The 136816-nt window shown below is 47.6% G+C and overlaps 3 protein-coding genes across 5 annotated transcripts; 1 reads left to right on the top strand and 2 right to left on the bottom strand.

Annotated features, from left to right (window-relative positions):
* Window positions 1-19875: 19875 nt before the first annotated feature.
* Window positions 19876-43724, bottom strand: LOC132832536 (cytochrome P450 2K1-like). 3 transcript variants are annotated; one of them, XM_060850620.1, is made up of 9 exons: window positions 43272-43724; window positions 40090-40252; window positions 39398-39547; window positions 35036-35196; window positions 33870-34043; window positions 31839-31980; window positions 26133-26317; window positions 23811-23952; window positions 19876-20356 (listed from the first exon to the last, which is right to left on the bottom strand). In XM_060850620.1, the coding sequence occupies exons 1-9, from the start codon at window positions 43461-43463 to the stop codon at window positions 20178-20180; spliced, it is 1488 nt and encodes a 495-aa protein (XP_060706603.1). In that variant the 5' UTR covers window positions 43464-43724; the 3' UTR covers window positions 19876-20177. The 3 variants fall into 3 exon arrangements, with proteins under 3 accessions (XP_060706603.1, XP_060706604.1, XP_060706605.1); XM_060850621.1 differs by having other exon boundaries at window positions 35159-35196; XM_060850622.1 differs by lacking the exon at window positions 23811-23952 and having other exon boundaries at window positions 20178-20356.
* Window positions 43725-53445: 9721 nt separating this feature from the next.
* LOC132832569 (cytochrome P450 2K1-like) lies at window positions 53446-82006 on the top strand. The gene is made up of 11 exons (XM_060850661.1): window positions 53446-53534; window positions 55865-55971; window positions 58223-58362; window positions 58445-58607; window positions 59616-59621; window positions 60577-60726; window positions 69987-70147; window positions 72474-72647; window positions 80293-80434; window positions 81298-81485; window positions 81812-82006. The coding sequence occupies exons 1-11, from the start codon at window positions 53446-53448 to the stop codon at window positions 82004-82006; spliced, it is 1515 nt and encodes a 504-aa protein (XP_060706644.1).
* A 17869-nt stretch (window positions 82007-99875) lies between these two features.
* Window positions 99876-124852, bottom strand: LOC132832568 (macrophage mannose receptor 1-like). Its single transcript, XM_060850659.1, has 9 exons — window positions 124813-124852; window positions 122203-122568; window positions 117689-117802; window positions 114816-115172; window positions 113760-113888; window positions 110537-110890; window positions 108674-108775; window positions 108186-108551; window positions 99876-99954 (listed from the first exon to the last, which is right to left on the bottom strand). Exons 1-9 carry the CDS (start codon window positions 124850-124852, stop codon window positions 99920-99922), a joined length of 1863 nt encoding a protein of 620 aa, XP_060706642.1. The 3' UTR covers window positions 99876-99919.
* Window positions 124853-136816: the final 11964 nt, after the last annotated feature.

The following is a 136816-nucleotide window of genomic DNA, read 5'->3' as shown; positions in this document are numbered from 1 at the left end:
TGGCAAATGGGACAAGATTAAATTAGGATATCTGGATCAGTGCGGGGCAGCTGTGCGGCAGAACAAAGTGGGCTGGAGACCTGGATCAGTGCGGGGCAGCTGTGATGTGAGGCAGCACACAGTGGACTGGAGGCCTAGTGTGGTGTGGTGTGGAGAGGCTGGGAGGCAGAACAGAGTGGGCTGGAGGGCTAGATTAGTGTGGAGCAGCTGTGATGTGAGGCAGAACAGAGTGAGCCAGAGGCCTGGATCAGTGTGGAGAAGCTGAGAGCTGAAGAGGAGCGGCTGGAGAACTGCAACATTCTCGAATTTCTGAGAGCTGGAATGGAGCGGATTCGAGGCCTGGATCAGTACAGAAAGGCTGAGAGCTGGATTGGAGCAGACTGGAGACTTGGAGCGGAGCGAAAGCGGGAGTTGGACTGGAGGTGGTTGTGGAGCTGGGGGAAGCTTGCTGTGAAGGTGATAGGTACATGCAAGTGGGTGGGGGTTGGGGAGCATCGATGGGGACAGGCGTGAGGTGGGCTGGGTTTTACACTTTGTAGTGGTGATGAGAAGGTCTCTGCCTGTGAGATCCTTTATGTACGCCCGGACTCTCAGCCGCACCGCACGCTGCCCTCGAAGCGGCTGCGGGGGGGAAGAGACTGTCACACACCTCCTTCCGGAATGTGCCTATGCAGAAGGAAGTCTGGAGAGGAATGCAGTGGTGTTTGTCAAGGTTCGTCCCGAGCAGCGCCGTGACATGGGACTCCGTGCTCTACGGCCTGTTCCCCGGGACGCACACCGAGACGAACACCAACTGTGCCTGGAGGATCATCAACTCGGTGAAGGACGCTCTTTGGACGGTCCGAAACCTGTTGATCTTCCAGCTGAAGGAGTTGACCCTGACTGAGTGTTGCAGACTGGCACATTCCAAGGTCCAGGACTACGTGTTGAGGGACGCGCTGAAGCTTGGGGCAGCTGCCGCCAAGGTGCGGTGGGGAAAGACCACCGTGTAACGTCTGCCTGCCTAAAGAAGAACGAAGGCCCATGCAGTCATTTGGGCTCTGCTGACACCTCAGCTAAAAATGTAATCATACAGACCTGTAAATAGGAATGATTACTCTATTTCGGTATGCAAACAAATGGAATGTTTACATATGTACGGCATATCCAACTGTACAGATCATCAAATTATTTTATGAATAAAGTATATTTTTGACATTTAAAAAAATGAGGTTCTCATGCTCATGTTCAGTACACGGTGCTTTCAGAGTGCTGCTCCATCATCAGATTTTTGTGGAGAATAGGACCATCAGACACAGAATTTATAGCAAAAGTTTACAGTGTCACACAACTGAAATGATATATTGAACAAACCTGGATTGTTGTTCAGTCTTTCGTCATTAGAATATTTCAATTCATTAATATGTATATCGCAGAACTTCTTTCAAGTCACCTGGCAACTTTTTCACACAGAGGGCGATACGTGTATGGAATGAGCTGCCAGAGGATGTGGTGGAGGCTGGTACAGTTGCAAAATTTAAGAGGCATTTGGATGGGAATATGAAGAGGAAAGGTTTAGAGGGATATGTACCGGGCACTGGCAAGTGTGACTAGATTGGGTTGGGATATCTGGTCGGCATGGACAGGTTGGACCGAAAGGTCTGTTTCCATGCTGTACATCTCTATGACTCTAAGTCTTATTTCACTGTTTGGTTACTGCAGTGGTCTGTCACATAACATACTGACGTGTGGATGCTCATGTATTTGCAACAAAAGAACATCAAATCTGATTACACAAAATAATTGAAAACAAACAAAGTCTTTTGGTCTATGTAAGACACCCATATCATTATAAATAGTGAAAGGAAACAGGCAACAATATTTTCCCAGCAACAACCTTTACAGACACTCAACTCTGGAGGTGTGTCACTCCTATCTTCACATCAACGTTTTTTACTGAACTGGTAAGATTGCAAACATTTCTCATCAGTGACGTTCTATACATTTACCAAATGGAATTATCTCCATCTCTCCCAGAGATACAGAGAGGCATTTCTCACTGAACTCTTTAAAAAAAGGGAAGTTTGTTTTTGTCAAATATTTCCTGGGACTGCTAAAACCTCTTGCCAGCTTGGGAAATGCACTGGGTCAGCAGCAGGTCCAGGGAGATGAGGACATTGAGTAAGATGAAGGAGCAAGTCATCAGAGTTAAACAGAATGCGAGGCCACCTTATTGAAATGGACCCAGACCAGAGAGTACAATCCAGAATAGGGAGGGAGCCCACATAGCAAAGAGATGAAGAGGAATTGCTTTTTCTCTCAGAGGGTGGTCTGCACGTCTTTAGCTGCCGTGGGTGTACCAGTGTAGGGCTGGCATCGATCGCCAGGGGCACTACTGTATGGATGAGGTGCAGGTTGGTAGCTGATGATGGTGGTGCCCACTACCCCGTCCAGTGCAGAGCTGGCTGTACTCCTGAATTACGGAAACCCTCACACGAAGCATTTGAAGGAAGGGAGGAGCCCGTAGAGCTTTGGAGGTTGGAAGTAGGACAGACAGAGAGCCCCCGGGGTGCAGTGACAGAGGGCATTGTGGTCTGAACAAACTCACTCTTGACATCGCGGGAACCGAGAGCCCCCACACACAGGGCATGAGACGGGGGCAATGGTGGTGTGGTGGGTGTCACCGTACTGATGACCTTGGACCAGGAGGTGGCTCTTGAAACCAACAAGGCGCCAAATTGCGAGGAAGTTGCCAAGGGCAAGCTGGGCATCTGTCTGAGGGAGAGGGTGAAAGATCTCACTGCCCTCTGTCTGATGGGGACAGAGCTCCCTCCTCCCTGATGCAGTCCTGTCATGTGCTTCCACAGCTACCAGGAACAAACTGGGCACTGCACCGGGACATAGGAGGCCATTCAAGTGGGGAGGGCAAAGGAGAAAAACGGTAGAGATACAGATGGCATCCTTGGAGAGCAGGATCTAGAGTCTATCTCCTCCTTAACTTTAATCAATGTCCTGGCATCCACCACACTTTGGATTCCCAATACTTTGATGGAAGTACTTCCTCCTCATTACTCTTTTAAATTGGATACCTCTTAGTCGCAATTTTATTTCATTCTCTCATGGGATATGGGCATCGCTGTCTGGGCCCAGCATTCACTGCCCGTCCCTAGTTGGCCCCTAGTTGGCAACCTGCTGTGGGTTGACCCTCAATGCCCTTAGGGAGGGAATTCCAGGATTTTGACCCAGTGACAGTGAAGGAACAGCAATATATCTCCACAGAGTGGGAACAGGCCATTCACCCCAACAGGTCTACATCAACCCTCCGAACATCATCCTACCACACCCATGAGGGTAACATGGTAGCTCAGTGGTTAGCACTGCTGCCTCACAACACCAGGGACGAAGGTTCAATTCCAGCCGTGGGCGACTGTCTGTGTGTAGTTTGCACATTCTCTCTGTGTCTGCGTGGTTTCCTCCAGGTGGTCCGGTTTCCTCCCACAGTCCAAAGATGTGCAGGTCAGGCTAATTGGCCATTCTAAATTGCTCATAGTGTTAGATGCATTAGTCAGAGGGAAATGGGTCTATCTGGGTTACTCTTTGGAGGGTCGGTGTGGACTTGTTGGGCCAAGTATATTTAAGTCATCATTGGACAAGCAGATGGACGTACATGGAATAGTGTAGGTTAAATGGGCTTCAGATTGGTATGATAGGCCGGCGCAACATCGCGGGCCGAAGGGCCTGTACTGCACTGTAATGTTCTATGTTCTATCTTGTAGATAGTACACACTGAGCATCGGTGGTGGAGGGAGTGGATGCTTGTGGATGTGGTACCAGACAAGCTGGGGGCTGCTTTGTCCTGGATGGTGTCAAGCTTCTTGAGTGATCTTGGAGCTGCACCCATCCAGGCAAGTGGGGAGTATTCCATCACACTCCTGACTTGCACTTTGTAGGTGGTGGACAGGCTTTGGGGACTCAATAGATGCGTTACTCGCTAGAATATTCCTAGCCTCTGACCTATTCTTGTAGCTGCTGTGTTTATGTGGTAAGTCCAGTTGAGTGTCTGGTCAATGATAACCCCCAGGATGTTGATAGTGGGGGATTCAGTGAGGGTAACACCATTGAAAGTGAAGGGGCATGGTCAGATTGTCTCGCATTGGTGATGGTCATAGCCTGGCATTTGTGGGGCATGAATGTCACTTGTCACTTGTCAGCCCAAATCTTGTAAACCTGGGGAGGGAGAGAGAGAGAGTTGCTCTGTACCATCAATTTTGGCATCATCTGCAAACTTACTAACCATATCTCCTAAATTCACATCCACATCATTGAGAGAAATGATGTAAAGCCATGACCTAAATGAGCGGTGGGGCAGAATCTACAGGCTGAATGGTCTCCTCCTGTTGCTATCTTGTGAAGGGGCCCATTGTAACTGTGCAGGCAGCTGGGGTGAATATCTTCCTTAATGCTGGAAAATGGTCAGCTCCACAGACACCAGCAGATGGACCACTGCCTCCCTCTGCTGGAGTAGCCCCTGCACTGCACATTAGGGCCAGTTGAAGTTCCAGCCCAAAAACAAGCGAAAAGCCCTTCCTCATGAAGAAACGTCGACTCTCCTGCCCCTCAGATGCTGCCTGACTGGCTGTACTTTTCCAGGCTCACACTCTTCAACTCTGACTCTCCAGCATCTCACGTTTTCCCACGTTGTTATCAGAACATCTCACAAACCTGCTCCTGTTTGGATGACCACCTCTCATCTCCAGGAACACAGGGACAGCAGACCATTTAGCCCACCATTTAATGTAGCCATGGCTGATTGAACCGTTACCATTTACTCGCACTACCACTATTATCCCTTTTACCAATAATACTTCAAAATCTAACCTTTCAGGACATCTAATTCCTCATTTTTATTAGGATTCAAATTCCAGCATCTGTCACAAGGGGATTCGAACCTGTGCCTCAGAACATCTCCTGAGCTGTGGTTAGTACCAATATCCCATCGCCTCCACAACAAGCCACGCTCTTTTTCCATTTTCCGTCACAAATGGATCAAACTTTCTATCAAAAGGATGGATGGAGACTGCTTCAAACGCTCCATTCTGTGGGGAATTCCCTACCTGCAACACGACGTGGAAACAAATCCTCCAAACTTCCATGCTCATTCCCATGCAGTAATTGTCAGGGTTTCCTCTGGAGTTGTCCGAAAAACAGGAATGCTTTCTGCACGCCCAATTCCTTCCCAAATTTAAAGATGCCCATTTGTTGTCCCCAACACTCTACAGTATAAACTCCGAGCTTGACATCATTTCCTGGCTGTGGCAGCTCCTTAACCTGAATCAATGAGATGGAAACACGGCTGGTACAGTGGCTCAGTGGTTAGCACTGCAGCCTCCTAGCGCCAGGAATCCAGGTTCGGTTCCACTCTCGGGCAACTGTCTGTGTGCAGCTTGTACCTTCTCCCCGTGTCTGTGTGGGTTTCCTCCCACAGTCCCAACACCTGCAGGTTAGGGTGCATTGCCACTGGGAAATGCAGGGTTAAGAGGGTAGGTAAGGGGTGGATTTGGTTGGGACGCTCTCATCGATGCACATTGGCGCATTTTGACCTGGCAACAGTATTGACTATTGGGCAAGAAACACCGAGTGGGGTTGAGGGCTTCTTTTTCAGGCTGGTGATAAACGACACCATCTTCTTCACAGCTTGCAACACGTTCTCGCCAAGACCTTCCCTCCGCCTCCACTTCTCACCTTTCGACAACTGTCAAACCTTAAACAGACTATTATTCACAGCAAACTGCCCAGCCTGCAGGATAACACCGACCACAACACTGTACAGCCCGATCATGGCAACCCTGCAGGACATGTCAGAGTGTGGACACGGACACCACCATTACACGTGGGGACACCACCCACCGTGTACGCAGCAGGTCTGGCTGTATCACAATATTTGCCTCGGCCAGCGTTGTCTACCTCATACACTGCAGGCAAGGATGCCCCGAGGTAAGGTACATTGGGGAGACCAAGCAGACGCTACAACAACAGATGACACCACACAGCAATCACCAGGCAGGGGTGTTCCCTCCCAGTCGGGGAACACTTCAGCAGTCAGGGAAATTTGGCCTCAGAACATCGGGTGACCATCCTCCAAGGAGGACTTTGGGATATACAACAACTCAGAGTGGCCGAGCAGAGATTGATAACCAAGTTCGGTACCCGTGGGAATCGCTTCAACCTGGACTACAGGTGACCCCACTACACAATACACACTCTCTCACACATACACAAACACTCTTACACACTCACACAGTCATGTAGATCCTCTCTCATACACAAGCTCTCTCTCATCCACACAAACATACACCTCCCATACTCACACCCTCTCACAGGCTTAGACTCCATCACATCCACATACACACTTTCACCAAGCTTTCACACATGCAAACACGCACTCTCTCACTTTGACTCACACTCACCCACTCACATGCACATACCCTCGCTCTCTCTCTCTCTAAAAGACGTGCACACACATATTAGTCGATGGGGTGAATTTGTATTGGCAGAATTATATTTGCAGATACATTCTATTTTGCTCACAAAATGCATAATCTGCAGGCAATCAACATATGGAACATTTTGTACGTTCCACTTTGGAAATAGAACCAGTCTGACTCAAAATTGGGATATATGGGAGAAAGTGAGGAGTGCAGATGCTGGAGATCAGAGTCGAGAGTGTGGTGCTGGAAAAGCGCGGCAGGTCAGGCAGCATCCGAGGAGCAGGAGAATCGACATTTCGGGCATAAGCCCTTCTTCAGGAAAGGTTGGGATACAGACAGACTCTAACCTCACACCTTTAATGCATTGTCTGAGCTGAGTTGTCACCATTTGTTATGAAACCTTAAATTATCTTGAAAAGGTGACTGAAAAGAAGTTCTGGGATTTAGATATTAATGAATCAAAATATTCTAAATGATGAAAGACTTAACAACAATCCAGGTTTGTTTAATATATCATTTCAGTTGCATGACACTGTAATCTTTCACGATAAATGATGTGTCTTGGTCCTATTCTCCACAGCAACCTGATGATGGAGCAGCACTCTGAAAGCTAGTAATCCAAATAAACCTCTTGGACCAGAACCTGGTGTGGTGTGATTTTTAACTTTGTTCACCCCAGCCCAAGACCTCCTCCTCCACATCATGCGCTCTGCTAATCTAGCAGCATCAACTGTTAATTGCAGGATAAGGCGAGTTCAGGCACTTTGCCCAGTCACTAGCCTCAGTCACATAGTGTCTGGACAGTGTTGGTTAGTAGCTGATAAGTAAATGTCTGTATACAAGAGGTTCTTGTAAAGGAAGAGGTGGGAAAGACTTCACTGTGAGGTATTTGTGCAGCTGCAAGTTCAACCACCTCACTGAGCCAGGGAACGTATGACAGACAGACACTAACATCAGATTCAAAATGGGTTCCAGGCTTTTAGTATGTGACAAAATGACTGCTTTGGTTATGACAAATCTCCCAGCCCCTGACTGAGTGTTGCAGACTGGCACATTCCAAGGTCCAGGACGATGTGCTGAGTGACCCAAGCTGAAGCCAAGAGGATGGGCATTTAATCCAGTGATATCAACGACTGAATCTGTTCTCTGAATGTGAATGGCATCATCAACTGTGATGGTTGAAAATGTGTTGCTGGTTAAAGCACAACAGGTTAGGCAGCATCCAAGGAATAGAATTTCCTATTCCTTGGATGCTGCCTAACCTGCTGTGCTTTAACCAGCAACACATTTTCAACTGTGATCTCCAGCATCTGCAGACCTCATTTTTTACCCATCATCAACAGTGAATCTAACAAAGATTTGTGTGAACAAAGCATACAAAATAGAAGAAAAAGTTTTGCGCTCTAGACAACAGCACCCTGTGCTGAACACCAGCATCATAACCTAATAAGGCAGCCTGATGTAATTCTGCCCAGCAACACAGAGGTTAAAGCTCAAACTTTGAGTTTCCCAAATATGGGGGTGATTGTTCCCGGATTGTCAAACCGTCCAATCACAAAGCGCAATATCAACCAATCAGTGACGTCAGCGGGGGTGCTTTATGCGCCAATCAGACGCGGGATTTACTGGACCAATCAGAAAACGCCAGGCGCCAGCCTCCAGCGGCTCAGAACGATACAAAAGGAGGGGCGGGGTGGATGGGTGAGTGAGTGAGAGAGAGAGAGATGGGGATGGGGATGGGGATGGGGATGGGGATGGGGATGGGGATGTGGAAGGGGATGGGGATGAGGATGAGGATGGGGATGGGGATGGGAATGAGGATGGGGATGGGGATGGGAATGAGGATGGGGATGGGGATGGGGATGGAGATGGGGATGGGGATGTGGATGGGGATGTGGAAGGGGATGGGGATGAGGATGGGGATGGGGATGGGAATGAGGATGGGGATGGGGATGGGAATGAGGATGGGGATGGGGATGGGAATGAGGATGTGGATGGGGATGAGGATGGGGTTGAGGATGAGGATGGGGATGGGGAAGGGAAGTCCACTGGGAGGTGAAAGGACCGTGGGACTGCCAGAGATGCGTCCGTGATAATGCTGTTCAGGTGCAAGTTGAAACCTTAACCACTTTGATTCCTTTCCCCACAGGTCACCGAAGGCGCCAGATTGTTTGCTGATCCCTGCCTGGGAGCTGGCTCTGGGTGTGAAAGACTCAACTCTACAATCAACCACTGATCCTCAATCCGGGATCAAGGGCTGATCCTCAATCCACGATCAAGGGCTGATCCTCAATCCGCGATCAAGGGCTGATCCTCAATCCGCGATCAAGGGCTGATCCTCAATCCGCGATCAAGGGCTGATCCTCAATCCGCGATCAAGGGCTGATCTTCAATCCGCAATCAAGGACTGATTCCCAGCCTCGAACTATGTTCGGTGATGATTTGGAGACGCCGGTGTTTTTGGGACAAATTCTGTGTCTTGAATCACGACAACCACCTGAAGGAGCAGTGCTCTGAAAGCTTGTATTTCCAAATAAACCCTGTTGGACTATAACCTGGTGTTGGACGGTGTTTTTCGTTTAAACTTTTAATAGTTAGTACTAAAGTTTATTTGTAAGACTAGCAACATAAATATCTCACCTCGTCAGTGTGGAATGGATAGGTGGGAAGGAAAATGGACAGGTGGGACAGGTCAGGTGGACGGTCGGGTCTGAGATGAGGTGGGGGTTGGAAGATGAGGAAACGAATGAAGTCAACATTGATGCTGAGTGGTTGGAGAGTCCGAAGGCGGAGGATGAGGCATTGCTCCCCCCAGGCGTGAGGTGGGCTGGATTACAATTACTACATGCGAAAGACATCTGAATGGCTATATGGATAGGAAGGGTTCAGTGGGATAACGGCCAAGTGCTGGCAAATGGGACAAGATTAAATTAGGATATCTGGATTACTGCGGAGCAGCTGTGAGCCAGCACACAGTGGACTGGAGGCCGAGTGTGGTGTGGTGTGGTGAGGCTGGGAGGCAGAACAGAGTGGGTTGGAGGGCTAGATTAGTGTGGAGCAGCTGTGATGTGAGGCAGAGGCCTGGATCAGTACAGAAAGGCTGAGACCTGAATTGGAGCAGACTGGAGACTTGGAGCGGAGCGAAAGCGGTAGTTGGACTGGAGGTGGTTGTGGAGCTGGGGGAAGCTTGCTCTGAAGGTGAGAGGTACATGCAAGTGGGTGGGGTTTGGGGAGCACTGATGGGGATAGGTCAGTGTGGAGTGGAAAGGTGGGAAGGAAAATGGACAGGTGGGACAAGTCAAGTGGAGGGTCGGGTCTGAGATGAGATAGGGGGTGGAAGATGAGGAAACAGATGAAGTCAATATTGATGTTGTGTGGTTGGAGGGTCCGAAGGCGGAAGATGAGGCATTGCTCCCCCGAGGCGTGAGGTGGGCTGGACTTTGCACTTTGTAGCTCAGTGTGTTACACTCACTCACACCCTACAACAGCCGCTCCCTCTCACTCTCACACTCACTCACTTTCGCAGCATCGAACATTCACTTACTCAACCTGCCCTGCCTGTCGATCAGCTTCATTCTTCAAATGGATCACCGAATCTCTCCAGGATTCCCGTTTTACTCAAATCCCACCCACGGCTGCCCCTGCACTGCTTATCTGCATGGAGCCCTTCAAAGGACGCGCCCCGCCCCTGTTTCCTTCAGGCTGCCTCCTGATTCGCCGAAAAACAGGAGGGAAACTTCCAACTTTGTTCTCAAACACTCGTCCGAATTTGATGTCAACGCCAATAAAAGCAACTTACAATCTTTGATTGTGAAACTAGAAGCATTTTTTAAACCCAGTTTACCTCGACTTTCCACAATGTTTAGCTGCAGCTTTGCAAATCTCTCTTCAACCAGATTAGTGACTTCAGGTTGAAATCACATACAAGATTAAGGATGTCAGGGAAAAATATTTCTCAACATTATGTTGGATGAGACACGAAACTGAGAACAACCACCTCGTCTGGCTGCACATTCCGAGCACTCACCGCCCTCTGTCTAAAATAAACTGGCCTGTGAATAAAGTGTAATCGTCCTTTTCTTCCGTGTCTGATTTACCTGGATGGAAGGGTTCAGAGGGATAAGGGCCAAGTGCTGGCAAATGGGACAAGATTAAATTAGGATATCGGTGCAGCAGAACAGAGTGAGCCTGAGGCCTGGATCAGTGTGGAGCAGCTGAGAGCTGAAGAGGAGCCAATAGAGAGCTGCAACAGTCTCGAATTTCTGAGAGCTGGATTGGAGCGGATTCGAGGCCTGGATCAGTACAGAAAGGCTGAGAGCTGGATTGGGCGGATTCGAAGCCAGTGTCAGTACAGAATGGCTGTGAGTTGGATGGGGCAGGATTCGAGGCCTGGATCAGTTCCGGATGGCTGTGAGCTGAATTGGAGCAGACTGGAGACTTGGAGCGGAGCGAAAGCGGTAGTTGGATTGGAGGTGGTTGTGGAGCTGGGGGAAGCTTGCTGTGAAGGTGATAGGTACATGCAAGTGGGTGGGGGTTGGGGAGCATTGATGGGGATAGGTCAGTGTGGAGTGTGGAGTGGATAGGTGGGAAGGAAAATGGACAGGTGGGACAAGTCAAGTGGAGGGTCGGGTCTGAGATGAGGTGGGGGATGGAAGATGAGGAAACGGATGAAGTAAACATTGATGCTGTGTGGTTGGAGGGTCCGAAGGCGGAAGATGAGGCATTGCTCCCCCCAAGCGTGAGGTGGGCTGGATTTTGCACTTTGTAGTGGTGATGAGAAGGTCTCTGCCTGTGAGATTCTTTATGTACGCCCGGACTCTCAGCCGCACCGCACGCTGACCCCAAAGCGGCTGCGGGGGGGACGAGACTGTCACACACCTCTTTCTGGAATGTGCCTATGCAGAGGAAGTCTGGAGAGGAATGCAGTGGTGTTTGTCGAGGTTCATCCCGAGCAGCGCCGTGACGCGGGACTCCGTGCTCTACAGCCTGTTCCTCAGGACGAACACTGAGACGAACATCAACTGTGCCTGGAGGATCATCAACTCGGTGAAGGACGCTCTCTGGGTGGTCCGAAACCTGTTGATCTTCCAGCTGAAGGAGTTGACCCCGACTGAGTGTTGCAGACTGGCACATTCCAAGGTCCAGGACTACGTGTTGAGGGACGCGCTGAAGCTTGGGGCAGCTGCCGCCAAGGCGCGGTGGGGAAAGACCACCGTGTGTGTTTGCATGTGTGAAAGCTTGGTGAAAGTGTGAGTGTGGGAGGTGTATGTTTGTGTGTATGAGAGAGAGTGTGTATGAGAGAGGGTCTGAGTGACTGTGTGAGTATGTAAGAGTGTGTGTGTATGTGTGCTTGTGTGTGAGGGAGAGTGTGTAATGTAGTGGGGTCACCTGTGGTGTGACATGAACCCAAGGTCCCAGTTGAGGCCATTCCCATGGGTACTGACCTTGATTATCAGCCTCTACTCGGCCACTCTGAGTTGTTGTATATCCCAAAGTCCTCCTTGGAGGATGGTCACCCGATGATCTGAGGCCAAATTTCCCTGGCTGCTGAAGTGTTCCCCGACTGGGAGGGAACACCCCTGCCTGGTGATTGCTGTGTGGTGTCATCTGTTGTTGTAGCGTCTGCTTGGTCTCACCAATGTACCATACCTCGGGGCATCCTTGCCTGCAGTGTATGAGGTAGACAACGCTGGCTGAGACAAAGATTGTGTTACAGCCAGACCTGCTGCGTACACAGTGGGTGGTGTCCCCACGTATAATGGTGGTATCCGTGTCCACACTCTGACATGTCCTGCAGGGTTGCCATGATGTACAGTGTTGTGGTCGATGTTATCCTGCAGGCTGGGCAGTTTGCTGTGAATAATGGTCTGTTTAAGGTCTGGTGGTTGTTTAAAGGCGAAAACTGGAGGCATAGGGAAGGTCTTGGCGAGATGCTCATCCTCATCGATAACATGTTGCAAGCTGCGAAGAAAACGGTGTCATTTTTCAGCTCCCAGGAAGTACTGAACAACGAAGGGTACCCTGTTGGTTGCAGCTCGTATCTGTCTCCTGAGGAGGTCATTACGGTTACTCACTGTGGCACATCGGAACTAGCAGTCGATGAGTTGATCACCGTACCCTGTTCTTTTACGAACATCCTTGAGCACCTTCAGGTGTCCGTCATGTTCCTCCTCATCTGAACAGATCCTGTGAATGTGTAGGGCTTGTCCATAGGGGATGGCTGTTTTAATATGTTGCGGGTGGAAGCTGGAGAATTGTAGCAATTCTGGCTATTGAGGGAGTGCAGCGTAGGTTCACGAGGTCAATTCCTGGAATGGCGGGACTACCTTACGCTGAAAGACTGGAGTGACTGGGCTTGTATAACCCTGAGTTTAGAAGACTGAGAGAGGATCTGATTGAGACATATAAGATTATTAAAGGATTGGACACCCTGGAGTCAGGAAACATGTTTCCACTGATGGGTGAGTGCCGAACCAGAGGACACAGCTTAAAAATACAGGATAGACCATTTAGGACAAAGATGAGGAGAAACTTCTTCACCCAGAGAGTGGTGGCTGTGTGGAATGCTCTGCCCCAGAGGGCAGTGGAGGCCCAGTCTCTGGATTTATTCAAGAAAGCGTTGGATAGAGCCCTCAAGGATAGTGGATTCAAGGGTTATGGAGATAAGGCAGGAACAGGATACTGATTAACGATGATCAGCCATGCTCCTGTTGAATGGTGGTGCAGGCTCGAAGGGCAGAATGGCCTACTCCTGCACCTATTGTCCATTGTCTATTACGAGATTATCTGTGGGTTTGGGGAGAGTGGGATACTGAGGTCCACATCCTTGATGGAGATGCATGTGTCAAAGAATGAGACAGCTACTAGGGAGTAGTCCATGGTCAGTCTGATGGTGGGATGAAACCAGCAATTGGTGTTTTCTTTATGATTTACAGCATCCAAAGTTCTTTCAGTTCCCTCCATAAACTGCCTGCCTTTCCACCCATTTTTACGTTGTCTGTCAGTTTGGTGATGGAACATTCCCTTCCTTCCTCCAAGTGGTTAATAGAAACACTTGAGGTCCCAGCACTGACCTCTGGTGAACCCCATTGGTTACAGGTCACCCACCTGAAAAAGAAGCCCTTATCTCCACTCGGTGTTTCTTGGCAAAGAGCCAATTCTGTAGCTAGGTCAAAATGTGCCACTGTGCATCGATGACACTTGGGGAATAAGAGAATCAAGAGAGTGCTTACACCTCAGGAAGAGCTCTCTGTAAGACAGGACTGTCCTATTTCTACATCAGATAGTTAATCAATTCTCCTCAGACAGCCACAACTGATCGAGCCTCCTGTGTGCTCTGAGGCAATGTATTCCAGATCCAAACCACTTGTGCTGTTTCTTGTGTCAGCATTGCGTGTTTTGCCAGTGGGGATCCCCAATCTTCATATTAAATAGACATCATTGGAGAAAATGTGGGAAATATTGCACAGAAACCATAGAGTCCCTACAGTGTGGAAGCAGGTCATTAGGCCCATCGAGTCCATACTGACCCTCCAGGGAGTATCCCAACCAGACCCACCCCCTAGCCTATAACCCTGCATTTCCCATGGCCAATCCACCCTAACCTGCACACTGTTGGACATGGGGAGAAGGTGCAAGCTGCACACAGACAGTTGCCCGAGGATGGAACCGAACCTGGATTCCTGGTGCCGTGAGGCTGCAGTGCTAACCACTGAGCCACCGTACGACCTGTGTTTCCATATCATTGATTAAGGAGCTGCCACAGCCAGGAAATGATGTCAATCTCAGACTTTATACTGTGGAGTGTTGGGGACAACAAATGGGCATCTTTAAATTTGGGAAGGAATTTGAAGAAGTGGGCATGCAGAAACCATTCCTGTTTTTCGGATAACTCCAGAGGAAACCCTGACAATTACTGCATGGGAATGAGCATGGAAGTTTGGAGGATTTGTTTCCACGTCGTGTTGCAGGTAGGGAATTCCCCACAGAAAGGAGCGTTTGAAGCAGTCTCCATCCATCCTTTTGACAGAAAGTTTGATCCATTTGTGACGGAAAATGGAAAAAGAGCGTGGCTTGTTGGGGAGGCGATGGGATATTGGTACTAACCACAGCTCAGGAGATGTTCTGAGGCGCAGGTTCGAATCCCATTGCGACAGATGCTGGAATTTGAATCCTAAAAAAACATCAGGAATTAGATGTCTTCAAATGTTAGAGTTTTAGGTATCGTTGGTAAAAGGGACTATGGCGATAGTGCGAGTAAATGGTAACAGTTCAATCAGCCATGGCTACATTAAATGGTGGGCTAAATGGTCTGCTGTCCCTGTGTTCCTGGGGATGAGAGGTGGGAATCAAAACAGAATCAGGTTTGTGAGATGTACTGATAACAACGTAGGAAAACGTGAGATGCTGGAGAGTCAGAGTTGAAGAGTGTGGCCCTGGAAAAGTACAGCCGGTCAGGCAGCATCCGAGGGGCAGGAGAGGCGATGTTTCAGGCAGAAACCCTTCATGAGGAAGGGCTTTTCGCTTGTTTTTGGGCTGGAACTTCAACCGGCCCTAATGTGCAGTGCAGGGGCTACTCCAGCAGAGGGAGGCTGTAGTCCATCTGCTGATGTCTGTGGAGCTGACCGTTTTCCAGCATTAAGGAAGATATTCACCCCAGCTGCCTGCACAGTTACAATGGTCCCCTCACAAGGTAGCAACAGGAGTAGACCATTCAGCCCGTAGATTCTGCCCCACCGCTCATTTAGGTCATGGCTTTACATCATTTCTCTCAATGATGTGGATGTGAATACAGGAGATACGGCTAGTAAGTTTGCTGATGACGCCAAAATTGGTGGATCCTGTCTCTCTCTTTCTTTCTCTCAGGGGTCTGAGAGATAAATGGGAGAGTGGGTGAGGCTGGGGGGGATGGCAGCTGGGAATGTGATAGGTCGGTGAAGGTCGAAGGCGACAGTGACAGAGTAGAACGATTGGTGGAAAGGAAGATGGACAGGTACGACACTGTTTAAGAAGGGTGGTAAAGACAAGCCAGGGAACTATAGACCAGTGAGCCTGACCTCAGTGGTGGGCAAGTTGTTGGAGGGAATCCTGAGGGACAGAATGTACATGTATTTGGAAAGGCAAGGACTGATTAGGGATAGTCAACATGGCTTTGTGCGTGAGAAATCATGTCTCACAAACTTGATTGAGTTTTTTGAAGAAGTAACAAAGAAGATTGATGAGGGTAGAGCAGTAGATGTGATCTATATGGACTTCAGTAAGGCGTTCGACAAGGTTCCCCATGGGAGACTGATTAGCAAAGTTAGATCTCATGGAATACAGGGAGAACTAATGATTTGGATACAGAACTGGTTCAAAGGTAGAAGACAGAGGGTGGTGGTTGAGGGTTGTTTTTCAGGCTGGAGGCCTGTGACCAGTGGAGTGCCACAAGGATCTGAGCCCTCTACTTTTTGTCATTTACATAAATGATTTGGATGCCAGCATAAGAGGTACACTTGGTAAGTTTGCAGATGACACCAAAATTGGAGGTGTAGTGGACAATGAAGAGGGTTACCTCAGATTACAACAGGATCTGGACCAGATGGGCCAATGGGCTGAGAAGTGGCAGATGGAGTTTAATTCAGATAAATACGAGATGCTGCATTTTGGGAAAGCAAATTTTAGCAGAATTTATGCACTTCATGGTAAGGTCCTAGGAAGTGTTGCTGAACAAAGAGACCTTGGAGTTCAGGTTTATAGCCCCTTGAAAGTGGAGTCGCAGGTAGATAGGACAGTGAAGAAGGCGTTTTTTATGCTTTCCTTTATTGGTCAGAGTATTGAGTACAGGAGTTGAGATGTCATGTTGCGGCTGTACAGGACATTGGTTAGGCCACTGTTGGAATATTGCGTGCAATTCTGGTCTCCTTCCTATCGGAAATATGCTGCGAAACCTGAAAGGGTTCAGAAAAGATTTACAAGGATGTTGCCAGGGTTGGAGGATCTGAGCTACAGAGAGAGGCTGAATAGGCTGGGGTTGTTTTCCCTGGAGCGTCGGAGGCTGAGGGGTGACCTTATAGAGGTTTACAAAATTATGAGGGGCTTTTCAAAGTCTTTTCCCTATGGTCGGGGTGTCCAGAACTAGAGGGCATAGGTTTAGGGTGAGAGGGGAAAGATATAAAAGAGACCTAAGGGGCAACTTTTTCATGCAGAGGGTGGTTCGTGTGTGGAATGAGCTGCCAGAGGATGTGGTGGGGGCTGGTACAATTGCAACATTTAAGAGGCATTTGGATGGGTATATGAATTGGAAAGGATTGGAGGGATGTGGGCTGGGCACTGGCAAGTGGGACTAGATTGGATTGGGATATCTGGTTGGCATGGACGGGTTGGACCGAAGGGTCTGTTTCTATGCTGTACATCTCTATGACTCTATGACTCTGTGACAGTTCAAGAGGGAGGTGCCGAGTTGGAAAGTGGGATCTGGAATTGGAGGGGAAATATGGAAACTGGTGAAATCGATATTAATTCCGTGTGGATGGAGGGTCCCAAGGCAGAAGATGAGGCATTCTGCCTCCAGGAGTCAGGTGGCCAGAATGTGGTGGTGGAGGAGACCCAGGACTTGCAAGTCCTTGTGGGAGTGGGAGGGGGAGTTGAAGTGACCACAGGGCGGTGGGGGTTGTTTGGTGCAGGGGTCCCAGAGATGTTCCATGAAATGTTCCACACATTGGCATTCTGTCTCCCCAATGTAGAGGAGACCGTTTCGGGAGCAACGGACACAGTAGATCATGCGTGTGTGGAAGTGCAGGCAAATCTCTGTTGAATGTGGAAGGATCCTTTGGGCCCTTGGACAGAGGTGAGGGGAAGGTGTCGGCACATATTTTGCACTTTGTGCAGTGGCAGGGGAGGGTGCGGGGTGTGGAGGGTGGGTTGGTGTTGGGGTCGTGGACCTAACAAGGGAGTTGCAGAGGGTATGGGACGGGGCAGTGAATGCTGGGCCCAGCTAGCAATGCCCACATCCCATGAGAGAGTGAAATAAAATTGAGACGAAGAGGTATCTTATTTATGGAAGTAATGAGGGGGAAGTGCTTCCATCAAACTGTTGTGAATTCATTAGCCCAGAGTGTGTTCGAGGCCAGGACATTGATGAACGTTAAGGAGGAGATAGACAGATGTTTCATTAGTGATGGGTTGAAGGGATATGGCGAGTGGGCAGGAAAGTGGAGTTGAAGCCAAGATCAGTTCAGCCTTGGTCAGATTCAATCAAGGGGCTCAATTGGTCAGTCCCATTCCCACTTCTTGTGTTCCTACATTGTTATGTAAGTGAGATGCCTTCATCAATAGCAGGAGAAGGTGACATGGAAGGGAGAGAAAGACAGGGGAGATCTAGGGGCAGCACGGTGGCTCAGTGGTTAGCACAGCTGCCTCACAACGGCAGGGACCCGGGTTCAATCCCACCCACGGGCAACTGTCTGTGTGGAGTTTGCACATTCTCCCCGTGTCTGAGTGGGTTTCCTCCAGGTGCTCCAGTTTCCTCCCACAGTCCAAGGTGTGTGGCTTAGGTAGATTGCCCATTGTGTCCAGGGATGTGCAGGTTCGGTGGTTGGCACAGTAAATTGTCCAGAGTGTTCAGGGCTGTGGGTTAGAGTGGATTGGCCTGTGTTAAATAGTCCCTAGTATCCAGGGGTGTACAGGATAGTGCATTAGCCACAAGGAGGGCAGGGTTAGGGTTGAGGATGGGTGTGGATAGGATGCTCTTTGGAGGGTTGGTGTGGACCTGTGGGGCCGAATGGCCTGCTTCCCACACTGTGGGGATTCTATCTCTTCCCTAAATGCACAAAGATTAACCTTGGTCAGCTCCATTCCCGGGGACGCTGTGAGTTGCGAACAGAGATCTGTTTCAGCGACAGACCCAGGGATACAGAGGTGTTCAAAAAGGCACCATGAATTCTCTACCATGTGGCCTCTCAGTGTTGTATACATGAGCCTGTGTAACAGAGGTAAAGTACGTACCTGCTCATCTCCATGCTCTGACTCAAAACAGCAAGCTACCAGCCACCAGTCCAGGCCCCACACTCTGGGCACTATGCATAGAGTCGAATCCTCACAGGATGGAAACAGGCCATTCAGCCCAATGACTGACCCTCTGAAGAGTACCCCACCCAGACCCATTCCCCTATCATGTTACTCTACAGTTACCCCTGACTAATGCACCTAACCACATCCCTGAACACTGTGGGGTAATTTAGCACAGCCAATCCAGACTTACCTGCATATCTTTGGATAGTGGCAGGAAACCCACACAGACACAGGGAGACTGTGCAAATTCCACATAGACAATCGCAGGCGGCTGGGATCGAACCCGGGTCCCTGGCACTGCGAGGCAGCAGTGCTAACTACATCGTGCTGCAGACTCAGGGGTGGGTCTACAGAACTGTCTGCCCCAGGCTGGGACTACCTCATATACAAAACAAGCAGTGGCTCTATTTTGGTGTCCAATAAGAAACAATTTTCCTTTCCAGCTGTGACTCCTCAATTATTACAGAGAGCTAAACGGGCTGTGGCAGATGAACAATTCACTTCAGTCTAGGCGTTGGAGGTCATGTTGTGGTTGTACAGGACCTTGGTTCGGGCCCTTTGGAATACTGTGTTCAGTTCTGGTCTCCCTGCTATAGGAAGGATGTTGTGAAACTTGAAAGGGTTCAGAAAAGATTTACAAGGATGTTGCCAGGATTGGAGGATTTGAGCTACAGGGAGAGGCTGAATAGGCTGGGGCTGTTTTCCCTGGAGTGTCAGAGGCTGAGGGGTGACCTTCTAGGGGTTTACAAAAACCATGAAGGATATGGAGAGGGTGAACATCTAATGTTGTTTAGGCAAGGTAGGGAGTCTAAATCACGAGGGGTTTAGGTTTACTGTCAGAGGGTAAGATTTAAAAGGGACTTGAGGGACAATTTTTTCACATAGAGACTGTTGAGTGTATGGAATGAGCTGCCAGAGGAAGTGGTGGAGGTTGGAACAATTACAACATTTAAAAGGCATCTGGATGGGTGTATGAATAGGAAGGGTTTGGAGGGATATGGGCCGGGTGCTGGCAAAAGGTACTAGATTAGGTTGGGATATCTGGTTAGCATGGACAAGGTGGACTGAAGGGCCTGTTTCAGTGCTGTACATCTCTATGACTGTATGACTCTAATAGCGAACATGGTTAAACCATTCAAGTATTCATATTAATCTGATAGTTTTTACACAATTAGGTTTCTATGGAACTAGACCGACCAGTCTGACTGGGCTGTGTGAAACCTGCCAAATAAACAATTCAGAGAGAAATGTGAACTATTGCAAGATTCAGGAACATGGTTTAATCATTCAATCATTGCAATGCATCAGTTCAAATAACTCAATGAATATAATGCTCCAAAAAGCAAGGATTCTCCTCAAAATGAATCACACAGGTTTGGAATGGGGTCTGAGTTAATTTGCAAACAGAATTCAAACTCTCAATGAAATGTCTGCCTCCTTTTGTAATGGGAGGATATTCTCAGTTGATTCCCTGGAAACATTATCGTTACAGAAGTGAAGGTGGGACGATACAGATCTGTACGAAGAGTAAATGATTGTGTCCCACGTCAGACAGAGACAGGGTAACCCGGTTCTGGTGCTGCCTCACACTTTGTGCTGCAGCTCCCACCTTTATAAACCCAGCAGTGAAAGACCGACTGGGCCTGTCGCTGGGTCCCATCAGCGAGACACAGCACAAACCCGGTGGGGTTTCGGGTTGGACACTAAGTCGGTTCTCGGGCTAATGTCCAGGTCGGTCATGCCTGGTGGGGCCTGGAAGTGGAACTTCTGCAGCAGGGTGGTGAAGAACAGGAAAAGCTCCACTTTAGCCAGTGCCTCACCAGCACACACCCTCCGACCTGAAATAGAACAGAATACGGTCAGTACCTCACACAGACACACACACACACACACACACACACACACACACAGACAGTCACACACACAGACAGACAGACACACACACACACAGACTCACACACAGACAGACAGACAGACACACACACACACACACACACACACAGGCATACACACTCGCACACACAGACACACACACACACACACACACTCGCACACACAGACACACACACACACACTCGCACATACAGACACACACACACACACGCACACACACACATACACAGACACACACACACATACAAACACACAGACACACAGGCATACACACACACACTCAGACACACAGGCACACACACACACACACACACATACACACACTCGCACATACAGACACACACATACACAGACACACACACTCATACAAACACACAGACACACAGGCATACACACACACACTCATACACACGCACACACATACACACACACACGGATACACAGACACACACACACATACACACACACACACACAGGCACACACACAGACACAGTTACACACACACATACATATACACAGACACACAGACAGACACACACATACATATACACACACACACAGACAGACACACACATACGCACACACACAGACACACACACACACATCTACACACACACACAGACACTCACACACACAGACGCTCACACACACATACACACAGACATACACACACACAGACACACACACATACACACACACACACACAGACACTTACACACACACATATACACACACATACATAAACACACACACAGATACTCACGCACACACACACACATACACACACACAGACACACACATAGACACGCACATACATATACACACACATAAACACACACGTAGTCACACAGACACACACACACAGACACACACACACATACACACACATAAACACACAGACACACACACAGATACTCACGCACACACACATACACACACACAGACACACACATACACACATAGACACACACATACATATACACACACATAAACACACACATAGTCACACAGACACACACATACACACACACAGACACACACACATACACACACATAAACACACAGACACACACGCAGATACTCACGCGCACGTACACACACACACAGAGACATTCACACACACACATACACACACACACAGACGCACACATACACACATAGACACACACATACATATACACGCACATAAACACACACAGTCACACAGACACACACACACAGACACACACACACATACACACAGATACACACAGACACACACAGACACACAGACACACATAAACATGCACAGACACAGACACACACACTCACTCACGCACACAGGCGCACACACACACGCACGCACACACACATACTCTGTTCATAGACCACCATCTTCTGAACCCCCATTGCTGAAACCATCCCAATGGTTACCAACTGAGAGCAATTCCATTCCCACAGTGTGTCTCTCCATCCCCGTACAGACAGAACTCGAACAGCTGGGAGTACATTCGGCCCTTCTAGGTCTTTGCTCATTCAATAAGAACCTGGCTGAGCTGCTCCCTCCACCCCACCTTCCCAAACCTTCCCCATTCCTATCCATTTAATTCAGATCCAATTACTTGATCCTGAATCTACTCAATGACTGAACATCCACAGACCCTCAGGGCACGGAATATCAAAGACACACCCCACTCTGAGTGAGAGAACATTGTCCTCTCCCCATCCGAAATGGACACTCCTTTACTGTGAGGCTGTCCATTGAATAGAAATGATGGAGTTTAATTCAGATAAATGCGAGGTGCTGCATTTTGGGAAAGCAAATCTTAGCAGGACTTATACACTTAATGATAAGGTCCTAGGGAATGTTGCTGAACAAAGAGACCTTAGAGTGCAGGTTCATAGCTCCTTGAAAGTGGAGTCGCAGGTAGATAGGATAGTGAAGAAGGCGTTTGGTATGCTTTCCTTTATTGGTCATAGGATTAAGTACCAGGAGTTAGGAGGTCATGTTGTGGCTGTACAGGATTTGGTGATGCCACTGTTGGAATATTGTGTGCAATTCTGGTCTCCTTCCTATCAGAAAGATGTTGTGAAACTTGAAAGGGTTCAGAAAAGATTTACAAGAATGTTGCCAGGGTTGGAGGATTTGAGCTATAGGGAAAGGCTGAACAGGCTGGGGCTGTTTTCCCTGGAGCGTCGGAGGCTGAGGGGTGACCTTATAGAGGTTTAAAAATTCTGAGGGGCATAGATACGGTAAACAGGCAAAGTCTTTTCCATGGGGTCAGGGAGTTCAGAACTAGAGGGCATAGGTTTAGGGTGAGAGGGGAAAGATATAAAAGAGACATAAGGGGCAACCTTTTCATGCAGAGGGTGGTCCGTGTATGGAATGAGCTGCCAGAGGAAGTGGTGGAGGCTGGTACAATTGCAACATTTAAGAGGCATTTGGATGGGTATATGAATAGGAAGGGTTTGGAGGGATATGGGCCGGGTGCTGGCAGGTGGGATTAGATTGGATTGGGATACCTGGTCGGCATGGACGGGTTGGACCGAAGGGTCTGTTTCCACGCTGTACATCTCTATGACTCTATGACACATCCCCTCTCCAGGGCCTGAAGAATTATCCTTATTTCAATGTCTTTAAGGAATAGAGCACCAAGACCCTGTCCCAGGAACCAGCTCAGTGACTCTCTCTAAGGTAACTTTACCCTTCCTTGGGTGGAGAGACCAAAACTGTGACTGAGTGTGGTCCCACCAAACCCCTATGGGATGGCAGGACCTGTGGCACCTCCTGAGCTGAATTAATTGCCATTACTGGTCATAGCCTTCGAATTACACTTCCCTTTTCTTTATTCACTCATGGAACATGAACGTCACTGGCTGGGCCCAGCACTTATTGCCCATTCCCGATGTGTCCCGTTGGGAAGGTGGTGGTGAGCTGGCTTCTTGAAACTCTACAGTCCCTCCGAGCCACCCACCATCCTGACTGTAAGACCACGAGAAATAAGAACTGGAGCAGACCATTCGGCCCCTCGAGACTGTTCTGCCATTCAATAGGATTATGGCTCATCCCACATTCTTCACATCTACTGTCCTGCCCTTTCCATACCCACATTCCTTCAGTGTCACTGGCTCAGAATCATGGAGTATCCCTCCGTAACAACATTTGTCTACAGCGCATGGACTGCAGCGGGTCCTTCTCAAGGGGTGACTCGGGAACGGGCAATATATACTGGACCCAGCCAGTGACATCCACATGCCGTGGATGAAGTAAGAGCCAAATGGGGGAGCTCAACCCATTGTGAAATTTTGGAGCTTGCTCCCAGTTCAAATCAGAGCTGGCTCTCCACAGCCAGTTGCCTCATTTCAGAAATGGGAATATTTTAGTAACGGAACACACGGCCCCTTTTACAACCGGTCACCTGCAGAGAAAGGCATGAAGGCGTCTCTCTTCACAAAATTCCCATCAGTATCCAGGAAGTGAGCCGGGTTAAACTGGTGGGGCTTTTCCCATTGGGTTTTATCGTACAGCACCGAGGTCAGTAAAGGAATAACGTACGTTCCCTGAAAAACATGGAAAGCCATTCTGAATGTGTTCCTGTGCCTGTGTTTAATGGAGAGAGAGTCATGCAGGATGTGGAAAACCCAGTTTTCCCCCTGATCCTGTTAGTTTCACTTGACACCTCAGGCTATAACCGACTCCACCTTATTGTCAAATGTAACGGCTCTTCCCCACGATTGAAGAAACTCAATTCCTAAAATCCAAAGTGCTGCTAGGCCTGCAGTGGGACATATTTACCTGCAGTGGGGGCTGGGGAGATTAGTGCACAGGGCCCTGCTGTTTGCTGACAGAAGGAACACGTACACAGATTGTGCTGTTCAACTCAATAAAATAGGTGACTGCCTTTATCCAGTTCACTCTTCAGGGCAATCATAGTCAACCTGCCCAGTTTAAAACTTAAACAGAGATTGGCAGTTAAGTGCCAGTCATCATTAACTGGTGCATTTGCTTTGACCTCTGCTAATCAGAGTCTACTGGCCAAGCAATCAGCACTCTCCTCTCATTCATTACCCTTTTCATTGATGAGTGCAAAGTGTTTGTAACAGGATTGAGAGTCAGACGGCACATTTTAACCACATTTTGAAAAAAGCATGTGTGAGCTGCGATTTGACCCATTTTAAAAAAACAAATGTGAGGTGAGATTTAAAATCAAACCTCTTCCCACAGTTAGTGACTGGGTTTGGAATGAAGTATGGTCAAGGCATTCAGGAGAGTATTTGATGATTATTTCAATAGGACCAATGGCTTATGGGGGAAAGGCAGACGTTTGGTTCTGTCAAAATGCTAAAGAGAGCGAGTACAGATGAGTTGGGAGAAATGGCCTCATTTTTCACCATTGAGGTTGTGTGATGGGAACCTTCGATGTGACTTTTTATTTGCAATTCTCAACATTGAAATTCCCCCTTTTAATTTGTTTCCCTTCTAACTCAGTTCCTGTATTTATTCAGAAAACATCATAATATTATTACCATGGTGACAATGTTCCAAGTAGAACCCTTCTTCAGGACTGGGGCGGGGGTGAGGGGAGCTGCAGATAAAGGTTGGGGGGGGATATGGGGAAGGGTTTTGGGTGGGAAGTGGGCCTGGTGGCAGGGAGCAGTGGAAGAGAGGGGGAGGGTCTGGGAAGGGAGGTTGTTTGAAATTGGAGAGCTCAATGTTGAGGCGGAGGATAATGGTCATGTCGGAGAGGGTATGGGAAGGGGAATTGAAATAGACAGTGGTTGGGAGGTCAGGTTGGCCAACTCCAACTAGACCCAACCCCAAGAATATTTCCCCCTCCCCATCCCTCTCTGCCCTCAGGAAAAAACCGTCCCCTTCGGCAGTCCTTGGTTTGTGTCACTTTCCCACCAACATATCCCTGTCACCCCACATCCAACCCACGGTACCTCCCCTGCAGCTGGAAAAGATACAAAACCTGCTGGTACACCAGCACCCTCACCTCCCTCCAGGGCCCCAAACAGTCCTTCCAGGTCAGACAGAGGTTCACCTGCCTCTCTTCCAACCTAGTTTACTGCATCAGGTCCTCCCGATGTGGTCTTCTCTACACTGCGGAGGCCAAATGTTAACGTAAGGAACTGTTCACTGAACATCTCGGCCGGGCCCACAGGAGCTGACCTGACCTCCCAGTCACTGTCCATTTTAACTCCCCTTCCCACTCCCTCTCCAATATGATCATCCTCAAACCTTTACCATTGCCAGACCACAAGGTGGAGGAACAACACCTCATCTTCTGCCTGGACAGTCTACGGCCAGGAGGACTCATCGTTGAGTTCTCCAATTTCAAATAACCTGCCTCTCTATCCCCTGACTTCCTTCCCAGCCCCTCCCCCTCCCTTCCATTCCTAGGATCGACCCTTCCTTCCGGCTACCAACTGGATACATTCCCCCCATCGACCAACCAGGCCTTAGCCTCTACCTTAGTTCACCTATTCCTACCTCACCACTCTGACCCTCTCCCCACCCAAAACCCTTCCCCGCCCCACCCCTTCACCCCCACCCCCAGTCCTGAAGAAGGGTTACACCCGAAACACCCACTTCCCCACCTCCTGATGCTGCCTGACTTGCTGTGTCCTTCCAGCCTCCTGTTGGTTTATTTTGGTTTCCAGCATCTGCAGTTTCTTTTGTCTCGAACAATGCTCCAAGTGGCACAAATTGTGAAAAGTAAGCCTTGTGTCTCTGATACCTTTGGAAGGAAATACCCTCTGAAATGCGTGTCCTCGGTTGTCGAATGAGGAAGGATCGGGACAATGTTGGCAAACCTCTGGATCTCGTGAATCACAGCCTCAGTGTAGGGCATGTGTCTCTGGTCTTCTGTCCTCGGGAATCGACCAGCTCCTATCACCCGATCAATTTCATCTTGGACTTTCCCTGAAATAGACAAAAAGGTGAAGATCTTTGGATGGAGGGAAACAGTTTATTGTAGAATGAACTGAAGTGGAGAACGTTGTGTTGCTGACTGACATGGAACAGGCTCGATCAGTTCCATTGCCAGTACATTCCCCTCTCAATACTTTACTTCATCAACTCTGACAGGCATAAACATCAAACTGCCTCAGACACACAGCTGATGTGATACCACCCACTGTGGGCTAACCTCCAAGGTCAATTGTTATTGTTCACTGCTGAGGACAATTTGACAATCTATTTAAAATAATTCCATGCCACTATCCATATTTATTACCCTTGAGAAGGTTCCGATTGAAAGTGCTGATTTGTCGAGCTGAAATTTCCACAAAAAACGCGCTGGACAGGGAACTCGGCAGGGCCAGGATTTCTAGGGACATTTTTAGGGCCACTCCAAGAGTATCCCCCTAAAGAGGTCAAATGTTTCAGGCACATGCCAGTTCCTGACCTGTAAATGGTGATGGTGTTGTACAAAGACTCTGAGTTGCTCCTTTCTTTTCCCCAGCGCAGCGGGCACTCTGATGCCAATGGCAGTAAGATCCAAAGTAGAACAAATCAATCCAAGTGACCCCCTCCCCACTGCAGAGACCTGTTTATTAGGATAACTGTTCACCTCTTTCAGCACTTTCTGATCCCGACCATGGGAGGGGTTTCTGATTGAGATGGCCAATATAGTGCTGAGCCCAGAGCTGTTTCAGTCTTGCTCTTGATGGTCACTGAGTTCCTGACTGACAATGTCTTGTCTTATTCTCAATCAGATTCTTACAGGGGTCAGTATTTGACCCCGAGGGGAGGGTGGGTTTGAGCACCAGATGTAGATATGAAATGCCATGTGCTAAGACACTCATGACAGGAACTATCCTCCCTCAGGGAACATAAAGGACTGTTTTTAAAATAACAAAGGAGAGCAGATCCCAGGAACAGGCCCTTCGGCCCACCAAGACTGTGCTGACACGTGATGTCTTTCTAACTAAAACCCTTTGCCTCTACGTGGTCAGTATCTCTCTATTCCCTGTCTGATCCTCAATTGTCAAGATGTCTCTTAAACGTTACTATTGTCTCCGCCTCCACCACCTCCTCCAGGCACTTACCACCCTCTGGGTAAAAAAGACTTGGCTCTCATATTTTTGTTAAACTTACCCCCTTTTACCTTAAATTGATGTCACCCAGGAACTGTCATTAAGGACTCCATCTACCCATGCCTCTCATAATTTGTAAACATCTATCAGGTCACCCCTGCCATCTGCCATTTCTCTGCCCAACTCTCCAGCCTATCTCTATCCTGCTGTATCCTCTGACAATCCTCCTCACCATCCACAACTCCTCTGAACTTTGTGTCATCTGCAAACGTATCATAGAGGCATATAATCATAGAGGTGTACAGCACGGAAACAGACCCTTCAGTCCAACCTGTCCACGCCGAGCAGATATCCCAACCCAATCTAATCTCACCTGCCAGCACCCGGCACATATCCCTCCAAACCCTTCATATTCATATACCCGTCCAAATGCCTCTTAAATGTTACAATTGCACCAGCCTTCACCACATCCTCTGGCAGCTCATTCCATACACGTACCACCCCCTGCGTGAAAACGTTGCCCCTTTGGTGTCTTTTATATCTTTCCCCTCTCACCCTAAACCTATGCCTCTAGTTCTGGACTCCCCAACCCCAGGGAAAATACTTTGTCCATTTACCCTATCCATGCCCCTCATAATTTTGTAAACCTCGATAAGGTTACCCCTCAGCCTCCGGCGCTCCAGGGAAAACAGCCCCAGCCTGTTCAGTCTTTCCCTGTAGCTCAAATCCTCCAACCCTTGCAACAGCCTTGTAAATCTTTTCTGAACCCTTTCAAGTTTCACAACATCTTTCGATAGGAAGGAGACCAGAATTGCACGCAATATTCCAACAGTGGCCTAACCAATGTCCTGTACAGCCGCAACATAAACCCCCCACCCCTGTACTTAATACTCTGACCAATAATGGAAAGCATACCAAACACCTTCTTCATGATCCTATCTACCTGCGACTCCACTTTCAAGGAGCTATGAACCTGCACTCCATGGTCTCTTTGTTCAGCAACGCTCCCTAAGACCTTACCATTAAGTGTATAAGTCCTGCAAAGATTTGCTCTCTCAAAATGCAGCACCTCGCATTTATCTGAATTTCACTCCATCTGCCACTTCTTAACGCATTGGCCCATCTGGTCCAGATCCCGTTGTAATCTGAGGTAACCCTCTTCGCTGTCCACGACACCTCCAATTTTGGTGTCATCTGCAAACTTACTCACTGTACCTCTTATGCTCGCATCCAAATCATTTATGTAAATGACAAAAAGTAGAGGACTCAGCACTGATCCTTGTGGCACTCCACTGGTCACAGGCCTCCAGTCTGAAAAACAACCCTCTACCATCACCCTCTGCCTTCTACCTTTGAGCCAGTTCTGTATCAAATGGCTAGTTCTCCCTGTATTCCATGAGATCTGACCTTGTTAATCAGTCTCCCGTGGGGAACCTTGTCGAGCACCTTACTGAAATCCATATAGATCACATCTGCCCTCATCAATCTTCTTTGTTACTTCTTCAAAAAACTCGATCAAGTTTGTGAGACATGATTTCTCACACACAAAGCCATGTTGACTATCTCTAATCAGTCCTTGCCTTTCCAAATACATATACATCCTGTCCCTCAGCATTCCCTCCAACAACTTGCACACCACTGAGGTCAGGCGCACCAGACTATAGTTCCCTGGCTTGTCTTTACTGCCTTTCTTAAACAGTGGCACCACGTTTGCCAACTGCCAATTTTCCGGCACCTCACCTGTGACTATCGATGATACAAATACCTCAGCAACAGGCCCAGCAATCACTTCTCTAACTTCCCACAGAGTTCTCGGGTATACCTGATCAAGTCCTAGGGAGTTATCCACCTTTAACCGTTTCAAGATTTCCAGCGCTGGACATTTTACAAGATGTCACCATCTATTTCCCTGCAGTCTATATCTTCCATATCCTTTTCCACGATAAATACTGACGCAAAATATTCATTTGGTGTCTCCCCTCTTTTTCTGTGGCTCCACACAAAGGCTGCCTTGCTGATCTTTGAGGGGCCCTATTCTCTCCCTAGTTACCCTTTTGTCCTTAATATTTGTAAAAACCCTTTGGATTCTCCTTAATTCTATTTGCCAAAGCTATCTCATGTCCCCATTTTGCCCCCTGATTTCCCTCTTAAGTAAACTCCTACTTCCTTTATACTCTTTTCAGGATTCACTCGATCTCTCCTGACATGTGCTTCCTTCTTTTTCTTAACCAAACCCTCAATTTCTTTAGTCATCCAGCATTCCCTATACCTACCAGCCTCCCCTTTCACCCTGACAGGAATATACTTTCTCTGAATTCTTGTAATCTTATTTTTGAAGGCTTCCCATTTTTCAGCCGTCCCTTTACCTGCGAACATCAGTCACCAATCAACTTTCAAAAGTTCTTACCTAATACCGTCAAAATTGGCCTTTCTCCAATTTAGGAGAAAGTGAGGACTGCAGATGCTGGAGATCAGAGCTGAAAAATGTGTTGCTGGAAAAGCGCAGCAGGTCAGGCAGCATCCAAGGAGAAGGAGAATCGACGTTTTGGGCATGAGCCCTTGTTCAGGGCCCTTCTTCAGTCTCTTTCCTGAAGAAGGGCTCATGCCCGAAACGTTGATTCTCCTGCTCCTTGGTTGCTGCCTGACCTGCTGCGCTTTTCCAGCAACACCCTTTCTCCAATTTAGAACTTCAACTTTTAGATCTGCTCTATCCTTTTCCATCACTATTTTAAAATGACTAGAATTATGGTCGTTGGCTCCAAAGTGCTCCCCCACTGACACCTCAGTCACCTGCCCTGCCTTATTTCCCAAGAGTAGGTCAAGTTTTGCACCTTCTCTAGTAGGTACATCCACATACTGAATCAGAAAGTTTTCTTGTACACACTTAAGAGATTCCTCTCCATCTAAACCTTTAACACTATGGCAGTCCCAGTCTATGTTAGGAAAGTTAAAATCCCCTACCATAACCACCCTATTATTCTTACAGATAGCTGAGATTTCCTTACAAGTTTGTTTCTCAATTTGTCTCTGACTATTGGGGGGTCTATAATACAACCCCAATAAGGTGATCATCCCTTTCTTATTTCTCAGTTCCACCCAAATAAATTTTCTGGAGATATTTCCGGAAATATCCTCCCTCAGCACAGCTGTAATGTTATCCCTTATCAAAAATGCCACTCCCCCTCCTCTCTTGCCTCCCTTCCTATCCTTCCCGAAGCATTTGTATCCTGGAACATTAAGCTGCCAGTCCTGCCTATCTCTGAGCCATGTTTCTATAATTGCCATGATATCTCAGTCCCATGTTCCTAAACATGCCCTGAGTTCATCTGCCTTCCCTGTTAGGCCCCTTGCATTAAAATAAATGCAGTTTAATTTATTAGTCCTACCTTGTCCCTGCCTGCCCTGACTGTTTGACTCACTTCTGTTCTAAGCTGTACCCGTCTCAGATCGATCTCTTTCCTCACTATCTCCCTGGATCCGACCCCCCCCACGTGACTAGTTGAAATCCTCCCAAGCAGTTCTAGCACATTTCCCGGCCAATATATTAGTCCCCTTCCAATTTAAGTGCAATCTGTGCTTCTTGTACAGGTCACTTCTATCCCAAAAGAGATTCCAATGATCTAAAAATGTGAATCCTTCTTCCATACACCAGCTCCTCAGCCATGCATTCATCTGCTCTATCCTCCTATTCCTGCCCTCACTAGCTCGTAGCACTGGGAGTAATCCAGATATTACTACCCTTCAGGATGTCCTTTTTAAATTTCTGCCTAACTCTCTGTCATCTCCCTTCAGAATCTCAATCTTTTCCCTTCCTATGTCGTTGGTTCCAATGTGGACAATGACCTCCTACTGGCCCCTCTCCCCCGTGAGAACATTCTGCACCCTCTCTGAGACATCCTTGATCCTGGCACTAGGGAAACAGCACACCATTCTGCTTTTTCTCTGCTGACCACAGGAACGTCTGTCTGTATCTCGGACTACAGAATCCCTTTACACAATTAATCTCTTGGAAGTCAACATACCCCTCGTTGCATTAGAGCCAGTCTGAATACCAGAAGCTTGGCTGTTCATGCTACGTTCCCCTGAGAATCCATCACCCCCTACATTTTCCAAAACACATTTGAAATGGGTATATCCACAAAAGACCCCAGCACTAGCTGCCTACCTCTCTTACCCTTCCTGGAGTTAACCCATCTATGTGACTGTATCTGAGACCTTCCCCCCCCCTTCCTATAACTGCCATCCATCACATACTGTTCAGGCCATGTCTGAATTCCCCTCCTAACCATCTATATACATTACAAGCAACAAGATACAATTGTACAAGCAACAATATTAGATTAGAATCAGATGCCAGTTTAGACACAACCACCAAACTAACAAAGACAGAGGAAAGGATTCCTTACTCTGGATTTCTGGGTGGTTTACCATCAGAAGAAGTCCCCAGCAGAGGGTAGTGGAGGTGGTTTCTGTGCCAGCAGTAAACAGGTCAGTGATTGTAACCACAATATCCTTTTTCTTACTCTCTAAATCTTCACCTCCCAGCTCCTTCAAGACAAAATGAAACAAAGGAGAGTGTGTCGCCTCCTTCAGGAAAATATCCAGCTCCGTAAATGTCTGGACAGGGGTCTGTGTTCCCGAGGACAGTGATCCTTCCAGCCCTTGGTCTTGAACGTCACAATGACAATGACAGGCTTGGCAGAAGGAATACAATGCAGGGAAATGGGAGGTTCTTCACTTTGACAACAAGGATGGAGGAGCTGAGTTTTATTGAAATGGAGGAAGAGTGCAGAAAGCGACAGAACAGAGGGATGAGGGAGTCCTTGTTCATGAATCACCAGAAGCTAGCATCCAAGTTCAGCACAAAGTAGGGAAGGCAAATGGAATGTTGGCCTTTATTCCAAAGGGAATGGAATATCAAAGGAGGGAGGATTTCCTCAAACTATACAAGGTACTAGTCACGCTGATCTTACCTTTCATTTATTCACGGGAGGGAGTGAGTGTTGCTGACTGGTACAGCATTTACTGCATGTCTTTAATTGTTAAGGGTCAACTACACTGCTGTGGGTCTGGAGTCACATGTAGACCAGACCAGGTAAGGATGGCAGCTTCCTTCCCTAAAGGGCATTAGTCAACCGGGTGGGTTTTTCCTGACCATTGACAATGGTTTAATGATAACTCTTAGACTCTTAATACCAAAGTTTTCAAAATTGAATTCAAATTCCACCATCTGCCTTGGCAGGATTTGAACCTCGTTCCCCAGAACATTACCTGGATTCTCGGTTAATAGTCTAATGATAATACCACTGGGACAACACCTCCCCTTTTCTAAGAATTGGCAATATATTGGCATTGGGGATAGTCCAGGAATGTGTTTAGACTGATGCTGGGTATAGAGGTATGAGGAGATGTTGGGTAGATTACACCTGGACTCAGTGGCCAACAGAAAAATGAGAGACAAAACATATTAAAATCTACAAGATATTTCGGGGACTTGACAGGATTGATGTAGAAAGATTGTTAATCCTGGTGGGACAGTCTAGGGTCAGAGGACATGATTTCAGAATAAGGGGATCAGGAGGAAGGAGGGTAGTCAATCTGTGGAGCACGTTACCACAGAGGGCTGTCGAGGCTGGGCCATTACGTATATTCAAGGCTGAGAGAGAGAGAGAGAGAGAGCGAGAGACAGGATCTGTAATGAGTCATGGAGTGAAGGATTCTGGGGAAAAGGCAGGAAAGCAGAGTTGAGAATCCTCAGATCAGACATGATCTCGCTAAATGGTGGAGCAGACTTGATGGGCTCCTGTGTCTTATGCTCTTCTAAATTCAGGCCTTATCTCACAATGTGAGTGCTCTGAAATGTCAGTGCCTTTCCAAGGGAGTGCTGCACTGTCAGAGGGGTGGCCTTCAAAGAATTCACCATCAGGCTTCAATCCACTCTGGCAGCACAGCAGAGATGAAGGGGCTGGTCTTAATGAATGTGGGGTTTAAATTCATTAAAGAGAGTGATATCCCAGTTATAATGAGAATAGTGTGGCTCCAAAGCACTGAACAACAGATCCAGGTGTAATTTCAAGGGCATTATTCAGGGAAAATAAGGTGCAAAGTAAGGACAGACCTCTCCTCAGTTATATTCTGATGAGACGTTCCATGCCTCTTTTTGCAAGATTGAAGCTCACACACCATCAATGCGATATTCTGGACACATTGAGCATCCACGTGATGTCATGGGCACTACGATGAGATAAATGATCAGATACAGTGAGCGCTTGAAGCTACACATTCGTAGTTCTATCCAGAAACTAGAGGCAGCACTGAGCGATATATTAACAGATGTTTAACACAGAATCTTCCTCCATCAAAACCCACAAAGTCCTGGTGTGGAGTCTGAAATCTGGGGAGATTCCCCTTACTGCTGAAGAGGTGTGTCACTGTACCTGCTGATGCCTCAGAATTAAGGCCTCGCTGAGTGTCTGGATGCTGTTCTCGCTCAGCGTCTCTTTGGCAGCTTTGAAGAAACCTTCAAAGATTTCATGCACCTTTACGAAATTTTGAATAATCTTCCTGCGGCTCGGAATCAGAAATCCCAGAGTTGGGTAAAAATTGTACAGCTGGATTGGAACAAGAAGATAAGAAACACGTTCAGGGCTTCAGTTGGTCCAGTGATCGCTCTTCCATGGTCAATGCAGGCAACTAGTAATCTTCAGTGATGCTTCATGGGAGATAGGAGATTGTCATGGTAATACTGCACTCCATCTCCTCTCCTCAGTGCCCCCACCCCCCATTCACAAACCTCCAAATTTATGTTTTTAGTTTTAGTGCTTTGGCTATCATCCAGAATGGGTGACCTATCCACTATCATCTATTACACATGGATTCCAAAAATCAGATGCAGATCAGGCCAAGTAAGGACAGCAGATTGCCTCCAAATTAATGGACCAGCTGGGCTTTTTGTGCTAATTGTATCATCATTATACTCTTAAATCCAGGTTTGTATTGTTAAAGCGAATTGAAATTCCACCATCCAGCACAACAGGATTTGAACCCAGCTCCCCCAGGTTGATGTCACTTGCAACATTTTTCCCCATGTGGGAATTACATCGCTTGAAAGCCTGACCCCCCGTATCGAGAGTCTGGGAGAATGATTCCACTTCGGGGTATGTCTCTGTGATTCGATAAAATGCCTCATTTCATTCTAAATGAGTTCAGAAAACTCAAAACAGTAAGGAACACGTTCAGTGCCAGGCCAGGTTAATTTTATCAGTGCTGAAGGAGGGCCATTGGGCCTCCTGAGTCTTTCTCTCCACAGAGGCTACCAGACCTCCTGAGTTTTTCCAGCAATTTCCCAACCATTTTCTGATTGCCAGTACCCCCACAGTACTTTGCTTTATTTTAAAAAAGTTTTGCACGTTTATTTTCTAACCAGAAGTTTTTCAATTTAGCCCACGTAAGCCTGTCGCACATATCAGCATTTATGACTGAGACACAATGTTAACAAGAGTCTTCAACCTGTAACAAGTCAGGTGTGGAAATAGTCATGCACAACAAATTGCAAATGACCTCAACAATCAGCTTGAGTACAATCCCACAAAACGACAATTACATGGATTGGAGCTGTTCCCAACAGTCTCGTGTTCTCATTAATCATGCTTGTTAGATGGATAAATACTTCATTGTTATAATCAAAACGGTCGCCAAATATGATGGAACAGATGATATTGCTCACAGCCAAATACATAATCTGTGCAGTTTCAAAAGGCTGACCTGTGAATAAACACAGAATTCCATTACAAAAAGGCCTCTAAACAGTAATAATACTTCAATCATTCTCCTCTATCACAAAGCACAAGTTACTAATATAAAACAAAGAACCGTGGAGGCTGCAAATCTGAAACAACAGAAATTGCTGGAGAAACTCAGCACATCTGGCAGCATCCCTAGAGAGAAAGCAGAGTTAGTGTTTTAACAAACAACAGTTCATTGCTGGAACAGGCCTTTCTGCCCATCGAGCCTGTACCGATGCATGAAACCTTTCTGAACTAAAACCCTTCTGCCTCCACACACTCCATATCCCACTATTCCCTGCTTCTTCAGGAATCTGTCCAGTTCCCTATTCAATGTTCCTGTTCTGAAGAAGGGGACTCGAAAGGTTAACGCTGTTTTCTCTCCCACAGATACAGCCCGACCTGCTGAGCTTTGTCAGAATTGGGAAGAATTGGGATTAATCAGGAAGCAGGAAGTCACAATTACAACAAAGTCAAAGAAGCGCACAGTGTGGAAACAGACCCTTCACTCCAGCTCTTCCATGCTGAACAGATATCTAAAATTAATCTAATCCCATTTGCCAGCACTTGGCCCATATCCCTCTAAACCCTTCCTATTCATGTACCCATCCAGATACCTTTTAAATGTTGTAATCGTACCAGGCTCTGCCACTTCCTCTGGCAGCACATTCCACACACGCACCGCCCTCTGTGTGAAGACGCTGCCCCTTAGGTGCCTATTAAATATTTCCCCTCTCACCCTAAACCTGTGCCCTTTAGCTCTGGACTCCTCCACCCCAGGGAAAAGACCTGGTATATTTAACCTATCAATGCCCCTCATGATTTTATAGTCCTCTGTAAGGTCACCCCTCAGCCTCCACACTCCAGGGAAAACAGCCCCAGCCTATTCAGCCTCTCCCTATAGTTCAAACTCTCCAAACCTGGCAAATTCCTTTTACATCTTACATCCTTTTACATTCCTTTTCTGCACCATTTCAAGTTTCACAGCATCCTTCCTGTGAGAGGGAGGCCAGAACTACGCATAGTATTATAAAAGTCACCTAACCAATGTCCTGTAGAGCCGCAACATGACCTCCCTACTCTTATACTCAATGTACCAATAAAGGCAAGCAGACCAAACACCTTTTTCACTGTCCTGTTAAGAAACTATGAAAATACACTCCAATGTTCAGCAATACCCCCCAGGACCTTTCCATTAAGTGTATAAGTCTGTGATGATTTGCTATTCCAAGCTGCAACACCTCCAATTTATCGAAATTAAACTCCATCTGCCACTCACTGATCCATCAGCCCATCTAATCATGATCCCATTATACTCTGAGATAACCTCCTTCGTTGTCCATTACACCTCCAATTTTGGTGTCATCTGCAAACGTAGTAACAATAACTCCTATGTTCACATCCAAACCATTTATATAAATGACAAAAAGCAGTGAACCCAGGTCCTGATCCTTGTGGCAGACCATTGGTCATAGGCCTCCAGTGAAAAGGAACTCTCCATCACCACCCTCCATCTTCTACCTTTGAGCCAGTTCTGTATCCAAGTGGCTAGCTCTTTCTGTATTCTATGTCATCTAACCTTGCTAACCAGTCTACCATGCGGAACCTTGTTGAATGCCTTACTGAAGCCCATATAGATCATATGCACCACTCTGCCCTCATCAATCCTCTTAGTTACATCATCAATAACTTGGAAACTCTCCCACATTCAACAGGAAGAGCACATCACCAGACTAAAGGCATTTTTACATCTTAATAATCTACAGACACAGAAAATAGCTCAGTCTTACTGCTCTGAAAGGATAACTTAGTACCTACATTTTATATCTTTAAAGTTTATTCAAGACAGAGATCTCAATAAAAAGATATAATAAAAAAAAATTGTACTCACAATTGTAGATTTACCAAAAAAACACAATATGGTTACACTTTAAAACTAGTCACTTTGCCTCTCCCCTGTTGTGAGATCCCCAGATGGTTTCTTAAAGGTCAGATGTGAATTTCACGGTTTGTTCATTTTTGTCAGAATGAACTCCAATGATTGGTTACTAAACAGCAAAACCAGGCAGCTCTGCAGAGTCATTGCTGGGTCAAACATCTGTACAGGGACACTGCTGGGCCACACAGCTGTACAGGGTCACTGCTGGGCCAGACAGCTGTACAGGGTCATTGCTGGGTCACACAGCTGTATAGGGTCACTGCTGGGCCACACAGCTGTATAGGGTCACTGCTGGGCCACACAGCTGTACAGGGTCACTGCTGGGTCACACAGCTGTACAGGGTCACTGCTGGGTCACACAGCTGTACAGGGTCACTGCTGGGTCAAACATCTGTGCAGGGACACTGCTGGGTCACACAGTGTACAGGGTCACTGCTGGGCCACACAGCTGTACAGGGTCACTGCTGGGTCACACAGCTGTACAGGGTAACTGCTGGGTCAAACATCTGTGCAGGGACACTGCTGGGCCACACAGCTGTACAGGGTCACTGCTGTGACAAGTAACATTTCTGCCACATGAATGCCAGACTGATACCATCACCAATAAGAGATAATCTAATTTTCATCCCTTAACAACCAAGATTGTTACCATTACTGAATCGTGATTTTGGATTAGTGGTGCTGGAAGAGTACAGCAGTTCAGGCAGCATCTGAGGTGCAGCAAAATCAGCGTTTTGGGCAAAAGCCCTTCGTCAGGAATAAAGGTAGAGAGCCTGAAGCATGGAGAGATAAGCTGGAGGAGGGTGGGGTTGGGGAGAAAGTAGCATGGAGTACAATAGGTGAGTGGAGGAGGTGATGAAGATGATAGGTCAGGGAGGAGGGTGGAGTGGGTAGATGGAAAAGAAGATAGGCAGGTAGGACAATTCATGGGGACAGTGCTGAGCTGGAAGTTTGGAACAAGGGTGAGGTGGGGGAAGGGGAAATGAGGAAAGTGGTGAAGTCCACATTGATGTTCTGGGGTTGAGGTGTTCCGAGGCGGAAGATGAGGCGTTCTTCCTCCAGGCGTCTGGTGGTGAGGGAGCGGTGGTGAAGGAGGCCCAGGACCTCCTTGTCCTCGGCAGAGTGGGAGGGGGAATTGAAATGTAGGACCACAGGGTGATGTGGTTGATTGGTGCGGGTGTCCTGGAGATATTGCTGAAAGCACTCTGCTAGGAGGCGTCCAGTCTCCCCAATGTAGAGGAGACCACATCGGGAGCAACGGATGCAATAAATGATATTTATTAGTGGATGTGCAGGTAAAACTTTGATGGATGTGGAAGGCTCCTTTAGGGCCTTGGATGGAGGTGAGGGAGGAGGTGTGGGTGCAGGTTTTGCAGTTCCTGCTGTGGCAGGGGAAGGTGCCAGGATGGTAGGGTGGGTTGTTTGGGGGCGTGGACCTGACCATGTAGTCACTGAGGGAATGGTCTTTGCGGAAGGCGGAAAGGGGTGGGGAGTGAAATATATCCCTGGTGGTGGGGTCTTTTTGGAGGTGGCAGAAATGTCGGCGGATGGTTTGGTTTATGCGAAGGTTGGTAGGGTAGAAGGTAAGCACCGGGGCGTTCTGTCCTTGTTACGGTTGGAGGGGTGGGGTCTGAGGGCAGAGGTGTGGGATGTGGACGCGAAGCGTTGGAGGGCACTTTTAAAAACGTGGGAAGGGAAATTGTGGTCTCTAAAGAAGGAGGCCATCTGGTGTGTTCTGTGGTGGTCCTCCTGGGAGCAGATACGGCGGAGGCGGAGGAATTGGGAATATGGGGTTTCCACTTGTCTCCAAGTTGTATTGGGACCTGGAACCTGAGGGCCCCCATTGGGCCACCCCAACAGTGACTGACCTGGAAGCCTCACCACCGCCGTAGCTCAGCAAGTCTAGATACCTCAACACCCACATCTCTGCCGTATACGCGAGAGTCTGTCACCAGCACGTAGAGGTGATGGTCAAAGGACTCGTGTGGCGAACCCTTCAAGCAGACCTGCCCCGCAAGTGGCAAAATCTCTGCTGCTCAGGCAGGACTTAGTTAAACTGAGGGGAAGCATAGACCTGAATCCTCACAGCAGCAGCAGCATTGATGTGTGAATGCTGCCCTGTAACACTCTCTTGATCTAAAGTTGGTGTTGGGATCTTTTATTCAAGTGAAAATCTTTTCTGTGGATGTCAATTTGGAGGGAACCATGAATCCCAGCATGTCATGTCCCACCAAGCACTCACCCTTGTGACTCTCAAACACATTGACAAGAAAGCTGGCCTCTTCACTGATCCTGTCTTCAACGGATTTCTTGCCCATGCCAAATCCTCGGAGAGCTGAGATCACAAACTTTCGGTTCTCCCGCCACAACTTCCCGTTACTGAATATCACGCCTGAAAGTGACACACGAAAAGCTGATCAAATATTGTACACGGGTTCTGCTGTGAGTGCTGCCAAACCCCAGGTTTCTATCACCCTTTCCTTTCCTGAGAATTACACCATTCTACAACCAAGACGAATATCATTGTATCCATGAGTGCTCTTTGGAGGAGTTAGCCCATTGGTCTCCCTTCACAAGATTCCTCTTGACCTTGTCATTCTCAATTCCCCTTTGGATGTTCCTGTTGACCCTGCTTCCAGACCCATCCCAGGTACTGCATTCCAGTTGACAATGAGAGCCGTAAAACCAAATCTCATCTTCCCTCTGATTGGTTTTTGTAGGACCAGTTCAGTTGTAATCGCTGATAAACATTGGCCTAACCCAGGATTATTAGGAATGAGAAGCTTGGGTATTGATAATTGAGGGAAATAGTGGCTAAAAGGTTACAGTTCAATATGGTAACATTTGTGTGTCACTTTGACCACCATGATCGGGTGAGTTGATTGAAGATGGAAATGATCAAACAGTAACACAGAGATGAAAGAGGGAAATTACCACTTTGGAATGAAACTGTGTCAAATATTGGTAAGTGCGGCCTCCCACTGAATTGATCAGCGTGATTCACAAGAGCGTCTTTCACTGCATCGTAACCAGTCAACACCACTGCCTTCGATGGGCCGAACTCCACTGAAAATACACTTCCATATTTCTCTGCAAGCTAACAAAGAGAGATTTATTTCATTATGGTTTTATTTCTAATCAGCTGTAGCACAAGTCAGGGGCAAAAAATGAAGGAAAGAATATTATTCCCCAATTCCTAAGAATTTGATGCCCATCTGTATTTTCGCTCTAGAAGGTGTTGGTGAGCTGTCTTCCTGACCCACTGCAGTGTAGGTAGGTAAACCTTCAATGGTGTTGGGAAAGGAATTCCAGAATGTTGAACATAGGAACAGGAAGGAGGCCATTCAGCCCCTCAAGCTCCCTTCACAACTCAATGACATCATGGATGACCTTTGGCCAAACTCCATATTCCTGCCTTTGGCCCATATCACCTCACAGTTTTGCTTCATAAAAATGTATCTACCTCAAGTTTAAAACTAATAACTGATCCCACACCCACTGCTATCTGTGGAAGAGTGTTCTACTACCCTTTCTCATATCTCCCTCCCGAACGGTCTGGCCCAGACTGTGTCCTTTCGTTCGAGACTCTCCAAACAGAGGAAATAGTTTATCTTTATCCACCCTTCTCATGTTAACAATCTCAAAGATTTTGATCAGATCACCCCTTATCCTTCTAAATGTAAGAGAAAGCAGGCCTTATTTGGATCATCTCTCCTCATAACCTAACCCCTGAAGGACATGTATTATTCCTGTAAACCTTCGTTGTGCTCCCTCCAAGACCATTCCATCCCTCCTGAGGGGTGGAGCCCAGATCTGCTCACAGTGCTCCACGTGGGCTCTGACCAGGGTCCTGTCTAACTGCAGCATAATTTATTCATCCTTTTGTACTCCAGGTATGAAGGCCAACATTCAACCAACTTTCTTGATTATATTCTGAACCTACTTACAATATTTCAATTATCTGTGCACCCAAACTCTCAAGTCTCTTTGTACATCCACCGTTGAGCCAGTGACACTGAAGGAACAGCAATACTTTCTCCTGGTAGATTCAGCACTAACTTATTTCCATGTGGTCAGGTTCCCATGTGGCTGGCTATCAGCATCAGCAGCTCACCAATATCATTGACCACACTCCGTGCATTCATGGGCAGGCCCAGTGATTGTTTTTTGGACCTTACTGCTGTTCCTCTTACTCAGAATGTAAGTAACCTTTTTCACTCTCTTGCTAGCTGTCTCTTCCAATTCCTGGCTTTTCCTCTCTAGTGTTATCTCCTCATTCCCATTCCCCCAGAAAAATTAATTTGAACCCTTCCCAACAGCATTAACATACTGTCCCGTCAGGATGCTGGTCTAGTCTCTATTCAGGTATAAACCATCCAGCTTGGACAAATCTCATTCTGCTCCAGAATTGTTACTAACCTGCGAGGAGTCTAAAGCTCACCCTCCTGTGTTATATCCCCTGGCATAATGGTCTCCTTCCGATCTGAAGAATGTTTTGAAACTTGAAAGGGTTCAGAAAGATTTACAATGACGTTGCCGGGGTTGGAGGATTTGAGCTATAGGGAGAGGTTGAACAGGCTGGGGTTGTTTTCCCTGGAGTGTCAGAGGCTGAGAGGTGACCTTGTAGAGGTTTATAAAATCATGAGGGGCATGGATCAGGTAAATAAACAAGGTATTTTCCCTGCAGTTGGGGAGTCCAGAGTAAGAAGGCATAGGTTGAGGGTGAGAGGAGAAAGAGGGTGGTACATGTGTGGAATGGGCTGCCAGAGGGTGTGGTGGAGGCTGGTACAATTACAGCATTTAAAAGAATCTGGATGGGTATATGAATAGGAAGAGTTTAGAGGGATATGGGCTGGGTGGTGGCAGGTGGGACTAGATTGGGTTGGGATATCTGGTTGGCATGAATGAGTTGGACAGATGGGTCTGTTTCCATGCTGTACATCTCTATGACTCTATGACTGTCTGACTCTGTGTGTCTATCTGCTTATCCCACTGAATGGTTCCTGACCGGTGTGTGGCACTTTAAATTATCCTGAGATTGCTGCCTTTGACATTCTGCTGGCTATTTCCATTCCCAGCTCCTTCAACTCAAACTGCAGGGCCCCATCCCTCTCTTTATTGATGTGCATAGCCACTAGCTGTTCACCCTCTGAGTGTTCTGCAGGCATTCAGTGATGTTCATGAACCAGGAACCAGAGAGACATCACACTGCTCTGGATTCCCAGCTGGGGCTGCAGAAACACCTGCCTTTTCTCCCAAGTCCCAAATTCCTTAGAGCTGTTGCTTTCCCAATCCTCCCCCTACAAACCTACTCCACCCCATACCCAACCTTGGGTGCCCTCTGGTGGTACAGACCCATGGACTTCAAATTGCGTTGGGAAGTGGTGACTTTAATCAGCCTTCATTTTGATCACGAATATTGGACTGAATTTTAAGATTTTTCTTCTGTTCCCCTAGCACCACGTATTTGATGGACACTTGGCTCTGGGATATACCTCAAAGGAACACTCACTCTCATAAATCAGTCCCTTCCCTTTGCGTTGACCTCACTTTGGTTTTTTGATCATGACATGAATTCCGGTGTTTTCCTGATCTTTCACAATGTCAATATCTCTGGTTATAATGGCCATGAAATAAAAAAACCAGAGATTTTCCATTCTCCCAGATCTTCTTCCATGATTTTATACCTATCCGCTCGATGTTTTAAATATGTGATTGTAAGGATCTGGGAGAAGGTGAGGGCTGCAGATGCTGGAGATCAGCAGGTCAGGCAGCATCTGAGGAGCAGGAGAGTCGATGACTTCGTCAGGAAAGGCACATATTAATTTTGCATGTTAATTAAATTGAACATTTCCCAGATTGTCTACTGTGCCAGATTCTCTGAGCTTCCATAACTTTTCAATTGCTTCATTTTTTTCTACTTGGAGTCAAAGTCCAATCAGAGATTAGAGATTCTCAGAACACAGTCCCCAGGGCTAACAGATTCCTCGATCAGGGATTACGGATCTGCTTTGGTTTGTGTGTCTCTCCCGGTCTCTGTGAGTTTCTCCTTGGGAGCTGTTCCCTCACACCGCCCCATCCCTCAGACATTCCCCCAGTGAAGGATTCTCACTTACCCCCGTGAGAGACCAGCCCAGCTTCTTGAGGTCCAGTTGGTGCAAGTTTCCGATCAAAGGAAGCGGAGTCGGTCCAGGAGGGAAATTCCTGGGAATTCCCCACCGAATTAGGGACACGACCAGGTAGAGAAAGAGAGCCAGCAGCAATAGAGCCAAGGTGTAGTCTGTGGGGAAGAGCTTGAGGACAGCCATTGTGTCAGAGTGCCCAGACACCAGTGATGTTAGAGTGTGTTACGTCCTTCAGTCCAGTCTCCCACTGGTAAACAACAGCCTCCTTTTCCTGATTTGTCTCACTGAGTGTTTTTGAGCGTCAGTATAGGACAGCCTCTTAGTACAGAAGTGTTGCAGCCCTCTCTTGTAGTTCTACATGGAAGCTGTGCCAATTCCCACACCCCTCTCCAGCTTGTCTTGTCTTGTCTCGTGAGGCGGATGTGCCTGAGCTGGTTTCTTGGCTTCGGTCGGGATCCCAGGGTAACTGCAAAGAGGTGGAAAGTACCACCAACAACGCCAACAAGTCACACGGCATTCATAATCAGCTGCTCACTGATACCGCCCAGTTTGGGTCATGCCAGGGTCACTCGGTCCCTGAGCTCATTCTCCCTTTTATGGTATCAAATGCCTGGTCCAACACCATCCAGTGGGTCTGGACCCGGTACAGCCCAGAGTTAGCAATAACGAAAAAATAACACACTCAGGAAACCTGCCCAGTGTCCCAGCCCATATTTATTTCACAAACCAAATTGCAAGCAAAAAATACAATAATTTTATCTTTCCCACTGTGTGTGTGGGAACTTGGGGGAGTGTAAATTAGCTGCAGTGGCCACATTGGATGCTAAAACCTTTCAGGAATTGATTGATATGTTTGAGGATTATTACAGCACCAAGCCTCCTCTCACTCTGTGGTGCTGTGACTATTACTCAGCAATTCCTAGGGAATGATAACAGGGAATTTTGACTCGGTTAAGCTGACTGACAGGAGCATGTGAATCTATTTTAACATGTTTGATGTGCTTTCCTTTATTGGTCAGATCATTGAATATCGGAGTTGGGAGGTCATGTTGCAGCTGGACAGCAAGACATTGGCCACGCCACTTTTGGAATGTTGTGTGCGGTTCTGGTCTCCCTCCCATCAGAACGATGTTGTGAAACTTGAAAGGGTTCAGAAAAGATTTACAAGGGCGTTGCTGGGGTCGGAGGATTTGAGCTATAGGGAGAGGTTGAATAGGCTGGGGCGATTTTTCCTGGAGCATCAGAGGCTGAGGGGTGACCTTGTAAAGGTTTATAAAATCATGAGGGGCATGGATAGGATAAATAGACAAAGTATTTTCCCTGGGGTGGGGCAGTCCAGAACTAGAGGGTGAGAGGGGAAAAATTCAGAAGTGCCCTCAGGGGCAATTTTTACACACAGATGGTGGTGTGTATATGGAATGAGCTGCCAGAGGAAGTGGTAGCGACTGGTACAATTACAGCATTTAAAAGGAATCTGATGGGTCTATGAATAAGAAGTGTTTAGAGGGATATGGGCCAAGTGCTGGCAAATGGGACTAGATTCATTTCGGATATCTGATCAGCATGGATGATTTGGACCAAAGGGTCTGTTTTCCATGCTGTACATCCCTATGACCCTATGACTGTAACCCTTAATGAGATGCTGAGTGACTGACTGGTGTGTGGGATTATTGATGTAACTGTGCAAAAATGCCTGCTAGTTTAAGCACCACTCTCCTCCCCCTGGCTGAACTTGTTCTCTCACTGAACAATTTCTCCTTTAATTCATCTCACTTCTGCCAAGTCAAAGGAGTGGCCATGGGCACCTGCGTGGGTTCCAGTTATACCTGCCTCTTTATGGGGGATGTGGAACAATCCTTGTTCCAGTCTGACACTGGCTTCGGCCCACAACTCTTTTTTGAGTTCAACACCTTCAAATTGTGAACCATCTCCTATTTCTTCCTTTTCTTTTATTTTATTTATTACCTTCTCCCATTTCTTCCTTTTTATCTTTATTTGTTGCCTCCTCTGTCGCCATGTCCTCTCGTTCCCTCCCCTCACCCCAGTGGGACAGCCTGTCCTTTCCGATCTGGTAGTTAGACACACCATTGTTCTGCCATTCTCTCCTTCCGAACATTAATCAACATCTTTTCTCCACCAGCAGTCTACACCCCACCAGCCCCACGCCCTCTCCCCCAACCTAACTATAGCATAAATGCTGCCCCCCACTCCCCCCCCCACTTCAGCTCTGATGAAGAGTCATCTAGACTCGAAACATGACCTTGCTCTCTCCTCATGGATGCCATCTGACCCGTTGTGATCTCCAGCATTTGTTGCTTTCAGTTCCTAACCCCAGTTGTCCCAGTCTCTCTGTACTTGCACTCCCCTCAGAATTGCATTCTTTAATTCGTCTTACACCTTTGAAGTTGATTTCATCGTCATCGCTGTTCGGGATACTTCCCAACTTTGGATTCATCTTCATATAGTTAAGTTGGGTCCTCTCCCTTTAACGAGAAGTCATTCAATTACATCAAGAAAAGCATTGGTCCCAGTACCAACCCGTGGACAACTCCCAGTAGAAACCTTCCAGCAATCAAAAACAAAACATCATTTTGCAGCAGTATCTAATTTCCCATACAGTCAAAATCCACATTGTCATTGTCTCCTTTATTCCATGGGGCATTTCCTCTGGCAACAAGCCTGTTCTGTGGCAATTTGTCCAATGTCTTTTGGAAATCCCTGGATCCACATCAATTGCATTATCACAATCAGCCCTCCTGTGTAAAATTTTCCATGTTCTGTCTGCCTCTCACTGCTATTGGTCCCTATTGATGTGAGCGCTGCAGCAGGCAAGTGGACACGCAGGAAGGAGTGCAGCAGCTCGAGCAGATCAATGACCACATATCGATGTGACCTCTGTGACTGGGATTGTCACTCCAGTATTGGTCTCTTCAGTCACAAGCGACGTTGCTTCAGGGTAGCAGGAAGTGAGAACAACAAGGATGCAATTCATGGTCAGCCATGACCGAAAAGAACCTTACCTCACCTCACTGCTATTGTTAACCTGACTCTTGCCAGATTTGTCCCGTTTATTGTGTGAGGGGGATTACCGTGACTTCAGAAATGTGTGGCATGATTGGATAGGTGTGTCACATTCTTGAAGAGATTGTCTATGATGATTGGATAGATGTGCCACATTCTTGAAGAGATTGTCTATGATGATTGGATAGGTGTGTCACATTCTTGAAGGGACTGTCTATGATGATTGGATAGATGTGTCACATTCTTGAAGAGATTGTCTATGATGATTGGATAGGTGTGTCACATTCTTGAAGGGACTGTCTATGATGATTGGATAGATGTGTCACATTCTTGAAGAGATTGTCTATGATGATTGGATAGATGTGTCACATTCTTGAAGAGATTGTCTATGATGATTGGATCGATGTGCCACATTTTTGAAGAGACTGTCTATGATGATTGGATAGGTGTGTCACATTCTTGAAGAGATTGTCTATGATGATTGGATAGGTGTGTCACATTCTTGAAGAGATTGTCTATGATGATTGGATAGATGTGCCACATTTTTGAAGAGATTGTCTATGATGATTGGATAGGTGTGCCGCATTCTTGAAGAGATTGTCTATGATGATTGGATAGGTGTGCCACATTCTTGAAGAGACTGTCTAAGATAAGATGATTAACCCATTTTCCCATTCACTCGGATGGTGTTGAAATAAGATGCTCCCCGGTATCTTTATGAAATATATATCTGCAACAAATATCTGATATCAGAAAGCTCAGCCCGATTCCTGAATAGCAATGATCCATTTGCTGTTTCTGGGATATTCCTGGGACCTTCGTCCCTCCCACATTGGCCTGAATCAATAATAAGTCACTGCCGTTTGACTGGTCTTTGCCCTCTGAGGAATTTGACTGTGATTTTGTACATTAGGCAGTTGCATTGTCGAGCTCTGCAATGGTCTTACCTCTCAATGATCATCCACTGTTGTTTCCTTCATGAAAGTTGAAATGGATAACCCACCCATTCCCTCAACTCTCCTCTCTACTGCTTCTGAGAGAAGAGGTTTAAGCAGTGCAAATATTAAATATTCAGACAATCTGGTAAGCTAACCTCCTGCAAAGGTCATGGTCAAGCCTGTGAGTATTATTTGTGGTATACAACAGGAGAGGTCAGTGTTCTCTCATCTATCAGTTTGGGGGCATTGACTTCAGACTGAAGATAAATCATGTATTTTCCTTTAAAGAAAATTGGTGAGGAGTTAACTAGGAAAAGGGGAGGACTGTGTTTATCGAGGAGGTAATTTTAGTGTTCATGCTGAGTCATACCAGGTCAGTTGTTCATCGTACTTTGTCATGTCAGAGCATGGGAATATAGTGGCAATATTCTTATGTTCATAAATCTACAGTAATGCTCCAGAGACGAGAGTTCAAATCCCACTGAGGCAGCTCAGGAAATTTGAAATAAATTAGTTCATAAATCTCAAATAAAATCCTTTCTGCTGAGTGATCATCACGAAAATGTTAGATGATTGTAAAAACATGTTAATGTTCTTCAGGAGAGGTAATCTGCTGTCTCCACCCAGTCTGATCTATGACGTGCATGTACCTGTCAGGGGTTTTTTCTCAAACTGCTGTCAATCCCTCCCATCGAGCTGTGATGTAGTTAGTCCCATTCCTCTGAATTCAGCCCAGGTCCCATGTGCTTCACCCAGTGAAGTCTTCAATTACCTCTACATAAGGAATTAATATCTCACCAACTTGTTGTACAATTGGTATGTTTACATCAAATACAGTGAGGTAACAGGCTACACATGACCCTGAACCCACAGCCACATGCTTGACACTTACATGCCCTCTGAAATGAACCACCAACCCATTGTATCAGTTGAACACAGAGGAGTGACATGTGAATCAAACTGGATGGAGCACCCAGTATAAGTGCAGTTACTGGAAATGATAAAGGCACTCTCTGTGCAGTGACCCTGCAAAAGCCTCTTCACCCATACCCAGAGAGTTACACTAAATTGGGAAAGATGTTCCACAGACTGGTAAAGCAATAGTCTGGTTTAGTCACATGCACCTAATCTATCAGGCAATGCATCTGTGAGATATAGTGTTTTAGGTTATCTTTACTAACTCACTCACCAGCTCACTATATTCATTAATGCTGGGTTCCTGTTCATTCATTCCTAACCTTTCACTAACCCGTTAGTTACTGGAACATTCATTCATTCATCAAACCGCAGTTCTGTGGTATACTGTCATAAGATAGACCAAATTTAAGACACCCCTTCCTAATCAAAACAACCCTTTCAAACCCATTTCTGTATTCTCACAACTTATCAGCCCTTGGTATGTCTGACTAAGTGTAGTGTCAAAACAATACCAATCCCACCATCATGTCTCCACGAAACATTATCATAATAATCAGCTCTTACCAACCATCTCCAGAACCTGAATGGATTACAGAACACCAAACAATATGTATCATTTTTAAATGGACCATTATACCTTTGAGAAACTAACTGACAAAACCGCGCTTCCATGAGGGTTGCATGAATGAATGAACCTCACACCGGCAGACCATCAGCAAATCCCACAACCCAGCTGCGGTCATCAGTTTAACATCCATCATTTTTTAATTAAGTACAGATGCAATTTCTAACTCATTTACCATGTATAAGCCTAATATGTTTACGCACATTTACTATATTAAAAGACAAAAGGACTAACACCACTTAACTATACCAGATCGACCCTCCAAATCCCATCAGAAGTAGCAGCCAGCACTAAGTGCATGTTTTAACCCATCTCCTGTCTCCCAGGAGAGAAGCCTTTCAAACCATTGGATACAACAATGTAACACCACAGTAATGGAATTTTAATATATGTAAGAACTGTGTCAAAAGGGGCTCTTGTAAGAACTGTATTTTGGGATTCTATTGCTGCCTCAAACTTGTGCTGTGCTCCTGAATAAAAGAGGCCATTTTCACCACTCACCGACTCTGGTCATTGTTTGAGCACGATCCCACCCCTCTGATTCTGCCATCACTCTCCATGGCTATGTCACGTTCAACAGGACAAGGGTGGGATGTACCCAACACAAGTAGTGGCACATCAAGAGGCTGAGAGAGTGGGAGCATTGATTTTAGAACCCACGAGTTCCCATGGTAACCAAACAAATATGGACAAGGGAACCTCTTGGTGATGACTAGTTACCGTCTCCCACAACCCTCAGCCAATGAATCAGTTCACCTCCATGCTGGGCGTCATTTGGAAGGTTGGTAAGGCCAGAAGGTGTGCTTTGCATGGTGACCTTCAATACTGATCACCATGAGTGCATTGGCAGCATCCCATACTAGTCAAGGTGGCTGAGGCATGAGGGGTTCATCTGCCGGACGGAGGAAACCAACATGAAGGATAAGCCTCATCTTCATCACCGTCCATTCTCCCGATGCATCTGGCCATGACAGCATTGGGACATGTGACCACCTCACAGCCAATCAGAAACAAAGCCCTGTCTTCATGCTGATGATGCCATCCATCATATCGTGTTCCATTACCGACAAGCTAAATAAGATAGACTCCGTTCAGACACACCATCTCTCTCCTGGGTATCCAGGGTCAGCAGAAACAGCAAAATTGTATTGATTAACAATATCTCGTCTCAAGGCCTGCCAATGACCAGTCAGGGCCTTATGTGTGAAATCAAATCCCCTTTCACTCCTCTATAATACAAGCCAAGCCTGTCCAACCTTCCCTCATCAGAAAACTAACATGTTCGAGGTATAATTCTGGGAAACTTTCCCTGAACTGCTTCCAAATGCCTTTCCATCCTTCCTTAAATAAAGTGACAACATTGTTGGCAATAATTCAGATGTGATCTCAGCTGTGCCATGTATAACTGAAGCATAACCTGCCCACATTTTTATGTTCAGTTATCCGTGTGATAAATGACGACATGCGACTCACTTTCCTAATTACTTGCTGCAGCTGCACACTAACCTTTTGTGCTTCATGCCCCACAATCCCTCTGCACCACAGGGCTGTGTAATCTCTCAGCGTTTGGATAATATTAAAAATCACACAACACCAGGTTATAATCCAACAGGTTTAATTGGAAGCACACTAGCTTTCAGAGCGACGTTCCTTCATCAGGTGATTGTGGAGGGCTCAATCTTAACACACAAAATTTATAGCAAAAATTTACATGTGATGTAACTGAAATTATACATTGAAAAATACCTTGATCGACTGTTAAGTCTTTCATCTGTTTGAATACCATATCAGTTTCACTTCTTTCATGTGTAAATCACAAAACCTTTTTTTAAAGTTGCATTCTCGGGTTAGCTGTTAACAATGGGTGATAGCGAGACAATATGTTGAAGGTGTAACCCCCCTGTGTTCTCTGTCTATGCCATAATGTTTAGATTGATTCTAATCTAAAAAGTGAGATAACGGAGTTTTACATGAATGCATTCATTTTTTGAGCAAAGTACAATGTAACCCTGCAAGTACAAATTCACCCCACAAAATATATGTGTGCAGTTGGGTCTTTGTCTGTCTGTGTGTGTGTCTGTCTGGGTTGGGAGTTGTGAGTCTGAGAAAGTGTGTGCGTGTGTGTAGTGAGTGTAGAGTGTCTAAAGTCTGTGAGGGGGTGCATGTGTGAGTGTGCGAGTGTGTGTGTCTGTAAGGGTGTGTGTGGGTGTCTGTGATCGCGTCTATGTATATGTATGTCCGTGTATATGTGTGTGTATAGTAGAGCGCACGCGTGTGTGTGTATGCGTGTGTGTGTGTGTGTGTAGTGCAATGGTGGTCACCTGTAATGTGACATGAACCCAAGGTCCCGGTTGAGGCCCTCCCTATGGGTACCGAACTTAGCTATCAGCCTCTGCTCGGCCACTTTTCTCTGCTGCCTGTCCCGAAGTCTACCTTGGAGGATGGTCACCCAAAGGTCCGAGGCTGAATGTCCTGGACCATTGAACTGTTCCCCAACTGGGAGGGCACCCTCTTGTCTGTTGATTGTTGTACGATGCCCATTCATCTGTTGTCGTAGCCTTTGCTCAGTTTCCCCAATGTGCCATGCCTCCGGATATCCTTGCCTGCAACGTATAAGATAGACAACGTTGGCTGAGTCACATGAGTACCTGTCATGTACAAGGTGGGAGGTGTCTCCACGCATAATAGTGGTATTTATGTCCACACTCTGACACGTCTTGCAGCGCCTACCATGATAGGGTTGTATGGAGTTGTCCTGAGAGCCGGGCAGTTTGCTACGAACAACGATCTGTTTGAGGTTTGGCGGTTGTTTAAAGGCGAACAGTGGAGGTGTGGGGAAGGTCTTGGTGAGGTGCTCATCCTCACTGATAAAGTGTTGCAGTTCACGAAGGACATGGTGTAGTTTTTCAGATCCTGGGAAATACTGAACCACAAAGGGTACCCTGTCGGATGCAGCAGGTGTCTGTCTCCGGAGGAGGTCACTACAGTTCCTTGCTGTGGCACGTTGGAACTGGCGGTTGATGAATTGGGCATCGTACCCCGTTCTTGTGAGGGCATCCCTGAGTACTTTCTGGTTTCTGTCACTTTCCTCCTCATCTGAGCAGATCCGGTGTACGCTAGGGCTTGTCCATCGGGGATTGCTGTTTTAATGTGTTTTGGGTGGAAGTTGGAGATGTGTAGTATTGTGAGGTTGTCTGTGGGTTTGCGATAGAGTGTGGTGCTGAGGTGTCCATCCTTGATGGAGATGCACGTGTCCATTCCCATCTATAACGCAGTACCTGAGAGGGCTGTGGAAGCAGGGTCAATAGGAACATTGAAAGAGAATAGGCCAGACACTGAGATTGACAATGAGATGCCGACACTCTAGTACCTGTCTCTGACTGAGGCAGTAATAAAGTCAAGGGCCATTCATGTGTCAATAAAGGGTGACTCAGTGACAGGATACCAACCTCTGTGGAGCTGTCTCAGCAAAACATTCATTCATTCCTCACGGCAATGTCTTGGTCAGTCAGAGTCAGCCTAGTTTGAATTTAACCAAATGCTTGGCATGAAATAATTCTCTGGTGCATTATCCATGGAATCATCTCGACCAGTCAGACCCTGTTTTCCCATGAATGAGCAACCTCTTCTCGTGTAGCACAACCTGTTGTTCCCTAAGACCGGACAACAGAAGAGATCATAGACATAATTGCTTGACATGTATCACATATAGACAGGATGGTGAAGAAAGCAATTAACATGCTTGCCTTCATTACTCAGACCTTTGGACAAAGGAGTTGGGATCTCATGTTGAGGTTGAACAGAATGTTGGTGAGGCCTTTTCTGAAGTCCCGTGTTCAGTTCTGGTCGCCCCGTTAAACTAGAGAGGATTCAGAAGAGATTTACCAGGACTTTGCCTGGAATGGAGGGTATGAGTTATCAGGAGAGGCTGGATAGGCTGGGAGGTTTCTCACTGGAATGCGGGAGGTTGAGGAATGAACTTGTAGATACTTATAAAATTGTGAATGTCAGTGTCCCTTCCCTAAGTCTGGGGGCAGAGTTTTTTAAGGTGAGAGGAGAAAGATTTAAAAAAAGACCTGAGAGGCAACATTTTTGCATAGAGAGGGGTTCGTGTGTGGAATAAACTTCCGGGGAAGTAGTAGACAGTTACAATGTTTAAAAGACTTATAGATAAGTACATGAAAAATAAATATTTAGAGAGATATGGGCCAAGTGCAGGCAGGTGGGATGGGTTTAGTTTGGGATTATGTTCAACATGGACTGGTTGGACCGAAGGGTCTGTTTCCATGTTGTATGACTCTATGACCTGTACCAGATACAAGTCCTCAGTAGAATGTCTCTTTTATTGGGAATACTGAAGACTGTAAAGTGCCTGAACATCACTCCCCTCCCCCCAGGGACTCCAGGTGAGGGCACCACCATTTTCTGTGCCCTTTATCAGAAGCTGTCCTGTACTTCAAACTGAAGCTCCAGGAGTGTACACCGACCTGTTTAATTAAATAGCCCAGAACACGGCAAGGTAGGGGATAAAGAGACACAGGCGATGAAGCAATCTGAGGCGGTTCTTTGGGAGCTATTAAGTGGAGGGTTGGAGTGAAGGACAGCCCACACTATAGCATCAGGACACCAGTGGGTCCACTTAGTGTGTGGGTACTTGGGCACAATGGCTCTCCTCAAGCTCTTCCCCACAGACTACACCTTGGCTCTATCACTGCTGGCCCTCTTTCTCTTCCTGGTCGTGTCTGTTTTTCGGTGAGAATCCTTCACTGGGGAATGTCTGAGGGATGGGGCGGTGTGAGGGAACAGCTCCCAAGGAGAAGCTCAAAGAGACCAAGAGAGCCACAGAAGGAGAGAGCCGGAAGCTAATCTGGAATCTGTGATCGGGGAATCTGTTATCTCTGGGCCTACGATCTCTGAACTTTGCTCGGACTTTGATTAAAAAGAAAAAAAAATTGCAGAGGTATATCACCTCACAACGAATCATGCAGCATAAGAGAAAAAGTAAATATTCGATTTAGTTGACTATATTTAATTTGGAGGTGCCAGTGTTGAACTGAGGTGGACAAAGTTAAAAATCACACAACACCAGGTTATAGGCCAACAAGTTTATTTGGAAGCACTAGCTTTTGGAGTGTTCCTTCATCAGGTGGTTGTGGAGAATAAGATTGTAAGACACAAAAAGTGTATAGCAAAGGTTTACAGTGTGATGCGACTGAAATTATATATTGAAAAAGACCTGGATAGTTTGTTAAGTCTCTCATCTGTTAGAATGACCATGTTGGTTTAAGTTCTTTAATATGTAAATCACAAAACATTTTTAAAAGTTACATTCTCAAGTGAACTTTAACAATTGGTGTCACATTAGCCCAGATAATGTATGGATGGTGTGAGCCTCCTTCTGTGAGACTGTCTGTGCCCCAATGGTCAGACTGATTCTAATCTTAAAAAACAGATTGACAGAATCTTACATGGATTCATGCAGTTTTTGAGTAAAGTGAAATGTAATTCTGCAAGTACAGATTCACCCTACAAACTTATATGTGTATGTGTGCATGTGTGCACATCGGTGTGTGGGTATTGGGGGGTTGTTATGGGGGTCTGTGAGAGAGTGTGTGTATGTGTGTGAGTGAATATGATCTCACGGTAATGAGGGACAACTGAATCTAAAATCATGACTGGATATCGAATATTTGGGGATAGCAGGGAAAGACAAGGGGGGGATGGAGGAGGATTGGAGAAGGTTATTTGGGTTTTTGTCATCGAGTCACAGAGTTTCGGCCTAATCAGGCCATGCTAACCATAATCCCAAATTAAACTAGTCCCACCTACCTGCTCCTGGTCCATATCCCTCCTTTCTTATTCACATTCTTTTCAAATGTTGTTTAAACTTTGCAATGATATCTGCACCAATCACTTTGTCTGAAAGCTCATTCCACACGCAAATCACTCTCTGTAAAAAAAATTGCCCCGCAGATCTTTTTAAAATCTTTCTCCTCTCGCCTTAAAACTGTCCCCTAGTTTTGAAATTACCCCACCCTGGGGAAAAGACACCTGCCATTCACCTTATCTATCCCTCTCTTTATTTTAAAACTTCTATATGTTCACCCCTCAACCTTCTATGGTCCAGTGAAAAAGGTCCCAGAATATCCAGATTCTCCTTATAACGCAATCTCTCCACTTCCAGCAACATCCCAGTGAACCTTCTCTGAACATTCTCCAGCTTAAAAAATATCCTTCCTGTAACAGGGAGACCAGACTGGGCACAGTATTCCAGAAGAGACCTCGCCAAAGTCCTGTGTAACCTCAGCATGACGTCCTAACTCATATACTCAACGGTCAAAGCAATGAAGGCAAGTGGGCTAAACACCTTCTTAACCGCCCTATCTTATATGTGATGGAAACTTCAAAGAATTATGCCCTGAATCCCTAGGTCTCTCTGTTCTCCAACATTGCCCATAGCCCTACTTTTCATTGTATAAATCTTGTCTTTGTTTGTTTTACCAAATTATAAAACCTCGTATTTATCCAACCTGCCACTCCTCAGCCCATTGACCCAATTGGTCCAGACCCCTTTGTAACCTTAGATATCCTTCTTCACTGTCTGCTGTACCACCAACATTAGTATCGTCCACCAATTTACTAACCATGCCTGCTATATTCTCATCTAAATCACTTATATCAATGACACTCACCTTATCTATGCTGCCCATAATTTTATAAATCTCCATGAGGTCACCCCTCAACCTTCTACTCGCTTGTGAAAAAAGTCACAGCCTATGTTGATATCTCAAACCCTCCATTCCTGGCAGCACACTGGTAAATCTTTTCTGAACCCTGTCCAGTTTGCTAATATCCTTCCCCATAACAGGGCAATGAGAACGTTTTGTGTTCAACTTCCAAGCATCGACATTTCTGCCACTGAAACAATCAGAGACAAATTTGGATGCAATGTGCCAAAGGATGTGTTTCAATATGACGTAATGGCAGCAATTTGTCACATGTACAGAATGACTATGGCTACAAGAACAGGTTAGATGTTAGGAATTCTGCAAGGGGTAACTTACCTCCTGACTCCCCCAAAGTCTGCCCAGCGACTATGAGGCACAAAGCCAGAGTATGATGGAATACTTCCCACTTGCCTGGATGGATATAGCTCCAACACCACTCAGGAGTCTCAACTGCATCCAGGGTAAAGCAGCTTGGCCTTGCAAACCATTCACCACCTTCAACACTTGCTCTGTTTAGCACTAACGCAGCAGCGTTAGTACCTTTCTCGAGGTGTACTTCAGCAACTCACCAAGGCTTCTTCAACAAGATCTTCCAAATCTCTGACCTGGGAAGGTAAGGGTAGCATGTACAAAGCCGCATCCCCATCAAGAGGTTTCCCATTGCCCTGGAACTATATCACTCTTCTTTCACTGTTGCAAGTTCAAAATCCCAAAATTTCTGTAGGTTACTACTGGACATTAGAACATAGAACATAGAAAAATACAGCGCAGTACAGGCCCTTCAGCCCTCGATGTTGCGCCGACCGAAGCCTACCTAACCTATAACCTATAACGAAGCCCAATAACCTCCATATGCTTATCCAATGCCCGCTTAAATGACCATAAAGAGGGAGAGTCCACCACTGCTACTGGCAGGGCATTCCATGAACTCACAACCCGCTGAGTAAAGAATCTACCCCTAACATCTGTCCTATACCTACCACCCCTAATTTAAAGCTGTGTCCCCTAGTAACAGCTGACTCCATTAGCGGAAAAAGGTTCTCACTGTCAACCCTATCTAAACCCCTAATCATCTTGTACACCTCTATCAAATCTCCCCTAAACCTTCTTTTCTCCAATGAGAACAGCCCCAAGTGCCTCAGCCTTTCCTCATACGATCTTCCTACCATGCCAGGCAACATCCTGGTAAACCTCCTCTGCACCCGTTCCAATGCCTCCACATCCTTCCTATAGTATGGCAACCAAAACTGCACACAATACTCCAGATGAGGCCGCACCAGAGTCTTATACAACTGCAACATGACCTCAGGACTCCGGAACTCAATTCCTCTACCAATAAATCCCAGTACACCATATGCCTTCTTCACAGCACTATTTACCTGGGTGGCAACTTTCAGAGATGATAGGATACATTGTCAGGATACAGACTGGGCTGAGAATATGCAGGTCAAGTTCAACCTGGAAAAGTGTAATATGATTCAATGCAGTTTATAGGGTTAAAGGCAGGATTCTTGGCAATGTGGAGGAACAGAGGAATCTTGGGAGCCATATCCATAGATTCCTCAAAGTTGCCACCCAAGTTGATAGGGTTGTTAAGAAGTGCATTGGTTTTCATTTGCAAGGGGATTGTGTTTAAGAGTTGCGAGGTTATGCTGCAGCTGTATAGAGCCCTGATTAGACCACACTTGGAATGGTGTTCAGTTCTGGTCACCTCATTATCGGAAGGATGTGGAAGAGAGTGCAGAGGAGATTTACCAGGATGCTGCCTGGACTGCAGGACATGTCTTACAAAGAAAGACTGAGGGAGCTAGGGCTTTTCTTATTGGAGTGAAGAAGGATGAGAGGTGACTTGACAGGGTTATACAGGTTTTGGGAGGCATAGATAGAGTGGATAGCCAGAGACTTTTTCCCAGGGGAGAAATGTCTATCATGAAGGGGCATAATTTTGAGGTGATTGGAGGAAGGTTCAGGGCAGATGTCAAAGGCAGGTTCTTTACACAGTGTGTGGTGGGTGCATGGAATGCACTGCCAGCAGTGGGGGGTGAGTCAGAGACATTAGGGCCTCTTGGATAGGCACATGGATGATAGTAAAATGAAGGATATGTAGGTTAGTTTGATCTCAGAGCAGGATAAAAACATCAGCACAACGTTGTGGGCTGTGCTGTACTGTTCTATGCTCTATGAACTCTAAGAGCCCATTGACTTGACTTGACTTCCCATCCTAATGGCGTTACTGGTCTCATTGCACTGTGAGAACTGCAATGGCTCAAGAAGGCAGCTCCTCTCCTCAAGGTCAGTGAGGATGAGCAGCGAATAGCTGGTCTCGCCACGGACATCCACATTCCAGGGAAGAATGGAACACAAGTTCTCAAATGGTTCCAGTCGGCTGTGCTCCCAGGGTCAGGCCCTGAAGAGACAAAGCAAAATACATCCTGGATGGAAAAGGGTTTCTTAACAGAAACATCCAGAGAGTAACAGCATCTGTAGGTTAGTCCCACTGAGCGTGGGGATAACGTAGGTTTTTAAAAACTTGCTGTTCACTTGAAGCACTTATAATTATTTTCACAATGTTGCGAGTGTTTGATTTTCATAAACTCTGCTCACATTTGCTATCAGTGAGGGATCCCGGCCAAATTGTCAAATTCACTTATTTACTGATCAAGCACATTTTTAAAATAAAGACTAATTTTAATCCATTTGCATGGATTGTAGCAGCAAATGGAATGGATTTGTGGCTTTCAGGGGGTCAAGCAGATGGAATGCAAATTGTGGGTCACTTTGCTGGAATCGACAACAGCACAGAAATGAACCTGGACCGGATTGGGGAGCTCGGATTTAAAGCTGAAGGAATTGTTCATTTTTCTCTCATTTGTTTTCTCTCTCTTACAGCTGACCAGGAACGAAACTTTAATGAAACCATTCTCTCTTTGTTAGCTCGCAGAGAAATATGGAAATGTATTTTCAGTGGAGCTTGGGCCGCTGAAGGCAGTGGTGTTGACTGGTTATGACGCAGTGAAAGATGCTCTTGTGAATCACGCTGATCAATTCAGTGGGAGGCCACCCATCCCGATATTTGATGAGATTTCATTCCGAACTGGTAACTTGATATTTTGTCTTTTTCTTCGGTCTCCTCCTCATTTCTCTCAACTTGATGCATCACAGGGATAGTTGTCGAATGTTGGAAAAACCCAGCTGGTTCACTAATGTTCTTTTGGAAAGGAATCTTACCTACTTACCTGGTCTGGTGTACATGTGACTCCAGACCCACAGCAATGTGTTTGACTCTTAACTATCCTCTGGCCAATTAGGGATGGGTAATAAACACAGGCCTGGCCAGTGATGCCATCATCTTGTGAATGAATAAAGAAAAATAATAAAAATGTGAGGAAAAACTTCAGAACCGAATTCTGGTATATACTCTCTCGATTTGTTATTCCCCAAGTTTCTCATCATCAATAATTCAGAGTTAGGTCAACATCAGCCAGTGAATTAGTCTCATTCCCCATGCCCTTTCACTGAAGCCCTGAAAATTCTTTCTCTCTTCAAGTGCTTATTCAATTCCTCTTCGGAAATAGGCTGCAGCTGTTTTCCCTGGAGCGTCCGAGGCTGAGGAGTGACCTTACAGAGGTTGACAAAATCATGAGGGTCATGGATTGGGTGAACATTCAAGGTCTTTTCCTTGAAGGGAGTCGGAAATCACATGGCATAGGTTAACGGTGAGAGGGGAAAGATTTAAAAGGGACCTGAGGGTCAATCTTTTCACACAGAGGGTGGTGTGTGTATGGAATGAGCTGCCAGAGGAAGTGGTGGAGGCTGGTACAATTACAACATTTAAAAGTCATCTGGAAGGAGACATAAATAGGAAGGGTGTTGAGGGATATGGGCCAAGTGCTGGCAGATTAGGTTAGGATATCTAGCCAGCATGGGCAAATTGGAAGAAGGGTCTCTTTCCATGCTGTATATCTCGATGACTCTATTATGCAGTTACGTTATTGATCTCCTCATTGTTCTTGCCTCTCAATAATTGTCCACATTAGTTTCGGTTGCAAAGGTTGAAATAGATCATCCACCCATTCCTTCAACTCTCCTCTCTACTGCTCCTGAGAAAGAGGTTTAAACAATGCAGATATTAAATATTTGTGCCATCCGTTAAGCCAATCTGCTACAAAGGTAATGGTCAAGCCTGTGACTATTATCTCTGGAAAACAATTAGAGAGGTCAGTGTCCTCTCATCTATCTGTCTGGGGACATTGACTTCAGACTGAAGATGAATCATGTGCTTTTCCATACTAACTAGTGAGCTTCCCTTTACACGTGAAAATAAAATTGGAGAGCATAATTAACTTGGAAATGGGGAGGACTGTGTTGATTGAGGACGCAATTTTAGTGTTAACACTGAGCGATACTGGTTTGGTTGCTCAGCATTTCCCTGTCGTGATTTTTATAACCTTCAGAGCTTGGGAACATAGTGGCAACATTCCTATACTTGTAATTCCTGGACCCCCACACCAATGCTGCAGAGACTTGAGGTCAAATCCCAACTGGGCAGCTCAAAAGAGCACTCTTGGTTGTAAGATGTTCTAATTCTCAGGAAAGGAGTGTTCCTTAGAGATCGGCAAAGTCTAAAAGTGTGGCAATGGAAAACCACAGCTGGTCAGGCAGCATTTGAGAAGCAGAAGAGTCGGTGTTTCGGGCATAAGTCATTTGCCAGCACTTGGCCCATATCCCTCCAAACCCTTCCTATTCATGTACCCATCCAGATACCTTTTAAATGCTGTAATTGTACCAACCTCCACCACTACCTCTGGCATTTCATTCCATACACGCACCACCCTCTGCTTGAACAAGTTGACCCTTTTAAATCTTTCCCCACTCACTTTAAACGTTCCTGCCTACCCTGGGAAAAAGACCTTGGTGATTCATCCTATCCATGACCCTCGTGATTTTACAAACCTCTGTAAGGTCACCCCTCTGATTCTCTCACATCTGCAGTCCTCACTTTCTCTTAGCACTCACAGCAGAACCCGTGTACAATATTTGATCAGCTTTTCGTGTGTCACTTTCAGGTGTTGTATTCAGTGACGGGAAGTTGTGGCGGGAGAACCGAAAGTTTGTGATCTCAGCTCTCCGAGGATTTGGCATGGGCAAGAAATCCGTTGATGACAGGATCAGTGAAGAGGCCAGCTTTCTTGTCAATGTGTTTGAGAGTCACAAGGGTGAGTGCTTGGTGGGACATGACATGCTGGGATTCATGGTTCCCTCAAAATTGACATCCACAGAAAAGAGTTTCACTTGAATAAAAGTGAGGTTCCTTCAGTTGCATTAATACTGTTGGGGCAGTCAAATGTTAGCAGGTCCCAGAGACACTGGTCTTTGACGGACTTTAATTCCACTGATGTTTTTGTAGTTCTAAACCGAATCATCAGTTTCATCACACCAAGAGTGAGTAATCCCTGCACAATGATTTGCATTCACAAAGCCAAAGACCAGGTTTGGACCCTTTCAGTAAGGTGGGATTAGAAACATCCATCGTCTGCTTTGCTGAACAAAGTCGGTGAATTGACCATGCTAAATTGCCCGTAGCGTTCGGTGAATGGGTGAAATGTAGGGGAATGGGTGGGTTGCGCTTCGGTAGGTCGGTGTGGACTTGTTGGGCCGAAGGGCCCGTTTCCACACTGCAAGTAATCTAATCTAAAGGTGGGAACGAGTCGGGGTCATTAAATTCCTGACCAGGGGATCCAAGATGGCGGCGACCCAGCAAGACTGAGTCCACAGTGCTCTACCCAAAACTTGGGTAAAGTGGGCTATCGACCCCCACCACACTCACTAAACCATTTATAATAGTTGTTAACCTTAAATAGTTACCTATTAGTACATTTAAATAGTCTAATACTAGCTGGAAAATGAGTAAAGGGAAGGGAACAGGCGGCTCTAAGAAAGCAGGGACCCCTTCCCCACCCTCTCCCTCTTCAGCTGCAACAAAGGTGTCTTCAGCTACTTCAGGAGATTTACCAACGAAGATGAGCTTTGAGGAGATGTTTGCCAGGTGGGAGGCGAAGATTGATGCTTTTATCGATGAGTCTCGGCAGAGCAGAGAAGCACTATCAGCCGAGCTGCAGAAGCAGGGCAGAGACATTCAGGAATTGGAGTGCCGAGTCAGAGAGGTGGAGTCGAAGGCCGCAGCCTCAGAGACTGGGATAAAATCAGCAGCCGACCACATCCGTTTTCTCGAGAATCGAGTCCAGAACCTAGAAAACCACATTGATGACCTCGAAAATCGATGTCGTAGAAAAAATATTCGGTTGTTGGGCCTGCCCGAGCAGGAAGAGGGAGGTCAGCTGACAGCATTCTTAGAGCATTGGCTGCCACAACTTTTAAATCTGCATAATGGATCAGGCCAGGTAAGGGTAGAATGGGCCTACCGGGTCGCAGTACGTGGGGCCGGCTCAACCCAGCGCCCACGCCCGGTCCTGTTCCAGCTGCAGAGCTATAGGGAGAGGCAGATGCTCCTGGAAGCCTCAAGAAATCTGGGAAAAGATCCCCAAGCTATGACCCACAAAGGATCCAGGATCATGCTGTTCCAGGACTTCTCCCCAGCTTTGGTCCGAAAGAGGAAGGCATTCGATGAGGCGAAGAAGCGTTTAAGGGACTTAAATATCCAGTACTCCTTACGATATCCAGCGACGCTACGCCTTAGCCACGAAGGATCCATATATAACTTCGGATCACCGGAGAAGGCTAAGGAATTCTTGGACTCTCTTAAATAAACTGTAAGAGATTGTGGACGCTGGTCTGCCTTTCCCATTATTTTGGTTTACATCCCTTCATCTTTTCTTATCTTTCCCCCTATGTGTGTATGTATATATATATATATGTTGGGGCGTTTGGTTAATGTTGGTGGGGAGAGGTGGTTACCTTATTCTATTTTACTTCTGTTTTTAGGAGCGGGGTTGTTTTTCTTTCCCCTGTTATTTTGTGGTATTATATATTTAGGTATTACATGTTGAGATTGTAATCTTATAGTTATATATGGTATTAATATTCCCAAATATATTTAGATGTGGGTGTGGGTGGGGGTGGGGTGTTCACTGTTAACTCTAGCTTTATATTATATTTGAATTCTCCTCATTTTATTGAGGAACACCTGGGTCAAGGGTGGGGCACTGGTTGGAAGAGGGTAAGATGGACTGTGGGAGAGGAAGTGACGCTCCCTGGGAACAAGGGAGAAAATCTCCAATTCGGAATGTTTTATATTTTTTATACTTAGAAAGAGTTTTTTGTTATATTGTTTTGAGTGTATCAGAGAGTCTTTACTTTTGTAAATCTTGTATGCGCCATGCTCGGGATGTTCTAGATAGGGTTTCCCCTCCCGAGGGGTCTCGGATCTGTCCAGATGATTATGGCTGAACAGTCGGTTAAGTGGTGCACCTGGAATGTCAGGGGGAGTAATTCGCCAGTTGAAAGGAAGAAAATATTATCAAATCTTAAGAAGGAGAGAGTTGATATAGCTCTCCTACAGGAGACACACCTGTCGGATAAAGAACACTTAAAATTACGACAGGGCGGATTTGATCAGGCCTTTTTTTCCTCTTTTAATTCAAAAAGCAGGGGAGTCGTTATCCTTGTCCGGAAGAACTTCCCTTTGAAAATTCTAAATCAGATAAAAGACGAATCTGGACGATATATTTTGATTAAAGCCCTCATAAATGGAGAGGAATATGGGATCTTAAATGTGTACTGCCCCCCGGCACACCCCTTTAAATTCATAACGGAAGCTTTTTCAAAACTGATGGCCTTTGGTGCCCGTCATACAATTATAGGGGGAGACTTTAATTGTATTATGGATCCGGAAATAGACAGGATTCCCAAGAGTGCCGCTGGAGTATCTCCCAGATCTAGACAACTGGCGGACCTGAATAAAGAATTAGGATTGGTAGATGTATGGAGATGTCTCCATCCACAGGGTAGAGATTTTTCTTTCTACTCTAATCCACATAAATGTCACACAAGAATTGATATGTTTTTTGCCCCATCGATTTTTCTAAATTCTATAGCAACCTGTAAAATAGGTACTATAGCAATCTCTGACCATGCCGCTGTATACATGGAAACTAAGGTAAAGAACAATGGGATATCCGCTCGGCATTGGCGTATGGACCCCTTCCTGATAAACGATAGCAAATTTTTAAAGTACTTCTCCCAAGAACTTAAAACTTTTTTAGAAATTAATACTGGTACGGCTAGCAATCCGTCAATGATGTGGGAGACCATCAAAGCTTATGCACGAGGTTTGATCATCTCCTATTCAGCGACCCAGAGGAAAATGAAGGGAGAGCAACAGCGTCTGCTCGAAGTTCGCCTAAAAGCAGCCGAAACAGCATACGCTGATAGACCTTCTATCACAAAATTGCAGAGGATTACAGCTCTTAGGACAGCTTTAAACACCGCGCTTACTCAAACGGCTAAAAGGGAAATATTATTTGCGAAACAAAGATTATATGAATATGGCAACAAACCGGGTAGATACTTAGCATTTCTTGCAAAGAAAAAGAAAGCCCCTCAAACTATTCCGACCATCAAGGAAAGTACAGGTACCCTGACTCATGATCATAAAAAGATCAATGCGACCTTTAAAGAATTTTATTCTGAACTATATAGATCGCAGGATTATGAAGATAGGATTAGGAGGATGCAGTCATTTTTAAAAAATTTGACCTTCCCGGGCCTGACTCCGGAACAGGTGTCGGCCCTAAATACCCCTTTAACAGTCCAAGAAATACTTGAGGCAATTCGGCAACTTCAGAGCGGAAAAGCACCGGGCCCGGATGGTTTTCAAGCTGAATTCTATAAAGAATTTACAGGAATATTGGTTGACCCACTTATGGATATGTATAATTTTGCGCATAGTCAGGTCTGTCTCCCGCCCACGCTGAAAGAAGCAAATATTTCTCTTATCCTCAAAAAAGGAAAAGACCCAGAAGATTGTGCATCTTACAGACCAATATCCTTACTAAATGTAGACTTTAAAATTCTCTCAAAAATGTTAGCACGGGCGGCACGGTGGCACAGTGGTTAGCACTGCTGCCTCACAGCACCAGGGACCTGGGTTCAATTCCCGCCTCAGGCGACTGACTGTGTGGAGTTTGCATGTTCTCCCCTTGTCTGCGTGGGTTTCCTCTGGGTGCTCCGGTTTCCTCCCACAGTCCAAAGATGTGCGGGTCAGGTGAATTGGCCATGCTAAATTGCCCGTAGTGTTAGGTAAGGAGTATATGTAGGGGTATGGGTGGGGTTCGCTTCAGCGGGTCGGTGTGGACTTGTTGGGCCGAAGGGCCTGTTTCCACACTGTAAGTAATCTAATCTAATCTAAGACTAGAAAGGGTACTGCCATATATTATAAAGGAGGACCAGACGGGATTTATTAAGGGCCGCAGATCATCCAATAATATCAGAAGGGTCTTGAATATGATCCAAGCCTGTCATCAGGGAAAGATACCAGGAGTAGTAATTTCATTGGATGCGGAAAAGGCATTTGATAGGGTTGAATGGTCATATTTATTTTACACATTGGAAAGTTTGGCATTGGACAGGTGTTTACCAAATGGGTTTCAACATTGTATAATGACCCCAAAGCAGCTGTTATTACTAATGGGTTAAGATCGGATGGCTTCAGTGTGGGTAGGGGCTGCCGTCAAGGATGTCCTCTCTCACCATTGTTGTTTACACTGATAATCGAACCATTAGCAGAAGCCATCCGGACTGATCCTAATATAACGGCCCCAAGGATTGGTACAGGTAAACACAAAATTACCCTCTATGCAGATGACGTTCTCTTATTCCTCAGTAATCCTTTAATGTCAGTGCCTCGTCTAATTCAAGTTATTAATACATTTAGTGCATTCTCAGGCTATAAAATTAATTTTTCAAAATCGGAAGCCATGCCAATGGGTGGTCTGGCTATTATACCCCACTTAATGGACGGATCCCCTTTTCCCTTCCGTTGGTCCCTGGAGGGCTTCTTATATTTAGGTATTTTTATCACGCCAGTATTTGATCAGCTGTATAGGGCTAATTGTGTACAATTAATGGAAAGGATAAGGCAGGACCTCCAGCGATGGAGAGACCTTCCGACTTCCTGGCTAGGGAGAATAGCATTAATTAAAATGAATGTTCTGCCCCGTCTCTTATATCCTATGAGAATGCTCCCGCTGATGCTGCCAAGGCTAGCCCTACGTAAATTATATGGCTGGTTGGGCTCCTTTATTTGGAACCATAGACGGCCCCTTATTAAGCTGAAGAAGCTACAGCTTCCACAGGCAAGGGGAGGACTGGACTTCCCAGACTTTAGGAAATATCAGTTAAGCTCCCTACTAAGTTACATAGCTGATTGGGTTTCATCTGATCCACAATCAATTTGGCTGGATATCGAAGCCTCCCAAGTAAAATACCCACTTATTAACCTTTTATTTTCAGATAAGAGGAAAATCATTACAGACCACTGTAAAAATCCCATAATATTAAACACAATTAAGGCCTGGAATATAATGCGGCAAAATGAGGGTAACTCACATAAAACATCCCCCCATGCACCAATAGTAGGCGCATGGGGATTCCAACCGGGGATTACAGATGCCACCTTTAAACTCTGGAGATCCAGGGGCATCTCATGCTTAGGGGACCTATTTAAAGATGGGATCCTGATGTCCTTTGAGCAGCTGCGTCTGAAATTCGGAATACCTAATGGGGATCTCTTTCGATACTTCCAAGTTCGAGATTATATACAGAGGAAGACTACATTAATAGATAGTCTTTATAAATCAGACAGAGAACGTAATGTCTTACGACCAGCGGGGGCATCCTCCGTTAGTACTATATACCATTTGCTACATGATGGAGTCTCAGGAGACATGGATGACCTGCTTAAAACATGGGAGCAGGACTTGGGGCTAGAAATCTCTGAGGATATGTGGAATGACATTTGGGAAAATGCTAGAAGAATTGCTATCTGTAACAGAACTCAGGCTATCCAACTAAAGATACTTCATAGGGCCCATATAGCTCCGGCTCAACTGGCAAAATTTAAGGCAGGAGCATCTCCATTGTGTCCTAAATGCAAAATAGAGGTGGGTACTCTTGTACATTGTCTGTGGACTTGTCAGAAAATCCGCAGATACTGGACTAAAGTGGCAAATACCCTGACAGAAATTTTAGGAACGGAAATTAGGGTGGACCCTGTATCTCTCCTTTTGGGCTTTTCGAACCTCTCATCTCTGGATATGCATGGGAAGAGACTATTTTCTATTCTCTCTTTCTGTGCAAGGAAAAATATTTTGGTGAACTGGGTGGCTGAGGGCCCCCCCTGGACTTTCAAATTGGCACAGATTAATTATGGAATATATCCCCCTTGACTTCCTCACAAATATGGTGCACCGAAAGACTGAATTATTTTATAAAATATGGCAGCCCTTTTTGAATTATATAAATGCAGATATTTCGGCTATCCTAACAAGGGCTTTTATTTAGTGAAGATTTCAGACCGGGCTGCTCCGGGGCCCCTTGGGAGAGGAATCCTGCGCGAATACGGGTTTTATTATATTTGATGTTTATACATTCCGAGCATGTAAGAGACTTAGGTATACACTCTGGTTAGTTATAGGTTAGATTAGTAGAAAGTTGAGTTTTTTTTTCTTTCTTTTTTCGTTTCTTTTTTTTTCTCTTTTTGTTTTCTTTCTTTCTCTTTTCTTTGTTAAATTATGACTATTGTATATATGATTTAATTGTACATCAATGTTTGTATTTGAGAGTTTTGTTTATTTTTGTAAATTTGCAAAAATGTTAAATTTCAATAAAAATATCTACAAAAAAAGAAATTCCTGACCAAAAGCTCTTCTGCAAAATGAACTGGGAATATAACATGACTCATGAGTTGGTGAGAAGAGTGTCAATTTATGAGCTTGACAGAAAGGAAAACCCAGTGGATGTTAAAGACGTTGAATATTCTGTTGAAAATAGAGAAGCTGACTCTCAAATCATTTGAAAATGGAAACAGACCAGAACAATGAGTGATGTCAATAGTTCTTTCGGAGTTTCGGAATAGGTGCAGTGGGAGAAGTGACCTCCTTCAATCCCATTAAATTCCATCAGGGTGAGATTCTCGGGATTATCGCTTGCTGTATGACAAATAGAATCAGCTCACCAGACCATTCTGTCTCTCAGCTCAATTCCTACTTCACTTCTCGATTCCCAGACAAAGAATGGGTGTTGTGTGAAACCAGTGTCTACTCCAAGATCACATTTTAGATTAGATTAGATTCCCGACAGTGCGGAAACAGGCCCTTCAGCCCAACTTGTCTACACTGACCCTCTGAAGAGTCACCCGCCCAGACCCATTTCCCTCTGACTAATGCACCTAGCATCGTGGGCAATTTAGCACAGCAAATTCACCTGACCTGCACATCCTGTGGGAGGAAACCGGAGCACCTGGAGGAAACCCTTGCAGACACGGGGGGAATGTGCAAACTCCACACAGTGGTCCAAGGCTGGAATTGAACCTGGGACCCTGGTGCTCTGAGGCAGCAGTGCTAATCACTGAACCACCGTGCTGCCCCCACGCAGGTTCCTATCCTGATGAAAACTCACTGTGGGCTAACTCCTCTGGTCTCCAGATAGTCGGAGAATCGGTGTGGAATGAATGTTCATTTGAGGCCCTGCCGACCCCTGATACCTGAGGAAGTTTAAACTTTCAGGGAGCAATTGTCCCACTTCCCCAGTGATCCATTTGCTGGATCTTCAGTCAGGTCACTTGGCGAAATAGACAGCAGGTAGATTTCCAATCACCTTCTTCCTTTTAGGTTGGGATCTAAAGGGCTTGTATGGTCTAGAGAGGTAGAAGGAAATTACTTACTGTCCATTGAGAAGAGACTCATGTCTTAGACAAGATGTCGTTTATTAAATGATGGCAACAGCTCCAATTTCTACTTGTCAGATCGACGTTAGGCTGACGTTACCACAACTCGGCCAAGTGTTGGTTTTGCTAAGACTCATTGAGGGTTCCTCTCCCCAGTCACAATGAGTTTTGTTGCTGTATCTTCCCAAATCTGCCTAAAGACTATCAGGAGACTGAGGAAGATAGGAATGCCCTCTTTAAGATCCTAAACAGTTCTGTTTAATTCAATTATAGAACAATACAACACACAGAGGTCTCAGGGAAGGTCTCTAATTCTGAACGTGAGTCAGAGACTTTTGGACTGATACCCAGGAGATGTTAGAGAACATAAACCTGGTTTAACACTTAGGTATCTCCACAACTGACGCCAACTCCTTTGCATCAATCCTCTGTTCCCTCTTGTTCCCTCCCTCCCAAAAATAGATCTCATAGATTTCTCAGCAACCGTCCTGAGCTATTATTGATAACTAATCACGTTAGGCTTCTTAATCTTCACTTTGCTGATCTCGTCTTGATTCACCCTCTTTCGAGCCACTCCATCATGGATTACCTCCATGACTGCTCCTGTCCTGATGATTCCTGAAGAAGGGCTTATGCCCGAAACGTCCAACCTCCTGTTCCTTGGATGCTGCCTGACCTGCTGCGCTTTTCCAGCAACACATTTTCTGCTCCTGTTCTGGTCAATTGTATACATTTTCTGGATCTACAATCCCCTGACCTCCAAAACTGCTCTCCAGTGCTGACTCACTCACTGCTCTCCAGTTGCGAGCCTCCCTGAGCTAAAGCTGTCCCTGACCTCTGTCCCGTGCTCTGAGCTTGCTCCGTTGCATCCTGCTTGGGATCGTTTCTCCGTCCACTCTCAGCCATTCTCAACTGTATGAGTGGCACACGGCTACTGATGCCCCAGAATAGAGTCAGGGACCTTGCCGCTTTCTCCGTTCACCAGGACCTCTATTGGGTCCTCTCTCCAACATTTGGTTGGCTACACATGCCGAGAACTTCTTCCAGAGTTTTCACTGCACTGCACCAGCCAATCGTTTTTGACTGCTCACTGAGTCAGCTACACAGAGTTTAGATTAGAGTGGTGCTGGAAAAGCACAGCAGGTCAGGCAGCATTCGGATGCTCCAGCACCACTCTAATCTAGACTCTGATCTCCAACATCTGCAGTCCTCACTTTCACTTACACAGAGCCTGAAACTGTAGGCACTCTGACACACACACACACACACACACACACACACACACACACACACACACACACACACACACACACACAGTCTCACAAAACATACACATACGCGCACAACTTGTCACTTTGAAATCACCCTAATCCTGACCCTCAATTCACATAAAATACTGGCTCCCAGCACAAAGTATGTACAATATGTCATGTTGGATTCCATCACAGATAGAATTATGTATTAGCAAACTGCAGCTTGTCTAACTTGAGCTTTTTAAAAGACAACAATCCTGGAAGTATTTGTGGTATTTCCAGCTTTAGTTTTTCTCTGAAATACAATGTTTGTTCACAGGTCAGCCTTTTGAAACAGCACGGATATTGAATTCAGCCATGAGCAGCATTATCTGTTCCATTCTATTTGGGGATCGCTTTGATTATGACGACAAAATATTTAACTCCCTCATAAGCATGAATAACGAGACCGCAAGATTGGCTGGAGCAGCTTCAATACAAGTAATTATCTTTCTGTATTACTGTACTTGGGACGATTATTTAAATCACTTGCAATAGAACATATAGAACATAGAACATAGAAGGATACAGCGCAGTACAGGCCCTTCGGCCCTCGATGTTGCGCCGACCGAATCCTACCTAACCTATGTGGCATGCGTAACGATTCCCTTATCACACAAGTGCCAAGTAATGGCCATTTCCAATGGGAGACAGTCTAACCACCACCCATTGACTTTCAATGGTGTTACCATCTCTGAATTCCTCATAAACAACATCCTCGGAGTGACCGTTGATCAGAAACTCAACTGGATTTGTCATATAAATGCAGTGGCTACAAGAACAGGTCAGAGGCTAGGAATGCTATGGCAGGTAGTTCACCTCCTGACTCCCCAAAGCCTGTCCACCATCTACAAGGCACAAGTCAGGAGGGTGGTGGAATACTCCCCACTTGCCTGGATGGGGGCAGCTCCAGCAACAATTAAGAAGCTTGACACCATCCAGGACAAAGCAACCCACTTGACTCGCACCACATCCACAAAACTCCACTCCCTCCACCACTGACACTTAATAGCAGCAATGTGCACCATCTACGAGATGCACTGCAGAAATTCACCAAAGATCTTCAGACAACACCTTCCCAACCCATGGCCCAATCCATCTGGAAGGACAAGGGCAGCAGATACATGGGAACACCACCACCTTAAAGTTCCCCTCCAAGCCACTCACCATCCTATTTGGAAATATATCCCCGTTCCTTCGCTGTCACTGGGTCAAAATCCTGGAGTTCCCTCCTTCAGGGCATTGTGGGTCTACCTACAGCACAAGGACTGCAGTGGTTCAAGATGGCTGCTCACCCCACCTTGTCAAGGGGCAACTAGGGACGAGCAATAAATGCTGTGCCCAGCCAGGAACACCCACATGCCATGAGTGAATAGATAAACCAGACATAGTATATGTTCAGATGTTTTTAACATTTCAGTAATTTATATTAACATGTGAGGAGCCCTAACATGGAGTAAATTCACGTGGAAAAGCTGTAAAAATAAGATTTATGTAAATCATGATCATGTAACCGATTACTTGACTCTGACATCAGTGAGAGAGAAGACACCAGTCTAGAATGACTATGTGAATAGAGAGGTCTTAGACACCACACTAGCTGTATTTAAGACCCTATGTACAGATGTAAATAATGGATTATTACAGTAATTGAATTGAGTTTATTGTCACGTGTACCAAGGCGCAGTGAAAAGCTTAATCTTGTGAGTAATACGGGCAGATCACAGAGTTAAACAGCAGAGATAAGTAAATAATAGGTAAACAGTGGCAAAACAAAAACACAGATACAGGCGAATGTTAAGAGTTTGTGAGTCCATTCTCTGTTCTAACAACAGTGGGGTAGAAACTGTTTCAAAACTGGCTGGTGGGTGTATTCAGGCTTCTGTACCTTCTGCCCAATGGTAGAGGTTGTATGAAAGCATGGCCAGAGTGGGATGGATCTTTGAGAATGCTGGTGGCCTTTCCTTGACAGCGGGCCTGGTAGATGGATTCGATAGATGGGAGGTTGGCCTTTGTGATTGTCCAGGCCGAGTTCACTACTCTAAGCCATATGTAAAGAATAAGTCGGGGGCAGCTTCAGGGATTGTGTTATATACAGGCCTCTCGCAGCCAAAAATACTTCTGACGGGTATCTCGAAGTACAGGTCACTATGCTGGTTTAAAACACATGGTGGCAGTGAGGGATAACACCTCCAGAGACAGGATCTGGTGTGAGAACAGGATGCTGGGGACACAACAACATAAAAAGGGAAGACTTCGATCGCATAACAGGCCTTTGGAAGATGTCAAAGGCGAAGCTGAGAAAAATGTATGAAGGCGCCAAATGCTTGATACCAAGAGTTCAGCTGGCAATGTCATGGGTTTGATTCCCACTTTCAACCCTTCTGATGTTTGATATTCGCTTAAAATTGGGCCTTACCGGATCATTCGTTGTAGATTATTGCTAAACTCTAAGAGCATCCCAAATGAAAAGGAAATACACAGAGTGAGGGAGGGGCCGGTCAGTCTGCTGTCTCCTGTGTGGCGTCACTGTCAGTTTCAGTTCAAGTGAGGAGTCACCAGACTCACAATGCTAACTCTGCTTTCTTCCCACAGATGCGGCCAGACGCACTGAGTTTCTCCAGCAATTCCTGCTTTTGTTTCCGATTTCCAGCAGCTCTTTGTTTTATGTCACCGTAAGTTACTTGGCCAACGCATCGACTACAGACGAACAGTCACTTATCAACTCAAGGCCTGAACTTATTGTTTTGATCTTGTTCCAATCCAGGTGTACAATTCTTATCCATCTCTGGGATTTCTGATTCCGGCTCACAGGAAGATAATTGAAAATCGAGATAAGATGATGGAAATCTTCGACAGTTTCTTCAAAGCGGCTGAAGAAACCTTGAGTGAGAACAGCATTCAGACCCTAAACGAGGCCTTAATTCTGAGGCATCAGCAGGTACAGTGACACACCTTTTCAGCAGTAAGGGGAATCTCCCCAGATTTCAGACTCCACACCAGCACTTTGTGGGTTTTGATCAAGGAAGATTCTGTGTTAAACATCTGTTATTATATCAAGTTAAAAACCACACAACGTCAGGTTATAGTCCAATAGGTTTATTTGGAAGCACTAGCTTTCAGAGCACTGCTCCTTCATCAGGTAGTTGTGAAGTACATGATTGTAAGACATAGAATTTATAGCAAAAGTTTACACTGTACACTTTTGCTATAAATTCTGTGTCTTACAATTGTGTACTCCACAACCACCTGATGAAGGAGCAGCGCTCCGAAAGCTAGTGATTCCAATTAAACGTATTGGACTATAACCTGGTGTTGTGTGGTTTTTAACTTTGTACACCCCAGTCCAACACTGGCGTCTCCAAATCATTATTATAAGATGCAGTGCAGCCCCTAGTTACTGGATGTGGTTTCAAGCACTCACCGTATCTGATCATTTTTCTAATCGCATGACATCATGTGGATGTTTGTGTCCAGGATGTAGCATTGGTTTCAGACATGGGATGTGAGTGACAGGGGCTGGGCCAGCATTTATTACCCAGAGGGCAGTGGGGTCACCCACATTGCTGTGGGTCTGGAGTCACATGTAGGCCAGACCAGGTAAGATTGGCAGATTTCCTTCCCTAAGGGATATTAGTGAACCAGATGGATTTTTTTACAATAATCGACAGTTGTTATATGGTCACCATTAGACTAGCTATAAATTGCAGATTTTTATTCAAGTTTCACCATGAGCCATGGTGGGTTTTGAACACATGTAGGGGCATGGGTACATTAGCCTGTCATCTGGATGACAATTCCAGTGACATTACGATGACACATCCCTGAAGGATGTATGAGTTTCAATCTCGCAAATTACAACGTGAGAGAGATGTCTTCTCAGGATATGTGGCGTTTCCTCCGGGTGCACTGTTTTCCTCCCAGAGTCCAAAGCTGTGCAGGTGAGGTGGATTGGCCCATACTAACCTGTCCTGTAGTGTCCAGGGATGTGCAGGCTAGGTGGATTAGCCATGGGAAATGCAGGGTTATGGGGATAGGGTGAGATGCCCTTCGGAGGGTAGTGTGGACACGATGGGTTGAATGGCCTGCTTCCAGACTGTAGGGATTCTATGATTCTAATTGTTGAGAATGTTTTACTTATTTTATACGTTACTTTTCCTGAATAATGTCCTGGTAATATAATGTTCAATCCTTTGGAGCCGCACTCTTCTCATTTTGTCTGGGATATCAATCTCTTTAAGGCAAATGAATTGAAATCTCACATTCATTCAGACCAACCCCTTTCAGCTCCTCTGTGCTGCCAGTGTGGCTTGAAGCTGAATGGTGAACTCCGACAGGAGAGACAACAATGAACAATTTAGCATGCGGCACGGTGGCACAGTGGTTAGCACTGCTACCTCACAGCGCCAGAGACCTAGGTTCAATTCCCGCCTCACTTACTGGTTTGAATCTGCCACTTACAGTTGTCAGTTGCTGTCCGCTGCAGTGGCCGGTATATAGGGTCTAGTTCGATGTGTCTGTTGATAGAATTTGTGGATGAGTGCCATGCCTCTAGGAATTCCCTGGATGTTCTCTGTTTGGCCTGCCCTATGCAACTTCATTTGTGTTGCATCAGGACATTATTCAAAAGGGCCACAACACACTGCAGCACACCTGAACTACAAAAAGAGGAAGAAGAACACCTATACAAGATATTCACCAAAAACGGATACTCCCGCAATTTCATCAACAGATGCCTTCAGGAAAGACAACGGAACGAGGACATGCCACAACCCAAAGGACTGGCCACACTACCATACATCAGGAGCATTTCTGAACTGACAGCCAGACTGCTGCGACCACTAGGACTCATAACAGCACACAAACCAACAGCCACTCTCAGACAACAACTCACCAAGACAAAGGACCCGATACCCAGCAGGAGCAAAACCAACGTAGTGTACAAAATCCCATGCAAGGACTGCACAAAACACTACATAGGACAAACAGGAAGACAGCTAACAACCCGCATCCATGAACACCAACTAGCCACGAAACGACACAACCAGCTATCCCTAGTAGCCATACACTCAGATGACAAACACCACGAATTCGATTGGGACAAAACCACTATTATAGGGCAGGCGAAACAGAGAACAGCCAGGGAATTCCTAGAGGCACTCATCCACAAATTCTATCAACAGACACATCGAACTAGACCCTATATACCAACCACTGCAGCGGACAGCAACTGACAACCAGAAGCGGCAGATTCAAACCACTATAAATGCCGGAGGAATCAGCACAGAAGCGCTTCACAGGAGGCTCCCAAGCACTGAAGATGTCACCTAGAAAGGGGATGAAACGTTTGCAACAAAAATTCCCAGCTCGGCGAACAGAACCACAATATAGGTGAAGGGGTAAATGTAGGGGAATGGGTCTGGGTGGGTTGCTCTTTGGAGGGTCAATGTGGACTTGTTGGGCTGAAGGGCCTGTTTCCACATGTAAGTAATCTAATCTAAGAGGAAACTGGAACATCCATAGGAAACCCACGTGCAAACTGCACACAATTATCTGAGAGTGGAATCGAACCCAGCACCTTGGCGCTGTGGGGCAATGGTGCTAACCACTGTGCTACCGTGCCCCCTCTTCATTGCCCCTCCCAAAGCGAGGGGCAGTTCAGAGTCAACCACCTTTCAGTGGCTCTGCCATCACATGCAGGCTAGACTAGGTAAGGATGCCAGATTTTCCCTTCCACATCGAAACCAATTGAGTTTTTAACAACAAGACCAGATCTTTATTCCAGATTTTATTGAATTTAAACTTTACCATCAGCCATGGGTAGGATTTGAACCCAGCCCACAGAACATTGGCCCGGGGTTAGCTGGATGACCAGGCCAGTGACATTGCCACTACACCAGGGTTCCGTTATGGGGGTAAATTAAAGGAGTGCAGAACTCAGGAAAGGTTACTAAACTCTCCAGCACAGACACAAGTAGGACAGAGTGTATGGAATGGGTTGTCAATCAACTTCAAGCATGCTGGACAAAAAATTGACCATTGAATAGGGGGACGGTTAATACAGAACTGAAGGTGTTATATCTGAATGTACGCGGGATAAGGAATAAGGGAAATGACCTTGTGGCGCAGATCGAAATTGGCTGGTATGACGTGGTGACATTATGGAGACATGGCTGCAAGGGCATCGGGATTGGGAGCTGAATATTCAAGGATATACATCCTGTCGAAAAGACAGGCAGGTGGGCAGAGGGGGTGGGGTGACCTTATGAGTAAGAAATGAAATTAAATCAATAGTGAGAAACGAAGTAGGGTCAGATGGTGTAGAATCTGTTTGGGTCGAATTGAGGAACTGCAAGAGTTTAAAGAAACCCATAGTTGGAGTTATGTACAGGTTCCCAAACTGTAGTCAGGAGCTGGGGTGCAAGATACACCTGGAGTTCGGAAAGATGGGCAGGAAAGGCACAGTTACCGGGATCATGGAGAATTTCAATACGCAGGTGGACTGGGAAAATCAGGTTGGTACTGGATCACAAGAAAAGGAATTTGTGGACTGTTTACAAGATGACTTTTTGGAGCAGCTTGTAATGGAGCCCTCTAGGGAACAGACAATATTGGATTTAGTGTTGTGCAGTGAGACAGACTGGTCAGGGAGCTTATGGTGAAGTAGCCCTGAGGGGGCAATGATCATAATATGCTTGAATTTACTCTGCAATTTGAGAAGGAGAAGATAGAATCAGAGATGACAGTATTACAGCTGAATAAAGGCAACTACAGAGGCCTGAGGGGGGAGCTGGGTAGAATTGACTGGGAGAGGAGCCTAGCAGGAAAGACAGTGGAACAGCAAAAGCAGGAGTTTCTGGGAGTAATTCAGGATACACAGCAGAGATTCATCCTGAGGGAAAAGAAGCACGGCACAGGGAGGATGAGGCAACCATGGCTGACTAGGAAGGTCAGGGATACATTAAAGCAAAAGGGAAAGAATAAAATGTGGTGAAACCAGAGGAAGCCTACAAAGACTAACATTGAGCAACAAAAAAAAATAAGGAGGGAGAAGATTAAATATGAGGGTAAGCCAGCCAGTAAGATAAAGGAAGATCTGTAAGAGCTTCTTTAGATATATCAAGGGCAAAAGAGAGGCAAAAGTGGCCTTTGGGTCGCTGAAAAATGAAGCTGGAGAGTTAAGGAAATGGCTGAGGAACTGAATAATTACTTCATGTCAGTCTCCATGGAGCAAGACATAATTAATACCCCAAATATTCAAGAGAGTGAGGGGCAAAGCTGAGTATGGTGGCTATCATCAAGGAGAAGGTGCTAGAAAAACTGAATGGCCTGAAGATGGAGAACTCACCTGGACCAGATGGACTACATCCCAGAGTCCTAAGGGAGATAGCTGAGGAGATAGTGGAGGGTGGTGTGAGTGGTGATCTGTCAGGAGTTGCTAGAATCAGGGAAGGTTCCAGAAGACTGGAAAATCATTAATGTGACATCCCTGTTTAAAAAGAGAGTACGGCAAAAGACAGAAATTACAGACCGATTAGCCTAACCTCGGTCGTGGGAAAGATCCTGGAATCCACTGTGAAGGATGAGATTTCTGAATACTTGGAAGTGTACGGTAAAATAGGGACAAGTCAGCATGGTCTCATCAAGGGGAGGGCATGCCTGACAGATCTGTTCAAATTCTTTGAGGAAGTAACAAGTAGGTTAGACCAAGGAGAACCAATGGATGTTATCTACCTGGACTTCAAAAAGGCCTTTGACAAGGTGCTGCACAGGAGGCTACTGAGTAAGATAAGGGCCTATGGTATCAGAGGCAAGGTGCTAGCATGGATAGAAGCTTGGCTGTCTGGCAGGAAGCAGAAAGTGGGGATAAAAGGATCCTTCTCAGAATGGCAGCTGGGGCCAAGTGGTGTTCCGCAATGCTCAGTGTTGGGAGCACAACCTTTTACTTTATACATTAACGATCTAGATCAAGGAACTGAGGGCATTCTGGCTAACGTTGCAGATGATACAAAGATAGGTAGAAGGACAGGTAGCATTGAAGAGGTGGAGAGGTGGCAGAAGGATTCAGACAGGTTAGGAGAGTGGGCAAAGAAGTGGCAGATAGAGTACAACGTGGGAAAGTGTGAGGTCATGCACTTTGGTCAGAAGAATAGAGGTATGGACTATGTTCTAAATGGGGAGGAAATTCAGAACTCTGAAGTGCAAAGAGACTTAGGAGATCTCATCCAGGATTCTCTCAAGGTCAACTTGCCTCTTGAGTCAATAGTTAGGAAGGCAAATTATTTTGAGAGGACTTGAATATAAAAGCAGAGATAGAATTCTGAGGCTCTATAAGGCTCTGGTCAGACCCCTTTTGGAATGAACTGTGTACGGTTTTGGGCCCCATATCTCAGGAAGGATGTCCTGGCCCTGGAGTGCGTTCAGAAGAGGTTCACGAGAATGGTCCCAGGAATGAAAAGCTTAACATATGGGGAATGTTTGAGGACTTTGGGTTTATATTTGATGGGGTTTAGAAGGATGAGGGTGGAAAATCTAACTGAACCATATAGAATACTGAATGGCTTGGACAGAGTGGATGTTGGGAAGGTGTTTCCATTGGTGGGAGAGACTAGGACCCGAGGGCAAAGCCTTAGAGTAAAGGGAGGACCTTTTAGAACAGAGATAAGGACAAACGTCTTCAACCAGAGAGTGGTGAATCTATCATTGCCACAGAAGGCTGTGGAGGCCAGGTCATTGAATATAATTAAGACTAAGATAGATAGGTTCTTGAGTATCAAGGGAGCAAAGGTTATGGGTAGAAAGCAGGAGAATGGGGGTGAGAAATTTATCAACCATGATTGAATAGTGGTGCAGACTCGATGGGATGAATGGCCTAATTTCTGTTCCTATGTCTTATGGTCTTAGACCTCTGTCTGTCTGTGGGGATCCAGTGACTATCCATGGTGAATGCCTGAGTATAACACTGGATTAACAGGTCATTGACATTACCCCTTCGACCACTGTCTGTCCGTGGGGATCCAGTGACTATCCATGGTGAAGGCCTGAGTGTAACACTGGATTACCAGGCCATTGACATTGCCCCTGAGAGCTCTGTCTGTCCGTGGGGATCCAGCGACTATCTATGGTGAATGCCTGAGTGTAACACTGGCAGTGCCCACCACTTTGATTGGCTGGCAGTTTCATCATTCCCACCCTGGACTGAAATGGGCCATAGACCTGAGGCTTCCCAAGTTAGCTCCTGACTGCAATGGAATAGCACCTGATGGAAAACTACCCAGGTTTCCCATCGGTTTTCCACTCGGTATCTGTGGTCAATGTCGATTCCCATCTGCTCTGCCTCCTTCTGCAGTGACTTTCAAATCAAATGGTTGACTCCATATTGTCTTTCCCTCATTCTTCAGAGAAAAGTGTGTCATTTCATCATTCTTTCTGTCCATTTTGCTATTTTGGGAGAAGGTGAGGACTGCAGATACTGGAGATCAGAGTCGAAAAGTGTAGTGCTGGAAAAGCGCAGCTGGTCAGGCAGCATCTGAGGAGCAGGAAAGTCAACGTTTTGAGCATAAGCTCTTCATCAGGATGCTGCCTGACCGGCTGTGCTTTTCCAGCACAACATTTTTTGACTTCCTGAGGTTTCGTACTTCCTGTTCACAGCTGAATATATTGCTGACTTCCATCAAAATGTACAAAAATAGTAATGAACGATTCATTGATGTAATTAATATAGCCTGTGTACCAAAGTCTTGCTCATCAATGTTATAAATCATCACGCATCACATTCTGTTTTTTTTAGATTACTTACAGTGTGGAAACAGGCCCTTCGGCACAACAAATCCACACCGACCCGCCGAAGCGCAACCCACCCATACCCCTACATTTACCCCTTACCTAATACTATGGGCAATTTAGCATGGCCAATTCACCTGACCCGCACATCATTGGACTGTGGGAAGAAAGCGGAGCACCCGGAGGAAACCCACGCAGACACGGGGAGAACGTGCAAACTCCACACAGTCAGTCGCCTGAGTCGGGAATTGAACCCGGGTCTCAGGCGCTGTGAGACAGCAGTGCTAACCACTGTGCCACCGTGCCGCCCACTCCTGTCATTAAGATGTCCCAAAGCATTCTACAGAGGAGGATTGATTTTTAAAATGTGACATTTGTTGTAACACAAGGGAATGAGTTAATGAATTTGTGTAGAGCAAGGCCCCACATTAATATCGGTGATAATGACCAGATCACTCTTTTGGCAGAAGTGGAAACGTTGGTTGAGGCACCAGTGAAGAGCTTCTCTGTCCTTGTTAAATTAATTACATAATATTACACATCTACCTGTGTTTGGGCATCAGTTAAATAGTTCATCTGAAAGGCAGCACCTCTGATAGTGCAGCACCCTCTCAGAATGGAGCTGAAATTTCAGCTGAGGTTGTGCATTCAGATTTGTGAAGTGTGGCCTGAATTCATGAAATCCTGACTCTGACCAAGACAGCCACTGCCCCCAATAACACAGACCCATCCAGCAATATACACGCTCAAATATTTCCCCCCAGAACGTGGTACCTTCTCCTTTATTCTATTTTGTCTTGAAGGAATCAAGAGGCCAAGACGCGGAAGTTCAGAAAAGAAACACATTGATGATAATCAATGACCTGTTTAGTGCTGGCACAGAAACCACTGCTACCACCGTGTGCTGGGGACTCCTTCTCATGATGAAATATCCGGGTATCCAGAGTAAGGGAATCACTAACTTTGTGTTTGTTAGTTGTTGTTGGTGTCCAATCTGTTACTTGATCATATGGACAGGACTAGTAAACTAGGCCCATGGTCAGTGTGAAATTGGTCATTTTAATCAGTAACACCTCAACTGGTTGCTCTCAGGAAGAGCTGATGGTGAGTGAGTCAGCAAGTGGAGTCTTTCTGAAATTGAGTTGAACCCAAGGTAACTCCCCCAGGCATGACGTGCACTGCAGATTCAGAGATTATACCCAGTGTGACACTCATAACAACATGATATCAATGTCAAAACCGCCATAAAGCTCATGCTATGGATGTTTCTCCTACGTTCCCCACAAATCCTGGAATCTTCTATCTGGAAGCCTAATGTGCTACTCCGTTTACTCTGTTCACTGATAAAACCCTCCAAAGGTAAACTGAACTCCCCAGGAGGTCTCTCTCTAATAATGTGCTTTAATAACACTCACCACGGTAACAGAAATACAAACAAGTTAATTATGAAACCACTTCAGACACAAAGTAAATCAATATGCCACTAGTTCAAAATTCAGAAATCCAAATAAATTATAATATTGTCTCACACACCCTACTTCACACGCAGATAATTGGAGTTAAGAGTCATGGAGCTTGACAGCATAGAAAAGGCTCCTTTTGCCCATTGAGCTTGTCCAGGTTAAAATCAGCCACCTCACTATTCTAATCCCATTTTCCAGCACTTGGCCCATAACCGTGTGTGCCTGAGGTGGCAAGATGTGGCTTTAAGAAAGAGCTTTTCCACTGGATTTCAGTTGCTGAACAAGATGAATTTCTATCCCGTTGTTTGACGGCAATTTCCCCAATCCAAGCTTTCTCTATTGCAGGGAAAGTTCAGGAAGAAATCGATCAGGTGATAGGAGCCGGACGAGCCCCTGTAACCGAAGACCGAAAGCAAATGCCTTACACTGAGGCTGTGATTCACGAAATCCCGAGATTTGCCAACATCGTCCCCATGAACCTTCCTCATTCAACAACCGAGGACACACATGTGAAAGGACATTTCATTCCAAAGGTAGTCCTGAATGATATAAACCAGCCGAGGGTTTCACACTTTGTGTCTGTGAGTAATTGGAAGTACCTTCAAACTAAAATAAAAAGTGACAGAAAAAGAAAACAAAAAAAAATTAAATGGGACTGATTTGGAAATTAGTGAATCGGGGGGTGGCAATTTTCATAGTGGAGGAATCCCAATGATATTTAAAATAAGTATGGGCCCAGCCTTGAGCACTGGAAACTAACAGGGTCAGGTACAACACTGGGGTCACACATCCCACTTCATTCACTCTCCATTGAAGTCAGGCTCAGAAACACATTCCAAATTATTGTTCTTGTTTACAGGGAACGTACGTGATTCCTGTCCTGACCTCAGTGCTGTGTGACAAAACTCAATGGAAAACTCCAAAGGAGTTTAACCCAGCTCACTTCCTGGATGCTGATGGGAATTTTGTGAAGAGAGATGCCTTCATGCCCTTCTCTGCAGGTAACTGGACAAGAGGGACATGTATTCCTGTTGTTAAATATTTCCATTTCTGAAGTAAGATGAGGAAGTGTTGAGATCAATCTTTATTTTGAACAGGCAGGAACTCCACAATGTCACAATTAGACATTTAGCACGGGTGAACGTGGTCTTGTATCTTGCTGCTACTGTTGCTGGTCCCATCTGGGACATTCCACTTCCTGCTGGGACCACGAGAGATATCTTGGATTGATTCACTGCCACCAATCCTTCTGATTGGTATCCATCTGTGTTACTGACATCCAATGGGGAAGGAGACTGACACAACGTCTTGAGCAGAAGGCAGCCTTAGTTTCGATGTACAGTAACTAGGTTTATTACATCTTACTGAATGACTAGTTGCATCATATCTGAGATACGATGATTTCCTCTTGTGAGATAATGTACAAAAGCTGACACTTTATAACTAGATGGGAGGAGCGCATCCCATGATGTCAATTAACCCTTTCAGGTCTGAACTGCTTTATACTCCAGGACACAAGGTGTTGGAGCTCATCGGGCCAATCAAGCCTTCTCTGCCATCCCATACAGTCATGTCTGACCTTGGACTTTGGTGAACCATTTCCCTCGGTTCACGGCCAGACCAGGAACCTATCCACCACAGGCTGAAGTGAGACTCCACAATTCAGGGATTGCTAATTCTAAGCATCTGCAATCCTTGAGCAATTTCACCTCACATCAGCTTTTTTATTCTGCTACTGTGCCACTGCATTTCAGATTCTCTGACCAACAGGAACAATATCTTTCCAGCTGCTCTAGAAAGCCCTTCTGGAATGTTGTCAACTTCAATGACACTGCCTCTCATTGTTCTCAACTTGTCACCTTGAGAGTATTGGATCAATTTATTTAACCTTTGAGGAAAAACCTCCTCATCCCAGGGACTGATCCAGTAAACATTCAGTGTACCAAAGCAAATATATCCCATCCTGAATGTGAAGACCAAAACTGCACACAGTGTTCCACATGTGAACTCATCAAATTGTCACTAATCTTCATCAAGTAAAGGTTATTGCTGCAGAGTCACATTCCACCATGACAACTGGTAGGATTTTAATTTAATTAATGAATCTACAGCATAAATCCACTCGAATTCTCACATTATGATCTGTACTGATGGCAATTTCAGACTAAGTCAGTTTCCAGATGAAACCTGGCTCTGTAGGCCTTAAGTCTTATTTCACTGTTTGGTTACTGCAGTGGTCAGTCACATAACATACTGACGTGTGGTAGCTCATGTAACAAAAGAACATCAAATCCAATTACACAAAATAATTGAAAACAAACAAAGTCTTTCGGTCTATGTAAGACATCCATATCATTATAAATAGTGAAAGGAAACAGGCAACAACATTTTCCCAGCAACACCTTTACAGACACTCAACTCTGGAGATGTGTCACTCCTATCTTCACATCAACAATTTTTACTGAACTGGTAAGATTGCAAACATTTCTTGTCAGTGACGTTCTATACATTTACCAAATGGAATTATCTCCATCTCTCCCAGAGATACAGAGAGGCGTTTCTCACTGAATTCTTTTAAAAAATGGAAGTTTGTTTTTGTCAAACATTTCCTGGGATTGCTAAAACCTCTTGCCAGTTCTAATAGTTTTAAGATTGCTGCATACCACTGCAGGTATGAATCTTTTCTTCTGAACTCAACTTACTCATGGTCTTTGTCATCTGTTTCTGTAGCTTGTAGCGTGGCATGATGGTTCAGTGGCTAGCACTGTTACCTCACAACCCCAGAGAGCTGGTTTCAATCCCAGCCTCAGGGGACTGTCTGTGTGGAGTTTGCACATTCTCCCCCTGTGTCTGTGTGGGTTTCCTCCCACACTCCAACGATATGCTGGTTAGGTGGTTTGGCAATGCTAAATAGTCCAGGGATGTGTAGGTTAGGTGGATTTACCATGGTAGGGATAGGGTCTGTATGAGATGCGTTTGGTGTGGACTTGATGGGCTAATGACCTGCTTCCACACTACAGGGATCCTAATAGCTCAACACTTATTTGTCCGGGTGTCTTACCTTGTCATTTAGCAGAAATCACATGATTTCTTGGAAAAGCTGTTTTCGACTCGCTGCTCATAATGACTTTCTGCCCCTTTTCAAAAAAAGTGTCACCTTTACAGCACTAAGACCAAAAGCCCATTTGCCTCTACTTCAGAACACAAGTTCCCAAACAACATGTTCTAATCCTTTATCACAGTTACCATGGAAATACTGCTAATCCCAGTGAAACCCTGTCTAGTTTGCAGATTGTTTGGCCGATATGTAATTGCAGATGCACAGATCTGTGACTCTCTCTCTCTCTCTCTTAGCAGCCCTGAGTACTGGCCGAGCAAGCAGCTCAGCTTAAGGTATATTCGGATGAGGACAATTACTGATCTTACCAACAACACCCCTCACCCCATGAAAGGATAAAAGTAAAAGAATGTGAGCTCCTAGTAATCATCTTTCTTACAACCTTTCCTGGGTTAACTAATTTGTGATCCTTGCTTGGCCTCCATCATGTGACTACAAGAAGTGTCATGGTGGCTTAGTGGTTAGCACTGCTGACTCACAGTGTCGGAGGGCCCAGGTTCGATTCCAGCCTCAGGCGACTGTCAATGTGGAATTTGCACATTCTCCCCATGTCTGCGTGGGTTTCCTCCCACAGTCCAAAGATGTGCAAGTTTGGGTGAATTAGCCCTGCTAAATTGTGCCGTCGTGTTCAGGAATGTGCAGGCAGGGTGGGTGCTGGGCCTCCTCCATCGCCAAACCTTAACCACCTGACGCCTGGAGGAAGAAAGCCTCATCTTCTGCCTTGGGACCCTGCAACCACACAGGATTAATGTGGATTTCACCAGTTTCCCCATTTTCCCTCCCCCCACCTTATTCCCAGTCCCAGGCCTCCACCTCGGCATCGCCCTCATGACCTGTTCATTTCCTTTCCACCAATCTGCTCCACGCTCCAACCCAACCTGTCACCTTCTCCCCCCACCTTCATCTATCACATTCCCAGCTTCCTTACCCCCAAGCCTCACGCCCCTCCCATTTATCTCTCAGCCCCAGCCCACAATCCCCATTCCTGATGAAGGGCTTATGCCCGAAATGCCGATTTTCCTGCTCCTCGGATGCTGCCTGAACTGCTGTGTTTTTCCATTGTCACCCTTTTCGACTCTGATTCCCAGTGTCTGCAGTCCTCACTTTCCCCTGGGCTAGCCATGGGACATGCAGGGTCCCAGGGATGGGATTGGTCTGAGTAGGATGCACTTGGGAGAGTCGGTGCACAGTCGATGGGCCGAATGTCCACGTTCTGCACCACAGGGGGTTCTACGATTCTAAGTGCCTCTTCACTCTTCCGGACTCATCTCTTAATGGGCTCGGCCACAATGCGGTGCTAATGCCGAACGGGACGGCAGGCAGCGAGAGCTGGGTTCTGTCACCATGGGTGAGGTGAAGCGAGTGAGTCAGCAGCTTTGGACCATCCTGCACTGTTCCAGTTTCCCAGCACCATCCAGCCCCCCCACAGCCAGCTTCTCATTGCACACATCTTCATCAGGGTCTACGCAACACACCCAGAGAATAGCAGGTACGCCAACGTGGCAGCTCCTCAGACTCTCATTGAAAGACTGTTGCAGCTTGGGAAATGGACTGGGTCACAGGGAGATGAGGACGTTGGGTAAGATGAAGGAGCAAGTCATCAGAGTTAAACAGAATGCGAGGCCACCTTATTGAAATGGACCCAGACCAGAGGGTACAATCGAGAATAAGGAGGGAGCCCACTTAGCAAAGAGATGAACAGGAATTGCTTTTTCTCTCAGAGGGTGGTCTGCACGTCTTTGGCTGCCGTGGGTGCACCAGTGTAGGGCTGGCATCGATCGCCAGGGACACTACTGTATGGATGAGGTGCAGGTTGGTAGCTGATGATGGTGGTGCCCACTACCCCGTCCAGTGCAGAGCTGGCTGTACTCCTGAATTACGGAAACCCTCACACGAAGCATTTGAAGGAAGGGAGGAGCCCGTAGATCTTTGGAGTTTGGAAGTAGGACAGACAGAGAGCCCCCGGGGTGCAGTGACAGAGGGCACTGTGGTCTGAACAAACTCACTCTTGACGTCGCAGGAACCAAGAACCCCCACACACACAGGGCATGAGACAGGGGCAATGGTGGTGTGGTGGGTGTCACCGTACTGATGACCTTGGAGCAGGAGGTGGCTCTTGAAACCAACAAGGCGTCAAATTGCCAGGAAGTCACCAAGGGCAAGCTGGGCATCTGTCCGAGGGAGAGGGTGAAAGGTCTCACTGCCCTCTGTCTGATGGGGACAGAGCTCCCTCCTCCCTGATGCAGTCCTGTCATGTGCTTCCACAGCTACCAGGAACAAACTGGGCACTGCACCGGGACATAGGAGGCCATTCAAGTGGGGAGGGCAAAGGAGAGAAACGGTAGAGATACAGATGGCATCCTTGGTGAGCAGGATCTAGAGTCATGCATTGTTTGTTACCAGCCCAGTGCCATGGTAAAGGACATCTCAAATCAGTTTGAGAGGATCTTGGAGTGGGAGAGGGAGGATCCAATAGCTGTGGTCCATGTTGGCACCGTAACATAGGCAAGAGTTGGCAAGAGGACTTTGGAAAAAGACTTTGTCTGTACACCCTATCCATGCCCCTCATGATTTTATAAACCTCTATAAGGTCACCCCTCAGCCTCCAACGCTCCAGGGAAAACAATCCCAGCCTCTCCCTGTAGCTCAAATCCTCCAACCCTGGTAACATCCTTGTAAATCCTTCCTGCACCCTGTCAAGTTTCGCAATATCCTTCTTATAGGAAGGCGACTGGAATTGAACGCAGTTTTCCAAAAGTGGCCTCATCAGCGTCCTGCACAACTGCAGCATCACCTCCCAATTCCTACACCCATCGTTCTGACCAATGAAGGCATGCATATCAAACGCCTTCCTCACCAACCTATCTGCCTGTGACTCCACTGTCAAGGGAATATGCACGTGCACCCCCTAGGTCTCTTTGTTTAGCAACACTCCCCAGGGCCTTACCATAAACTGAAAAGTCCTGCTCTGGCTTGCTTTTCCAAAATACAACACCTCACATTTATCTAAATTAAACTCCATCTGTCCTGTGGTCCATCTTACCAAGGTCCTGCTGTACTCTGAAATAATCTTTTTCACTGTCCACTACACCATCTATTTGCAAACTTACTAACCATACCTCCTATGTTCATTTCCAAATCATTTATACAAATGATGAAAAGTCGAGGACCCAGCACCGATCCTTGTGGCACTCCACTGGTCACAGGCCTCCAGTCTAAAAAACTACGGTCCACCACCACCCTCTGTCTCCTATCTTCAAGCCAATTCTGTATCCAATTGACTAGCTCTCCCTGGAGTCCATGTGGTCAAACCTTGCTAACCAGTCTACCTTATGGAATCTTGTCAAACGCCTTACTGAAGTCCAGAAGACAATACCGACCATTCTCCCTTTGTTCTTCATCACTTCTTCAAGAAACTCAATCATGTTAGTGAGACATGATTTCATCCCAGAACTACCTGCACTGTCTCTGAACTCTCGTTATCTGATTCTTGAAGGTCTCCCGCTATCCAACCGTCCCTTTACCTGTGAATAACCTCCCCCAATTACCTTTTGAAAGTTCCTGTCTAATATCGTCAAACTCGGCCTTAATCCAGTTTAGAACTCTAACTGTTTGACCAGTTCTATCCTTTTCCATAACTGTTTTAAAACTAATAGAAATTACGATCACACAGCCCAAAGTGCTCCCATGCCTCGGTCACTTTCCCTATCTTCTTTCCTAACGGAATAATACCATGAGCTGGGATCATAATAGTTTGTGTGGGAGAGCAGAGTGGAGGGAAAGGATCAGCAAGGATCTTACTAAAAGGGGCGGGGAGGGGTCGAGTGACCGAACACTGTGTGTGTGTGTGCGTGTGTGTGTCTGCGTGTGTCCGTGTGTGTGTGTGGGTGTGTGTCTGTGGGTGTGTGTCTGTGCGTGTATTGGTGTGTGTCCGTGTGTGTGTGTGTGTGTGTGTGTGTGTTTATGTCTGCGTGTGTGTCTCTGTGTGTCTGTGTGTGTGTATTGGTGTGTGTGTGTGTCTGTATCAGTGTATGAGTGTGTGTGTCTGTGTGTGTCTGTGTGTGTTGTGTGTGTGTGTGTGTGTGTGTGTGTCTCTGTGTGTATATGTGTGTGTTGGTGTGTGTGTGTGTCTGTATGTGCGCCTGTGTGTCCGTGTGCCTGTATGTGCGCCTGTCTGTGTGTGTATGTTTATGTGTGTGGATGTGTGTGCGAGAGTATGTGCATGTGCGTGTCTGTGTGCGTGTGTGTCTGTGTGTGTCTATGTGTGTCTGTCTGTGTGTGCCTGTGTGTATGTGTGTGTCTGTGTGTGCCTGTCTGTGTGTGCAAGTGTCTGTGTATGTGTGTGTGTCTGTGTGTGTGTCTGTGTGTGTCTGTCTGCCTGTGTGAGTGTTTGTGTGTGTCTGTCTGTCTGCCTGTGTGAGTGTTAGTGTGTGTGTGTGTGTGTGTGTCTGTGTGTGTGTGTGTGCACCGGGTTTGTGCTGTGTCTTGCTGATGGGACCCAGCGACAGGCCCAGTCGGTCTTTCACTGCTGGGTTTATAAAGGTGGGACTCGATTATCCTATCTCTACGAGGTAAAAACAATGACTGCAGATGCTGGAAACCAGATTCTAGATTAGTGGTGCTGGAAGAGCACAGCAGTTCAGGCAGCATCCGAGGAGCAGTGAAATCGACGTTTCGGGCAAAAGCCCTTCATCAGGAATAAAGGCAGTGAGCCTAAAGCGTGGAGAGATAAGCTAAAGGAGGGTGGGGGTGGGGAGAAAGTAGCATCGGTGAGTGGGGGAGGGGATGAAGGTGATAGGTCAGGGAGGAGGGTGGAGTGGATAGGTGGAAAAGGAGATAGACAGGTAGGACAGGTCATGGGGACAGTGATGAGCTGGAAGTTTGGAACTAGGGTGAGGTGGGGGAAGGGGAAATGAGGAAACTGTTGAAGTCCATGTTGATGCCCTGGGGTTGAAGTGTTCCGAGGTGGAAGATGAGGCGTTCTTCCTCCAGGTGTCTGGTGGTGAGGGAGCGGCTGTGAAGGAGGCCTAGGACCTCCATGTCCTTGGCAGAGTGGGAGGGGGAGTTGAAATGTTGGGCCATGGGGCGGTGTGGTTGATTGGTGCGGGTGTCCCGGAGATGTTCCCTAAAGCGCTCTGCCAGGAGCCGTCCATTCTCCCTAATGTAGAGGAGACCGCATCGGGAGCAACGGATACAATAAATGATATTAGTGGATGTGCAGATAAAACTTTGATGGATGTGGAAGGCTCCTTTAGGGCCTTGGATGGAGGTGAGGGAGGAGGTGTGGACACAGGTTTTACAGTTCCTGCTGTGGCAGGGGAAGGTGCCAGGATGGGAGGGTGGGTTGTAGGGGGGCGTGGACTTGACCAGGTAGTCACAGAGGGAAGGGTCTTTGCGGAAGGCGGAAAGGGATGGGGAGGAAAATATATCCCTGGTGGTGGGGTCTTTTTGGAGATGGCGGAAATGTTGGCGGATGATTTGATTTATGCGAAGGTTGGTAGGGTGGAAGGTGAGCACCGGGGGCGTTCTGTCCTTGTTACGGTTGGAGGGGTGTGGTCTGAGGGCGGAGGTGCAGGATGTGGACGAGATGCGTTGGAGGGCATCTTGAACCACATGTAAAGGGAAATTGCAGTCTCTAAAGAAGGAGGCCATCTGGTGTGTTCTATGGTGGAACTGGTCCTCCTGGGAGCAGAAACGGCGGAGGCGGAGGAATTGGAAATACGGGATGGGACTTTTGCAAGAGGTAGGGTGGGAAGAGGTGTAATCCAGGTAGCTGTGGGAGTCAGTGGGTTTGTAAGAAATGTCAGTGTCAAGTCGGTCATCATTAATGGAGATGGAGAGGTCCAGGAAGCGAAAGGAGGTGTCATAGATTAGATTAGATTAGATTACTTACAGTGTGGAAACAGGCCCTTCGGCCCAACAAGTCCACACTGACCTGCCGAAGCGCAACCCACCCATACCTCTACATTTACCCCTTATCTAACACTACGGGCAATTTAGCATGGCCAATTCACCTGACCCGCACATCTTTGGACTGTGGGAGGAAACCGGAGCACCCGGAGGAAACCCACGCAGACACGAGGAGAACGTGCAAACTCCAAACAGTCAGTCGCCTGAGTCGGGAAATGAACCCGGGTCTCAGGCGCTGTGAGGCAGCAGTGCTAACCACTGTGCCACCTGCCGCCCATGTGGTCCAACTAAATTTAAGGTCAGGGTGTAATGTGTTGGTGAATTTCATGAATTGCTCAACCTCCTCGCGGGAGCACAAGGTGGCTTCAATGCAGTCATCAATGTAGCGGAGGAAGATGTGGGGAGTGGTGCCGGTGTAATTACGGAAGATCAACTGTTCTACGTGGCCAACAAAGAGACAGGCATAGCTGGGGCCCATTCGGGTGCCCATGGCCTACCCCTTTGGTCTGGAGGAAGTGGGAGGATTCAAAGGAGAAATTGTTAAGGGTGAGGACCAGTTCGGCCAAACGAATGAGAGTGTTGGTGGAAGGGTACTGTTGGGGACGTCTGGAGAGGAAAAAACGGAGGGCTTGGAGGCCCTGGTCATGGTGGATGGAGGTGTAGAGGGATTGGATATCCATGGTGAAGATGAGGCGTTGGGGGCCGGGGAAACGGAAGTCTTGGAGGAGGTGGAGGGCATGGGTAGTGTCTCGAAAGTGTGTGAGGAGTTCCTGGACTAGGGGGGATAGGACAGTGTCGAGGTAGGTAGGAATGAGTTCAGTGGGGCAGGAGCATGCTGAGACAATGGGTCGGCCAGGGTGGTCAGGCTTGTGGATCTTGGGAAGGAGGTAGAACCGGGCAGTGCGGGGTTCCCGGAATATGAGGTTGGAAGCTGTGGGTGGGAGATCTCCTGAGGTGATGAGGTTCTGTATGGTCTGGGTGATGATGGTTTGGTGATGGTGGGGGTGGGGTAATGGTCAAGGGGGCAGTAGGAAGAGGTGTCCTTGATCGGCGTTTGGCTCCAGCGGTGTAAAGGTCAGTGCGCCAGACTACCACTACGCCCCATTTATCCGCTGGCTTGATGGTGAGGTTGGGATTGGAGCAGAGGGATTGGAGGGCTGCGCGTTGTGAGGGTGAGAGGTTGGAGTGGGGGGGGTGGGTAGACAGGTTGAGGCGGTTAATGTCCCGGCGGCAGTTGGAAATGAAGAGGTGAAGGGCAGGTAATAGGCCAGCGCGGTGTGTCCAGGTGGATGCAGTGTGTTGGAGGTGGGCGAAGGGGTCCTCGGAAGGTGGGCGGGAATCCTGATTGTGAAAGTAAGCTCAGAGGCGGAGGCGACGGAAGAATTGTTCAATGTCACGGCATGTATTAAATTCATTGATGCGTGGACGGAGGGGGATGAAGGAGACTCCTTTGCTGAGGACTGATCGTTCATCCTCAGTGAGGGGGAGGTCTGGGGGGATGGCGAGAACTCGGCAGGGCTGGGAGCTGGGATCTGATGGGGGTGTGGAGCTGGGAGTGGGGGCGGAGCCAGTAACGGGAGTAGGTGCGGTGGTGGGGGGAATGGGGGTGGAGTCATGGACAGGGGTAGTGTTCCCCTCAGGGTTCTGGGGGCTGGGGATAGTGACAGTGGGGTCGGTGGGGGGGGGGGGGCATGTCAGCAGAATGCAGGTGAGTGGCGCTGATGGGGGCGGAATTGGTGGTGACCATGGCAGTTGGGGTGGCAGAAATCATTGAGTGTGTGGCATCAGCGATGATGTGAGGGGCGGAAGTGATGTCACGTGTGATGCATGAGGAATTGTGAGGGGCGGAAGTGGCTGTGGGAGTGGCCATGATGAGGGTGGAAGTGGCATCATCAATCAGCGTGGGGGTGGTAGCTGCATCAGCCGCATGGCTAATGGCATCTGAGTCATTTCCGAGGCCAGGGGAATCTTCTGGAATGTTTGAGGAGTGCTGGTTATGGAGGTGGGAAGATAAAAGTTTGTTGTACTTACAGTTTTTGATGTTTGAGATGGAATTGAAATACTGTTTGTTGAGAATATGAATTCTATCTCTACGCTAACTGCGACACAATCGTTTACTGTTTGCACAAAGCGTAATTCCATCAGCTTGTCTCCGAAACACTCTCCCGTGAATGATAACAATTCCAAGGAACATTTTCTCCAGTTGTATGAAGAAGCTGGAATCCCATCGAGAGGCGTGAGTCCACTGACCACTCAACCAATCCAACTCGTTCATTTTGAGAAAACTTTACACACGTAGCATTGACTTAATCGGGTTATTGAAATGCTTTCAAATGGATACATTACAACTACCGAATGGTGAAGCCTTGTTCTTTAACAATAACCAGCACGTTTCACTGATTCTGAATGAGGGAGACCACCTTCCATTAGTCAGACTCCTACCCAATCACATACACATCCTCAGGGAGCTGAAAACTCTGTCAGATTAATCTAAATATCTAATAAAGTTAATCATGGATGTGATGATTAAATATCTAATAAACGTGCTCTATACCCAATTAGTGCAATGTCATTATTGGAAAATGGAACTCAAAGTGGGTGGTGTGACAGTGCAGTCAGATAGCTCCTGGGTATATATTCATTACCGTTTGGTGCTGCCTCATTGCTAACTACGTTATTGATCAAATAGTGAGTCAGCAGAAATGCGCAGAGATATGTGCAGACTCAACACCTGAATCTTTCTGAAAGGTGGAACTTTTATTTCATGCTTGTTATGCTTAAACATAAGGAATAGATTGGATCAGGCCATGGTAATGTCCCTACCTCTGAGCAAGGCAGCCTGAGTCCAAGTCCCACCTCTACCAGAGGGGTGTAATAACATCTCTGAATGGGTCGATTGGAAAATATCTCGTCATGTCATTGGAATAAAGTTCAACTTGAATAGGGCACAGAATAGGGGCTGAATATGGAAATAGGGTGATGTGTCAATCTGCCATCGTCCATTTCACCCTTCCTGGTTGTAATCTTCACTCGTGTGGGTGAAATTGACAGAAAGTAATAGCACACCACAGTGAGAGATGGACAAGTCTTGCCCTCTCATTCTTTGGGCAGTGTATATAACAGATGCCAAGCTGGCATTGCACCCTTCCCATTGTCACTCCATCGGGTCCATTCTCAGAAGGCGCCTGAGAGAAAGTGATCTTCCCTCTTAGGATCATAAAGCCCTTCCTGTAAACATAGAGGCCATTCGGCCTATTGACTCTGCACCGACCCTCCAAAGAGCATCCCACCCAGACCCACCCCATGCCTGTAACTGTAACTCTGCATTTCCCATGGCTAACCCATCCAGCCTGCACATCCTTGGACACTGTGGACAATTTAAGTACGGCCAATCCATCCTAACCTGCACATCTTAGGAGAAAACCAGAGCGCCCAAGGGAAAGCCCGTGCAGACATGGGGAGATTATGTAAACTCCACACAGACAGTCACCCAAGGAAGATCACAGCCTTTCCCAGCAATTCAAATTCTCCAGGCTCGGTAACCTCCTTGTAAATCCTTTCCAGCTGACTAGCATCCTTCCCATAGGAGGGTGACCGTGTTGGGCCGAAGGGCCTGTGTCCACACTGTAAGTAATCTAATCTAAAAAGAAGTGTACGCAGTACTCCAAATGTGGCCTAAGTGCTTTAAGACCTGAACAAATAGGAGCAAGAGTAGGTCATTTGATACCTTGAGCCCGCACTACCATCCCGTCCGATCATGGTTGAGCTGAAATTCCTCAAACCCACATTTCTGCTCTTTCTCCCAACCCTCAATTCCAAACCCCCCTTCCCCCCCCCCCACATCAAGAATCGATCTGATTAGATTCCCTACAGTGTGGAAACAGGCCCAACAAGTCCACACTAACCCTCCGAAGAGCAACCCACCCAGACCCACGTCCCTCTGACTAATGCACCTAACACTACAGGCAATTTAGCACGGCCAATTCACCGTAACCTGCACGGCTTCGGACTGTGGAAGGAAACCGGAGCACCCGGAGGAAGCCCACACAGACACGGGGAGAATGCTACACCGACAGTCGCCCGAGGCTAGAATTGAACCTGGGACCCTGGCGCTATGAGGCAGCAGTGCTAACCACTGAGCCACCGTGCCGCCCAATCTATCGGAGCCTTAAATATCCACAACGACTCTGCCCCCAATACCTCTCTGTGGAATTCCAAAGACACTCAATGTTCAGAGTGAAGGAGTCCCTGCTAATCGAAATCTTTAATTGGTGCCTCTTTATTCTGAGACCATGCCCTCTTGTCCTTGATTCACCAGTGAGGGGAAACATCCTCTCAGCAAACCACCGAAGAATCCCCTATGTCCCAATGAGATCACCTCTCATTCTCCTGAACTGCAGAGGGTAGAGTCCCTGCCTGTTTAACCTTTGCTCAAACATCCTCCGTATCAGGGAATCGTCCTAGTGAATCTTCTCTGAGCTGCCTGTAGTGAAATAATATCCTTTCGTTAAATAAAGGGACCAAAACTGCTCACAGTGCTCCAGATGCAGTTAGCACCAGATTTCCCACTGCCCAGTCCTGCACGTTAAATGGCATTGCCATTCAATTGCATTGCAAAGTCACTTTCGCAGTACGATATCCCTACCCTTATAAGGACCCACATTCTATTAGCCCTTCCTGATTTCCTGCTGCCCCTGTGTGTTAGCCGTCGGTGTTTTGTGCAAAAGTATCCCTAAGTCCCTTTGTGATGCACATTTCTCCATTTACATAATAATACCCTTCACATTCTCCCACATTATACTGCATTTGTGGGCGGCACAGTGGTTAGCACTGATGCCTCACAGCGCCTGAGACCCGGGTTCAATTCCCACCTCAGGCGACTGTCTGTGTGGAGTTTGCACATTCTCCCCGTGTCTGCGTGGGTTTCCTCCCGCAGTGCAAAAATGTGTGGGTGAGGTGAATTGGCCGTAGTGTTAGGTGAAGGGGTAAATGTAGGGGGGTGGGTTGCGCGTTGGTGTGGACTTGTTGGGCCGAGGGGCCTGTTTCCACACTGGAAGGAATCTAATCTAAGCATCCTTACAAAGGTGATGGAAGGTTCAGTACAGCTCAGCCCGCTTCTGACAACTTTGTTGAACAATATTTACAGGATCGGTTGGCGGTGTGGAATATGTCAGCGATCAGAGTGACACACATCCACAAGACTAAAATCAGGCCCTTGAAAACAGAATCAGGGAACAAAGAAATGGCAGGAGAATTGAATTGGTACTTCAGATCTGTGTTCACTGGGGAAGACACAAGCAATCTCCCTGAGGTAACAGTAGCTGAAGGATCTGAACTTAAGGGAATTTATATTTGCCAGGATTTGGTGTTGGAGAGACTGTTAGGTCTGAAGGTTGATAAGTCCCCGGGGCCTGATGGTCTACATCCCAGGGTACTGAAGGAGGTGGCTCGGGAAATCGTGGATGCGTTGGTGATTATTTTCCAGAGTTCAATAGATTCAGGATCAGTTCCTGCGGATTGGAGGGTGGCTAATGTTATACCACATTTTAAGAAAGGTGGGAGAGAGAAAGCAGGAAATTATAGACCAGTTAGTCTGACCTCAGTGGTGGGAAAGATGCTGGAGTCTATTATAAAGGATGAAATTACTGCACATCTGGATAGTAGTAACAGGATAGGTCAGATTCAGCATGGATTTATGAAGGGGAAATCACGCTTGACTAATCTTCTGGAATTTTTTGAGGATGTAACTCTGAAGATGGATGAGGGAGATGCAGTAGATGTAGTGTATCTGGACTTTCAGAAAGCTTTTGATAAAGTCCCACATAGGAGGTTAGTGAGCAAAATTAGGACGCATGGTATTGGGGGCAAAGTACTAACTTGGATTGAAAGTTGGTTGGCTGACAGGAAACAAAAAGTAGTGATAAACGGCTCCATTTCGGAATGGCAGGCAGTGACCAGTGGGGTACCGCAGGGATCAGTGCTGGGACCACAGCTTTTTACAATATATGTTAATGATATAGAAGATGGTATTAGTAATTACATTAGCAAATTTGCTGATGATACTAAGCTGGATGGCAGGGTGAAATGTGATGAGGATGTTAGGAGATTACAGAGTGACCTGGACAGGTTAGGTGAGTGGTCAGATGCATGGCAGATGCAGTTTAATGTGGATAAATGTATGGTAATCCACTTTGTGGCAAGAACAGGAAGGCAGATTACTACCGCAATGGAATTAATTCAGGTAAAGGGGCAGTACAAAGAGACCTGGGTGTTCTTGTACACCAGTCAATGAAGGTAAGCATGCAGGTACAGCAGGTAGTGAAGAAGGCTAATAGCATGCTGGCCTTCATAACAAGAGGGATTGAGTATAGAAGCAAAGAGGTTCTCCTCGTATCTGCTTGGGTTTTCTCCGGGTGCTCCAGTTTCCTCCCACCGTCCAAAGACGTGTAGGTCATGCGATATGGCCGTGCTAAATTGCCCGTAGTGTTAGGTGTATTAATCAGAGGGAAATGGGTCTGGGTGGGTTACTCTTCAGAGAGTTGCTGTGGGCTGGTTGGGACGAAGGGCCTGTTTCTACACTGTAGGGAATCTAACCTATTTTGTTTATGCTACAAACCTGGTGATCGGTTGTCCACAAAGTCTGGCACTGGAAGTCTGGATAGGAGCCGTTGAGGCCAATTTTGAGGGGTGTTGAATGTTTTAATTTTACTGTGTTGTTAATACAGGAACAGGGAGAAAAACAAACAGAAATGGCTGGAAAAGCCAAACAGGTCGGGTAGCATCCGTGAAGAGAAATCTGAGCAATCCTTTCGGCTCTGGTGACCCCTTCCCTCAGAACGTCTGGGATCCGAAACGTTAACTCTGATTGCGCTTCACAGATGCTCAGAGAAAGTGAGGACTATGGTGTTGGAGAGTGAGAGTCTACAAGGGTGGCGCTGGAAAAGCACAGCAGGTCAAGCAGCACCCGAGGAGGAGGAGGAGGAGCGTCGACGTTTCGGGTATAGGCCCCGGATGAAGGGCTTACACCCAGAACGTCGGGTCTCCTGCTTCTCGGATGCTGCCTGACCTGCTGCGCTTTTCCAGCAACTTCCGGCTTTGTCCTGCCGACCTGCCACTCTGCCGACCCGCAGTAGGCCCACACAGAACATGGGGAAATCAAACTTGGCCAAACTATACCGGAAACACCCAAGATGCCTCAGCATTGACCAAACAGGCTGACAAGTGAAACCAGACAGGACCGTCGTCACTCGCAGACAAGGGAATACACCTCCCAAAACACACTAACAATATGCTTCCTGGACCCAGTCAACACAGCTGTCCCAAACCCCAAGGACACAGCAATACAAAGGACTGGTCAGAGAGAAATGCACCAGAATACCTCGCTCCCAGGACAGGTAACTGGATTACTTAATTTCCAAATACATTGTATCTTTCCCCATTTTAACTAACCTTATTGTACAAGATGCCTATAAAACCTGGCTTCACCCTCAGCTCAGGGAAGAGAGCCCTTGATTTCCCTGTACAGGCTGTCAGTTCAGTGTCAGCCCAGTCAGCTTCTCTTCCAGCCAGATCACTTGTACTCAACAGCTTGTCAACTTCACCCAATCTGGCTCGTGTGGTCTCTGCTGTATTGGGCTAATTTCTCCGACAGTCCCTGATTTACAGTACCTGCAGTTCCTTCAGATCATTTATGCACGCCCGGACTCTCAGCCGCACCGCATGCTGCCCTCGAAGCGGCTGCGGGGGGGAAGAGACTGTCACACATCTCCTTCTGGAATGTGCCTATGCCGAGGAAGTCTGGAGAGGAATGCAGTGGTGTTTGTCGAGGTTCGTCCCGAGCAGCGCCGTGACGCGGGACTCCGTGCTCTACGGTCTGTTCCCCGGGACGCACACCGAGACAAACATCAACTGTGCCTGGAGGGTCATCAACTCGGTGAGGGACGCTCTCTGGGTGGTCCGAAACCTGTTGATCTTCCAGCTGAAGGAGTTGACCCCGACTGAGTGTTGCAGACTGGCACAGGACTACGTGTTGAGGGACGCGCTGAAGCTTGGGGCAGCTGCCGCCAAGGCGCGGTGGGGAAAGACCACCGTGTAACATCTACCTGCCTAAAGAAGAACAGGGGGCCCATGCAGTCATCTGGGCTCTGCTGACGCCTCAGCAGAGTTATTGTTCAAGATTCTATGACCCAAAAGTACTGTCCAATCGACCATTAGACTACTGAGATTTGTAGACATGGGCTGGTTGAGTCAGCGTTCTGCATATTGCATATAGCTGAAGTGACATAACACTCGATATCACTCACCAGGGCCGAAGTACCTCACATCGCACCAGCGCTGAAATTCAAACACCACATTAAATATTTGCATTAGTCAGAAAGCATCTTTATTTTGTCTCAATGGGCAACCTCCTGCTAATGGAAAATAAACACATTGTTACTGCATCTTGAGAGGGGGCCGTGTCCAACGTGGAACAGATGAGCAGTGGGGTCAGTTGTGAGGCTGGTGATTTTATGAATATTACCACCTGGAGCACTGAACGGGCACTTTGGTGACCCTTAGGCGTCCATCGTTGTTGGGCGTCCAGCACAATTTCCAAACAGAGACAGGTGTGAGAAGAATCCAACAATGCCTTGGTGTAGAATTCCTACTGTGTGGAAAGAGGCCATTTGGCCCATTGAGTCTGCAGTGACCCATCAAAGAGTAGCCAACCCGCCTCGACACTATCCCTGCAGCTCCCACAGCCAACCCACCTGGCTCGCACATGATGGGCAATTTAGCACGGCCAACCCACCTAAACCTAACCTGACTGTGGGAGGAAACTGGAGCACCCGGAGGAAACCCACGCAGACAGGGGGAGAACGTGCAAACTCCACACAGACAGTCGCCCAAGGCTGGAATCGAACCCGGGTCCCTGGCGCAGTGAGGCAGCAGTGCTAACCACTGAGCCACTGTGTGGTGTTGGTTCTAAACCCCACAGTACAAAGTGTAATGCACTGGAGAGGAGGCAAACAAAAAAAATGGGTTGGAAGGATGACACCATGGCAAGAGAGAAGGGCCAGGCTTCCAGTCTCCAACCCAGGGAGGAGTGAGGGCTGTCCTAATGGGCAGCTTCAAAGCAAAATCGATAGGGTGGGGGGAGGTTCAATGGGATAAAATGCAGAGAAAATGCTTCACTTGCAAGAGACTTGAAGCAGGGCCCACAGGATTGTCACTGTTAACTCTGAGGTGAGAATTGAAAAGCACTCCTCGCCCCCTCCCCTCTCTGCCCGCTGAATGTAGGGAATGGCAGAGAGATTGAGATGCCCTCATAAACGATGCGGACGAGCGCTCAAACATGTCACAACATTCAAGGCCACAGGCCTAGTGCTGGGATGGGGGCCTAGTGCAGGTGGTTTGGCACAGACCAAATAGGCCGAAGGGCCCTCTTCTGCGCTGTGAGACTCCCCGAATGACACCAGACAGCAATGGGGAAGATGGGTCAGTGCCCGACAGGGAGAGAGAATTAAAAAAATGTGGGGTAAGCTGCTGGAAGTCCCACAGCTAACAGCAACCCGGGGACGTAATGAGAACGAATCTGCAGTCGCAACTTTCTCCAGAGCGAAGAGGGGCAGTCAATCGATGGGGAGGGGGAGGTTCAGGTGAGGGGAATAGGCCAGCACCAGCTAGATGGCCTGTTCCTGCTCCAGCCTAACTCCCTGTAAAAGTGGAAACGCTGCCAGAGGGTTGACCTCACCCATCGTTTGACCACGAACCCCAGCTGCAAAAGCCGCGGGAATCCGACTCCACCGGCACGAGTCCCGTTTCGGAATTTTCGAGGGCAGCTTGAGGCGGCTGGGGAGGGCGCGGGATGGCGCGGCGGGGTCGGAGAGCCGGCCGCAGATCTCTTCTCAAAACGCAGGAGGGTGGTTTCCGAGGATGGTCCCAGCTCGCTCAGCTCATTCAGCCACTCGAGGGTGTGCTGGCTAGGGCGTCTTCTGAAATCAGAGCAGAAAAGGCAAAGTCTGAGTGCAAACACATCCCGCACAACGCGCACGCGGGCGGAAACACAGATGCTGGGAAAATCCCTGAGCAGGTCTGGCAAGAGGTCTGGCACCGTGGGCGGCACGGTGGCATGTGGGCGGCACGGTGGCACAGTGGTTAGCACTGCTGCCTCACAGCGCCTGAGACCCGGGTTCATTTCCCAACTCAGGCGACCGACTGTGTGGAGTTTGCACGTTCTCCCCGTGTCTGCGTGGGTTTCCTCCGGGTGCTCCGGTTTCCTCCCACAGTCCAAAAATGTGCAGGTCAGGTGAATTGGCCATGCTAAATTGCCCGTAGTGTTAGGTAAGGGGTAAATGTAGGGGTATGGGTGGGTTGCGCTTCGGCGGGTCAGTGTGGACTTGTTGGGCCGAAGGGCCTGTTTCCACACTGTAAGTCTAATCTAAAAATCTAAAAGCAGAGGGTCACTATTACTGGGGTCCGGCAAACCTTCCTCTGAACACCAGCTGCTGCCAGTGCCAAAGAGAAGGGTCCCAGGACTCCAAACGCTTTCTCTCTCTCTCTCTCCACAAACGCTGCCAGACCTGCTGAGTTTCTCCAGCCATTTCTGTTTCTGTTTTCAGATCGCCTGAACAGTTCTCTCTGTTTCGTTTTAACGCGAAATAAATAAGCCACCTGGGAGGCTAACATGCATTTCTACGGCACTCCAGACCCGACAGAGAGATCCATTCGATGCCGCCTCTGTCATGAGGGGAGAGAGATTAGTTTTTGTTATAGAATCATACAGCACGGAAACAGACCCTTCGGCCCAACCAGCCCGTGCCGACCATAACCCCAAACTAAACTAGCCCCACCAGCCTGCGCTTGGCCTATATCCCTCCAAATCTTTCCTGTTCGTGTACTTAACTCAATGTCTTTTAAAAATAACTGGACTCACACCCACCACTTTCTCCCGAAGTTCATTCCACACACGAACCACTTTCTGTGTGAAAAAAAAAATTGCCTCTCCTGTCTTTTTTAAATCTTTCCCCTCTCACCTTAAAATATGCCTCCTAGTCTTGAAATCCCCCACCCCAGGGAAAAGACACCTTATCCAAGATCCCAAGACTACAAGGTCACCTCTCAACCTCCCATGCTCCTTTGAAAAATGTCGCAGCCTATCCAGCCTCCACATAACTCAAACCCTCCATTCCCAGTGAAACCTTAGTAAATCTCTTCTGAACCTTAATGAGATCCTTCCTATAACAGGGCGTCCAGAACTGGACACAGTAATCCTGAAGAGGCCTCACCAAAATCCTGTACAACCTCAACATAACGTCCCGGCTCCTGTACTCAAAGGTCTGAGTAGTGAAGGCAAATGTGCTAAACACCTTCTTAACTACATGCGATGCAAACTTCAAAGACTTTTACACCTGAACCTCTACATCTCTCTCTGTTTTATAGCACTGGCCAAGGCCCAATCTGTAATTGTATAGATGGAAGACAGGAAAAAATTCTGGCTGGAACAGGCTGCTCCTTTTTTTTGAGGTATTTTAGGTGTTGGAGACGATTTCCTCGAATTCCTGAAGCAGCAATTACTATTTTTTTTTAATGCTGTTGCATTGTTTGGGAACTTTGGAGAAAACAAAGTCAGAACAACAGCAGTTTTAAAAGAAAGAGCAACCATAATTCTATTAGTTTTAAAATCGTGATGGAAAAAGATAGACCAGATCTAAAAGTTAGAGTTCTAATTTGGTGAAAGGCCAATTTTGACACGATTAGGCAAGATCTTTCAAAAGCTGATTGGGGGAAGGTAAAGGGGCAGCTTCAGAAGCCTTCAGAAATGAAATAATGAGAGTCCAGAGACAGTATATTTTTTGTCAGGGTGAAGGGGAAGGCTGGTAGGTGTAGGGAATGCTGGATGGCTAAAGAAATTGACGGTTTGATTAAAAAAAAAGAAGTAAGCATATGTCAGGTATAGACAGGGTAGATCGAGTGAATCTTCAGAAGAGTGTAAAGGCAGTAGGAGGACACTTAGAGGGAAACCAGGAGGGCAACAAGGGGACATGAGATAACTTTGGCAAATAGAATTAAGGTGAATCCAAAGGGTTTTTACAAATACATTAGTTACAAAAGGGTAACTAGGGAGAGAATAGGGCCCCTCAAAGATCAGCAAGGCGGCCTTTGTGTGGAGCTGCAGGAGACGGGGGAGCTATTAAATGAGTATTTCGCATCAGTATTTACTGTGGAAAAGAACATGGAAGATATAGACTATAGGGAAATAGATGATGACATTGAAATATGTCCATATTACAGAGGAGGAAGTGCTGGATGTGTTGAAAAGTGGGTCAATCCCCAAGACCTGATCAGGTGTACCCAGAATTCTGTGGAAAGCTACGGAGGTGATTGCTGGGCCCCTTACTGAGATATCTGTACCATCGATAGCTCTCAGGTGAGGTGCCAGAAGACTGGAGGTTGGCTAACCCGGTGCCACTGTTAACAAAAGGTGGTAAGGACAAGCCAGGGAACTGTAGACCAGTGAGCCTGACCTCGGTGGTGGGCAAGTTGTTGGAGGGAATCCTGAGGGACAGGATGTACATGTATTTGGAAGGGCAAGGACTGATTCAGGATAGTCAACATGGCTTTGTGCATGGGAAATCATGTCTCAGTAACAAGGAGGTTTGATGAGGGCAGAGCAGTAGATATGATCTATATGGACTTCAGTAAGGCGTTTGACAAGATTCCCCATGGGAGACTGATTAGCAGGGTTAGATCTCATGGAATATAGGGAGAACTAGCCATTTGGATACAGAACTGGCTCAAAGGTAGAAGACAGAGAGTGGTGATGGAGTGTTGTTTTTCAGACTGGAAACCTGTGACCAGTGGAGTGCCACAAGGATCGGTGCTGAGTCCACTACTTTTCATCATTCATATAAATGATTTGGATGCAAGCATAAGAGGTACAGTTAATAAGTTTGCAGATGACACCAAAATTGGTGGTGTAGTGGACATTGAAGAGGGTTATCTCAGATTACAACAAGATCTTGATCACTTAAGCCAATGGGCTAAGAAGTGGCAGGTGGAGTTTAATTTAGATAAATATGAGATGCTGCATTTTGGGAAAGCAAATCTTAGCAGGACTTATACACTTAATAGTAAGGTCCTAGGGAGTGTTGCTGAACAAAGAGATCTTGGAGTGCAGGTTCATAGCTCCTTGAAAGTGGAGTAGCAGGTAGATAGGATAGTGAAGAAGGCGTTTGGTATGTTTGCCTTTCTTGGTCAGAGTATTGAGTACAGGAGTTAGGAGGTCATGTTGTGGCTGTACAGGACATTGGTTAGGCCACTGTTGGAATATTGCATGCAATTCTGGTCTCCTTCCTATTGAAAAGATGTTGTGAAACTTGAAAGGGTTCAGAAAAGATTTACAAGGATGTTGCCAGGGTTGGAGGATTTGAGCTATAGAGAGAGGCTGAACAGGCTGGGGCTGTTTTCCCTGGAGCGTCGGAGGCTGAGGGGTAACCTTATAGAGGTTTATAAAATTATGAGGGGCATAGATAGGATGAATAGATAAAGACTTTTCTTTGCGTTCGGGGAGTCCAGAACTAGAGGGCATAGGTGAGAGGGGAAAGATATAAAAGAGACCTAAGGGGCAACTTTTTCACACAGAGGGTGGTACGTGTATGGAATGAGCTGCCAGAGGAAGTGGTTGAGGCTGGTACAATTGCAACATTTATAAGGCATCTGGATGGGTATATGAATAGGAAGGATTTGGGCTGGGTGCTGGCAGGTGGGACTAGATTGGGTTGGGATATCTGGTCGGCATGGATGGGTTGGACCGAAGGGTCTGTTTCCATGACGTACATCTCTATGACTATGATTCTAAGTCTTGTCTGTGTTTGTTTTACTAAAATGCAGTACCTCCCATTTATTCAAATTAAACCCCACCTGCCACTCCTCAGCCCAGCCCATTGACCCAGTCAATCAAGATCTCTTTGCAATCTTAGATAACCTTCTTCAGTGCTCTCTTTGAATTCTTCCAAGGGATGAAGGCCAGTTCCTTGAGGGGGAGGGGCAAGGGGGTGCCATTGGCTACTTCTGTCTGCTGTTGGTACACCCATAGGTTTGAATTTGAAGATCCCAGGAAACTGGCCAGCCGCAGACTTTGGGGAAGGGGGGTGTGGTTGGTTTGTATGAGGTAGGAATCACCCGGTCAACCATGTTGCTGTGGGTCTGGAGTCACATGTAAGTTCCTTCCCTAAAGATGTTAGTGAACCAGCTGGACTTTTCCCCCCAACATTTGTGGTCAACATTAGACTCTTACTTTGGTTGTGTTGAATCCAATTTCAACCATCTGCCGTGGTGGGCCTTGAACCTGTGTTCTCAGAGCATTCCCAGGTGTTAACTTGTGGGCGGCACGGTGGCACAGTGGTTAGCACTGCTGCCTCACAGCGCCTGAGACCCGGGTTCAATACCCGACTCAGGCGACAGACTGTGTGGAGTTTGCACGTTCTCCCCGTGTCTGCGTGGGTTTCCTCCGGGTGCTCCGGTTTCCTCCCACAGTCCAAAGATGTGCGGGTCAGGTGAATTGGCCATGCTAAATTGCCCGTAGTGTTAGGTAAGGGGTAAATGTAGGGGTATGGGTGGGTTGCGCTTCGGCGGGTCGGTGTGGACTTGTTGGGCCGAAGGGCCTGTTTCCACACTGTAAGTCTAATCTAATCTAAACAGTGCAGTATTAATACCACTAGGCCACCACCTCCCCCAATCTGGAGCCAGCTTTATAGCCTTGACTCTTGTTTATAGGCCTCTGTAGCACGTTAATCAATACTATGTTAAAGACACCAACAAGGGCAAAAGGGAGTGGGCGGATGGGTGCCGGCTGGAGGTTTCCCATTTGATGAGGACTCACTAGGAAAGGGGAGGCAATTCCCTTCCATGTTACAGCTGAAGAACCACAGGATAAATTTGCATCCCATGTTTCAAGCTGAAGCCTGTTGTGACAAAGGCTGGTTAGAAATATAGATGAATTGAACAAAATACAATGGGCAACAAAGGATTCTTAGTATATAGATTCGTACAGAGTCAGGACACACTCATTCAAGGGGGAAAAAAAATGACAAGAAGGTCCGCATTGATAAGAAGAGACAGGTCTGGCAGAGAGGAACGTTTCAAGTCTGATTGGCGAAATCTCAATAACCGAGCAGGATGTTGCCAGTGAAGTTTTTAATGTGGGAAAATGTGAAGTGCACCTTGGAAGGGAGAACCAAAGAACAGAACATTGATTATGCAGAGAACTCTGCCGAGAGCTGTAACGCAAAAGGGACTTGTGAACGAGACACAGGAAGCTAGCGCGCGGGCCATCAGAGAGGCGACAGATTGTTGAGTAAGGTTAAATCTCACAGAATCCAGGGAGGACAATTGGGCATAAAATTGGCTTGAAGGTAGGAGACAGAGGGTGGTGGTAATGGGCTGCGTTACAAACTGTGGGCAGGTGACCAGCAGTGTGCCACAGAGGTCAGTGCTATTCATCGTTTGTATAAACGTTTTGGATGAGAATTTAGGAGGTAGGGTTAGTAGGTTTGAGGATCACATCAAGCTCAGTGGTATAGTGGAGAAGGTTATTTGGGAATACAGAGAGATCTTGTTCAACTGGACAAGTAGCGTTTACGTTAGAGTGGTGCTGGAAAAGCACAGCAGGTCAGGCAGCATCCGAGGAGCAGGAAAATCGACGTTTCGGGCACAAGCCCTTCATCATGCTTGCTTTCATTGGTCAGAACATTGAGCACAGGAGTTGGGACACCTTACTGCAGTTGTACAAGACATTGGTGAGGCCACACTTGGAGTACTGTGTTCAGTTCTGGTTGCCCTGCTATGGAAAGGATATTATCAAACTCAAAAGCAGCAGAAGGGATTTACTAGGATGCTACCTGGACTGGAAGGTTCGAGTTATCAGGAGAGGTCGGACAGATTGGGACTTTTTTCCCTGGAGCACAGGAGACTGAAGCGTGCACTTATAGAGGTTTATAAAGCCATGAGGGGCATAGATTACTTACAGTGTGGAAACAGGCCCTTCGGCCCAACAAGTCCACACCAACCCGCCGAAGCGCAACCCACCCATACCCCTACATTTACCCCTTACCTAACACTATGGGCAATTTAGCATAGCCAATTCACCTGACCCGCACATCTTTGGACTGTGGGAGGAAACCGGAGCACCCGGAGGAAACCCACGCAGAGAACGTGCAAACTCCACACAGTCAGTCGCCTGAGGCGGGAACTGAACCCAGGTCTCTGGTGCTGTGAGGCAGCAGTGCTAACCACTGTGCCACCGTGCCGCCCCAAGGTAGATAAGGTAGGTAGCCAAGGTTTTTTTCCCCTTGGTATGAGAGTCTAAAGTTACAGGGTATAGGTTTAAGGTGAGAGGAGAGAGATACAAAAGGGTCCAGAGGGGGAATTCTTTTCACACAGAGGGTGATGAGGGTCTGGCTGCCAGCGATAGTGGTGGAGGCAGGTACAAATTGGTCACTTCGAAACCTTGTGACAGGGAAATGAATGGGATAGGTATGGAGGGAGATGGGCCAAATGCAGGCAAATGGGGCTAGTTTAATTGTGAAAACTGGGCGAATGGACAAGTTGGGCCAAAGGACCTGTTTCCACACTGTTCGCCTCCATGACTCAACAATATTGGCCTTTGTTTCAAGAAGCTTGGAGTATAAGAGGAGGGAAGTCTTAACTGCAATTGTACAAGGTGCTGGTGAGACCACATTTGGAACACTGTGAGCAGTTTAGGTCCCTTTATTTAAGGAAAGGATATTATTTCACTGGAGGCAGGTTAGAGAAGATTCACTAGGATGATTCCCTGGTACGGTGGATGCTTGATTGAGACTTAGATTCCTTACAGTGTGGAAACAGGCCCTTCAGCCCAACAAGTCCACACCGACCCTCCGAAGAGTAACCCACCCAGACCCATTTCCCTCTGACTAATGCACCTAACACTACGGGCAATTTTGCATGGCCAATCCACCCTAACCTGCACGTATTTGGACTGTGGGAGGTAACTGGAGCACCCGGAGGAAACCCACGCAGACAATGTGCAAACTCCACCCAGACAGTCACCCGAGGCTGGAATCGAACCTGGGACCCTGGTGCTGTGAGGCAGCAGTGCTAACCACTGAGCAAATGTTAAACAGGTTGGGATTCTACTCCCTGCAGTTCAGGAGAATAAGAGGAATGAAACATATGGGATTTTTAAGGGCTTTGAAAGGGTCAATGGCTGAGAGAATGTTTCCCCCATGGGGGAGTCGAGGATAACAGACTCAGAATAAAGGGAGCACCAATTTAAGACTGGGATGAGCAGGAATTTCTTCTTGTCATTGTAAAATCCCTACAGTGTGGGAGCAGGCCATTCAGCCTATACTGACCCTCTGAACAGCATCCCATCTCTAAGCCCATCCACCCTAACTGGCACATTTTTAGATTGTGGGAGGAAACCCACGCAGACACAGGGGAGAACGTGCAAACTCCACACAGAGGGTCACCTGAGGCTGGAATCGAACCTGGGTCCCTGGTGCTGTGAGGCAGCACTGCTAACCACTGAGCCACCGTGCCACATCAGAGTCACTGGAACTTATCGCCACAGAGTGAGTTGTGGTTGGTGGGGGAGAGTCCTTGCTTCTGTTTCAGGCTGAGATAGATAGATCAGGAGGGGAATCGAGGGAGACCGGGAAAAGGGAAGGGAATCAGACTCGAGGAGCGTTGGATCAGCCATGATCCGCTGGAACGCCGGAAACAGGCTCGAGGGGCCGAATGGCCGACTCCTGTTCCTATCTCTTTCTGAGTCTTTTCCTGTTCCCCACCCCCCACCTCGTCCCAGATCCAATCCTTTGACTCGGCACTGCCCTCTCGAACTGTCCTACCTGTCCAACGTCCTTCCCACCTAACTGCTCCACCTTCCCCACCGACCTATCACCGTCAACCCTCCGGCCTTCCCAGCTACCTCCACCCCCCCCCCCACCGCCAGCTCCAACACCACCCTCCCCCCCCGCTATTTATCTCCCAGCCCCCTTCCCCCACACATTCCTGACGAAGGGCCGACGAACATCGACTCTCCTGCTCCTCGGATGCTGTTTGGCCTGCTGTGCTTTTCCAGCGCCCAACCCCACACGCTTTTCAACTCTGACCTCTCCCGCCCTCACTTGCTCCCACCTCCTTCATGACCTCGCGCCCAGCAGCAGCCATGCCCGCAGCTTACCGGAGTAACAGATGAACGCGAACTTGTAATCGCAGGGCACGTCTTTCCAGTGTTCGTTGACGAGGATAACGCAGGCGGTCATGGTGGTGAACTCCATGGGGTAGAAGGGGTCCCAATGGAAGAAGGTGGCAGGTTCCCCGTTGGTCCACATCCAGCCGTACTCAGACTGGTGCTGGTTGAACAGACCGATCCAGGCAGCCAGGTCTACCTCCAGCAGCTTGGCCACTTTGCTGTTCTCCACCATGTGCTGCACGCTGACCAGGTCCATGTGCTGGGCCCGACAATACTCCTGCGCCTCGTTCCATGTCTTCTCTTTGTTGACGAGGACGTAGTTCCGTTTGGGCTGTTGCAGGTCCTGGACGTCGTCTGAGGACAGAGGTCAGAAAGACAGCCTGCCTTAGTCCGACTCCAACGCTCGGCTGAAGGGGGGATGTGTACCAGGTCCCCACCATGTGGGCTGGGAGAGGTGCCCTTTCGGACGGACCTACCTGCGTCCAAGTCCTTTTCCGAGACCTTGTGTGGCTGTTTCCAGTTAACACCAATGTCAACGGGTTTCTCGGTGACTACCTCCGAGGGGTCTTCAGAAACCTCTGAGGACACAGAGGAGATTTTTATTCAAAGTGTCACTTGCATGGAAAACAAAATAGTTGCCCTTGTCTGTCTGCCTGTTTGTTGTCCTCCAAGGACCCCTCTCCCAAATTATAGACCACCGTTTGGTGTCAGTCCTTTACTGCCGTGCGCTCTTGACTGTGGACTTGAAATGCAAAAAACAAAATCAAAAGGTTGTTTCAAAACCAAAGGGGGATAGAAGGAATTGCTGCATTTGTGTGAACAAAGCTCATTGTGTGTGGTTTTTGCACAGCTGCTTTGTTCAAGCAATAGGGGGAAGGGGTAAATGTTTGTCATCAGCTCAACACAAGGGGATGTGTCCAAAATGTGATTTGGCCGGCAACAGGGAGCTGATTGGTTTGTGTGATTGTGACCAGCTATGTATTCAAAGGTCACCAGCCTGGCAACAACTCTCTGATTCATTTCCTGGACAGTTAACCTTACGGAGTGCTGTAAAAGCAGGTTCTCTCTCTCTCTCTCTCTCTCTGCATAACAAACGTCTGAAGCCTGAAGCAAGCTCCATAGTTTTCCCCACCAATGGTTGTCTTTAACCAGTAATCAAGAGACTTTGTAGTTAATGTACCAATTGCCCGGTGCCTTCGACAAAGAAGTGAAAGAACCTGAGGAAAGGAGATTGAAGATTAGGAGGTCTTGGCAAGTAAAGGAACATCTCAACGGACCCTGTAGACTGATTTTTTTTCCCCAACTACTCATAAAACTGATGTCTTTAGTTCCCCTGTGTTTATGTGCGTGTGTGTACATGTGCATGTGGGTGTGTGTGTTTTTATATATGCTTGTATGTATATGTATTTGTAAAACCTGCATATGGGTTTGCAAGTGTTTGATTTGGGACGTGTGGTCAGCGAGGACAAGTTGGACCAAATCAGTTTTCCGTGTTGTATGACTTGAGGGCTGGCATGGGCAACGATGGGCCAAATGGCCTTCTGTCGACGGTTGGGTGCAGGAGGTTTTAAAAGGTCATTAAAGCCTTAACATGTACTGCCATATGCTTGACAATTCATAGCTGTTTCACGTAGCACGGTGGCTCAGTGGTTAGCACTGCTGCCTCACAGCGCAAGTGACCCAGGTTTGGTTCCAGCCTCGGGCAACTGTGTGGAGTTTGCACATTCTCCCCGTGTCTGTGTGGGATTCCTACTACAGTCCAAAGGTGTGCAGGGGGTGGATTGGCCATGAGAAATGCAGGGTTACAGGGATTGAGTAGGATCTCCCTTTTGAGGGTGGGTATGGATTCAACGGGCCGAATTGCCTGCTTCCACGCAGGAGGGAATCTACGATTCCACTTGTGATTAGAATGTAGTTGTTTGTAATAAACAGTGGTTCTTGTTAAATATGGAACTTGATCGGTCTTTTCTGGTTCCAAAAGACAGGTAAATTGGGGACTTAGAGTCAGAGTCCTACAGCACGGAGACAGGCCCTTCGGCCCAGACTGGTCCATGCCAACCAAAACGTTCACCCACTCTAACACCATTTCCCTGCAAGCGGCCATATCCAAATGGCTTCAAGCAGTGTACATTTACGACATTTAAAAGACACTTGGACAGGTATGCAGACGTAGAGGAATTATGGGCATACGGGAGGAGTTTAGTTTGGGATATGTGGTCGGCGTGGACAAGTTGGACCAATCAGTTTTTTTGTGCCGTACGACTCTCGGGCTGGCGTGGGCAATGATGGGCCAAATAGCCTTCCGCCGACGTGGCGGCCAATCTGCGGGCGCCCCTTACCCGTGTAGCACACGAAGGGGAACAGGAAGCGACAGGGGGCGTCACTCCACCTGCCCTCCTGGATGTAGACGCAGACGGGGGCCATGATGTTGTAGCGGTAAGGGTTGCCCGGCTTCCAGTTGGTGTAGCCGACCGGGTCGCCGTTGGCCCACTTCCAGCCGCTGTTGGTCCTCTGGTCGTTGTACAGGCCGGACCAGCCCAGCTTGATCTCCTCGTAGAGCCTGCTGGCGACCGTGTTCTCCTGCCTGTTGCGAATGCTCAGCAGCCCCGTGTGATGGAGCATGCAGTAGTCCCGGGCGTCTGACCAGGTCCTCTCCAGGTGAATCTTGTGGTATATCCTCTTGGAGTTGGCTCCTGTTGGGGAATGGGAGTCACACAAGACTGTGGTTTCCATTTGCTTCAGAATAGTCTCACCACCCCACCCCCATCACCATCCTCCGACAGTAGGCCTTCCAACGCACATGCTCCCCGCCCAACCCGCTTCCCTCCCGTCCGTCCCACCTGAGATGAACAACAGAGCAAGATGGCTGCTCATCTTGTTGCAATCATGTAAAGGCAAGGGTGCTGCAGAAGGCTACGGTGCAGAGGAATCTGGCGGTCCTAATGAACGTGTGGTGGAAAAGGTGTCACGCTGGGATTCGTTGATGGGATTTGCCCAGCGTTTATTGCCCATCCCTCAGCTGTCCTTGAGAAAGTGGCGGTGAGCTTCCTTCTTGAACCGCTGCAGTCCATGTCAACATGATGTTAGGGAGGGAGTTCCAGAATCAACGGCCGATATATTTCCACGTCGGGTCGGTGAGTTGCTTGGAGGGGAATTTGCACAGAGGGTGGTGTTCCCACGTATCCACTGCCCTTGTCCTTCCAGTGATGCTGGGTTTGGAAGGTGCTGTCTCAGCAGTTTTGGTGAATAGCTCCAGTGCATCTTGTAGAGGGTACACACTGCTGATACTGAGCGTCGGTGGTGGAGGGAGTGGATGCTTGTAGATGTGATGCCAATCAAGTGGGTGGGGGGAAGGGAGGTACTGCTTTGTCCTGGATGGTGTCGGGCTTCTTGAGTGTTGTTGGAGCTGCCCCCATCCAGGGCAAGTGGGGAGTATTCCATCACACTGCTGACTCCAAACATGTGCAGGTTAGGGTGAACTGGCCGTGCTAAATTGCCCCGTGGTGTTCAGGGAGGTGTAGGTTAGCTAGGAGTAAATGTAGAGTAATAGGATAGGGGAATGGGTCTGGTTGGGATACTCTTTTGGAGGGTCAGTGTGGACTTGTCAGGCCAAGTGGCCTGTTTTCAGAGGGATTCTATGACTTGTGCCTTGTAGATGGGGTGGACAGGCTTTGGGAGTCAGGAAATGCAGGATTCCTGACTTCTGACCCTTGCTTTTAGCTACAGCATTTATATAGCCAGTACTTTTTTAAAAAATTCATTCATGAGACGTCGCTGGTCAGGCTAGAATTTACTGCCCATTCCTAATTCCAGTCAAGAATCAACCCCACGGCTCTGGGTCTGGAGTCATATGTAGGCCAGACCAGGTAAGGATGGCAGTTTCTTTCCCTGAAACACATTGGTGAACCAGATGGGCTTTTCCTGACAATGGATTCATGGTCATCATTGGGTTCTTAAGTTGGGGGTGGCACGGTGGCTCAGTGGTTAGCCCTGCTGCCTCCCAGTGATTGGGACCCAGGTTCGATTCCAGCCTCGGGCGACTGTCTGTGTGGAGTTTGCACGTTCTCCCCGTGTCTGCGCGGGTTTCCTCCCACAGTTCAAAGATGCACAGGTTAGGGCCATGGTGAATTGCACAGAGTGTTCAGGGATGTGTAGGTTAGGTGCATTAGTCAGGGGATAATGTAGGGGAATGGGTTTGGGTGGGAGACTCTTTGGAGAGTCACTGTTGGGCTGAAGGGTCTGTTTCCACACCGTAGGGATTCTAGACTTTTCTTTATTATCAAACTAATGTGGACAGCATCCAGCAAGCCTGACTGATGATCCAAAATGACATTTATTGAGCTCCTTTGGTATAACATTTCAGGGCACTTTGCAGGAGCATTGCAGAGCCGAATTCGGCATAGGATGGTCTGACGGCAGAATACCAGCGTCTCAGTCAGAGAGTTGGTTTTAAGGGACTTTTTTTTAATAAGGTGGGAAAGTGCGGCAGTTTAGGAAATAAGTGACTGGGTCAGGCACAGACTGGGAAATGAGAATGAGAATTTTGAGAAGCAGAGCTCAGGATAGCGACTGTGCACGGTGGGGAGCAATGAGGAAACAGGAAGCGGTCATGGGTTAGGGGGCACGCAGCCGAGTTTTGTTTGAGTTGGACTTGACGGAGGGTTAGATAGTCGAATGGATTAGCCTGTTGAGCTGGAGAACGAGGGTTTCACCAGTAGATGAGCTCAGTGAGGGAGGCGGGGGCTACACCGCAGCGGTGGAATCAGGGTGCCCTCATGAAATGGCGCGAATGCAATTCCAAGGGCCGGGAGGGGAATAGGTGAGAGTGTGGACTCGGGGGAAGCAATCGGGCTGTGGCCATTGAGTCGTGGATGCAGAGAGCCGTACAGCACGGACACAGACCCTTCGGCCCACCCAATCCATTATCCCAAACTAAACTCATCCCGCCCGCCTGCCTGCTGCTGGCCCACATCCCTTTCCTCTTCCCGGCACCTATCCAAACTGCTGTAACTGTGGCCACGTCCACCAATTTCTCCGGACGTCCACTCTGCACGCGAGCCCATTCACCCCCACCCGTCCCTCCCACGGCTCCATCCATAGCAACCCCTCCCCCAATCTCGCCCCCTTCCCCCCCCAATCTCGCCCCCTTCCCCCCCCAATCTCGCCCCCTTCCCCCTCAATCTCGCCCCCTTCCCCCCCAATCTCGCCCCCTTCCCCCCCAATCTCGCCCCCTTCCCCCCCAATCTCGCCCCCTTTCTCCCCCCCAATCTCGCCCCCTTCCCCCCCAATCTCGCCCCCTTTCTCCCCCCCAATCTCGCCCCCTTCCCCCCCAATCTCGCCCCCTTCCCCCCCAATCTCGCCCCCTTCCCCCCCAATCTCGTCCCTTCCCCCCCAATCTCACCCCTTCCCCCCCAATCTCGCCCCCTTCCCCCCCAATCTCGCCCCCTTCCCCCTCTCTCGCCCCCTTCCCCCCTCTCGCCCCCTTCCCCCTCTCTCGCCCCCTTCCCCCCCCCCCACTCCCCGCGAGAAGCGAGATCCGCTGAGCGCTCCAGGTGTTCCTACCTACATTAACGGAGGCGCCACTGTCGGCCACCTTCTTGGGCACAGAGAGCACCTCACCACTCCCAGGCTGTCTCGGTTTCGCGGGGTGTCTCACTTTTCCGGGCCTGGCTTCCGACTGTGCTTTCAGCTCTGCGGGAGCGGAGAACATGTGATGAGCACACCACACTCCGGGCTGTCGAAATTCCCCGCGGCTCAACTTCAGGATCAGCGGGTTCGCGCTGCTTGCCTCACGGGGGGCCCGGGTTCGATCCCAGCCTGGGGGGGGGGCCGACTGTCTGTGTGGGGTTTGCACGTTCTCCCCCCGTGTCTGCGTGGGTTTCCTCCCCCACAGTCCGAAGATGTGCGGGTCAGGGTGGATTGGCCTGTGCTAAGTTGTCCCGTACTGTTCAGGGATGTGTAAGTCGGGTGCATCAGTCAGGGGGTAAATATAGGGTAGGGGAATGGGTCTGGATGGGTTACCCTTCGGAGGGCCGGTGTGGACTTGTTGGGCCGAAGGGCCTGTTTCTACACTGTAGGGATTCTAAATTCAGAAGCTAATTCTGGAGTGCGCAAATCACGGAGGTTGACACTCAAGGCTCAGGAACGGACAATCATGCCAATGGATCTGTGCCAGTTCCACGTAAGCCTCCTTTTGGTTAGTTTGACCTGTGGGCACTGATGGTTAGATCAGCACCTGTCATCCTCCCACCCAAGTGGCCCCTTAAGAAGGTGGTGGTGAGCTGCCTCCTTGAACCTCAGGGCGGGACAGTGGCTCAGTGGGTTAGCACTGCTGCCTCACGGCGCCAGGGACCTGGGTTTGATTCCTACCTCCGGGCAACTGTCTGTGTGGAGTTTGCACGTTCTCCCCGCGTCTGCGTGGGTTTCCTCCCACGATCCAAAGGTGCACAGGTCAAGGTGGATTGGCCGTGCTAAATTGCCTGTAGTGTTAGGTGCATGAGTCAGGGGACAATGTAGAGGAAATAAGGGAATAGGTCTGGGCTGGGCGATGGGCCGAAGGGCCTGTTTCCATGCTGTAGGGAGCCGAAGTCACACTGCGGACAGAGTGTATGCGGTTACCTTTGTAGCAGATGAAGGCAAATGGGAAATCGCAGTCGGCTTCGTGCCATTCACCGTCCAGCATGGCGCCGCACATGGGCAGGGTGCTGTTGAAGCTGTAGGGGTGCCAGAGCGCCCACTTGGTGTAGGTGATCTTGTCTCCGTTGGACCACATCCATCCGGACTGCCCGTCGTTGTACAGCCCGATCCACTGGGGCTCGTGAGGCAGCGAGGCGATGAACCTGGCATCCTCGGCGTTCCTCACGCTCACCAGGTTGGTGTACTGGCTCCGGCAGTGGTTCCAGGCCTTCGTCCAGCTCTTCTCGTCCTCGATGAGGAAGTAGACCCTGTCACCGCTGACAATGGGCTGGAACCGATCTGAAAGGAATACCTCACAGCGTTTACCTCGGGGTTGTTCCAGGGGGCGGGATTTCACAGAATCGCATATGCTTGGCCCTTCGGCCTAATGCCAATGAGTCCCACTCCTCTCTGTTCCTCTCCCACTGGCCCGTCTCTCTCTCTCTCTCTCTCTCTCCCCCCCCCCCACCCTGTCTCTCCTTCTATGCCCAGTGAGTTCCCCAAACCCCTTTCGAAAGTTCCCATTGAATCTGCTCCCACCTTCCAGGTCAGATCCTTTCAGATCACAGCAACGTGCAAACTGACCATCCCACAATCCCTCTGGCTCCGCGGCAACCATCATTATGATTTGGCGCCTACTGAAACCACGGATGAGCCTAAGATTGTGCTGAGGGAGACTCATTCAGTACTGACTCCTTGAGGGAGCAGTCGGGCCTAATCCTGTAGGCCCATTTTCACCTTAATGCCCAGGCCCCAAAAAGCCCCCCCTCTCCTCCATGATAGTGAAGAAGGCATTCAGTAGGCTTGCCTTTATTGGTCAGACCATCAAGTACAAGAGTTGGGAGGTCATGTTGGGAGGACATTGGTGAGGCCACGTTTGAAACACTGTGTTCAGTTCTGGTCTCCTTCCTATCGGAAAGGTGTTGTGAAACTTGAAAGGGGTTCAGAAAAAATTTACAAGGATGTTGCCAGGGTTGGAGGATTTGAGCTACAGGGAGAGGCTGAACAGGCTGGGGCTGTTTTCCCTGGAGCGTCGGAGGCTGAGGGGTGACCTGATAGAGGTTTACAAAATCATGAGGGGCATGGATAGGGTAAATAGACAATGTCTTTTCCCTGGGGTGGGTGAGTCCAGAACTAGAGGGCATAGAGACAGGAAAGATATAAAAGGGACCTAAGGGGCAACTTTTTCATGCAGAGGGTGGTGCGTGTGTGGAATGAGCTGCCAGAGGATGTGGTGGAGGCTGGTACAATTGCAACATTGAAAAGGCATCTGGATGGGGATATGAATAGGAAGGGTTTGGAGGGATATGGGCCAAGTGCTGGCAAATGGGACAAGATTAATTTAGGATATCTGGTCGGCATGGACGGGATGGCCCAAATGGTGTGTTTCTGTGCCGTACATCTCTATGACTCTGTGACCTTTTGACCACTCTTTCCCATTTATTAATGCAGTCAGCACTCAGCACTTTTTTGGAGTGATGTTTCTGAGCAAGTCTGTGGGTGAGAAACGCTCTTCTCAATCACCTTGTTGTTTATTTGCCAATGGTTTTGAGCCTTGGACGACCAGCCTATTGTCCCTTGCACCAAAGGCAGTCATTTCTCCCCAGCGACTGACTGGGGCCTCAGCTTGATTGGCTTAAATGGGAACCTGGTTAGGATGGTGCTGGAAAAGCAGGAAAAACCAACATTTCGGGCAAAAGCCCTTCATCAGGAATGACAGTACCCACTTCCAACCTTTCAAATGAGAACATCACAGGCTTCACCTTTCTCAGGAGACTAGGGCTAACTTTTCCAATCCCTCTTCCTACCTCACGGCTAAGTTAGCAAGATGACTAACACTTGAGAAAGACCGTAAGACATTGGAGCAGAAATTAGGCCATTCAGCCCATTGAGTCTGATCTGCCATTCAGTCATGGCTGATCGGTTTCTCAACCCTATTTTCCCACTTTCTCTCCATAACCCTTGATCCCCTTGACAATCAAGAATATCTATCTCCATCTTAAATACACTCAATGATCTGGCCTCCACAGCCTTCTGTGGCAATGAATTCCATAGATTGTCCACTCTCTGGCTGAAGAAGTTTCTCCTTATCTCCATTCTAAAAGGTCTTCCCTTTACTCTAAAGCTGTGCCCTTGGGTCAGAGTCTCTCCCACCGATGGAAACATCTTCCCAATATCTACTCTGTCCAGGCCATTCAGCATTCTGTACGTTTCTATTCAATCTCCCCTCATCCTTCTAAACTCCGTCGAGTAATGGGCCACGGTTCTCAAACATTCCTCATATATTAAGCTTTTCATTCCTGGAACCATTCTTGTGAGCTGCAGTGTTTGAAATTTTAACTTTATCTCTTTTTTTTTACACTCTACTAAGAGGGACTGTAATGTTTTACTTTTAAGTTTGTTCCTTATTTCTCTCTACCTCAATGGTACATTTGTGTGCCCAGGTACCTGCACCTAAGATGGCACTGTGCGTGACAACGTTGAACACTCTTCACTGTTGTCCTGCACTGTCCAGACATGACGAAAACTTCAAAATCTAAATAAGGCTGAGTTAAACCAGTTTTTGATCAACTAGAGTGTTGGGTGAGGAATAACGTAAAGTCAAAGTGGAGTTAATCTTGTGGGATGGCAGGAGCAGCCTCAAGAGGCCGAATGGCCTACTCCCATTCCTGACTCTCTCGTTTCGCAAAGACCCCTGATGTGCCCCTTCTAAAGCCTGAATATCTTCCCCCCAACCCCAGTCAAAAACTGAACCGAGAACAGAAACGATCGCAGGCCAATCACAGAGTTTAGTGTTGACTCTAAATATTGCTTACTTTGTTTAAAATGCCTTTTATTTATGACATCAAATGAATTTGCCATCGACTGGCTGCTTGCTTCAGAGGACTCTTTGCTCTCCTTAGGAATGGCGTACCTAGGCTTTTTCAGGTCTGTTAAAATACAAGCATTGCAGGTCAAAATGATCCATCCAGCAATCATTTTTTCATTGAGATCAAAGCTTTGAGTGACATTGCCTACAACTGTGTACCAGACCAGATACCCCACACATTGTACATTATGGAGGTAGCCCACACCCTAACTTTTATATTTTTTTAAAAGACAGGTGTAAGGCACTTTGTCCCAGATGGATGGAAAGTTTGAGTTATAAAGAAAAGCTGCATAGACAGCGACTTTTCTCACTGGAATGCAGGAAGTTGGGAGGTGATCTTAGAGAGGCTTGTAAAATAATGAGGGCTACAGTTAGTGTTACCGGTGGGTATCGTTTCTCTAGGGTAGAACATGGTTTATTACAGCACACAAAGGGCACTCGATGTTGCGCCGACCTGTGAACTAATCTAAGCCCATCCCCCTACACGATCCCACAATCATCCATGTGCTTATCCAAGGACTGTTTAAATCTCCCTAATGTGGCTGAGTTAACTACATTAGCAGGTAGGGCATTCCATGCTCTTACCACTCTCTGAGTAGAGAACCTGCCTCACATCTGTCTTCAATCTGTCACCAGTCAATATGCCCCTTCGTACAAGCTCACGTCATCATCCAATGAAAAAAACTCTCACTGTCTTTCCTATCTAATCCTCTGATCATCTTGTATGTCTCTATCAAATCCCCCCTTAGCCGTCTTCTTTCCAATGAGAACAGACCCGAGTCTCTCAGCCTTTCCTCATAACAGCTTCCCTCCAGACCAGGCAACATCTTGGTGAAATCTCCTCCGCACCTTTTCCAATGCTTCCACATCTTCCCTGTAATGGGACGATCAGAAATGTACACAATATTCCAAATGCGGCCGCATTAGCATTTTGTACAGTTGCGGCATGACATTACAGCTCTGGAACTCAATCCATCTACCAATAAAACCTAATTCACTGTATGCCTTCCTAACAGCACTATCCACCTGGGTGGCAACTTTCAAGGATCTATGTACATGGACACCAAGATCCCTCTGCACATCCACACTACCAAGAATCTTGACATTGACCCAGTATTCTGCCTTCCTGTTATTCTTCCCAAAGTGCACCACCTCACATTTAGTTGCATTGAACTCCATTTGCCACCCCTGAGCCGAATTCTGCAGTTTATCCAAGTCCCCCTGCAACCTGTAACACTCTTCCACGCTGTCCACTACTCCATCGACTTTAGTGTCATCTGCAAACTTACTAATTGCATGGGGAGACTAGGGGGCACATTTTAAACGTTAAAAAGGCATGAGGGATAAATGTTTTACACAGAGGGTGGTTCGCGTGTGGAATGAACTTCCTGAGGAAGTGGTGCATGTGGGGACAGTTACAACATTTAAAAGACATTGGATAAGTACGTGAACAGGAAAGGTTTGGAGGGAACATGGGCCAGGAGCAGGTAGGTAGGAAGGACTCGTTTAGTTTGGGATTATGGTTGGCGTGGACTGGTTGGGGCGAAAGGTCTGTTTCTGTGCTTTCTGAACCTATGTGTTTCAACTAGTCCACCATTAAGTTTAATCAAAACACAATTTATTCTATTTATAGTTAAAACGCAACAAAAAAGAATGGTTTATTGAAGATGATGTATCATTTAACAAATGACCATCAACTGTTCTATCATCCCACAGCAAAACATACAGTGCAGCAAAACAGATTGTATTGTCAGATGAGGACTATGGTTGCAATCCCCAGAGAAACCCATCATTCGGACTTTTTCCCAACAGAGAACATAGAACATAGAAAAATACAGCGCAGTACAGGCCCTTCCGCCCTCGATGTTGTGCTGATCCAAGTCCACCTAACCTACACTAGCCCACTATCCTCCATATGCCTATCCAATGCCCGTTTAAATGCCCATAAAGAGGGAGAGTTCACCACTGCTACTGGCAGGGCATTCCATGAACTCACGACTCGCTGAGTAAAGAATCTACCCCTAACATCTGTCCTATACCTACCACCCCTTAATTTAAAGCTATGCCCCCTCGTAATATCTGACTCCATACGTAGAAAAAGGTTCTCATGGTCAACCCTATCTAAACCCCTAATCATCTTGTACACCTCTATCAAGTCACCCCTAAACCTTCTTTTCTCCAATGAAAACAGCCCCAAGTGCCTCAGCCTTTCCTCATACGATCTTCCTACCATGCCAGGCAACATCCTGGTAAACCTCCTCTGCACCCATTCCAGTGCCTCCACATCCTTCCTATAGTATGGCGACCAAAACTGCACACAATACTCTAGATGCGGAAGCACCAGAGTCTTATACATGAAGAACCTATTTCTGAACGGGGTGTGCCATTGGGCATTTCTCGATGACAGGACCTTTCACCCCTTCTCCTGATTGGTGGGTCGCCTACTGCCCTCAGCGGAGGATGGGGTAGTAATTCTCCAGTGTGTGTAGGAACTCCACAGGAGGCCCAGGGTGGGGAGGTTAGAGCGAGAGCACGGCGGTTTCTGAAAACGTCAAACAGAGAGGGGGACGGACAGAGAGGAGGCCTTGCGTTTGGTCTTGTTGACGGAAAGGAGATGAGGATGAGTAGGAACACTCCTTCACCTGAACGCTATGTTCAGGGCCTTGGACAGAGAGGGTGAATGGGCAAGTGTTACGCCTTCTGCGATTACACGGACACAGACCCTTCGGTCCAACCAGCCCACGCTCACCATGTTCCCAAACTAAACTCGTCCCACCTGCCTGCTCCTGACCCATATCCCTTCAAACCTTTCCTGCTCTAAATGTTATAACTGTACCCGCCTCCTCTGCAAGTTCATTCCACACACGAACCACTCTCTGTGCAAAAAAATGTTACCCCACATGCTCTTTTCAAATCTTTCTCCTATCACCTTAGAAAAATGCTCCCCTTGTTTTGATCTCTCCCACCTTAGGGAAAAGAGCCTAGCCAATCACCTGATGTATATCCCTCATGGTTTTATAAACCTCTATAAGGTCAGCCCTCAACCTCCCACGCTCCAGCGAGCAAAGTCCCAGCCTATCCAGCCTCTCCTTACAACGTGAGCTCTCTATACCTGGCAACATCCTGGTAAATCTCTTCTGAACCCTCTCCAGCTTAAGGGTTGAAAAATGTGGTGCTGGAAAAACACAGCAGGCCAGGCAGCGTCCGAGGAGCAGGAGAATCGACGTTTCGGGCATAAGCCCTTCATCAGGAATCATTCCTGATGAAGGGCTTATGCCCGAAACGTCGATTCTCCTGCTCCTCGGATGCTGCCTGGCCTGCTGTGTTTTTCCAGCACCACATTTTCCAACTCTGGTCTCCAGCATCTGCAGTCCTCACTTTTTCTCCTAGTTCCTCTCCAGCTTAATAATATCCTTCTTATAAACTGGGTGATCAGAACTGGATGCAGTATTCCAGGCCTCACCAATGTCCTGTACAACCTCAACATAAAGTCCCAACTCCTGTACTCAGAGGACTGAGCAATGGAGGTAAATGCCTTCTAAACCACCCTGCCTATGTGTGACGCAAACGTCAAAGACTTATGTATCTAAACCCCTGGGTCTCTCTGTTCTACAGCACCATCCAGGGCCCGCTCATTAATAGTATAAATGCTGCCTTTCTTTGTTTTACCGAAATACAATACCTCACCTTTATCCAAATTAATCTCCATCTGGCACCCCTCAGTTGCTATAGGAACTGCACCCACACTGTTTGGCATCACTCTGCCTCACAAACCAGTGGAGCTCACTCACCCTCTATAGTTGTGTTTCTTCTGGAATTATTGGTCAGAGCATTGAGTACAGGAGTTGGGAGGTCATGTTGTGGCGGTACAAGACATTGGTTAGGCTGCTGTTGGAATATTGCGTGCAATTCTGGTCTCCTTCTGATTGGAAGGATGTTGTGATACTTGAAAGGGTTCAGAAAAGATTTACAAGGATGTTGCCAGGGTTGGAGGGTTTGAGCTACAGGGAGAGGCTGAATAGGCTGGGGCTGTTTTCCCTGGAGTGTCGGAGACTGAGGGGTGACCTTACAGAGGTTTATAAAATCATGAGGGACATGGGATAGGATAAGTAGACAAAGTCTTTTCCCTGGGGTCGGGGAGTCCAGAACTAGAGGGCATAGGTTTAGGGTGAGAGGGGAAAGATATCAAAGAGACCTAAGGGGCAACTTTTTCATGCAGAGGGTGGTGCGTGTATGGAATGAGCTGCCAGAGGAAGTGGTGGAGGCTGGTACAATTACAACATTTAAGAGGCATCTGGATGGGTATATGAATAGGAAGGGTTTGGAGGGATATGGGCCGGGTGCTGGCAGGTGGGACTAGATTGGGTAGGGATATCTGGTCGGCGTGGAAGGGTTGGACCGAAGGGTCTGTACATCTCTAGGACTCTACAACTCTACAACAAAGCCAGCAAGTACCCGTACCTGTGTAACAGATGGAGGCCAACGGGACGCTGCACTCCAGGTCGAACCACTGGCCCTGCCTCAGGTAAACGCAGATGGGGGAGCTGCTGCTGAATTCCCCGGGGTAGGAGTCCGCCCAGTTGGAGTAGCTGAACTGCTCTCCCGTGGTCCACTTCCAGCCGTCGGGGAGCTGCTGGTCATTGTACAGGCCGATCCAGGTGCCTTCCTCTGGCACTGGCAGGAAAGCAAGGACCGTTCCTTCTGCTGGGCTCAGGATACTGGCCAGGTCGGTATACTCACTGCGGCAATAATCCCAGGCCTCGGACCAGCTCCTCGGCTCCTCGATCAAGTGGTACTCTTTCCCGGAGTATGTGATCTGGGAGAGACCTTGAAAGGACGGGAGCATGGGTTATTTTCAACGCAGGTGGGGGAATCGATTTTTCTGCTGATCCTCGCGGGTCTAACCGTGTGGTGTTTCGTTTAGGTTTATTTTGATAAGATTGGATTCCCCTACGGTGTGGAAACAGGCCCTTCGGCCCAACAAGTCCACACCGACCCGCCGAAGAGTAACCCACCCAGACCCATTTCCCTCTGACTAATGCACCTAACACCATTGGTAATTTAGCCCGGGCCAGTCCACCCTGACCCGCACATCTTTGGACTGTGGGAGGAAACCGGAGCACCCGGAGGAAACCCACGCAGAAGTGGGGAGACTGTGCAAACTCCACACAGGCAGTCGCCTGAGGGTGGAATCGAACCTGGGTCCTGGCGCTGTGAGGCAGCAGTGCTAACCACTGTGCTACCGAATTCCTCGGTGACTGAATCACACAGCGGGCTTGAGGAGCTGAGTGGCCTCCTCCTCTTCCTACCTGGAATAAAAGACAACACATCATCCTCCTGTGTCGCTCTGGCTACCGAACCTTGTGCTATGATCTTCGAAAGCCTTCCCTCCCCAAATCTCAAAATCAGCAGTACTTCTGCTGATCTAACTTATCTGGGAAAACTCTGCAAACCTAGAGTAATGCAGAGACCACAGCGGCGACCGGTTGTACATGCAGTTCATGACCTGTCCTACCTGTCAATCCTCCTTCCCACCGATCTGCTCCATCCTCCTCTCTGACCTATCACCTCCATCCCCACCCCCATTCACCTATTGTACTCTTTGCTACCTTCTCCCAACCTCCCCTCTGACCTATCACCTCCATCCCCACCCCCATTCATCTATTGTACTCTTTGTTGCCTTCTCCCCAGCCCCACCTCGCCCCCATTTAACTCTCCACCCCAGAGGCTCCCTGTCTCCATTCCTGATGAAGGGCTTTTGCCCGAAACGTCGATTTTCCTGCTCCTCGGATGCTGCCTGCCCTGCTGTGCTTTTCCAGCACCACTCTAATCCAGACTCTGGACTCCAGCATCTGCAGTCCTCACTTTTGCCTATCTCCCACTGCGTCTACGGCTTCTGTCATTATCCTGTTTACACAAGTCCTCATTTAAAGTTGTGTCCCCAATCCTGAACCATCACAACTTTGCGGGAAATGACTTCAAATACGTTGCAGGTCCCTCTCGGAAATCAGTGTTCACTCGGCATGAGGTGCCTCTGGCCGTTCCTCACTGACAATGCAAAGCCTGAAACACTGCACTGTGCATTTTCAGCACTGTATATTCCTCACTGAAATAAATTTGCAAAATAAATCATGAAAGGAACACCGCACAGTCGGATACTTGGGGATCAGCAGCAAACAACTTTAAAACATTTTTTTACGTTGGAACGGTTTGCAGTTGTAAATGCCAACACTCATCAGTAAAATCATCTTTTTGAGTATAAAATAAACTTTAAAACTTAAAAAGAATACCAGTCTGCAAACTAACTTCTGACAGTTTAACCCGCCTCCATCTGGTGGCTGAAAGCAGTCAGTGCAGTTATGAAATTACCTGCACTGACCAACTCTTCCCACTAGGGAGGGCCCTAAACTTCAGTGCAAGTTCAGAACGGGAGCCAGGGCAGACCAGAGCCTTTAGAGTCATACCGATGTTCAGCACGGAAACAGACCCTTCGGCCCAATGATTGCGAAAGAGGGCAGAATGGGAGTGGAAGGTGGGGAGAAAGTCTAAGGGGAAGGGAGGAATAGCAGGGGAAGCTCAGGGGCTCAGTGCGTGGGCAGGCACATGCGTGTGTGAGCAGAAAAGGACATTATCAGAGCGAGACTCACAAAGTTAAAGAAATGTACACTCAGTGGGTGTAGGTTTGCTCGCCAAGCTGGAAGGTTCGTTTTCAGATGTTTCGTCACTATACTCAGTATTATCATCAGTGAGCCTCCGGATGAAGCACTGATGGTACGACCCGCTCTCTGTTTGTGTTTCGGTTTGCTTGGACTGATGACATCATTTCCTGTGGTGATGCAAGTTCTTGTGGCGATGTCACTTCCTGTTCTTTTACTCAGGGGGGTAGTAATTAGTACCCAAGTCAGTGTGTTTGTGATGGAGTTCCGGTTGGAATGCCATGCTTCTCGTACAGTCAGTACTTTGTGAACAGCGGTAGGTCGGGAAACAACATGGGCAGGGTCAATTTTAAAGTGGGATCTTACTGTCCTCATAGGCAGACAAAATCGATGAGAAACTAGCGAGCGGGCTTACCTTCGGCCAAGAACATGAGGAGCAACCGTAATCCGGTCATGCTTTCAGCGGCTAAAACCGGCCCAGAGACTCAGACCCGTACAGTGGCAACTGAAAAACAGAACAAGCCAACCACAAAGACTGGTCCAAGGGGACTCCATTGCAAGCAGAAGTAAGTACTTTGTGGGGGAGGGGTGGTGGGCTGTGGGGGGGTGGCAGGTGCAGCAGGCAACAAATTTCGAACTTTGGTCAAATCCCAGCAATAAATTCAGGAACGACTTTACTGAAATATTTCCTCGGAATATCACGAAATTCGACGTGCCAGCATACTAGAGATGGGAAACTGAAATGCTACTCATAACTCAACAAGGGGCAGGGGACAGATTATCCTTTGCAAGCTCTACTACGGACTGCCAGTCTGACACCCACTATTGAGTGAGCAATGATGTCTTCCTATTGAAGATTAAAACTCACTGCTTTCAATCCAAACTCCATTCCCTTACTGCTGACTCTCTCTCTCTTCCTTGAAACAGCCTGAAACTAAACGTGCCCCGTTTGCAACCCTCTGGTCTCATATTTGACTCTGGGGTAAATCTTTGATCGCACAATCACGATGATCACTTACTCCCACTCCAACCCTCCTCTGGCTGCAGCATCGTCCAACTCATCCCTGTCTCAACCCGTCCCCTGAAAATCCCTTTGTCGCCTCTAGATGTGACGGCTCCCTTTCACCCCTGGGTGGTCTCCCCCATTTCCACCCGCCTGCAGCTTGAGATCATCTGAACCACTGCTGCCTGCTCTTAACCCACAGCAAGTGCCACTCCCTGCCACCTTGTGGCTAATGGGTTCCATTGGCACCCAGAGCAAGCAACATTCTCGATTTTAACACTGCCATCCTTGCTCTCAAACTTCTCAAAGACTTCCCCTCTCCCCAGCCCGCCCCGTGACCCACTTCAGTCCCACAAAACTCCATCTAACTCCAGCCTCTTGAGTAAGCCTGATTCAGGGACTCCTCACTTTTTATCCAAAGATAAATATTGTCCCACCACTAAGCTCTGGAACACCGTCCCAAGAAATCTCCACCTCTCCATTTAATATTCCTCCTTTAATACACTGCTTGAAACTTTTTGAAGATATTTGGATGAGTACTTCAACTACCATAACATTCAAGGCTATGGGACAAGTGCAGGAAATTGGTATTGATGCACCTTTATTACATTGGTGCAGACTCATGGAGTCATGGAGATGTATAGCACAGAAACAGACCTCATGCTGACCAGATATCCCAACCCAATCTAGTCCCACCTGCCAACATCCAGCCCATATCCCTCCAAACCCTTCCTATTCATATACCCATCCAGATCCCTTTTAAATGCTGTAATTGTACCGTCCCCCATCACTTCCCCTGGCAGTTCATTCCATACATGTACCACCCTCTGTGTGAAAAGGTTGCCCCTTAGGTCACTTTTAAATCTTTCCCCTCTCACCTTAAACCTATGCTCTCCAGTTCTGGACTCCCCCACCCCAGGGAAAAAACCTATTCACGCCCTTCATGATTTTATACACCTCTGTAAGGTCACCGCTCAGCCTCTGACGCTCCAGGGAAAACAGCCCCATCCTATTCAGCCTCTCCCTGTAGCTCAACCCCTCCAACCCTGGCAATATCTTCATAAATCTTTTCTGAACCCTTTCAAGTTTCACAACATCTTTCCTGTAGGCAGGAGACCAGAATTGCACACAATATTCCAACAGTGGCCTAACCAATGTCCTGTACAGCTGCAACATGACCTCCCAACTCCTGTACTCAATGCACTGACCAATAAAGGCAAGCGAGCTAACTGCTGTCTTCACCACCCTGTCTACCTGGTACTCCACTTTCAAGGAGTTATGAACATGCACTCCTGAGCCGAAATGTACTGCACTGTATGAATCCATCTATAAATCTACATTCTTTGACATTTGGTCATTCAACATACAATTCCATGTCATTGACTACATAGAAGGTTTGATAATATAGAATAGCATATACAATAGAATCTACATATAGTATTCTATAACGCTGCTGTGAAGCACCTCAATTGTATTGTGTTTAACGTACTGTTTAAATCTAAATTATTGTTGAAGAATTTCAATCTGAAATGTCAGTGGACCTTTACCTCATACAGTTGCAACCGGAATGAAGGTTAATAATTGCACATTAGCTATGAACTATATACATGCAGTTTGCGTTTGGAATTTCACACTGCTGAGTTGGAAATCTGCACCCTGGGTGTGAAGTTCCACTAGCTTTCCTGTCTCAAAAACCATTTTTTTGTAAAACAGTCCTGCAAGTCAGCGTGTATTTCTGAACATCCCTGACATCAGTCCACCAGCCAAAAGCAAGAGATTTCCCACAGGCCACAGGCCAAGTGTCTCAGCCTACATCAAACACTTTGTGAGAAGTCGCTTTGACTGAACTGAACTCTGACTTAAATATCTCTGGATTTCCCTTTATCTGGGCGTGGGGCCGGTTCGGTGGCAGTGGGAGAGGGCTGGGTGAGTTGCTGTTGCAAAGAGCCAGCACAGAACACGCCAAATGGCCTCCTTCACCGTCAATCTGCCTCCTGGGCCCTTTCAACCCGTTTACTCCAGGAATGTTTCTGAACACATGTTTATTCTGGCTGATTTGTTTTACTCAGAGAGTAGTAGGGGCGTGGAACACACCGCCTGCAACAGTAGTAAACTGGCCAACTTTAAGGGCATTTAAGTGGTCATCAGGATAGGCATATGGACGAGAATGGAGTAATGTAGGTAAGATGGGCTTCTGATTGGTTCCACAGGTCGGCGTAACATTGAGGGCCGAAGGGCCTGTACTGTGGTGTAATGTTCTATGTTTGAGTGGACTTTAATGATTGGTCTCTTTTGACGACAAGGGGGGGGCAAAGGAAATAGATGCTGGACTAGCCAGCGACACCCACATCCTGTTTTTAAAAAGGTACTTGACCTACATCAGATCACTACACCCCGAATTATACAAGGCACGTGATCTGGCAAAGGCCGTTTTAGAACGAGACTAATCTCCAACACTTACCTTTCATCGCAAACAAAGTCCGCTTTTAATCAAATCCCGCTCAGGCGTTCGGCAGAGACTACGAGCAATTGGGGAGAAAGTGAGGTCTGCAGATGCTGGAGATCAGAGCTGAAAAATGTGTTGCTGGAAAAGCGCAGCAGGTCAGGCAGCATCCGAGGAGCAGGAGATTCGACGTTTCGGGCATAAGCCCTTCTTCAGGAGCAATTGCTTCTATGAGCAATTGCCAAAGGTGAGGCTACAGAGAGGGGGGAGAAAGAAAAGGGTCAGTCTTTCCCGGGGTTACCACTTCTCCAGAATGTTCTTGGGAATGTCCACCCAAGTACCAATCCAAGAGTGTCTCCACTGACCTCAATTGTCTTGACCGCGAAAGGTCCATCCTTGGTCCGTCCTACGCCTCACCTTGCTGCCTCAGTTTGGTGCTGACAGACCAATTCCATCTGCGTCCCGGGCAAGATCCCATGGGTTGGCTCGATGGCGCACTCCCGGATCTCAGCCGGCGGCGGGACGCAGATAGAGAGGAGGGAGGGAGGACGAGCCGGGAGCGATGGCCGTGAGAAAACGCTGCAATCCGGCCCGTCCCCTGGCTCCCTTTGCGACTTTGAAACGTCTCTGGTAGAGACTGTGTCAGCAGTGTTCCAGCACACCGTGTTGCTCCGGCCCGTGGGAGAAGCCAAGGACAGCACAAGCTGCACTCGAGGAGCTACAAATTCCTGATAACCTCCAGCAGCTGCCCTGGCCAGGGAGACGGAGACAACTTGCACATAGAGATAGGAGCAGGAGGAAGCCATTCTGCCCTTCGACTCTGCTCTGCCCATTCATCATGGTCATGGGCTGACCATCCAAATCAATAACCTAATCCTGCTTTCTCCCCATAACCTTTGAACCCATTCGCCCTCCGAGCGCCATACCTAGCTGCCTCTTGAATCCATCCAATATTTTGGCATCAACTCCTTCCTGTGGTAGTGAACTCCCCAGGGCTCTCTGGGTGAGGAAGTGTGCCCTCATCACTGTCCTAAATGGTCCGCCCCAAATCCTCAGACAGTGACACCTAGTTCTGGATGCACCTACTATCGGGAACATCCTTCCCGAATCCACCCTGTCTAGTCCTGTTAGAATTTTATAAGTCTCTATGAGATTCCCCCCCTCACTTGTCTGAACTCCAGTGAAAAGAATCCTAACCCTGTCAATGTCTCCTCCTACGTCAGCCCCACCATCCCCAGAGTCGGCCTGGTTAACCTTCGCCGCATTTCCTCAAGAGAAAGACCACCCTTCCTCAGAAAAGCTGACCTTTTGCTACCCTGAGTCCCACACAGGCCTAAATCTTTAGGCCCTCCTCCCCAACAATGGAGGTAATTAGGTGTAAATTTGCACCAGGGTATTGGTGATTGCTCAGCTCCAGCCAATTCCGGGTCATTTATTCCTCCCCCCGCGGGGATAGCCGACTGACCGTGTCAAGGCCTAGTTTCAGAGGCCCACAGGGAACCTCCAGGCAGCCCCCAGCCCCCAGCAGGTGGAGGGGAGCCTTATGGGTGCCTGGCAGTGGCCTATCTAGGATAGACCGCGAGACCACCCTCATCCACCCAGACACTCCCCCTCCTCAATGGCAACACAGCGGCTGAGGTTTCCACCGTGAAGTTAAAATGAGACAGAGGGACCTTTGTCGTGGTGGTGGTGGTTCTTTTAGAGATCAGCTTGAGCTGGAAACCAGAGGAACCGCTGATCTAGGCTGTTGGTGAGATGACGTCTTTATTTAACATGCTCCTAACAATTTACACCCTTAGGCTTAACACCAGTCTGTACGCTGGATTGTCTCTCTTCAGGGTCAGTTGCCACTGACCTTGTCCGTCACTATTAACACAAGTAGAAGGTGATTTACATATTCGATTATTAACCCTTTTCACTATGTTTCCAGGCATCCTGTCTTTTCTTTACATGTTTGAGTGTTAACCCTTACGTTACACTATCAGACACTCCCGAACTTATTTACATGTTTGCATGTTAACCCTTACCCTACACTTCCAGGTGCCCCCTCTCCTATTTATATGTTTGTGGATTAACCCTTTACCCTACACTTTCAGACAATAGACAGTAGGTGCAGGAGTAGGCCATTCAGCCCTTCGAGCCTGCACCGCCATTCAATATGATCATGGCTGATCATCCTTAATCAGTATCCTGTTCCTGCCTTATCTCCATAACCCTTGATTCCACTATCCTTGAGAGCTCTATCCAACTCTTTCTTAAATGAATCCAGAGACTGGGCCTCCACTGCCCTCTGGGACAGAGCATTCCACACAGCCACCACTCTCTGGGTGAAGAAGTTTCTCCTCATCTCTGTCCTAAATGGTCTACCCCGTATTTTTAAGCTGTGTCCTCTGGTTTGGCACTCACCCAGCAGCGGAAACATGTTTCCTGCCTCCAGAGTGTCCAATCCTATAATAATCCTATATGTCTCAGTCAGATGCCTTCTCAGTCTTCTAAACTCAAGGGTATACAAGCCCAGTCGCTCCAGTCTTTCAGTGTAAGGTAGTCCCGCCATTCCAGGAATTGACCTCGTGAACCTACGCTGCACTCCCTCAATAGCCAGAATGTCTTTCCTCAAATTTGGAGACCAGAACTGCACACAGTACTCCAGGTGTGGTCTCACCAGGGCTCTGTACAGCTGCAGAAGAACCTCTTTGCTTCTATACTCAATCCCTCTTGTTATGAAGGCCAGCATGCTATTAGCCTTCTTCACTACCTGCTGTACCTGCATGCTTACCTTCATTGACTGGTGTACAAGAACACCCAGATCTCTTTGTACTGCTCCTTTACCCCTCTACCCTACACTTTCAGGTGCCCTCTAACTTATTTACATGTTTGAGCGTTAACCCTTTACGTTACATTGTAAGATGCCCTGCCTGCTCTATCTCTCTTATTTACCTAAAAGGCTATCCTATTGCTTCTTCAAAGCTGGTTAATCTCTCAGATTGCTTCACCACCCCCCATGGGTCCCCATTTCACGACCTTTCCCATAATCCTCAGTTGGCCACCTTAGGGATAGCCACGGCTGGTTGACTATTGTGCCCCCTTACCTCGAGCTCTCTGACCCCCCGGGATGCCATGGTGTTGGAGGATGTTTTGAATGACGCACAGCTCCCGAGGGTCAGGGAGAGTTATCCCTGAAATGGGTGCCCACGGGCTCGAACGTCCTTTTGACCCTGGCCACGTGAACAGGAGACGGGAAATGATCGATTCACGCGACAGGGCGACGCTGCCTGAACGTCGGGAGGAATCCCAAAGATTACTCCACGCCAGCGACCAAAGGCTGCAGAGTCTGAGGCAGCCCCATGGAAGGTCAAGGCCCAGGTTAGAGCCTCCCAGCTGAAGCGATGTGCCTCACCGTGGGATTGGGATATTGTGGTCTCAGCAGGTTGACAAGAACGGTGCCCGGACTGCAAGACGTTACATCACAAGGGAAGGGTAACACAAAAGGTTTCAATTCCCCGCCAGGGAGTCTGTGGCATTGGGCGGCACGGTGGCACAGTGGTTAGCACTGCTGCCTCACAGCGCCAGAGACCCGGGTTCAATTCCCGCCTGGGTCGACTGACTGTGTGGAGTTTGCACGTTCTCCCCGTGTCTGCGTGGGATTCCTCCGGGTGCTCCGGTTTCCTCCCACAGTCCATAGATGTGCGGGTCAGGTGAATTGGCCATGCTAGTGTTGGATGAAGGGGGAAATGTGGGGAAATGGGTCTGGGTGGGTTGTGCTTCGGCGGGTCGGTGTGGACTTATTGGGCCGAAGGGCCTGTTTCCACACTGTAAGCAATCTAAAAAAACTAAGAATCTGGTTTTAACCTGGAATTTCAAAAGGAATTTGGATGAGGTTTTGAGCACAGAGGAAGACTTCGGCCAAACCTGCCCCACTGTAAGCAATGCTCCCGCTTTTCCTTTTATTCATCTTTTGCATTCAAGATTTGTATCTAAGACGGTGCCATTAAAGGCAGCCATAGTAAAAACTTATCACTATACTCTTATACTTGTGTACTGGCGTATCCGTAACAATATTCTATTCTATCATAATGCTGGGGGTGCCCTCAGCTTGTGTCTGTCTGGATGTATCACTACCTGCTATGGCAACTGTACCATTCAAGATCGGAGACGGTTACAGAGAGTGGGGAACTCAGCCCGGACAATCACAAAGGCCAACCTCCCATCTATAGACTCCATCTACCAGGCCCACTGTCAGGGAAAGGCCGCCAGCATTCTCAAAGATCCATCCCACCCTGGCAATGTTTTTCTACAACCCCTACCATCGGGGAGAAGGTACAGAAGCCTGAACACACCCACCGGCCGGTTTCAAAACAGTTTCTACCCCACATTGTTAGAATACTGAAGGGAATCACAAACTCTCAACATTCCCCTGTCCCTGTGTGTTTGTTTTTGCTGCTGTTTCCCTATTATTTACTTATCTACGCGACTTAACTCTGTGACCTGCCTGTATTGCTCTCAGGACAACGTTTTTCACTGTGTCTCGGTACACGTGACAACAAATTCAATTCAAGTCAATAAAACAGAGCAGTGTCGAGGGGCTGAATGTCCTCTTCCCATGTTAACTGTGTGTAAAACTGCAGAATTATAATTCTCACTGTTGCTTCTCTCTCCTCCCCTATGCCAGCAATGCTCAAGGCCATCTATCTATAACTCCCTGTGTCCTTCGGTCCCTTTCGATCGACTGACTCTGAAAGCACGCAGCTTCGATACAATTTCAGCCGTTCCCTGAAAATATCCAACGGAAGCTTCCGGATTTTGCTCGGCACCTCCTCCTCCCTCTCTGGGAGCGGGTCAAGTTGCTTATCTTCGGCGAAGTAAGACGCTGTGCTGGGACATTGACGGAAGTTCACTCAGTGCTGAAGCAATGGGCAACATTCCTCAGGACAAGTTCAGGGACCAGCCCTAGCCGACGGGGCTGATCCAGTTGTCATGGCGAATTGTGTTGGCCGATGGGGGGGGGGAGGGGGGAGGCAGCCACCTCGCTGCTGAGTCCTTACAACGGCCATAGTTTAGACATAGGCTTGATGCTGACTCCCCTCCCCCCACTCCGCCACCTTGTGTTCTTTTCCCATCCACTACAAGGCGAGTAGCCCATTTGTCCCTGAGTCAGAAAGCCATGCACGCTAACCTCGCTCCAGTTACGGTCTCAGGGTACACAGCAGGACCATGCGGTGCGGGGGAAGCTGATGTGAATCAAGCCTGAAATTCTTTGAGGAGATAGCAAGGAGGGTGGGTCAAGGGGAAAGCAGAGGGTGTAACATAATCTGGATTGTCAGAAGGTTCCTGATAAGGTAACACACATTCAGCTAACTAGTGGAATAAGAGCCTTTGGTGGTTTATTAGCATTGACAGGGGACCAGCTATGGTCAACAGCTGAGCGGTTGGGCCAAGTGTTCTCCTCCTGCTCCTATATCTTTGTTGCTTCTGTCTGGGCCTGATGTCTCCTGACGGGGCTCCACGGCCAGTTTTGTTTGATAACACCCCTGCGCATCGGGATTGGGATTGGTTACCGTGTTAATGGGGGGGGGGGCTATATAAATGCAAGTTGGGGGTTCAGCGAAGTGAGAGGCAGCCAGTGCTTCCGAGCCTTTCCTGCGCCAGCCCGTCAGGAGCTGTAGGAGTTGAGGCAGGCCATTCAGCCCATCGGGTCTGCTCCACCAACCAACCAGCCAGTCAACGGCTGCCCTGATAATCCTCAAGGAAGGGTCACCGGACACAAAACCTTAACTCTGGTTTCCCTTCTCGGCTGCTGCCAGACCTGCTGAGCTTTTCCAGCAACTTCTGTTTTTTGTTTCTGATAATCCTCAACCCCACTATCCTGTCTTTTCCCTAGAACATAGAACAATCCAACTCAGAACAGGCCCTTCGGCCCTCGATGTTGCGCCGACCTGTGAACTATTCTCAGCTGGTTCCCCCGACACTATCCCATCATCATCCATGTGCTTATCCAAGTTTTGTTTAAATTTCCCTAATGTGGCTGAGTTGACTACATTGGCAGGTAGGGCATTCCACACCCTTACCACTCTCTGAGTAAAGAACCTGCCTCTGACATCTCTCTTAAATCTATCACCCCTCAATTTGTAGCTATGCCCCCTCGTACAAGCTGATATCATCATCCTAGGAAAAAGACTTTCACTGTCTACCCTATCTAATCCTCTGATTATCTTGTATGTCTCTATCAAATCCCCCCTTAGCCTTCTTCTCTCCAATGAGAACAGACCCAAGTCTCTCAGTCTTTCCTCATAAGAGCTTCCCTCCAGACCAGGCAACATCCTGGTAAATCTCCTCTGCACCTTTTCCAATGCTTCCACATCTTCCCTGTAATGGAGCAACTAGAACTGTACACAATATTCCAAGTGCGGCCGCATTAGCATTTTGTATAGTTATGGCTCTGGAACTCAATCCCTCTACTAAGAAAACCAAATACACAGCATACCTTCTGAACAGCACTATCCACCTGGGTGGCAGCTTTCAGGGATCTATGTACATGGACTCCAAGATCCCTCTGCACATCCACACTACCAAGAATCTTTCCATTGACCCAGTATTCTGCCTTACTGTTATTCTTCCCAAAGCTTTGATTCCCTCACTGATTAAAAATCTATCGCAGCCCTTGACGTTCTTGATGACCCATCCTCCTCAGCCCTCTACAGTGAAAAATTCCACAACTCTCTGAGAGGTGAAATTCCTCCTCGTCCCTCTCTTAAATGGACAACCCCGTATCCTGAGATGATACCCTCTGGTCCACGAGGGGAAACAATCATTCCACATCTACCCCGTCAAGTCCACGAAGAACTTACGATCTTTGAGTAAGGTCACCTCTAATTCTTAGGTAAAAACAAGGGCTGCAGATGCTGGAAACCAGAGTCTAGATTAGAGTGGTGCTGGAAAAGCACAGCAGTTCAGGCAGCATCTGAGGAGCAGGAAAATCGACATTTCGGGCAAAAGCCCTTCATCAGGAATAAAGACTGAAGCGTGGAGAGATAAGCTAGAGGAGGGTGGGGGTGGGGAGAAAGTAGCATAGAGTACAATAGGTGAGTGGGGGAGGGTATGAAGGTGATAGGTCAGGGAGGAGGGTGGAGTGGATAGGTGGAAAAGAAGATAGGCAGGTAGGACAAGTCATGGGGACAGTGATGAGCTGGAAGTTTGGAACTAGGGTGAGGTGGGGGAAGGGGAAATGAGGAAACTGTTGAAGTCCACATTGATGCCCTGGGGTTGAAGTGTTCCGAGGCGGAAGATGAGGCGTTCTTCCTCCAGTGTCTGGTGGTGAGGGAGCGGCGGTGAAGGAGGCCCAGGACCTCCATGTCCTCGGCAGAGTGGGAGGGGGAGTTGAAATGTTGGGCCACAGGGTGATGTGGTTGATTGGTGCGGGTGTCCCAGAGATGTTCCCTAAAGCGCTCTGGTAGGAGGCGTCCAGTCTCCCCAATGTAGAGGAGACCGCATCGGGAGCAATGGATACAATAAATGGTATTGGTGGATGTGCAGGTAAAATTTTGATGGATGTGGAAGGTTCCTTTAGGGCCTTGGATAGAGGTGAGGGAGGAGGTGTGGGTGCAGGTTTTGCAGTTCCTGCTGTGGCAGGGGAAGGTGCCAGGATGGTGGGGTGGGTCGTAGGGGGGCGTGGACCTGACCAGGTAGTCACGGAGGGAATGGTCTTTGCGGAAGGCGGAAAGGGGTGGGGAGGAAAATATATCCCTGGTGGTGGGGTCTTTTTGGAGGTGGCGGAAATGTGGGCAGATGATTTGGTTTATGCGAAGGTTGGTAGGGTGGAAGGTGAGCACCAGGAGTGTTCTGTCCTTGTTACGGTTGGAGGGGTGGGATCTGAGGGCGGAGGTGCGGGATGTGGACGAGATGCATTGGAGGGCATCTTTAACCACGTGGGAAGGGAAATTGCGATCTCTAAAGAAGGAGGCCACCTGGTGTGTTCTGTGGTGGAACTGGTCCTCCTGGGAGCAGATAAAGTGGAGGCGGAGGAATTGGGAATACGGGATGGCATTTTTGCAAGAGGTAGGATGGGAAGAGGTGTAATCCAGGTAGCTGTGGGAGTCGGTGGGTTTGTAAAAAATGTCGGTGTCAAGTCGGTCGTCATTAATGGAGGTGGAGAGGTCCAGGAAGGGGAGGGAGGTGTCAGAGATGGGCCAGGTAAATTTAAGGTCAGGGTGGAATGTGTTGGTGAAGTTGATGAATTGCTCAACCTCCTCGTGGGAGCACGAGATGGCGCCAATGCAGTCATCAATGTAGCGGAGGAAGAGGTGGGGAGTGGTGCCGATGTAATTACGGAAGATTGACTGTTCTACATAGCCGACAGAGACAGGCATAGCTGGGGCCCATATGGGTGCCCATGGCTACCCCATTAATTCTCCCAAAACTCCAATGAGTACAGGTCCAACCTACTCAACCTCTCCTCATAAAAAAGGTCCCTCCATACCTGGGATCAGCCTCGGGAATCTTCCCTGGTCTGCCTCCAAGGCCAGTCCATCTTTGTTCAGATCAGGGGCACGAGACTGTTCCGAGTGTAGCCTAATTCATAGTTTGTGCAACACTTCCCAATTTTAATGCTCCAATCTCTTTGAAATAAAGGACAATATTTCATTTGCCTGTCCTTTCCCCTGCTGAACTTGCGCACTAACTTCCTGTGATGTGAGCACAAGGAACCCCCCCCCCCGAACCCTCTGTCTCGCAACTTTCTGCAGTCTTTCTCCGTTTAAATAATATTCAACTCCTCTTTTCTTCCTGCCAGAGCCCACGACCTCACATTTCCCCCCCATTATATTCCATCCACTGAGGTTGAGTCCCATCTGTCTCTATCTCGTAGAGTCACCCAACACGGAAACAGACCCGTCGATCCAACCAGTCCATGGTCACCATGTTCCCAAACTAAACTAAGTCCCCCCTGTCTACGCTTGGGCCGGATCCCTCCAAATCTTT

Source organism: Hemiscyllium ocellatum, chromosome 35, assembly GCF_020745735.1.
Source record: "Hemiscyllium ocellatum isolate sHemOce1 chromosome 35, sHemOce1.pat.X.cur, whole genome shotgun sequence".
NCBI lineage: Eukaryota > Metazoa > Chordata > Chondrichthyes > Orectolobiformes > Hemiscylliidae > Hemiscyllium > Hemiscyllium ocellatum.
Note: the sequence above shows the minus strand (reverse complement) of the source record. Positions and strands in the feature narration are given on the sequence as shown.

What these genes read in the sequence shown, in the direction of transcription:
- LOC132832536 (XM_060850620.1), bottom strand. Translation starts at nt 43,463, where the DNA reads ATGGCTGTCCTCAAGCTCTTCCCCACAGACTACACCTTGGCTCTATTG. An exon ending in TGGGCTGGTCTCTCACGGGG is followed by an intron (nt 40,253 to 43,271) that starts GTAAGTGAGAAT and finishes TCTCTTTGTTAG; the next exon opens with CTTGCAGAGAAATATGGAAG. An exon ending in CTTCATGCCTTTCTCTGCAG is followed by an intron (nt 20,357 to 23,810) that starts GTGACCGGTTGT and finishes GTTCTATTTCAG; the next exon opens with GTCGGAGGGTGTGTGCTGGT.
- LOC132832569 (XM_060850661.1), top strand. Translation starts at nt 53,446, where the DNA reads ATGGCTCTCCTCAAGCTCTTCCCCACAGACTACACCTTGGCTCTATCA. An exon ending in TGTGTTTGAGAGTCACAAGG is followed by an intron (nt 60,727 to 69,986) that starts GTGAGTGCTTGG and finishes GTTTGTTCACAG; the next exon opens with GTCAGCCTTTTGAAACAGCA. An exon ending in AAGGACATTTCATTCCAAAG is followed by an intron (nt 81,486 to 81,811) that starts GTAGTCCTGAAT and finishes TCTTGTTTACAG; the next exon opens with GGAACGTACGTGATTCCTGT.
- LOC132832568 (XM_060850659.1), bottom strand. Translation starts at nt 124,852, where the DNA reads ATGACCGGATTACGGTTGCTCCTCATGTTCTTGGCCGAAG. An exon ending in TAAAAGGCATTTTAAACAAA is followed by an intron (nt 115,173 to 117,688) that starts GTAAGCAATATT and finishes TATTCCTTTCAG; the next exon opens with ATCGGTTCCAGCCCATTGTC. An exon ending in TGCCTTCATCTGCTACAAAG is followed by an intron (nt 113,889 to 114,815) that starts GTAACCGCATAC and finishes CCGCTCCCGCAG; the next exon opens with AGCTGAAAGCACAGTCGGAA.